General features: G+C 45.0%; 5 protein-coding genes and 1 pseudogene across 9 annotated transcripts; 2 read left to right on the top strand and 4 right to left on the bottom strand.

The window, feature by feature from the left end:
* The first annotated feature begins 35,326 nt into the window (after positions 1–35,326).
* lman2 (lectin, mannose-binding 2) lies at positions 35,327–42,012 on the top strand. 2 transcript variants are annotated; one of them, XM_085418198.1, is made up of 8 exons: positions 35,327–35,638; positions 37,503–37,621; positions 37,759–37,876; positions 38,479–38,558; positions 39,564–39,725; positions 39,827–39,941; positions 40,029–40,148; positions 40,315–42,012. In XM_085418198.1, exons 1-8 carry the CDS (start codon positions 35,503–35,505, stop codon positions 40,473–40,475), a joined length of 1,011 nt encoding a protein of 336 aa, XP_085274324.1. In that variant the 5' UTR covers positions 35,327–35,502; the 3' UTR covers positions 40,476–42,012. The 2 variants fall into 2 exon arrangements, with proteins under 2 accessions (XP_085274324.1, XP_085274314.1); XM_085418188.1 differs by lacking the exon at positions 38,479–38,558 and adding an exon at positions 38,333–38,415 and having other exon boundaries at positions 35,337–35,638.
* Positions 42,013–45,649: 3,637 nt separating this feature from the next.
* On the bottom strand, positions 45,650–60,073 carry sparc (secreted protein, acidic, cysteine-rich (osteonectin)). Its single transcript, XM_085418174.1, has 10 exons — positions 59,984–60,073; positions 51,756–51,821; positions 51,357–51,410; positions 50,128–50,215; positions 49,316–49,437; positions 48,781–48,901; positions 47,183–47,316; positions 46,717–46,865; positions 46,476–46,624; positions 45,650–46,338 (listed from the first exon to the last, which is right to left on the bottom strand). The coding sequence occupies exons 2-10, from the start codon at positions 51,810–51,812 to the stop codon at positions 46,310–46,312; spliced, it is 903 nt and encodes a 300-aa protein (XP_085274300.1). The 5' UTR covers positions 51,813–51,821; positions 59,984–60,073; the 3' UTR covers positions 45,650–46,309.
* A 7,195-nt stretch (positions 60,074–67,268) lies between these two features.
* Positions 67,269–71,784, bottom strand: LOC146677065 (E3 SUMO-protein ligase ZBED1-like; annotated as a pseudogene). The gene is made up of 3 exons (XR_014914758.1): positions 71,701–71,784; positions 68,681–70,081; positions 67,269–68,494 (listed from the first exon to the last, which is right to left on the bottom strand). The product of XR_014914758.1 is annotated as an E3 SUMO-protein ligase ZBED1-like (transcript).
* A 1,918-nt stretch (positions 71,785–73,702) lies between these two features.
* On the bottom strand, positions 73,703–78,998 carry atox1 (antioxidant 1 copper chaperone). 2 transcript variants are annotated; one of them, XM_085418161.1, is made up of 4 exons: positions 78,860–78,998; positions 78,543–78,618; positions 74,735–74,873; positions 73,703–74,402 (listed from the first exon to the last, which is right to left on the bottom strand). In XM_085418161.1, exons 1-3 carry the CDS (start codon positions 78,863–78,865, stop codon positions 74,749–74,751), a joined length of 207 nt encoding a protein of 68 aa, XP_085274287.1. In that variant the 5' UTR covers positions 78,866–78,998; the 3' UTR covers positions 73,703–74,402; positions 74,735–74,748. The 2 variants fall into 2 exon arrangements, with proteins under 2 accessions (XP_085274287.1, XP_085274278.1); XM_085418152.1 differs by lacking the exon at positions 78,860–78,998 and adding an exon at positions 78,773–78,841.
* Positions 78,999–80,107: 1,109 nt separating this feature from the next.
* slc36a1 (solute carrier family 36 member 1) lies at positions 80,108–118,764 on the top strand. Of its 2 annotated transcripts, none has more exons than XM_085418139.1 (12): positions 80,108–80,321; positions 81,950–82,086; positions 84,060–84,114; positions 84,811–84,901; positions 84,987–85,075; positions 90,231–90,320; positions 90,570–90,654; positions 91,973–92,200; positions 93,093–93,191; positions 94,690–94,856; positions 99,487–99,656; positions 117,200–118,764. In XM_085418139.1, the coding sequence occupies exons 2-12, from the start codon at positions 82,050–82,052 to the stop codon at positions 117,472–117,474; spliced, it is 1,386 nt and encodes a 461-aa protein (XP_085274265.1). In that variant the 5' UTR covers positions 80,108–80,321; positions 81,950–82,049; the 3' UTR covers positions 117,475–118,764. The 2 variants fall into 2 exon arrangements, with proteins under 2 accessions (XP_085274265.1, XP_085274256.1); XM_085418130.1 differs by having other exon boundaries at positions 80,115–80,321; positions 84,003–84,114.
* Positions 118,765–125,613: 6,849 nt separating this feature from the next.
* On the bottom strand, positions 125,614–128,651 carry mtnr1al (melatonin receptor type 1A like). The gene is made up of 2 exons (XM_085429347.1): positions 128,636–128,651; positions 125,614–128,506 (listed from the first exon to the last, which is right to left on the bottom strand). Exons 1-2 carry the CDS (start codon positions 128,649–128,651, stop codon positions 127,737–127,739), a joined length of 786 nt encoding a protein of 261 aa, XP_085285473.1. The 3' UTR covers positions 125,614–127,736.
* Positions 128,652–143,356: the final 14,705 nt, after the last annotated feature.

Here is a 143,356-nt window from a genome sequence, read left to right as displayed (position 1 = left end):
AAACAGGCACCAATGCTGGTGTATACAGAAAACTGAAGCCCTCTGACTGGACAGATGAATGTGACGCAGCTCTGTCTAATCTGAAAGAGAAGCTGTTGAATTGTGTAGTCCTTACACATCCAGACTTTTCTTTGCCTTTGATATTGTCCATTGATGCTTCATTAGATGGGCTCGGTGCTGTATTGTCACAAATACCAGCTGGACAGCAGAAAGCTCGTCCAATTGCTTTTGCAAGTAAGACCCTGAGCAATTCACAGAAAAAGTACCCAGCCCACAGACTAGAGTTTTTGGCATTGAAATGGAGTGTGTGTGAGAAGTTCAGTCACTGGCTAAGAGGTCATCCCTTTACAGTGTGGACAGATAACAACCCTCTCACCTACATCATGACAAAACCAAAGCTTGATGGATCTGGCTGCTGAAACAAGGGCTGTGGAACTGTTCCAGTCTGTTCAGGACTTAGTGTTGCCAGGACAGGAGTCATTTCCTGTGTCCACACTAGAGATGGACCGATCCGATATTACGTATCGGTATCGGTCCGATACTGACCTAAATTACTGGATCGGATATCGGAGAAAAATAAAAAATGTAATCCGATCCATTAAATATCACGAAAGCACCTCACAAAACTTGCAACATGCCGTAACTCATCTCAGAACGTTAGCACGTCGGAGCAGTATGCATCACGTGATAGAGCGGCTGTGGCATGCGGGACCTGTCAGTGGTCTGGATAGCATTTGGAGCTTCGCTAGCAACCCGGCATTTCATCTCCGACAAAGTTATCCCCGAGAGAAGTAAAGCAAGTGTGTAAGTCCATCTCTGAATGTTTGTAAAGCATTCCTGCGTTAAGCTTAACAAGCGATATATGGAGCGACTGCCTCTTCTTGCTGCTACTTCAATCATGAAACTGGTTAATGATCAGCTGATCGGCTTTTCTGTCGCGAGTCCGTCTCTCTGGTTTGTTTTTGGCCCACTTTGCACCAGAAAGAGGAAACCAGCGGCTGAACAACAGCAGTACGTTTAAGCTTGATCAGCTGTTGTTAGAATGTATTTAATATTACTTTCTACTCGAGGATCTTTTTCTACGTAGCTGACGGCTGGTAACTGTGCAGGGGCGCATCTAGCAAAGTTTAGCCAGGGGGGCCGATAGGGCATTAACAGGGAAAAGGGGGCACAAAGACATACTTTTCTTTCTTATTCTCATTTAAAATGTCTAGCGTTTAATAAATAATTATCTGACACCCAAAGTTTTAATCTGATGTAAAATGAATAGAAGTCAATTACTGTATATAGTAACTATTAAGTCTAATATATATACCCTAGTAAGCTATAGTACTTTTTACTTTGGGAAGGTACCATCTGTGCAGTCTGCAATTTTGTTGAAGAAAGATGTTGAATCTATTTAATATTTCTTGAAAAATAATTGATTTCTGTGCATTTTTTTTCACACTGCATCAAATTAAGGTTGATTACGTCGATTAAGCATCATGAGGTGGAGGGTGGTTCCCTATTTTTTATTTATTTATTTTTGTTGTTGCTGGGAGTTGGAACCCTATTAGTTAGGTTGCTTAATATTTACGCTAAGTACTCTTTAAAATACCAGAATAGGGAGGATGGTGTAGGTTTATGTTTATTAGATTGATCAGTATTGCTGAACTATGAAATTTTTTTTTTTGCATACAGGTATAACAGAATAGCTTTAGTGTAGTTGTTGTTTTAAACTTGAGTATGAACTTATACAAAATGCAGCAAGATATTTAAAAAACAGTTTTGTTGATTAAAAAACACTATATCGGATTCATATCGGTATCGGCAGATATCCAAATTTATGATATCGGAATCGGTATCGGACATAAAAAAGTGGTATCGTGCCATCTCTAGTCCACACTAGAGGAACTCCAGCATAGCCAGGAACTTGATCCCAGTATTTCAAAGATATTACCATTTGTCATAAGGAGAAGGCGACCTTCCAGGCGTGAAAGGGCAGGATTTGATGCAAAAGCCATGGTGTTATTTAAACAGTGGGAAAGGCTTAGGATCCAAAATGGAGTTCTCTATCGGATCACAAAGGACCCCCTGAGTAAACAAAGGAGACATCAGTTTGTTTTGCCTGTCAGTCTCAGAGCAAAGGCATTGAATGGTGTCCATGATATTGCAGGACATCAGGGGCAAGTGAAGACTTTATATCTGGCAAGACAACGGTTATTTTGGCCGAAGATGGAGTCTGATATAAAAGAGTATGTCAAATGCTGTCAAAGATGCATCCTGGCCAAAACACCAGAACCTTCTGCTCGAGCCCCACTTGAGAGCATCAGAACCTCCGCCCTTTTGGAGCTGGTGTGTTTGGATTTTTGGAGTGCGGAGGATAGTAAGCAACGTTCAGTAGATGTTCTTGTCCTTACAGATCATTTCACTAAGCTAGCCCATGCCTTCCCTTGCACAAACCAGACTGCAAAGCAGGTGGCTAAGAAACTATGGGACCATGTTTTCTGTGTGTATGGGTTTCCTGAGCGGATTCACTCCGATCAGGGGGCAAATTTTGAAAGTGAGCTCTTGGCAGAACTGCTCAAGTTCTCAGGGGTCTCCAAATCCCATACTACGGCATACCATCCCATGGGCAATGGAGGGACTGAGAGGTTTAATAGGACACTTGGCATCTTAGTCGCGTAGAGGCCCCGCTGAGGAGAGGTGTTCATGCAGAAGTCCAGTAAAGTGAAGTTGCTGTACTGTTTTGTTTTTATTTTAAACAGTTCTGGGAGAATAAATCCACCCAGCTGGCAAAGTGAGAGCTGACTCCTCTGGTCATTCGCACAACACAACGCAGAGAACTAACGGCAATAAGAGTTTAAGGCCAGTCCGGCTACAGTGGTGCTGGAGTTAAAAATGAACATCCTGACCACATATAGGATGGAATTCACCTTCACCTGATATAAAATAACCTCTGAGGCTCTCCGTTAACCAATTACACAAAATACACCAAACTAATCAGAAAGCATGATCACAGGTTAGTGACACACACATTACTGACACATTGTGCACGGTTCCTGTTTTTGTTCCCGAGCTGAACTGCGTCTGCTGGATTGGGTCATAGCTGGGCTGATATTCTCCTGCACTGGTTGCCATAAATTAACAGCAGGGGCTTTGGGCTGTTTGCACTTATAGATATGCGTAGCATGGATCCTCGATCCTTTCAAAATGATCAAGGACTTCATTTTGTACCAAATTTTGTACCAGCAGACTACGAGTTTTTACTTGTAGTCTGCTGAAATAAATCAAAATTTGTAACCAATGTGCTCAGCAAGTCCAGGAGGCAGGAGAAACACTGAGAGTATATTTGAAGATAGATCACGCTGTCACAGTTCATGATTCTTATCCAAAGTTACCCTCACAGAGGGTTTGAAATGCACACCGAGGAAAAGCAGGCAAGCAGATTTGTCATGTTTTCAGCTAAAACAGCAGCACTTACTGCCAGCATGGCACGCTGTCAGGTGACAGACAAGCAGCTACAACCAGAAGGCAAACACAGACTGAAGTGCAAGAACAGGCAGAGCAGCTGAAGTTCATACTGCTCCAGGAAGCTACACACAACCTCCCACATCCAAACACATACACAGAGGGGAGATGGTTGCCACAGATGGAGTTCTTAGTGTTTAACCAACTCCATCCATAGACAGGTGTACAGGTGCTTCACACAGACATCCGTTAATTACTAATTAATCCAAAACTGCTCCTGTGGGCATAAAGCATTTCCCCTGGTAAAGCTGTTATGAAGAGGGGGAAGCTCCAGAGACTAGAACAGCCTGCAAACATCTGGCACCAGCCTCAGGTGGACTTTTTAGGAGGAGTACAGCTGTGGTTGGCTCCACTTTGGCTTCATTTTTCAGCCCTGAGGGTTTATTGGATCAAAACTTCTGTTTGAGTTTGTTTTTCTTTTTTGTGTTTGTGCATCCCAAATACATAAAATAACAAAACACAACATATAAAAAAAGCTGGTCAAAAATGCAGGTTTGGCTTAAAAAGCATGAATTTTTCAGTCACATCATCATCTTTCTTTCTCCCAACATGTCCATGTCTTCACTCCATATGCCCAGCTCTCCATCCTCAGCACGCTTCCCAGAGGAGAAGGTGTCACTCCAGGTTATTCCTGTCGAGTCTCTGGGATTTCATGCTCCTGTATTCTGGTTTATTTCCCCTCAACGAACATTCCTTTTCTTTTCTTTTTGGGATACTTTTCTGCTTTCCCTCAGTTTGGGTAACATCCTGTTATCTTCAGTGGTTTAACCCTCGTCTGTTATCTTTGATCACAAACAACAAATAATTCAGTGCAGACACTGGATGGTTTTTGGAAGCCCTCCAGAGCTTTGGGTTGTGAGTGATGGAGTTTTGGATGCGGTCTGAGTGGAAAGCCTGTCTCTGTAATGCTGCTCTCAGCAGAACTGCCTTACCACACAGGCCGGCACGTCAGCGCTTCTTTCCTGGTGTCAATCCCAGGAATAATGAGAGCTGGTTATCACTATAACAGCAAACACACAATCATCATCATCATCACAGCATTCCCGAAGCTCAGCCCCAGCCCACAGAACCAGAGAGGAGGCTGGAGGGGCAGAAACAGCAAGAAACACGTGAAGCTTGTCGTTTGGTAGAAGAAAGATATTTCTGATTATGAAGACTTCCAGCACATGAGTGTTAACATGCAATGATTTCCAATGTGCTTTCAACAGACGTGATATATACTACCATTAAAATTCACTGCAGAACCCCACAATCATGCTGACGCTTTAACTGGAAAGCTCTGTTGTTGTTCTGGAGGAATGCACTTGGCTTCTGTGAGCCTTACACAGCGGGGGAATGAAGGCTGAGCAGCACTAAAGAGTCGGACAGAGGTTGGGTCAGGGGGATAACAGACAGTGAAAATGATAAATTAGAGCTTGGAGCCAACAGGAATGCACAGATAAATCCAGCGGTTGGGACTTTGTGGGGTTTTCAGAGGAGGTGGGGCGCACTTCTTATTACTTCACTTGTTAGGGAATAAAAATGAATCTCACTCACAGTTATTAGCCCGACCTAGCAGCCTGTTTTTCACCTGCAATATTAATAATAAATCCCTCCCATCAGACGCCTTTCAAAACACTCGAGGCTCAAGGCCACCTTACAACACATAACAGCAATTCAATTTTATTTACAGCGCCAAATAACAACAGTCACCTCAAGGCACTTTATGTTGCAAGGTAGACTTTGCAAGCTCCCTTGACTCCCTTTTAACAGGAAGAAACCTCCAGCAGAACCAGGCTCAGGGAGGGACGGCCATCTGCCATGACCGGTTGGGGTGAGAGAAGGAAGACAGGATAAAGACATGCTGTGGAAGAGAGACAGAGGTTAATAACAAGTGTGAGTCAATGCAGATCAGGTCTATTAACACATAGTGAGTGAAGAAGAAACACCCAGTGCATCATGGGAATCCCCCAGCAGTCTACACCTATTGCAGCATAACTAAGAGAGGATTCAGGGTCACATGGTCCAGCCCTAACTATATGCTTTAGCAAAAAGGAAAGTTTGAAGTCTAATCTTAAAAGTAGAGATAGTGTCTGTCTCCTGAATCCAAACTGGAAGCTGGTTCCACAGAAGAGGGGCCTGAAAACTGAAGGCTCTCCCTCCCATTCTACTTTTAAATACAAGAAGAGTATTAGAAAAGTTTTCAAATCCCAGATTGTAAAACACATAAAACATGATGGTTATAGGTGATATACAGAAGAGAGCAGATGATTTGGGTCCAGTTGATGAAGGCGTAGTGGTGATAAGTAGGGGTGGGGTTTGATTATCGATTTATCGATTAAAATAGATTCTAGCTTGGATAACGTGATATAGATTCATTAAAATCCTGAATCGATTTTTAAATGGAGATTTATTTTGCCCGAAACGGCAGAATCTGAGGTTTAATCTCACAAAATTTCAACAACCACCAAACAGCTAAAACAGTAAATGAGAGCAGGAACACGGATTCTGCACAAAGACATAAACACAGAGCACGGACCTGCAGACGCATCAGAATCAGTGAGCTGTCAGCTTTCTCACCCGACGCCAAGTACACGGACACGCGTGATTTTGATGCGTCGGCGGGTCCGCTCTTTGTGTTCACATCTTTTTTGCGCTAGATTCTGAAGCTGCAGGTGTATCTCTCCAAACAATATTGACTGAACCAGCAGCAAAAGAAGATCCAAAATACGCTTCACATTTCGCTTCACATAAACATCGTCATTTGCTGTTTTGCTTCCACCACAATAAAAGCACACTTCATGCACAGCTCTCTCTCTCAGGAACAGTTTCCCATCTAAAAATCTCTGTTTTCTGCATTATTCGCTTGCTTATTACCCACCAGTCTACCATTACAGCGCTGTCAGCAGCTGTTTTTTTGTTTGTTTTTTTGTTTTGTTTTTTACTTCTGACAAGAAAGACTCATTTCTGCTGTTCAATACTGAACAAATTAAAACTTTTTAAAATTATGCAAAATTGCCAAATGCTTAGCTGTTTCTCTAATAAAACTTTGCTCTGCTTCACTTCAGCAGCATCAGGTAACGTTCAGATATTGAGTCGTGGTTTTCTTTCGTTTTTGATCTACTGCAGAATATTTTTAGGGTTATCTGCTATAAAATAAAATAAAAAACCAGGCCAGGAGAATCTGCTTCATGTTTTTCTGTTTTATCCTCAGTTACTTTGACACAAAGGCATCTGCTGTGAAGCTTACACCTTTGATAAAGTCTCGCAAGTGTCAGCTTTCTTTTTATAGATAGAAAATATGGATATGTACTGATAAGTGATCAGAATTAGACTGTCTGAGGCAAAATTTCGAATCGAATCGGAACCTTGTGAATCAGAATTTAATTGATTCTAGAAATCAGGGACGATACCCAGCCCTAGTGATAAGTTCCAGAGACTAGACACAGGCTCGGGCATCCATGCGTGGTGTTCAGTCTGAAGTCAGGAGACCAGGGATACGATGAGGATGAAGGGGGGCAAGTCACTGATAGCATTGAAAGTCGAGGAACAGAGTCTGTTGGCTATTCTGAGGAACACGGGGGTGAATGGGTGCTGTGGGTGGGCATGAACCAGGACAGTGGACCTAACCGTGGCAGCAAGACGCACATCAGTGTGATGGAGATGTTGTCACACAGTAGCCGTTAAATAGTGGCGGTCTGACATGTTATACTGATGCCACAGAGTACCAGCAGCTTTGATGAGGTGGTATCTAAAGCTCCAATAGAACAGAACCTGCAGGTCCCCTCACTGAAGGCGTCAGGTGCTGTGATTTTTGTTTTTCATAATCAGAGGGTGACTGCACTAATAGGATGTAATCAATTACATCTGTATACATGTGCATGTTTCACTGTAGCATCGAGCGCAGAAGCATAAAGACATTAACAGGAGCCATAAATGTATTTAAATATGAGTAACTAGCCTCTTCATTTTGAGCTTTTTAACATGCAGCATCAGAGCTTCTTTAAATTGCTCTGCCTTCCTGTCGTACTCGAGCTGAATCCCTGCCAGAAGTTTTCCTCAGCAATTTCAGCTGAAAGGAGGTTGAATGAAGTCACTGTTTAGTTTGATGATGGCAGCGTTTGAATCATTGGCAGTGCTCCCTCTGCAGAGATCGCTACATGCTTTTATTCCCCCATTTTTATTTTATTTTTTTTTATTTTATTTTTTTTACACAGGAGGCTGAGCCCAGTCAGACTTGCGAACGCTGCTTCGTTACGTCTTTTGCAGTTAATTAACCAAGTCTGGCGCAGTCCATGTGGGGCTACGCATCACATTACGTCTGTGTTTTCCAGTAAGTGCTATCACTCCATGACCTAAACTGCAGTTAAAGATCCTGATTGGATCTGTTTGAAGGACGCCAGGCACCGTGACAGAGTGTTGCGACTGCTGTATACACAGACGTTTGCAAAAGCAGCGTTTGTGCAGATGAAGCTCTTCTTTAAGTTCAAGTTTTAATAGTTTGAGCTGCAGCCATGCATCAATTCACCCACCGTCAATTCCAAACTCTCAAACAAACTTGTGTATGTAAAGGACATGCTCAGAGTCCTCGATCGCCCTGTTACATCGTGAACTGAGCTTTAAGACACACTGAACCCTGGATTGTTTGTTTCATTTGTCCAGCCCGGTCCTCTGAAGCGTGGAGATCGCTGCTTTTCTTCACGGAGGGCTGCTGCTTTCAACTCTGACTGGAAATGCTGTGCAAAGTACAATCTGTTCCTCTCTATTTGTTGGTCCAGTAAGACCGTCCTCCTGCATAAAACGGCCCTGTGCTGAATCCTAGCACTTTAGTTTACACGGAGCTCGGGTGCTGCCCAACCCTGAGCTGAGCCAGAGAGTGTAATGGTGAAGCAAAATAGAAGAATTCTAAAACATAACATTGGAAAACAGGAAGAGGCTCAATACGAGTGAAAGACAACAAAAAACTAGAATTATCAAGAATCCAAAGCAGGAATCTAGAAAATAGAACAAACACACAAATCTGAATGAGCGAGACAACCGAACCAGAAACTGAAAATATCTTAACCAAGAATTCAGAACAGAATAAAGACATTTGCTTTATTCAAATATTCATACTGATGTTTCTTTGCTTTTTAAGCAAATGCATGAGCACTTTGTTGGGTACAGCTGTTCACCTGCTTATTCATGCAAATGCCTATGAGCCAACACATGGCAGTGACTCCGAGCATTTAGGCATGTACAGTGTTGGGAAGGTTACTTTTAAAATGTATTCCACTACAGATTACAGAATACATGCCCCAAAATGTATTTTGTAACATATTCTGTTACGTTACTCAATGAGAGTAACGTATTCTGAATACTTTGGATTACTTAATATATTATATTTACATATGGGACTTCTGCTCCTGAACCTCTGCGCACAGCGTCTGCAAATCGGGGCTGTACAAAGTCACTTTCATCTTTACGCAGGACTGTAAGCTGTCATCTATGAGGCGTGAGTGGTGTTTGTTTTTAACATAGTTCACGGTGGAGAATAGCTGCTGACATGATGTGGATCCGAAGAGCCATAATTGGCCTACCTGGGGTTGAAAGTCTCGATAAATGCACGGAGTTTTGGCGGGTACACTGGCTTCCACGAGTGTGACACTTATTTTGAGCGATGAAAATATAATAAATTATAATTTTATTTCTATATTTCAATATCACAATAATCTTCCAATTTAGAACTACACTCCGACGACCTCCACAGACTCTACAGAACTCAGTCCTGCAGAGCGCCATTAGGATGTGGAGATTAACAGTATGATGATGTCATACCCACATGGAGACACGTAAAGCTAACATGGAGACATTGTGAATATCTGTGGGATTACATTGGAGCTTTCACTCTTCCACTGGGACCAGTTTGGACAGTGAGGTGGAGCAGACGCAAGGCTGATGTCTGTGTGGGATCCACATGAACTGGAGACGAACCTGCACAGAGCTGATTCGACTCTAAATCTTCTTGAATATCGTTATTTTGCATTAAGCCTATTATGACTTAATTTCTAGAGTTACAGGAATAACTAACAGTGAAATTATCCGCCGGCGTTTATCATAAATTAGTTTAATTCACCGATCCAGAACCGCACAGAGTGAAACGTACAACACTCACAGACCTGACTGTGGTTCATCCATTACCACGTTCTTCTTAATCACATAATTAAATTAAATGACCAGAAACAGGTCAGGTAACAAACCTTTCTTTGTCTCCACCTGGCTGAAGAAGCTTTAACCAGACTTTTCCACATTTCTCTGGGAGGAAGTCTACGTGCGACCAACTTCAGCCAGGCTGCAGTGGAAGAAAAGTAACAAGGGCCAATTGGTTTCTCCATTTCATTACAGCCTTTGCAGAAAATGGATGACACTCATTCCTTTTTGTATTTGCACCAAAGGCCATGTTTTGTGAGTTGCTATGAGAAAAGTGCAGAAGGGCACGAAAGGCTTTCTTTGGCAGTTTTCCTTTATTGTTGCTGCTGAATCAGAAATTCAGAGGAAAACGGGAGGAAGGGGTGAAGATGAGAAGAAGGTTTGAGAAGCTTCTTTGTGGGTCGTTTGTCTTTGACGTTTTACTTTTTGTAGCTTTTTATTGTTTCTTCTTTCCTTGATGTCATTTCCTCCCTTCAGCACACTCTGTGTTGTATTTAGTTTGTTTCCTTTAGTGTCTCCTCTTTCTGCTCTGTGTAGTAGTTAGCATCCCTTTGAGTCTTTATGTTAGCTACCCCCACCTGCCCCTTTGCCCCGTGGTTGTGTTTCTAGATATTCTTTACTCCAGTGTGAAAGTCAAAGAAACGTTCCTTAAATGTTGTCTTAGAACTAACAGAGAACGTGTTGTTGAGATGTTTCATACTTTTGTATGCATGTTTATATTTCTAAATCATTCACAATGAAGCTGCTGAAAGAGAAGCATCGTTATCGATTTCTCCCCTTTCAGGTGAAACAGTCGCAGTACAAACCTGAGTCTTTGCTGAAGATGAAGTTGGTCTCTCTAGGTTTACGTTCGCACTGAAACAAAACAGAAGATTCTGAAGCCACTGTTCCATTACTGCTGTATGTTTTGTTTGACATGCAGAAGCATATAATCCACACAGCATGTGAACAATAAACTCAAAAGCATCCTTTTTCTTACCTTGATGTTCTTTGTGCAAACAGATCTCCTGTCAGTGTGGTTATGGAGTGCTGAACTCATGTATTCATCACTAACACTGTTTTTGTTTCTTCTGAACAACGGTCAGGCAGATCTGAGGTCAGGTCTTTACAGACATGTCTTCAGGCACACACCCGCCTCCCCAAAAGTGGAGAGGGGACGGGACCAGCGATCGTGGGACCACGGCACTTTATTGATAATGGAAATCTGTGTTTGACATAAAGTCTCTCAGTTGATTGTAATTTTCCACTTTTAACGAGGGTGCGGTGATGCATGGCTGCCAGACCTGCTTCATTTCAAATCTCCCACATCTCCAAACCCAAGCTTTGTGCTGATTTCGTTTGGAACTGAAAACACAGATGTATCACTCTCTCACACTGCTGGCTTGTTGTTCCTATTTGAAAGTAGAACGGGAGGCAGAGCCTTCAGTTTTCAGACCCCTCTTCTGTGGAACCAGCTTCCAGTTTGGATTCGGGAGACAGACACTATCTCTACTTTTAAGATTAGGCTTCAAACTTTCCCTTTTGCTAAAGCATATCGTTAGGATGGACCATGTGACCCTGAATTTCACTCACTAACTCACTGTGTAAGTTACTATTAATCTCTGGCTCTCTCCTCGTCCTGTCTTCCTCCCCTCACCCCTGGCTGTCTCCTTGAGCCTGGGAAGTAAACAGGAAGTAAAAAATGACCCAACAGACAAAGATCATTGGTTTTGTTAGCACAGTTTGCTGTTTTTACTCCTGTCGCATTAAAAAGAGTAAGATGATGTCATCAATGATTTTATTTTTACCTGCAGGGAGATTTGATCTGGTGACTCATCCATCCTTACCTGACAAAACCAGATGAGAACAATAATGAAGATAAATAATAAAGGATTGACAAAAGCAAAATCTGTGAAGATTTTAAAATCTCCGCCATAGATGAAGGTAGCAGTGGGAGATGATAGACATAAAAATGATGCTGTATGAGATGTAATGAGGCTGTTTTACGAGGTTCCAACCAAACTAAACACAGCAGCATGTTCACTGATTAGCCTCGCCCCCCTCCCTGTTTAATTTACTATAAATACCACCCTACCCCCCAGCTGTGAAAAACAATTCACGTCGGCCTCCTAGTCATAATCATAAGTAGGACAAGTGGCATTTATTTCTATGATCAGGCTCCCACTTGAGCTTGTTAATTGGGTTGTTAAATTCAAATGGCAAACACTTCTGTCTGCGGTAATAAAGAACGCCATCTATTCATAGTAATGTCATTGTGTCCACATAAACAGAGCAGCGTCTGCAGCTGAAGCTTGTAAAAGCTATGACAGCAGCATTTTTCCTCAGGTGAAGCAGAGCCGCGACCAACGCTCGTGGTTTTAGACGGAAAGAGTTTCTTTTCCTCCAGACGCACCACTTTATTCGACTGTTTGGTTCTCATGTTCAGCCGTACTGAACATCACAGCCACGGCAGAGCAGACTCCACCTGCACATGCAGGTTTAGGCCTGCACTGCCACTGAGGTCCTGCGGCTTGGCTAGTTTATTAGTGGAATGAGGAGAGAGGCTTTCTGGGTAATTGCATGCTTAGTATGTCTGAGTAAAGACAAACAATAAGAGACATAAAGCAGGAGAAGCAGAGAAGTTTACAGGTAACAGCATGCAGTTAAAGCCAAGCTGTAATCTAAAAGTTGATCAGGAGCTGCTGCGTGTGTAGGCGGATTATTCCGTCCACTTTTCCTCCACAGCGTTTGTGGAGTCCGTCCCTACACCTTGTCATGTTAATCAATAAATTAAAAGCCGTTAATATTTCATGGACCGAGGCTGGGTGGAGCAGATAGCCTCGTGCTTGGACCACATTTATTTGGGGGGGAGATAGGCCTCCATACCTTGGAGGACCTGAGATGTCCCCAGAGAGGTGGCGTCTGATACCCAACCTAACATATAGACACAGACATACAGGCACACACATATACAAACATCCATTCCCACCCTCATGCTCTCATATGCAATTACTCAACACTCACCCAACGTGGAGACAGACATAAAGAGACGCTGTACACACAATCACATTCCCCAAGCGTACTCTAAGCCCCAGGTCTAGGTACCCTTGCCCCTGGAGGGGGAAACTGCACCCAGACCCAGGTGGTGTTACCCTTTTCCCTGCGGTGGGGAGAGGCAGACCGCCCCGACTCCACAGCAGCAGGGAGGCCCGACATTCCAGACCCCAGTCGGACAGCCAACTCCTCCTCCCAGCCCCCCCTGCTCCAGCAGGCCGCAGAGAACGGGGGTGTGTGAAGACTCCAAACCTCCCTCCGCCTGCTCATATGTAGTGTTGATGCATGTGTGTTCTAAGGTGCATTTAAAACCCAGGAGGGCATGGAGCTACCTGCCAGAGAGCAGCAGGTAAAAGCGCATAGCCCCTCCCGATAGCCCTCAATGTATACGTGTATTTAAAATTGAGAGGTGGGCAACGACGTCAGGGGTGAGGTTCTTTTGGAATCCGTGTAGCGTGCCCATCCCCAAGATCCCATATGAATGTGTTATGAGAGTGTGAGTAATGTGAATGTCTAAGTTGTGGGATAAAATTGAGGCAGAGGCAGCCAGAAGGGGACAGAGGGGGGGATACCCCAAGGCCCATGTGTGGGTGATTGTGGTGGAGCAGGAAGAGGGAGGCAGCTAGAGATGGGGAGGGAAGGAAGGGAGGGGCAAGTGACCCCTCCCTGGGGCCAGCTCCCCCACTGACCCCAGTAGGCACCCCCATACTCTGCAACCCACCAGGGAAAGGAGGCCCAGGCCCATCTGGACTGGGGCCCAGTTCAGCTGCGCCGCCTGGCCCCACAGAGCCCAGGACAGCCCACCTGACCCCACCACAGAGAAAACTGCACCCACCCCGTCATCCACTCATCTTCCAGACTACACAAGACAATAGACGCCCAGGCTGAGATCTTCCTCCACCTCTCCTGTATCTCCCCCTCCTACAGAGTGAGTTCCTGAAGAGAGGAGACCTCCTGCAAGATGTAACAGCCTCCCCCACCAGTTGAAGAGCCCCCAAGGTGGCTCAATGCACTGGTGGCACCCTGCGCCAGGTCTGGGCACCCATACACCCACCCACCCACCCCACAACCCCGGCAACACACCAACCAGGACCCAAGCCTCCAAGGCCCAGCCAGGGCCCCAGCCCAGAGACGGAGCACCCCCAGAACCCCACGCCAGTCTCAGACCCACCCAGGGGCAGCCAGGCTACCAGATCAGTAACCCACGTCCGTCAGCACAGACCCTCCCCTAGCCCTGCTGCACGCAGCCACGAGGAAACCGTCACCTAAGAGCCAACAGAGCCCGCTACCCCGGGTTGAGCCCTCCAAGGAAGATGCTCCTGGGGAATCCCCCAACGCCCCAAGCCTGTCCCTACCCCCACACCAATCACAACAGCGGTGAGCTGTAGTTTGTGTGGGCAGTCTAACTGCAGCTTGCTTTGTGAGCAAGCTGCAGTTAGACTGCCCCCGTCCACCTGTCAGTCAAAGAGGCGAGAGTTTGCATGTGTCACTCAGCGATGGCGTTTCTACAAGCGCTTCATTTCTCTCACTCAGAGCCGCTTTCATCTGTCTTAACTGTGTTTTGTCGTTCCTCACTGGTAACACACAGAAATCCTTTGAATACCAGTGAAGTAACAGAGTGTTAGATGAGGATCTCAGCCTCTGGAGAAGCTTTTTAAATTTAAGACCATTGAGGACAAATGTGAATTCAGACAAAACACAGCTAAGACAGATGAAAGAGGCTCTGAGTGAGAGAAACCAACAGCGTTACTGAATGACACATCCAAACACTCAGACACGTCAGGCTCTTTTTATCTTCGGGGCACTAATATGCCAATTACCTCTCACGTCACCTCAGCGCTGCACAAACACTTAATCCAGCTCTACCTGTCAATCTCTATTCTCGCAGCAACAAAGAACAGACAGGCTTTGGTATCGATTCTGACACACGATTATTTCAAATGAATGCACTTTCAGCTCCAGTAAGTCACCCCAAAAGCAGCAGCAGCTCGCAAGTGACAGGCATCAGTAAGGCTATTTGGAGATGGGTTACGCCGGCTGAAGGCACACTGTGACAAACTGCACGCTGCTGCAGATCAGAGAATACCTCGCTGAATTAAACTGCGACTAGTATTATATTGTGATATTATATGTGAGTAGTATTCTGAAGAGGTGGATTAGCGGTTCTTCCCTGTTTAAACTTTCATAACCTGAAGCTTAAGTGCAGCGATCTTACATCATACAACACCAAAAGGAGACACAACATTTATGAGGTTTGGTGCATGCATAGAACACCTGAAGAAGAACAAAAAGTCCTCTTGGCGCCAACAGGAAGTCAACATTTTGAGTTTAATGGCATCTCTGCACATTTCTGAGCGTCATACTGAATGAACTCCTGCAGATGTATTCTATTTGACTTTATATTCAATCAGCACAGTGTTGTGGTGGGTAGCACTGTGGTGTCACAGTAGTCAAACACACTGGTTCCTTTCTCCAGCCTCCACCCACGCTCCAAAGGCTGTGGGGAGGTGTCATAGCACCATGGAGCGGTACCAGGAAATGTTTTATACTATTACACAGAAGATTGTAGTCGAGGATCAACAGACTCCAGCAGGAAAGGCAAACCAATCAAATTCACCTCGCTCTGAGAAACAGACATGAGTGAATCTGCTGCGATGCTCTGGCCTCTGCAGACCTCCAACACCAAACAGCTCTCTGTGTGAATGCTAAGGGTGGCAGGACAGCACGAAAGCAACAAACAGATGTGAAAACAGGTCCCGACAGAGAGAGAGCCCTGAACACCTTCAAGATATTTAAAGTGGAAAGTAGGAAACCTCTGCTGAAACAGCTAAAATGAGTCATGTGTGAAGACTGACACAAAGCATTTCCACCATGTCACAGGCTTCTAAAACACCTAACAGCTCTGTGAGCATCAGCTCAGTGCAGTCTTATTTATGTCTTCTGGATGCAAACTGAGAACTGATTCCACAGGAGAAGAGCTCATTCCCATCATTACTGGTTCATTCAGAACCACCTGCTGATTAAAGGATCATCTGGGTCAACCAGGCTTCATTTTCTTCTTCTTTTGCACTCAGTTCTGATCACTTTGGTCATGTCGTCTCATCAGAGACGCAGCCAGACAACATCTCTGATGATATCACGATCACGAGCGTGAAGTGGCCCGCACAACTGTGAGAGCATAAACGCCTGCGGTGATAGAGACAGGAGCGAGGGGCATCCTGATACGTCGATGGTTTAAGCCCCGGACCAGGTACGGACATGGATGCTTGTCACTTTTCACTGTGTCGTTTTGGATTATTGATTACTGATCTGATAATAATAATGGATTGGATTTATATAGCGCTTTTCAAGGCACCCAAAGCGCATGACAATGCCACTATTCATTCACACACTTGTGGAGGCAAGCTACGGTTGTAGCCACAGCTGCCCTGGGGCAGACTGACAGAAGCGAGGCTGCCATATCACGCCATCGGCCCCTCTGGCCAACACCAGTAGGCGGTAGGGTAAAGTGTCTTGCCCAAGGACACAACGACCAGGACAGAGAGACCGAGGATCGAACCGGCGACCTTCCGGTTACAGATACGCTTCCCAATCCCCTGAGCCACGGTCGCCCATGTTTGTGACATGTTTCACATGTCACAAACATGTGAAACATCTAAACACGTTCACAGGTTGGTGTAAAATAGGAGTGCGGTTGGGCTGCTGGAGCCTCACTTTCTTCCCTCTGTCAGCGACTTCTTAAAAAGGCTGAAAGAGTCGAGGTTTCATGCTGCTTATTTGTCTCAAAAACTCTGTGAACTCTGTGGCACCTCATTACTACACCATCTCCCTGCTGAGGTTTGGCCTAGTCGAACGAGAGGCAGAGGGGTAGAGGGTGTCAGCAGCACACGGGGAGCCTTCTGAAATTTGAATATGTGATAGACACACCTAGCAGGAATAGATGTCTGGGTCTTCTGGGACAAATGCTCTGACTTCTTCGTGTTTGGGTCGCTTCTCTGTTTCTCTGGGGAACCTTCACTTGTACAGTTTGTGTTCATAGAGGTGAGTGCACTCGGAGCTAAACCTGTTTTTTCCAGCATCGAGGCGCCAGAATAAACAAACAGGCATAAACATGTGTTTGACTTGCTTTCATTGGTTCCCATGTTAAACAGATATTTGGTGTATCTGTGTCAGAACTAAAGAAGTTCAAATGTTTTCATAATATCTGCTTTATTGTTCATCCTAAAAAAGGACTTACTGAAATAATTTCTAGGACTGTGTGTCGTGGTGTCTCTTCTGTCACCTACACCCACCTGCAGCCGCTCAAGATTCTTAATTAAGTGATTATGTAGAAATATGGCTGCTTCAGGACGCCGGCGCCTTTTTTCTGACAGAAACAGGAACTTCAGCATCTGCTGCCACTCGGATTGTGTCCCTGTCCAGTTTCAATTTCTTTCAGACAAAATTCTCCGGCTGCATTGATATTTTCTTCTTTCTTGCTCTTCATTAAAATTTATGACAACAAAAAAAAGAATGAAATGATGAAACACCTTCCAAGTCGGGTAAACATTTCCACAGAAGCCATTTAATTTAGTTTATTGCAGCGATGCTGTTGAATAATTAAAAGTGAGCATCTGTCAGTGGTGCAGCATGTTGAGGGGCTTTAGAGCCCTTCATGCTTCAACAACACGTGTGCAGGATGGAGGTGGAGGTGTCTGAGACAGACGGTATCAAAGACCAATGGAGTGAAAAGCAAAGCTGAGGCAGAAGTGCCTAAACCTGCATGCTCCCCTCATGTCCAGCAGGGGGCGACTCTGCTGGTTGTAAAAAGACTTCAGGTTGCAAGGAGAAGGCTCCTTTTTGTAAAAACTGTCATTAAAGGAGTGACAGAGGAGCATTGTCCACTTTATGTTCACTGGCTAACAACCAAAGAATCAGAAAGCAGTATCCAGTTTGTCATACAGCTCCACCACTCACCTTCTAAACACCTAGACAATGATAGGAAATCACTCAGCCCGGGGTTTCATAGCACAACAGTTTTTTAGAGGTAACAGAGGCAGAGGTGAGTAGTCAGTCTCATTTCTACCTGTGCAGGTTTCTACAGTAGAATCACCGTGACGACCGCTCAAAAGTCTGTTTAAGATGGTTTCATCATCTTTGCTTTGAGTTCATAGGTAAAAACAAAAACAAACTGTAGCCTCAGGTTTATACTGTTAACTGATAATTATGAGACAGTTTCATTTTATGGAGTAATGACAAAATAATGTGGCAAAGAGGGTAACTAATTACTTATTGAGGTGAGTAATAAAGTAACATACTGCGTATTACTTATAAAAGTAAGGAGTAATCTGTAATAGTAACAACTGTCGCCACATGGTGTTTTCTCAGGTGTCCACCATGTTTAGTACCAGGTCTAATGACTCCCTGCTTCAGTCTCCTTCAAATCTGTGTTTAGGACCCTAAACAGCTTATTTATGGTTTTGTTTGGTAGTAGAAAATAAATGAACGCGTTTCACCTGTTAAATCGGTTAAATCTATCATAGCCTTGGATGTGCAGACTGTGGAAGTTCAAATGAAAGTCATGTTTGTAAGATGTGCCATGGCTTTATGTTGTCCACTGAAATGTTTTCGAATCATTAAAGAATCAGATATTTATCATCAGTAAATCAGAGCCGAGCTGGCCTCCATGATAAGACGCCTGTGCCAACATCTGTTTTTGGGAAAGCAGAGGAAGCGTTTCTCCACTCGAGCTCCCATAAATCCACGAAGACAGAGCCCATCATTCAGTCCTTTCCTCTCTGAGTAAAACATAAACACATTAAGCATAAATCATTTTCTCTGACTTCTAGTATTTTTTTCGAGGGCCACAGTCTTGAACCTTGAACCTTACTCCTGCTGCCGTCTCCGTTTGAGCTGCTGCAGAAACATTTACAGGCATTTTAAATAACGTTATTTCAGTAAAGCTTTTCTCGGATCTCTGTGTTCTTGCATCTGGCTGAGGCTGCGGCAAGACCTCACAAAAGAGAAGAACAAGAACACGATGCCAATGACGTTCCAGCGTGACACACAATCAACGGTCTCACACACAAAGCAACACAGTTAATCAGAAGAGCTGCTTTCCATCTGCTTCGTTAAACATGTTAACTCTCTTCGCTGCTTTGATCCCAGCCAACACACTGACATTAAAGAACCATCAGGCTGTTTCTTTCAGTCCTGAATGGAAAATCAAAGATGTCCTCCTTAAACCCGGTGTACAAGAATTGATTCATAATCTTCTTTTAACATTTAGAACATAATTAAAACACATAAAAAGGATATTTTGACTCAGTGGGGACTCTGTTCGTCTGAAGTTTGTTCCCTCACTGAGCGGAGTGATCACAGCTTTATGATAATGATCTGATTATTGTGACAGTCCGTCCATAATCATGTGCTCACATGAAATAAGCTGCTCTGTGTTCGTAGAGAGGACGCACACAGCTGGTTGCTCACAGACCTTTATTGACCAAAGCACTTGCAGATGTTTTGTTTGTTACATTAATCTGACGGATATTTCTGTTTTTTAAAGATACGTTGTGGCTGTACCGCGAATGCAAATGCAAACAGCATCAGCATGTGTCCAGAAATCGTCTCACCATCACACAGCTCTTTTCAAGTCCCGTGTTTGAGAGCGACTATGTTTCCTGTGCTCCTCCCAGGTCAGCTGCATTTAACTCACAGACCGTAGAGAAGCAAAGGACCGTTTTTGAGCCGCATACTTATGAACAGCACTGTGAAGTTAACAGTTCTGCGGTCTCTGTACCTGCTGAGTGTGAGACTGTGAATGGTGTGTCTCCACTCCTAGACTATGCTGCTCTCCAACCTGTATATTTAGAAACGGTCTGTGTGAATGCTCCTGTGTCCGCAACGGATCCCTTTGTGCTCGGTATTACTGACTCTGACTCTGCTAAACCTGGATCTTCCTGTGCTATGACTGTTTTAGAGACTGCTACTCCTAACATGGACAGCTTAAGGCCTACAGAGTTGCCAGGAGTGACTCGCCATGAATCTCTGTTTGCTAAAACTGTGTTTGGCTCCACTAACTTGATTTTCCCAGTGTCTGTTACTGCTCCCGAACTCCGCTCTCCGCCTCCAGTTCCTGTAACCAGGGCAGCGCGGGCCCAGCTCTCCCTTGCACCCGTATCAGCTCCTCGGGTGAGGGTGGCTGAGGTCCAGCTGGTCCCTGCTTCTGTCCCCAGCCTGGCAGAGGCTCCGTTCATCCCGGCTCCCGTACCTGCTCCTCGGGTGGGGTTGATGGACACCCAGCCATTGCCTGTGCCTGTTCCGGTTCCCCGGGTGAGGTCAGCCGTGACCCTGCCGACTCCTGCACCCGTCTCAGTTCCTCGGGTGGGAGCGACAGAGGTCCAGCTAGCTCCTGCTCCTACACCGGCCCCCAGGGTAAAGGCAGCCAGAGCCCAGCTCGTCCCTGCACCCGTATCTGTTTCTCGGGTGGGGATGGCTGGTGTTCGGCCAGGCCTAGCACCTGTTCCTGTTCCCAGAAGGAGAGCAACCCAGAGTCAGACACCTGCTCAACCACAAACGCAACTACCACTTCAACTGGCTTTACTATCCATAACACAGTCTGTAGCTCAGTTGTTTACGCAGTTTCTTGTTTTGTCACCAGTCCAGGCTTTAGCACAGTTAGCAGCTCCATCTCCTGTTCAGTCATCGGTTCCACTACCTGCTGTTTCGCCATCACTGCGACATGCACCCCTGTCTTTAGCGCAGCCATCAGCTCCACAGTCTGCTCAGTCATCCGCTCCGTTACCGCCTCAGTCCTTTGCCTCATTGCCTGTTAGTTTGTCAGCTCAGTTATTGTCTCTGTCACCAGCTCAGTGCTTAGTCCAGCAACCCGTTCAGTCACTGCCCACCTCAGCTGGAAGCCTTTGTGAGCCTTCTTCGCCAGCTGAGGATTACGCGGTGCTGACACACTTTAAACTGACTGTTTGCCCTACACAGCCCCAGCCGTTGCATCCTAAGCCGGCTGTGTGCCCTGTGCCGCTACAGTCAGCGCCCGCGGTGCCAGAGGTCCCCGCACCCGCTGGCTCTGCATCCGTCTCCGCTGGGGGTTCAGGAGGACCCCTCCCGCTCCTCGTCTCCGCTGGCGGCTCTGCTCAGCCCGGCCAGCACCTCCTCGTCTCCGCTGGAGGGTCCGAGGGGCCCGTTCAGCCTCCTGTCTCCGCTGGAGGGTCCGAGGGGCCCGTTCAGTCTCCTGTCTCCGCTGGAGGGTCCGAGGGGCCCGTTCAGCCTCCTGTCTCCGCTGGAGGGTCCGAGGGGCCCGTTCAGCCTCCATCAGCCTCTGCAGCTCCGCCTGGCCCAGCCTCAGAGTCTTCGGCTTCTGCTCCTCCTGGTCCAGCTTCAGCCTATGCCTCGTCTGGTCCTGCCTCGTCTGGTCCTGCCTCGTCTGGTCCTGCCTCGTCTGGTCCTGCCTCGTCTGGTCCTGTGCCCACCGGGCCTCGGCCAGTACGCCTGACACTGGAGAGCCGCCGCTGCCTTCCGCGCGGCCGGCCCCCTGAACTGCTCCGCCTCCTTCGCCGCCGCCGCTGCCTTCCGCGCGGCCGGCCCCCTGAACTGCTCCGCCTCCTTCGCCGCCGCCGCTGCCTTCCGCGCGGTCGGCCCCCTGAACTGCTCAGTCTCCTTCGCCGCCGCCGCTGCCTTCCGCGCGGTCGGCCCCCTGAACTGCTCAGTCTCCTTCGCCGCCGCCACTGCCTTCCGCGCGGTCGGCCCCCTGAACTGCTCAGTCTGCTCCTTCGTCGCCGCCGTTGCCTTGTGCACGGCCGGCCTCCGGACCAGCTCTGTCACCTGTGCCACCCGCCTGGTCGGCCCCCCGACCGTGTGACCCGTGAACTTTTGTGCCGGTGGGCTCTGGGTCGGCCCCCTGAACTTTATTTGAACTATGGTCTTGTGCTCCTGTGTTTTCTGTTGTTCGTTTTTGTTTCCTGTTCTGGTCCCTCCGTCCTGGTCCCCCGCCTCCCGCCCTGGGTGGGGTGTTTTCTGTTTTGCTTGTGTTTTGGTTCCTGGGTTTGGGCTGTCGGGTGCCAGCCCTTAAGGGGGGGGGGGGTGATGTCATGGACCCGGGCCATGTGGGCCCGGTATTCTCGGTTTTTGTATGTTTTGTATTTCATCCCCTAGTCATGCCTTGGTTCCTAGGTTCTTCTGTTAAGATGTTCCTTATTTGGTTACCTCCTGTGTGCCCCTGTGTAACTGTGAGCCCTCGTGTTTTATTCCATGTCTTCCTCAGCCCGTTATGTCTGTGTTTTTCCCCGTGCTCTCTCTCCTCCTGTTTGAACCTCTGTACTTCCTGTTTGACTCTGCCTGTCTCCCGTCAGTGTTATGTTCACCCCGCCCTGTCTCGTTATGGTTATCTGTGTCAGCTGTGTTCCCCGTGTGTTCCCACTTTCCTCGTTAACCCTCTGTGTATTTCTGTCTGCGTCTCCCTCTGTTCGGCGTCGCGTTCTCCCTCATGTTGTGTGGATCTTCCTGTGTCTACCTGCGAGTGTTAGTTTACTTTTCCCCAGTTTAGTTTTGTATTTCCTGTGTTCTGCCGTGCCAGCATTAAAGCTGTGTTTCTCGAGTTCATCCCCGTGTCTGTGAGTTATGCATTTGGGTCCTCCTCCTGCTTGCCACACAGCGATCCATGACAACGATATTGTGCAGCACGCAAGATAGACAGCGCACAATGTGCTTTGAGGCAGCAGCCAAGAAAGCTGTAGTCCGCGTCTGTGAACACCTGTGTGTACACCTGTGTGCATACCTGTGTGGATCAGCATGCTTGTTTTCCAAAGATTTCTCCATGTAATGATCTGCTAGGGAGTGTGGGGAGCCATAGCCCCGTCCCCCAGGGCATGAAGCAGGTATGGAGGAGATCCAGGCCCCAGACATCCCGAGGCCCCAGAGTACGAGGACCCGGGGAGGACCACCAAAAGGGGGGGAACCATGCCACCCTCCTGGGAAGAGCTGAGTAGAGCCCCAAACGAGAGGTCACCCAGCAGCTACGGAGCAGAGGCCAGAGGGGGTTGCAGTGGCGTGCCCGCGGGCTCTGCCAGCAGCCAGCTGTGCCAGAGAGGACCGAGTTTCAGGCCCAGAGGCCAGAGGCCTGAGGGCACCCCACCCCCCGGAAGGGGCCCAGCTGGGCCACAGGAGCCAGGCCCCGCCAATCGGCAACCAGGAGTGAGCCGGTACATACATGAGCGCCCAGCCCCAGTCGACTTCTCAATAGCTTTGGCTCATTTCTCGACACAGATCGGACATCCTCATCATTCTTGGTGCTTTTGTCAAAATAAACCTGGATGGTTGATCACAACAACATGGTCCACCTGCAAAAGCTCATATTTCCCCTAAAACAGTTCCCTCATGTGTCAAAACTACATTTCTTTCTAATCTGAATAGTCAGTGCCCCCAAAATGCATCATCCCTTTGGTATTGTGTGAGTACTGCCATACAAAATGTTTAGATGTTTTGTCACTATGGCAACAATATACAACAGAAAAGAGTAGCCTCCAAGGTTTGACATCACAGATTGCACTCACACTACCAAGGAAATGATAACCATTTTTTATTCACACGCAAAGAAAGTTTCATACATATGTAAAAAGAAAATGTACATTACAGTAGTAAATTGTATGAACACAAAATCAAAAAACAAGGACTTATTCAGTGGTCGCTGTACTCATTCTCCCGCTCTTGTCCACTGTCTTCACCCTCCTGATTATTTACACGCTGTTGTCCGTCTGGCCACAGATTCTCGTCCACATCACAGCGGATACTTTCTCTTGCGATGCAACGAGGGAAGAAACGGCGTGCATGCCGCAACCATCCCCTGCATTGATGGTTGCGGCATGCACGCCCCTGGGACGGCTGATCCTGAGCATGATGCTCTCCACCTCCAAGCAGGAAAAAAAACTCCTCTATCGGATTGAGGAAAGGAGAGTAAGGTGGTAGGAACCCCATGACCATCCTTGGATGCGTTGCAAACCAGCCCCTAATGAGTGGGCTATGGTGGAAATTGACATTGTCCCACACAATTACATAAATGGGTAGGTGAGGTCCTATGAGACCTCTCTCATTTTCAGGGATAAAATCGGTATAAAGGCGATCCAAGAAGATGAGGAGCTTGTATGTGTTGTATGGGCCAAGACTGGGGATGTGAGTGGCCACACCATTTTCAGAAATGGCAGCACACATAGTTATATTGCCCCCTCGCTGACCTGGGACATCCACTGTGGCCCAGTGGCCAATAATATTACGGTCTTCGGCCCTTGGCCAGGTTGAAGCCAGCTTCATCCACGAACACCAGGATGTGAGGGGTCTCATGTCCTTCCAATGCCATTATTCTCTAAAATAGAGTAAAGAATATAAAATCAGTCATACAGAAGAGTCATATACTACAGTTAGACAATTACATGTTCTCCCCCACAGGTTCAATATACTACAGGCCAGTGATAGGCCTATGAGGAAGTACTGCAGGGGTATTTGATAGAAAGGGGAGTGGGAAATACTGATGACTTACTGAGATGTTACAGTAAAACCTACAGTATTAGATAGATTTGATAAGGATTATAATGAGAATTGTATCATACAGTAAACTGCAGTTTTCTGTTGAAATTGTTGAAGTCAGATGAAGCAAATACTGATTCTGAAAGCAGGTAAAGGAGGTATTGAAACCAAATAAGTGAACTACTGCTTACTGTGATTACAGGTAAGGTTATAATGAGAGACAACCAGTAACTGACTTACATTTGCATACTGGTAGCGCAGCTCCTTCACTCTGTCAGAGTTCCTCTCAAATGGTACCCTGTAGATTTGTTTCATTGTCATCTGATGCTTCTTCAAAACCTGTGATGTCAAACCCGGAGATGCTTATTGTGTTTATATTCTGGAATATATGATTGTCCTGAAGGATGGAATCACGGATCTGTCTCAATGTGATGGCATTATTTGCCATCACCATGTTACAAATCTCTCTTTCCTGTTGTTCAATGAGCAGTTTTCCTCTGCCACCCACGCGAGGTTGTCGTGGAATACAGTAAGTTACCAGTGTAATTGTATTATTGTTTTACTCACAGTAACTTCACTGCGAAAGGTGTGGATGACGGAGGAGACTGTAGATCGAGGCACATTAGGCTGCACTCGACGACCTGCCTCTGCCATTGTGAGGCCATGGTTTATGACGTGGTCTATAATTGTGGCCCGAATTTCATTCGGGACAGCACAGTGTCTTCGCGCACCTCGGCCTCTTCCCCCTATTCCTCCACCACGCATTCTCAGTCTTCTCAGTCTTCTCCTCCTCCTCCTCAAGGAAGAACGTCCCCTTGTCCGTTTGCTTGGCCTTGTCTATCCATGTTCAGAGATCGGACTGGCTCTGGTCAAGCTCTATATATCTGTGTTTGGCAGCACACAATCATGGAACACACCTGTGTGTGACACTCCCCCTTCGTTAGTCTAGTTTCACCTGACTGTCAATGACTGTCATCAATTTATCAAATATTCAAAGAAATTCATATATGGTATTCATGGTATTATGTTCTTGACCAATTTTGACAATTGAACAGACAGTTGTGCATGCGAGTACTTATACAATGAAATCATGCTGACATGTTTTGGAGAGAATGATCATTAGACTGAGAATCAACTAATCAGTTTAGATCTACAAGATCTATTCATTTGGAAAATGTGCTAAATGTGGGCTAACTGTATAACTGTAGGCTACTTGTACTTAATCATTTGCAAAGATGCACTGAGACAATTGAGACATGTACTAAGGCATTTGCCATTTGATAAAATGAATGAGAAATGCCATTCTGTTGTGAACATTTGCCAAGAGGTTTGGAGGTTTGTCCATGTTCTGTTTCAAGAAATGAGCCAAACCAATGGAGAAAAACTGTAATCCAGCAATGCATGATTTTATCCACTGGATGGATGGACGGATGGACGGACGGATAGATGATGGACAAATGGATGGATGGACGAATGGACATACGGACGGATGGATGGATGATGGATGCATGGATGGATGCATGGATGGATGGATGGATGGATGGATGGATGAATGGATGGATGGATAGATGATGGACGAATGGATGGATGGATGGGCGGATGGACAGACAGACGGATGAATAGATGGATGGATGGATGGATGGATGGATGGATGGATGGATGGATGCATTGACTGATGGATGGATGGATGGATGATGGATGGATGACTGATGGATGACTGGATGGATGGATGGATGGATAGATGAAAGGTGCTTCAAAGTTAGATTTTATTGATAAAGGCAGCATACAGTGTACATTTGATCCCGTCACCATGACTACAGACACCGGACTTTAAATTGGATCTGCATAGGCTGATTTTAATTGCACTGAATCTTCATAAAAACAAGTGAGAGAGCACGCTGAAAGATTAGAGGGTTTATCGTGTCTTCTGGGAGCCCAGGTGAGTCATTCTTTATTGACACACAGAGCCGCAGGTTAAAAAAGAAAAGGGCGAGACACCAGAGGCAGTATCAGAGAGAGCAGCTGCTGTCTGTCTGTCAGAAGCTGCAGATCAATCAGCTCTGCTCTGAGGACTCAGATAAAACTCTTCATTGTGATGTCATTTAGTCATGCTGAGAAACTGGTTCACCTGTCCTGTTCTTTGATGGTAATGTGTTGTTAGAGGCATCCTCTCATCACTGCATGTGAACACTTGATTATATGCAGACCGATCTGGGCATTTAGTGCACAACAAACAGAGAAATGTGACATACTTCAGATAAACTCATATATATATATATATATATATATATATATATATATATATATATATATATATATATATATATATATATGAGTTTATCTGAAGTATGTCACATATATATATATTTCCCCATGGGGATCAATAAAGTATCCATTATATATGCTGGGTGTTTTGTTTTTTTTATATTAAAAACAAACACCCAGCACACCCAGCACACCCCTGCGGGCGGTTTGTCCTTCAAGCTCGGGTCCTCTACCAGAGGCCTGGGAGCTTGAGGTTCCTGCGCAGTATCTTAGCTGTTCCCAGGACTGCGCTCTTCTGGACAGAGATCTCCGATGTTATTCCCGGGATCTGCTGGAGCCACTCGCCTAGCTTGGGAGTCACCGCACCTAGTGCTCCAATTACCACGGGGACCACTGTTACCTTCACCCTCCACATCCTCTCGATCTCTTCTCTGAGCCCTTGGTATTTCTCCAGCTTCTCGTGTTCCTTCTTCCTGATATTGCTGTCATTCGGAACCGCTACATCGATCACTACGGCCGTCTTCTTCTGTTTGTCTACCACCACTATGTCTGGTTGGTTAGCCACCACCATTTTGTCCGTCTGTATCTGGAAGTCCCACAGGATCTTAGCTCGGTCATTCTCCACCACCCTTGGGGGCATCTCCCATTTTGACCTCGGGACTTCCAGGTTATACTCGGCACAGATGTTCCTGTACACTATGCCAGCCACTTGGTTATGGCGTTCCATGTATGCCTTGCCTGCTAGCATCTTGCACCCTGCTGTTATGTGCTGGATTGTCTCTGGGGCATCTTTACACAGCCTGCACCTGGGGTCTTGCCTGGTGTGATAAACCCCAGCCTCTATGGATCTTTTGCTCAGAGCTTGTTCCTGTGCTGCCATGATTAGTGCCTCTGTGCTGTCTTTCAGTCCAGCTTTGTCCAGCCACTGGTAGGATTTCTGGATATCAGCCACCTCCTCTATCTGCCGGTGGTACATACCGTGCAGGGGCCTGTCCTTCCATGATGGTTCCTCGTCTCCCTCCTCTTTCTTGGGTTTCTGCTGCCTGAGGTATTCACTGAGCACTCGGTCAGTTGGGGCCATCTTCCCAATGTATTCTTGGATGTTCATTGTCTCATCCTGGACTGTGGTGCTGACACTCACCAGTCCCCGGCCCCCTTCCTTCCGCTTAGCGTACAGCCTCAGGGTGCTGGACTTGGGGTGAAACCCTCCATGCATGGTAAGGAGCTTTCTTGTCTTTATGTCAGTGGCTTCTATCTCCTCCTTTGGCCAGCCTATTACCCCAGCAGGATACCTGATCACGGGCAGGGCGTACGTGTTGATGGCCCGGATCTTGTTCTTACCGTTCAGCTGACTCCTCAGGACTTGCCTGACCCTCTGCAGGTACTTGGTGGTTGCAGCTTTTCTAGCGGCCTCCTCATGGTTCCCATTTGCCTGCGGGATCCCCAGGTACTTGTAACTGTCCTCTATGTCTGCAATGTTGCCTTCTGGTAGTTCAATCCCCTCAGTTCTGACTACCTTCCCTCTCTTTGTTACCATCCAACTACACTTCTCCAGTCCGAACGACATTCCAATGTCATTGCTGTATAGCCTGGTAGTGTGGATCAGTGAATCGATGTCTCGTTCACTCTTGGCATACAGCTTGATGTCATCCATGTACAGGAGGTGGCTGACAACTGCTCTTCATTATTAAACATTTGCACATAAATGAGTGACGTCATATTCAGTACTTACTCTTTGACAGTTCACTCTTCTTCTGCCGTATTTTGCGGCAAAATTATCCACACACTTAAAATGCGTACTTCAAGCGTGCAGACAGTGAATTGGGATACAGCCCATCTCTATGTTTAGCTAGTGACTTCCTTTTTTATTTTGGTAGTCTTAGGTTTACTTCCCCTGTTTTTGTAAGCTTGATTAGCTTCAGCTGTTTCCTGTTACCTTGGTGTGTCTCTCAATTGCACAGCCTAGGCTTGTCAGATCATCTGTCTCCCTGTATGTTAATTTAAAATGAGGTACTCAGCACTGAAACAGTGACTTTAACGTAACCAGGTACATGAAGAAGTAAGAATAAAAGTATTAACTGTCCCAATTAATGTCATCGAGCTGTTTGTTAACAGCGATGCTTTCTTTTAACCTCCAGAACCATCACCACACACATTAAATTTGGAGAGTTTGGTGACAGCCAGCTTTATGAGAGCTCTCGTTTGGAATAACTGACACTAAACTTTATGTAACCGCTGTTTACAGTGTTTGGCATTTGACCTTTTCTGGTGTAATGCTCCAGTTTATACGTGTGCAGTCATCCATCAGACGCTGACAGTTAAACAGTGAACGCTATCTCAGTGCAGCAGAGGGCATCACTGGACAATGCTGGCCTTAGGTTCAGAGTGTGTGTGTTTGTGCGTATGTCTGTGTGTCAGGGATCGCTGGTCGCAGGGATTTCGATCATTTCATTCGGTCCAAGCAAAAGCGTTATCTAAGCTGCACAGATGAACAGTGGAGCGCTGCAGACATGGAAGGTGCTGAAGAGATAAAAACAATAGAAGTAAATAGAAATGTGCAACAATGAGTTTTATTTTTGCACGCGGTCTTTGAAGGAATCACCTCTGTATGTCTCATTCCTCACACTTTCATCCCAAATCTGACTTAGATGTGGTTTTTAGCTCCAAATCTGGGGACTGCGTGTCGGTGGGTAAAATTAGACCGTCACCTCAGTCATGATTAGAGATTATGCTGCAATCAGGCCATGCACTAATGATTTCCAATTCTCGGTCTCAGATGATTTTAAAGGGAAATGGGGATGACATTAAAGAGCCAGTGTGGGTTTTTTAATGCATAATGAATATGAGTCGATTATAAAGTTTAGTGAATGAGTCTGTGGTGCGTTTGGAGGAAGCTGCTGGCATTTAAAGCTAAATTTGATTTGTAATTATATAATTATGAGATTTGACTGGAGACATGTTCAGAGCTCAGTGTCAGCTTTTTTTCCAAGTTACTGTCCTCTCAGGAGGCCTAGATATGTAAACCATATTTTATTTCTCGCTCCATTGCTGAGTTCAGATGGTTTTGATGTATTTGCACTTTAGATTTGATGCATTGAGAGACGGAGACGGGCAGGCAGGTGACCGTCAAAGGCAAAGCCTGCACAAGTGTCCAGAACAGCTTCAGCGTGCTCTAACATCAGCTCTCCAAGTGGAGCATTGGTGATCGTCTAGAAATCTAGAAGAGTCTGCCACACTCTTCAGGTTTGTTGTAGCATGAAGGACGCGAAGACTGCTTGCTCTCACTTTACATTCGTGGACCACATTTGATGTGAACTATTAGATAATAACGTAGTAACCTATGAAACACATTTTTGTGTGAAAATGTTCACTCATAAGGAAAAGTCAGTTTGCAGCTGACCTGCAGATACTGACCAAACTGAGAAAAACAGCTGGAATGTAGTCAAATCTACAGCAGCTGCACCTCTAGAGTTTGAGCTAAAAACAGCAGTCAGTATTTCTTTAAGGAAAGCTAATTTAACTTTTCTATAGTGTCTGTGTCTTTTTTTTTTTTTTCAATAGATTTCAATGTCAATGGTAACTTTCATGTCCCCAGTGGAAAATTGATTTGCAGTCTGTCCATACAGAGAGACAAAAAACAAACAAACACAACACACACACAATACAAAACACAAATGACACTCTATGTCTCTTTGTCTTCACTGCAGGCACTATTTTAATAGCTTTTTATTGTGTATATTTTATGTGCATGCTTTTATTTTGAAAATTTAGCATCACATCATACCTGCATGTTTTCCAATCAAGGAAAAAGTTCTGATAACTTTATGCATTTTTGGTCAAACTAAAAACTTTACCTTCACCACACTGTTAACTGAAACGTGCGTGTGAAATCTTTGTTAACCAGCTAAACCAGGTTTAATCCACATGTCTATTGTATTTCTTCGTGAAAGTAAGAAAGAAACGATGGAGCTCTGAGCCGTTCGGCTGACCTTTGCGGGTGGTTTACAGCCTGGACAGACCTGTAGCAGCTCCACCTGGACCGCAGGACCCTGAGCTGTATGTAGACTCTTATCTCTTATCTGGATCTTAAATAGTTTGGAGTAACCTGAGATGGAAGCAGAAACACCCCGGTAGCATGTACTGTAGGATGGCAGATACAGTCGAGAGACGAAGCACAGTTCAAACCAAAAAACCAGAAAAAAGCAAATAGTTGTAAAAACAGTGGGCCCATGGCCTCCGTCACATAAACACACTGAGGTTTGAGTTTACTTGCTGAGCTGTGAACCATTTTTAGCGGTGCAATCCCTGCAAGCATCTCCTGGATCAGCTGACCTGCACGGTGGCCACAGGTAACACTTACCAACCACTGAGGTTTACTCTAAAAAAAGACATGTCTGTGATTTTAAATGACAGACTGGATCCTCCAGACCCAGCCTGACGATGTCTGAAGGTGAACAGTTTCATCGCGTAGATAAAGCGTGGACGTATAAATTCCAGAGTGACCCCGCCCTGCCGCTCTGTGGTCCTGTCACGTCCACACCATCCTCTCAGCCTCTGGCTCCGAACGATGCTTTTCGTAAGTCAGCGTACTGACACGGGCTGCAGAGACTTGCCTTTGGCCTTCAGAGGACTGCTGCGACAGCTCTGCTCCCATTACTTACATGGTTTACACGTGAGCTACAGATGTGTACAGCTGTGGTCTGAGACATCAGGAGTCCAGAGATAACCGAAGAGCAAAACTGAATTCATGTGTGCAGGAAACTTATGATCACTTTGCTCCTCAGACACTTTAACACAGTCGTGTCCGCTCCGCCTCTGCTTCAGGCTCGTCCTCGTCTGCAGAAGGTGAAGCTGCTCAGAGCTGGAAACAGGAAACTTAGAGGGTGATTCGTTTGATCTGTTTCACCTGCTTGCTGTGTGTCTGTGCACTAACATATGAGTTTTAAAGTCCATTCATTACTTTTCATGTTATAATGTTGGACACAAGATCTTCACTTTGATCCTGGTTTGTAGGAGAGGCTGAATCCACAGACCAGAAATAAACTAGATTATTGTTCAAATGATTGTTTTAATAATCTGTTGTGGGAAATCATATTTTTCATGTTTTTCTTTCTGCCCCCGGGTAATCTAAAGGGTCAGTCCACCCAAATCACTCAGCAATGCACCCGTTTGCTCGTTAACTTGGAACTGCAGGATTTTTAAAATGAATCAGAGTAATTGTGTTTGATCTCGGGGTGACAGGAATATATTACCAGTTTTTACACTGCCCTCTATTTCATCACCGATCTGTGGAAACGGATGTGTGAGATCTTGAATGAAGGGAGCAGTGTGCTAAAGTTTAACACGGAGAGTGAAACATGGAAATCAGCGGCATGTAAAAATGTGTTTTCCATAAATATTTGAGCTGTTTTCCTGTTTTGATTCAGCGCCCTCCTCTTCCTCCCCGCCGCTGCTCCTCGCTCGTTCACTTCACAAGGGCACGCCACTGAACCACAAAGCCATCTGGCTCCGTGTAATCTACTTCAGAACAGGCCGATCTGATGCAGTTTAGACAGATGTAGAATGGTCCAAATCAGACGAGGAAGCCAAACAACATGAGAGGGTCATTTCACAGAGAAACACAGCGAGCAGCCGTGGCCTCGGGGCTCAGATGCCAGCTTGTGACCAGAAGGTCGCCAATGAAATCCCCCAATCTGCACAAGATGGGAAAGGGGAGCGTCCAGTCCCAGAGGATGCTGCAGTGCAGAAATTAGCACTCGGATTAAAGTCAGAGGAAAAAAGAGGAACGCTTCGACTCAACTGTTTGACTGGCAGCAAGCGTGTGTGCAAACAGAAAAGACTGACACAGAGGAGAGACGAGTACAGAACGAGACTGAGCAGACTCCGTTCTGTTTCTGGCAGCATGCCAGAGGATTTCCAGGTCACCGCGTCTTCCACAGCGATGGGAGTATGATGAGAAATGAAGGTGAAGTAATAATCAGCATCCCCGCTGCTGTCTGGAGAAGTGATACCTCCAGACTGATGCTTGCATTCCTCAGAGATTTAACCTCTGAGGTCATGTGACATTCATACACAGAAAACCTTCATGTAGATTTTTACACCTGAGATCATTCAGAAAAAAATAAATAAATTACCAAAGTCCTGAATTCAGGGTGAAAACCAAGATCATTCCTTTCCAAATGTCTGTCAGTGTCTGTGCTGACAGCGGGTACAGTCTACGCCAGGGGCCCCCAATCCCGGTGTCCTGCAGGTTTTAGATCTCACCCTGGGTCAACACACCTGAATCACAGGATTAGTTCTTTACTAGGCCTCTGGAGAACTTCAAGACATGTTAAGAAGGTAATTTATCCATTTAAATCAGCTGTGATGGATCAAGGACACATCTAAAACCTGCAGGGGATTGGGGACCCCTGGTCTGCGCCCTCTCTGGCAGCCACATTTCTTTAAACAGTCAGTGAGGTGCTGGTTGTGTCTGACTGATGGGGAATTGCTGACTTTTGTTGTGTGCAGGTGTGTTGCTTGTGCAATACTGATGTGCAGAAAAGCTCCACACACTCAGCAACAGCCCAAAACGTTTTGGCTGATGGTGTGGAACCTCTAAACGCTGATGGGAAACTGTGTTTTTTTGGCTTACAGTTGAGCTGGAACGCTCAGACGTGACCTGTTGAAATCCTATTCCTCCACGGGGTATGCCTGCTCCCCACATTGTTTCAGTCCAATATAAACGGGGGCAGAGTGCTGTTAAACACCAGCTTCAATGTTTTTTGACAGACCGGTGAGTCACCAAGCAGCAGAGGAGCTGCCGTGGCATTTATGGTCTGATGGAGGTGGAGAGAGAGCCAGACAGAAAACTCTGAAGCTGGACTCCTCGTTTAATCGAGTTTGGTCTCACATTATGAGATGCTCTGCTTATGGGTGACTCAGGCAGACGTGCACTCAGATGACGGGCGTTTTTGATTTGATGGTGTTGCCCTTTTCTGTTTTCTTCAGTTGTCTGTATATGCTGTGATCTTATTCTCCTCCTAATTTCTGGTCATATATGTGCTGTTACTCTGGTACATGTTCATGTCAAATATAGCCGAGGTTTCTATTCAAACACAAAAAGATTCAAACGCAGGACACAGTCAAGAGATTTAAAGCTTTCATACTCAGGTCGAGTCTCCTCGCAGCAGGTGAGTTTCTCCTCATTTTCTCCAGGAAAGAGTTCCAAGTTTCCAAGCAGGTGAGCAAGTGAAGGCAGGCGGGGTGAGACGGGGTAAGGCAGGTCACAATGAACAATCACCAACAGGTGTCCTGAGAGGAAGGAGGAGACGAGCAGGTAAGCACAGGACTCAGGTCTGCAAACACACAGGTAAGTTTTCACAGAGTAGTAAGCTGTACAGCAGCTCTCTAACTGTTAGAGAGCTGCTGGATTCCTCTCCTTAAATGGTGCATGTTGCTGCATGGGGATTGTTACTTTCAAATGTAATAGGCTACAGATTACTAGTTACTTTGTCAAAAAGCTAAATACTGGTGCACCTACATTCTGATTACTTTTCAAACAAATGAATTATCATGTTTTTGAGCTTGTTTGTTTAATTTTTTTTCCTCGGTGGAAATAAATTCCTGCACTGGTATATGATTATGATCCAGAAGGAGTCACTGCTAAAAGATGCTCCTGATCTTTGAGAACTTTCTTCTGCTCTCACCTTTTCTCACCTATCCCACCTGCTGATGTGAGCCCTGAAGGTTTACCCAGAATCCACTTTGTGAAGGTTCCTGCAGTGAATTATCTGAAACAGATTAAACATAACGCTGGCTTCTGCTCCACTACATCACAGACATGAAGCTGCTGCAGTGTATTCAGACCCTGATGGATCCATCACACTGATGATCACAGCTGCTCAGAGAACACAAACCAGCTTTAGTCTTCAGACTGGGACTCTTGCAGTAAAAATCATTTGGTTGTAGTTTTTTAAAAGTGTAGGTAAGTCAGAGTCATCTGTAGATGAATTAGGATTAATATTAATGTAATGTGTCTTTTACTATTATTCATCTGTTTGTTATTGATTGAATGTTTGTCTCATTCTCCCATTATATGCTGCTACACTATTTTATTCATTGCGCAACGTATGTCACTTGTATTGATAGGTATGTTATTTTTATTTTATTTTATTGTATTTTAGTTTATTGTATAGTATTTTATTCTATTCTATTCATGTGCACTCATTTTTTTCTTTTCTTTCCTCCTGCCGCAGTGAGCATGTTCATGACAAAAGAATTTCCCTCAGGATAAATAAAGTTCTTATCTTATCTTAAATGTGTTCTTCAGAACTGAAAATTTCACGTACCTATCATCTGTATGTAGTTGGAGTGCGTGTAAATATTCACAGTATGAATGTAACATTTGCATGGTTTCATTAAATACATTATACTTATAGAGTAAAGTTTCCATGAGGGGCACAGGGGGAAACTTATTCCAGATTTGACTGATATTGTTAATTACAACCAGTGGTTTGACAGAGTGTAATGGAAACGCACTAAAAGTACAACTCTGTTCTTCTCTGTAAAGCTAAAATCGTCATTGTTTTCAGCCTGACTGAAGAATACAAACCTTCACATGACCGTAGTCTGTAATTAAATTCCGGCAGTCTGTCTCCATCTAGTGTACGAGTAATAGAAAAACAACGTCATCGCTGATTGGCTTAAATTGCGATGTGCTCGTTTCTGATTGGCTAGCAAAATCTTTACCGTCTACAAAAACCTTCCGTATGGGAACGCGGACAGCTTAACGTTTCATCTTCGTCATTATATTTTATTGTATCTCACCAATCAAAGCCTTTGTACCCGTTTGGTTTTATATTTAATGAGTGCAAATTTCAAAGGATGGAGAATGACGCCGAACAATCGTCGGGGTGATTATAAATGTGGCATTTTGTTGTTTCAGTCCGGATGAGAACAGCGGACGGACCAGTTTATGGCGTTTAGAGGAAGAAGCTTGGCGGTGAGAGTTTCTCTCGGTGCTGTTCGGGTAAAATGGGAGGCTGCAGAGCGTTTCGGGGCTCAGCGTTGCTCTTCGTGCTGCTGGAGCTCTCTCTGGTCTGCTGTGACATCACGGACGGAAACGCGGAGCACCTGAAGCGGGAGCACTCGTTAACGAAGCCGTACCAAGGTAGGGGCGTTAGCCCGGGAGCTAACCCGCAGACTCGGGGACGTCTCCGCGGCTTCTCGGGCCCAGCGGAGGCTCCGAGCCGCCTGCATGTACACTCATCTTACACTGAATGTTTACGGGCTTTTAAAGACCGTGTGGCAGAGTGTCCTCCTGCGGGGTTAAAAGCCCCAAAACATTCGCTGGTGGGGAGCTGGAAGATCGATAGTTCCTGACAGGAAAACACACCAAATATGACTCACTTGTATCAGGAAGCTACACACAGATTATTAAGTGATAGGCTGCAGTCAGCATGAACTAGTTTCTTCGCATCGCTAAGGTTAGAGATTTGCGCAAGTGAAGAAAATCAGTCCTACATATTTGTGTAATGGCGCACTGCGAGACATATCCTAGCATGTCTGCTTCATCGCATGAAAATATTAATATTCACAGAAACGGGAATAAATCGAAGATCGTCTCGGTGAATACTAAAATCGTTCTGCATGTCTGAGGCTGCTTTTAATCGAATAATTCGGACTTCACTGAAGAAAGTCTGCTGATATTTACTGGATCTGAGCATGTTCACGTGTGTACAGTATCTCTCTCTCACACACACTCACACACACACCAGTCTGTGGTCACTCAGGTTCATGTGCAGATTTATTCTCAGGCAGGATCGATCTTCTGGTGGGCAGGTGTAAGATGACAGGTGCTTTGAGTGCTCAGAGTAGCAGTGTCCTTTATAAGAAGCAGGAGACACCGAACTGCTTGTCAGAGCTGCTTCATGCTGATCTCCCTCCACATCTGAGTTTTTGCTTCAGCGGCTTTCCTGCAGCCACGCTTCATTTGGCCTGCCAGTATCTGTCAGCTGCCTCAGCAATGTACGAGAGGAACATGGTCCACTCAGACTCGCTGTCCTTCAGAATGCTGTTGAGGTTCTGCTGGCGCTGGGAATTGTACATCCTGAGGACCAGGACCTCTGCCAGATGCTCACAGCACACCCTGACTATGTATATGGGTATGAGCATCCTCCCCCACCACCTGATCCAACTCAGCACCAGGCAGTGATCAGGTGACAGGTCAGCTCCTTCCTTCAGCCAAGTGTCCAGAACATACGCCCCAGATCTGGTGATACGATTACAGAATCAATCACGGACCTGCAACGTAGGGCGCCCTGGTGCCACATGCACTTACGGACATGTTTAAACATGGTGTTCAGCACAGACACACCATTTTAGCAAACCGGTCCAGTGACAGATCGGGCTGTTCCTCCTGATCATACTGCTTCAGCGCACAGCTGCCCTTCAGGTGACAGATTCCAGAGCCCATGAAGTGCTCTAACATGAGTCAGACATGTTACAGCTGACCCCTACAGCGCCTCCTGCAGGCAGTGATGCTGCAACCGATTGATTAAATAAATAAATAATTCTGCATATCATCAGCAAACAGTTGATTTTCCTTTCCAAGTTTACCAGGCGCATGTTAGTTAGTTCTTCTACAAAATCAGCTCCACCCTCCCTGTTGAGCGTGTAAGGATGTCTGATTACAGAGTTCAACCAGGAGTCAAACCATGGGAGTAAAAAATTCACACATGGTGTAAGTGGCTCACAGAGTTCAAAAGAAGCTTTAAAAGTGCCTCGGTGTGAGTCCTCCAGATTAGATTGAACACTCTTTAATGTCATTATGCAAGTTTAACAACATTATGATTACATCTTAATCCAAGAGTGTAGCCACGCTGGTATGTGTAGTGTAGCCACATTATTAGTGAGCTTTAGAAGGTGTGAATGTTTGCTGAGTGTGAAACGGGTGTGACGGTATTGACACAGCAGCGAGTCTGTGTGCTTAACCTGCTCATGTGTGTCTGAGCGTTTGCCTGTTTTTCCCGCAGGTGTCGGCAGCAGCCCATCCAGCCAGTGGGATTTCTCCGGAAGCACTTTGGTGACGAGCTCGTACGTCCGCCTGACTCCAGATGAGAGGAGCAAGCAGGGATCCATCTGGAACACCGTGGTGAGGCGAGGCGCGATCACAGAGAATCATTTAAAGTTAAAAATGTCCCCTCTCTGTGGCTGAAGCCTCCTCGCTGAGACGAGGAGTTGTAGGCTTCGACTCAGTAGCGTCTAACCCTCGGCTCGTCTCTGTGTTAGCCTTGTTACCTGAAGGACTGGGAGATGCACGTGCAGTTTAAAATCCACGGCTCGGGGAAGAAGAATCTCCACGGTGACGGCATCGCTCTCTGGTACACGAAGGACAGGCTGCACTCAGGTAACACCGGGTCTTCGCTGCGAAGGTCCGGCTGGTGTGAAGGAGCTTCATATAGAGTTTGGATTTACCCAGAATTCTCTGCTGCAACCAAACTGAGGCCTAAGAAGGCAAAGTGTAGATACTGAGCAGCCTAACCTCCCTGAAGGTGGAGCTCTTTCTCTTTGTATACGACATAACCCAGCATAGTCGTTCGAGTCGGGCTTTGCGGCGTGTTCGCGGTGAGTAAACGTATCCCTACATGCAGCTCTGTGAGGCTGAGGTACTGCGGGCCCCTTCTCGCCGGTTAACCGCTTCATGGTCAGGAGGAAAAAGCATGTAAAGTGTTGCAGCTCAGAAGGACAGCTGTAAATCCAAACCTGTGTGTGTGTGTCACTCCATACGTGTCTGTCATCTCATCACTGCTGACCTCACATAGTGTCTCGCTCACGTCTCGCCTCATCTCTGCCTCCATCCTAGGCCCTGTGTTTGGAAACCAGGATCAGTTTCTTGGCCTGGCTATTTTTTTGGATACCTTCCGCAATGACCTCCATGGGATGGATGTAAGTGTGTGTGTGTGTGCGTGCATGTGTGCCGAAGTGACTGACCAGCTTGTTTCTTTGCAGGGCCCGTGTTTTCCAACAGCGCCGTCTTCCACGGGCTTGCCGTCTTTATAGATACTTACTCTAACGATGATGCGACAGATGTGAGTGGCTGCAGGTTTTCCCCGTCAGCATGCTGTCTCAGTGCACAGTCTGTCTCCTCGTTGTGAAACGCTGCAGGCCTGTTGAAGTAGACCTATTCGCCGTCCTCCTTTTCAAGTCTGATTGGCCGGGGTGGGGTGGGGCTATAATGACATCTCCCCTCTATGACATCACACGGGATTACTTGTGCATACACCGACCTTATCGTTAGGAACTCTGTTCATGTTTTAATATTGAAAAGAAGATATGACAGGACATAAGGAGAAGCAGAAAAGGTCCACTTCAGCGTCAGTGACAGAATATTTGTTTGTTGTTGTGTCACCTTATCGCTGTTCTGTGTCCCTCACATAGAAAAGGCCCCGGTTTAAATAGAAATACAGTTAACAGCCATAGAGAGTCTGCAAATGTCTGAAATACAGTAAATTACATTTTTAGAACTAAATGTCTTTGATATATCTTAAATTGGACTGGATTACGATGCTAATACTGATGTTTTAGACAGTGTGTGTGTGTGTGTGTGTGTATTGATCAGACCAAATCGATAACAATCTGAGCTTTGCAGCCCGGTCAGTGTTTGAAATCTTTCTCTGATTTTTAAAAAGCAGTCATGAAATGCTTCACAGAGGGAGCAATAAAAAAGAAACTGCTTGTGTGGGGTCAAAATGAACGCAGAAGAAGCAGGAAGACGACACAGAACGCAACCCTAATCTGAACAGCTTTCAGAGCTAATGTTAGGAATGCCCTTAGTGGGCAACTCGGGCCTCGAGGCAAGGAGAGAAAAAGCACTCGAGTGTTTAATGAGACCTTTACCCTCGTCAGAGCTCAAACGCTCAGCAGGAAGTGAACATCACTGTAACCGCAACCAACCGCCATCGCGATTTGTGCCGATTACCTCAAATGTGTCATGTGGACATGTTTTGTTTTTATGTGATGTATTTGTTGGTCTTGTCGAAGCGTGTAACGCCTGTGTAGGACTCGTGTACTGATCATTTCCTGTCCGCCGCCAGCGCTCTTTCCCGTACATTTCAGCCATGGTGAACAACGGCTCTGTGAGTTACGACCACGGGAAAGACGGCCGCTCGTCTGAGCTGGGAGGCTGCTCTGCCGAGATCAGGAACCGTGATCACGACACGTACCTCGCCATCCGCTACTCCAAAGGGCGACTGACGGTAAGTGGCCGCACCTTCGGTTTCTGCTGCGACTGCAGTTTGAGGTGGAGCGTTTGCAGTGTTTTTACCTTTGGTCCTGCCTCCCCTCTGTAACCCGGCAGGTGATGGTAGACGTGGACGACAAGAACGAGTGGAAGGAGTGCATCGACATCGGCGGAGTTCGTCTTCCCACGGGATATTTCTTTGGGGCTTCGGCAGCTACGGGCGACCTGTCGGGTAGGTCTGAGCTGCCGGCGAAGGAGGAATACTGATTGTTAAAATCGCATTCTTAAACCTCGAAGTGTTTTCACCGACTCTTCACAGATAACCATGACATCATCTCCATGAAGCTCTACCAGCTGATGGTGGAACACACGGCTGAAGAGGAGAACCTGGACTGGACGAAGATCGAGCCCAGCGTCAGCCTCCTCAAATCCCCTAAAGGTAGATTCAAATACCCAAAACTTTATTTAGAATAAAGTGCTTCAGAGTGTTTCAGCAGGGCTACAAGTGGGAGGGATGTTTCTCAGACTTCTAAAATATTCCAGTTAAAAGCACAGTTAAAACCAGATGGAGTAAACTGATGGTGGATGTTCTTCCTGCTTCTCAGACAACATCGATGATCCCACCGGAAACTTCCGCGGCACGCCTCTCACCGGCTGGAAGGTGTTCCTGCTGCTGCTCTGTGCCCTGCTGGGGATCGTGGTGTGCGCCGTGGTGGGAGCTGTGGTTTTTCAGAGGAGACAGGAGAGGAACAAAAGGTTTTACTGAGGAGGAGGAGGAGGAGGCAGCAGAGGAGGACGAGACTGGTGTTCTTACTGGAGAGGAATAAACTGTTTCCTGATCATGGATTGAGCACTTAATGTGAATTTGTTTTCTACAGATGGTCTGAATGTTTGTATCTGTGAAGCACTGCGGGGGGGAGGTGATGATTGCAGGGTTCGATTTCCTTTCATTGACAAACTTTTGGGGGGGTTTTCTTAAAGAGAGTGTTACGCCTGCTTTTTGTTGATCAGGTGTGTTCTGCTGCAGAGAACGTGAACGTGGCTTTGATCCATGAAGATGGTTTCTTATTACAGAGGAGAGCTGGTGCTGGTTTAGTGCCGACATGTGAGGAACAAACTCGTGTAAAGAAGTCATCACAGCCAACGGGAAGGCTTCAGATTATAGTCGGAGCCTCGGGCTGCGGTCCAACAGTTCAGACATCCCTCATTTGTTTGGTTTTGCTGGACGTTAAACGTGACGAGTCTGACCGCTCCCACTCAGCCTGCTTCACAGCGATGGTGGATGGTGTTAACGTGGGTCTGCCGTGGAGACGAGAGGATCATCTTACACACATCCACATCACGTCCGTTATGTTAGGGTCAGTTTCTCGTGTTATGTTCTGCCGCAGACACGTATCAGCCTTGTAGTCGTCTCCTAGGTCTCCTCTGCCGAAGGAGGTGATAAAGGACGCTTAGAAGCTCCTTTCCTTAGTGCTGGTGGGATTCAGCGGCTCTGGTTGTGCCTGCAGCCTTCAGGAAGTTAGAGACTCATGAGGGAATAGAAGGGACTCTTTGGCCGCGGCCTGATCGATTTGATTCGTCGTTGTTTTATCCATCCAATCAGAATCATTCAGTTCAATCCAGGATTTCCTGAAAGTGTTTTTTTTTATTTTATTTTTTTTATTTCAGAGAACAACTTTGTGTGTGTCTGTCTGTCTCTGCTCTGCTCTGATCAGTCTCCAGCCTGTCGACGCCCCCTGGTTTACTCGATGGCGTCTGTGAAGCTTCGTTCTGATGGTTAGCTGACGGTTTAGTTTAACGTCAGAGGAAACTGATAAGCTTGCCTAAGAATAAAATATTTACTGGACTCTGCTCATCGCTCATGACATAAACACGTCAGGCTGTACAAACTTTAAGGGGACGGCGAGCAGCTCGGAGGGATAGTGCGGTCACTTCCTGTTTTAACTGAAGTAGACATCGTCCTGGAAACAGACGGTAAAGTTCACAGCGAGTTGAAACATTAGAAACATTAAAGCTGTTTATGTGTTTGTGGAGAGCAGCTATTGTCAGAGTTCACATAGAGTACGGCCTTCTCTGTCTTCAGTTTATGTGACGGGGTGTTTGAATCATGCTCGGAGAACAAGTGTGAATAATAACTGATCATTTCTTATTTTCTCCTTTTTGTTCGTTTGGGTTTTTGCTTTGCTCACGTTTTTCTGTCATCTTTCATTCAAAGCGTTTTTATTGATTTGGTTTTTCTGCAGAGACAGTAAACTCTCCTCTCGTCACAAATAATATACTGAAATAAAAAAAATTAACCGTGAGACTGTTTGTGATTATTCCACGTCTATGACATCATTACTTTACACTCTGCTGATAGTAAAGCATCCCCCTGCCTGCAGCTCCACCCTCTCTCCTCCGCACATGCTCAGACCCTCTGATCCTGCTCACTAGAGTTGGATGTCTCCAGACCACTTTTACGTGGTCTTGGTCTCGGATCCCTCTGTCTTGTCTCTGTCTTGCTGTCTCAGATCGACATCGTGGAGATTTGGAGTCAACAGTATCCATGACACACAACGTAACGTCCGATAATGTGTCATGCGCATAAGCATCAGCTCTGAGCCGTGCTTAGAGAGTGCTTGTAGTGAATCGGAAGAGTCGACTCCCATTGAGCGAGAGCCGGCTCCTCACTTGATTTCCTTTCGCTGCTCAGCTCTCACACAGTGGCTCAGCTATGCTCCAATCCCTCCATATCGTGGCCAATCACATGCGAGGATATAGGATAATATCATTATGTGAAAAACAGAGGGTGAGAGACGCGACAGTCGAGCGTGCGTCTGTCCTCTCAGTAAGTGAGTGAGACAGTAGACAGCGGTGAGGGCTGTGCGAGTGCATCTCAAAAACATATAAATATGCCTGACACCTGTAAATGAAGCAGCATCTGGCTGCAGTTTAAAGACTTGTCTCGGTCTCGTCTCGACTTTGTCTTGGTCTTGACTCGGTCTGTCTTGTCTTGACTACAAGTCTACTGCTCACTGAACATCTCAGCCTCCGCCATCTCCAACCCTCACAGCAGGTCTCACCTCCACATTTAACACTTCTCTTTCTGTCATAAATCACACCTGACACTCATCTCCTGCACTTTCTCCGCCTCTCTGTGGATGTGTTGACCCCGGGTATTTAAACTCCACCCACCGTCACTACCTCCACCTGCGCCCCTGCTCTCACAGCGGTTCAGTTTTGGGTTGTTTTGTTTATTCAGATTGAATTTAAAGAAATCAAAAGTTCAAACATTTTTGTCCGTGATTAGTTATTTTCAGAATAAAAGCAAGTTCGTTACTAAAAAGTTTTTCATATAAATCCAGAAGCTTTGGTTTCCTGCACAGGAAAACTTTCTTGTGTTTAGACAAACCTCGGGATGGGCTCAGTTTAACCTTCAAAGAAGTTTAAATTAAACGTCTTTTATTTGCAGCACCGGCTTCTCTCCGTGCTTTCTTCAAAGATCGCCAGCTTTGTGCTGGAAATCTGAGGATTCGGTAAATTGTTTTAGGTCAGCACTTCAGGCTGTGTTCATGATAACCACAGGAGACGTGGCTTAATGTGTTTGCCCCTTCCCTGACATGACGGTGAACGAGGTTGTTCCTCCTGTTAGCTCTGCTCTCCTCGTCCTTTACGTGAATCTTACACGAGGTCATATGAACACCATCAACGGGTCCAATGAAGAGCGCCGCTTTATCTCGTTTAGTTTTAATAAATGCTGGAAACCAAAATTGTAACTGAAGTGAAATTGAATTGTTTCTATTATCTGTCTTCATGATGTTGAAGTCAAAAATGCAGTGAAACATCTTTCCAAATTATTTTTATATGAATAAAATCTTTTTGATAAATATGGCAGGGATAGACGCCCCCCCCAAGTGGAAGACTAAACTGTCGCATTAACAGCAGGTGGCAGCACACGCCAGGGGCGAGCAGGACTTACTGGGAATAAATGAGTAACGAAAGCTGTTCAGTCACGGCCTCAGGATCAGGAAGCACCAGCAGAGGACGTCTTTCCTCTGTTTGGGGCTCTGGGATGTGCTCAGAGCAGCAACGCCTAAAGCTGCGAGGCTCTGTGCTCGTCCATGCAGCCTCCAAACACCGTCTGACCACGAACCCACACTGACTTTTGCACAGCTGCACAAACGTCAGAGCCCCGCGGTGACATCAGCCAAACACAGGACATTTATATCAAAAATACAAACGACCATGGGCTGCTGCACAGAGTTTGTTTTAGTCAGTTTTATGGTCCTTTTCATGTTAAAAGTGCCCTTAAACTGCACACAGGGCCTCACAGCAGCACAGAGGGCTTTTATTCTGTGTAAATGAGGATTGTTTCCTCTGCAGGACTGAGCTTCATATTCTCTGCTTGTTTAAAACGGGACAAACCTACCTCTCCCCCCTCCCAGCCTAACCTCAGCTGCAGTGACTCAAACTTCCAGTAAACCTTCGTCTGTTGGATGAAATCGCTGCTGTACTCACAGCTTTTTTCCCCCTGCGGCTCGGAGGCGGGGCTGGAATCTTTGTGGACGAGGCGAGGCTGTTGTTTCACATACTTGACGCTGGAGTCTGGATGAACGGGTGGAGACGGTAACCGGGTGCACCACCTCTCCCTCTCCGGTCTCCCGGGGGACCACGAGCAGCTTTGCAGACAGTCAGCAGGCACGCAGCTGCAACTCGTGCACTCACGCTCCGAGCTCACTCCTGTGTTTTAATGAGTGCAGTCTAAAGAGAGGCCTGTAATCGTCTGCATTTTCACAGTGATTTCTCAATTTTAGTCTCATTTTCAGCTTTTATGTCAAATAATTGTTAATAAAGTTGTGGTCCTCATGTGGCTTTGATATGATACCAGCTGTAGGAAAAATACAACACAAACCCTGCAAATGTTAAATCAGAAGGTTTCCGTCTGGAGATTCAATATCATTGGATCATTTCAGACGTTCACCTTGTCTAACAATAATATTTACAGCTGAAGAAGTCACACTTTCAAAAAAGTTTTGTTTGTTTTTGAGAAAATAAGACAACTTTTGAGTGAAATCACAGTAAAAAGGCCTTCGGTGCACACGTAACCCACAGCTGGATTAAATTGGAGATACTGAATAAATATTGTAAAATCCAGCTGTTTCTGTGGTTCTCCAAAAATATCTACCTGATACTCGGCACCAACCTTTGATGCATGATGAAAGCCACCAGGGAGCGATAGCTGTGGTTTCAGCTTTGTGACCCCTGTAGACTGTTTTGGGTCCCACTGAATAAAAAAATGTAGCCTGTTTTGAAAATCCTAATCAGACTTTATTAACTGTGACATCAAACCGCTCACTCACGACTTGTCAGTCACAGGTGAGTAGCCAATGAGCACGATGCACGATGTCATCACATCCAGGTCTTTCTGCCGCCAAGATGGAGATGGTGGAGACGGTGGAAACGGCGGTATGGTCAAAGCGGTAATGCTCCCACTATAGCTGCTATAGCCATCTTTTTTATACAGACTTTGCTTGTGCCTAATCCTGGACCGTCTGTTTTTCTTCTTCTTCCACTTCACAGCTGGCAGCTCTGATTCTTAGGGCTTCAGGTCATTTGCATCATGCGCTGCAACGTTTTGGCTAAAAGTTGTTCATCGCCAGAGGGACTGGGATCTCCTCCACTCTACTAATCCTCCACACTACTCATAGTGGTGGTGAAAAAGTTTAAACTATTTACTGCATCGGGGGCAAAGGGAAGACTGTAAAAAAAAATAATTTTTTTTTAAAAAGAGGGGGGTGTAATTGGGAATCAGAGTATTTAAAGCTGATAAAGGTGGAGTTAGGAGACACCACAGAGGACGTCCTTCTCCCAAAAACGTGCCCATAAACAGATGGCTTTAGTAAAAGCTCCAGAGAACGGGAGAAAGAAATGCAGATACGAACGCATGCAGAGATGTTCAGATCTTTTCATAGTTTTTTATTCATGGATAAGAGATCGCTCCGGCTCTCAGCGTCAGTAGAAACATGAGAAAAACTCTCAGCCTGCGAGATTTTCCCCTCGTCATAACAATATATCCTCTTTATTGCTTTCAATGTACTGGTGTAGCAGTAGTCATAAGATCAAAAACCAAAATACATCAAATGACAAAAAAAAAAAGAGAGTCCACCACCGAAAGAGTGCAAAAACTAAACAGCTCATTTTAGTAGGAAGCAAGCAGAGGGAGCATTTATTTCCAAACTTTATTGTCAATTTACAGCTTTGTCCGCTCACAACACTTCAAAGCCATCTCCAATTAAAGCCCCGAACACATGGCAGCATGAATACAACACTGGCAGCACGTAGATTTACATCAGAGGTCTTTTGTTTTTTACAGGAGCTTTTTGTTCCACACGTGGACGATCCAAAGATCCGTGAACACATCGGGTTAGTACAGGCTGTGCACATTTCTCTCTTCTAATTGATTTTAGTGGTATAGGTAGGAAAGACCGTTATTTGAGAAATAAAAAATAGAAATGCAATTAGCACCGTTACTGTCATTTGTTTGTTTAACTTAGGGATCAGCACCTTTTCCCGTTAGTAGCGAATAAGAGACATCATACTGCTGCTGCGGGTCAGAGCGACTCAGATGATGAGATCTTTGTCCACATCCTCTGCAAACACAAAGACGAGAAACACAGAGAGGACACGGTCAGAACAGTGAGCTCGTCGGGTCACGCCCTACCCACCCAAAAACTCTGTCCCACAGTCCGAGGGATCGTATTAGATTTGTCAGGTGTTCGGTACTCACGGTCCTTGAGGCCAAAGCAGGTGGCCCACTCCTCCAGGGCGATGTATTTGTCAGCGTCAGCATCGCACTGCTCAAAGAAGCGGGTGGTGCAATGCTCCATGGGAATGAGAGGCGCGCGCAGAGGGGCGAGCTCTGTGTGGGTCAGATATCTGGAAGCAAACAAACAGGACAGCAAGGATAAGTTTGGCCTTTAGTTGGTGAGACGCAGCATCATCTCCCCCTCCCCATGACCCCTACATACCCGTCGACGGGGTGCTGGTCAAGCTGGCCGAACTGCCAGTGGACGGGGAAGATGTACATGTTGTAGTTCTTCTCGAAGTCGTGGGCGAGCAGGTCCAGGGAGTGATCACCGGCCTGAAGCCTCTTCTCGTTCTCGTAGATCTTCTTCACCTGAAACGTCGGACGGAGGAGTTCACGTCGGGTCATGTTGGAAGTGGCAGACGTGCAACAATAAAGAGCCTGAAAGCTTTTTTCTGTTTTATCATGTTTGTAGGTTTACTACTTATTTCCTCAGGCTGAGGTTAAATCCTCAAACTGTTCGACCGCATTTCAAAGCACTCGAAGCACAAATGTGCTTAAAGACACTTCTTTAAACTTACGTTTCATCATGAAACCTGAAACATTTGTGTCTGTGACTGCCGTCTAAAATGATGACAGTTTATTGTGAACAGAATAAAGGACAGATCAACAAGCCGGTCTGTTCTCACCCTGAGCTTCTGCTTCTCGGTCAGCAGGTTGTTGTCCTCGTCGCGCTCGTACAGCGTCACCAGAACGTTCTTCAGCCAGTCCCTCATACGCAGCGGGAACTCTGTCAGCTCGCTGTCCAGACAGGGCTCGATGACTGCAAGACAAAAGCACCATCAGACACAGACTCACACTGACTGCTGGGCTCTACACCTGCACAAACGTCTGTGATGCTGGAAATCAAAGCATGAGTGTTTCAAACATTGATGATGCAGGGTTAGAAGTGACGGCTACACCCAGGTGTACTTTGGTGTACTGAACAGTGCCGTGATCTCCATTTAAACCCTGGAGCCCAAACACTTCTCCTCGCGCTGAGCTTGTGTATCGTGTTCTATAGCTCGCGTGTTGGGACACGTCTGAACGCCGCCGAGCCACAGCCACAGTCAGACCCACCCATCAATCACTAGCGTGCTCTGACACACCTGAGCTCAGCCTATTGGCACGCCGGGGAGGAGGCAGGGGAACTGACTGGGAACTAAACTTCAGATATGTCTGAACCATCAACACCGAACCAAAAAACAGAAACAGGAAGAAACCAAAACGCACTATGTCGAAACAAAAGATGGGAGCAGCGATACAAGAATATCCAAATTCATGAGCTGGAAATCCAGATGAGATAAAATTCCAGTCGAGTTGTCAGATAAATTTAGGAGAGGTTCTCCCTGAAATCTCAGAAAAGCTGCACTCCTTTTACTGCAGAGCCACTTCAAACTCCTTTTTGTCCTCATGCATCCACAGATATAATTCCTATCTCAGTTTCATCTTTGTTTCTGTGCGTTATTGGAGGTTTGCAGCTCATCCTTCAGATCTTCTAGAATTAGTTTAAATGCTGCAAACAGGTTCAAATAATTAAGTGCTTTACACGTGATTAAAGAGGCTTTTTCCCCGAAGCCAACATTAACGTTTGGGTGTGACCAGGGTGGAGGCAGCACGCCCTCCATCCCGTCCTTTACTCAGTGACTCAGACTCACTCGAGACCACCCGAAGGCTCAGCGCTTCAATTCCTGCTGTATCCACTCAGATTAAAGGAGATAGCGTCCTCCTCGATTCAGTTTTATTTATATAGCGCCAAATTACAACAACAGTCGCCTCAAGGTGCTTTATATTGTAAGATAGACCCTACATTAATACATACAGAGAAAAACCCAACAATCATATGACCCCCTATGAGCAAGCACTTTGGCAACAGTGGGAAGGAAAAACTCCCTTTTAACAGGAAGAAACCTCTGGCACTCCACTTAGCCGCGCTGTGAGCTTACTTAATGCTCACTGATACCATCTAAAATACTTGCATGCTGATTCAGGACCGTTTAAATCAGAAATGGAAACAAACAGTTTGTTTCCATTTCTGATTTAAAACTTTGTTTAACTGGACAAATCTGTGAAGCCAAGTTCAGACTGTGCTAAAGACCTGCATCCAGAGAACACAACGTGTTAGTCTGTTAATCTGAGTCCTCATGAATAGAGGAAAATCTCTGCATGGTCTGCAGATCATGTGTTTTTATACCCTGCCATAATGGATCATTGCCTGAACGGTTCCATGCAGAGTGTGAGAGCTCACGTTTGCAGGAGCCGATGTAGTCGAGGTGCAGCTTGTGGCCCTTCTTGGTTCCCTCCAGGGTGCACTTGGTGGCAAAGAAGTGGCAGGAGGACTCGTAGGTCTTGTTGTCAGTGCCGCAAATCTGCAGGAGAGAAAGCAGAGCTCAGTCTGCAACGCAGTGACATTGCAGGGACAGACGAGTCCTCACACGTGTGCTTCTGACCAAAACAGCCCTTTAGTTTGAAAATATGATTTTCCTGAAACAAACTGAACTAAAAGCTCGGAATTCTTTTTTTTTTTTCTACTCTTTGCTTTGCGTGATGTCACAGACACCAGATAGCCCTAATAGAGAAGCTCCGCCCACCGGTGGCTCCTCTGCTTTGCTTGCAGGCCAATCAGATTACAGTTGGCCTAATGCTAAAATTCTTCTTTCTGCTTGCAGAGAGGACAAAATCTCTTCATGCAGAAACACGCAGAGCTGCACAGCTTCAGCTCCTGCCGCAGATGCCAGTCACACCACTCAGGTCAGGAACACTCGGGCTGATTTTAAACTCACATGCTCAAAGTCTCCTTCCACCGGTGGGCAGGTAGAGGGGTCCTGGCACACACACATGGGAGTGTTGCTCTCATCCACCTCACACACTTTGCCCTTCTTGCAGTGGTAGTTCAGACAGGCATCTGTGGAGAAAACAGAAGTGAAACAGTAGGTTTTAGCTTCAAGGGACAAAATGTAGTTTTTATTTAAAGTGGACATAAAGAAGGCAGATCTGCATCATTTTTGCATTTCCATCTTTCCTTCTTTACATCTCTTCTGTCCTTTTTGGTTGTCAGAATCAGAATCAGAATACTTTATTAAGGGAAAGTATGAGAGTTACGGTTGCTCCAGTACAGTAACATTAATAGAAACAAAAACAAAAACAGACTAGACTATTAGCAATACAATATGTTAAGATATAAGGAGCAGCACAATATATACAAATCATCAAATAATCACCAAATTGCTGTCAGCTGTTGCAGTGAGAACACAGCGGCTCGTAGCTGACCTGCTGTGCATTATTAAGTGAGGGTGTGCAGCTCATAGGCTGAGCTGCCTCTTAAAGTGGGTGGAATGTGTAATTACAGAGCGAGGGAGTCTGTCATTACGGCCATTTGAGTTGCCAGTTTGAGGCTTTGCTAAACTCAGACAGCCACAAATGCTGTGAAATCAAATCCTTCATTCTAATGTTTACAGCAGGTTTGCAGGAACATCTGCTTTGACTTCAGCATCTCAACATCTTTCATGTCCACGTTACCACCCATCAGGGGACAGAAGGACATTAACTGTGACATTAAAGTTTTGATTGGAAGTGAGTGTGTTTGTGAACTTACTCTCAGTGACAACATCCTCAATAATGTCGATGGCCTCGTCAAACTCTCCGATCTCAACCTGCACTGGATTGGCCCCCACTTCGGTCTCCTGAAGGACACGAGAGGTCAGAGATCAGATCATAAAGCGCTCAGATTGAGGTCTGAGCTGTGTTCGGGTCTATTTCTGCCTGACGTCCACTTAAACCAAACCGCCTAAATACGTCTGGTTTCCTGAAGACGGGAAAAACAAGCTGAAGCATCACCGCTAAAGAAGGTTCCTCCCTGAAGGCCAAACAGAGTCTGGGAGCAGCCAGACCATAATATTCAACAATAACACGCAGCTGGGGCCACATGTGGAGTAATGGCTTCCTGAGCAGCTAAAATTAACAGCTGTGGGATCTTTGGTCCCACTGGACCTCTGAAGCAGGAAACCATAAAACGTTCTCATGAAGACTCTATGCTCTGCTGCAGGAATGTTTCTGGAATATCACGGAAAGAAACCTGAGCGGATGGAACTGAAAGAATAGGCGCTGCCGTGTGTGACATGGCGCTTTCCTGAAAAGGCAAAAGCACGGACGTTTCACGTCTTCAGTCGCTGCGTGTCGGTTTTGGGTGGAATTTGCTTTAAAACCTGAGACGCCTTCAAGGACGAAACAGAAGCTCCCAGGCTTTTTTTTTAAAGCTTTGACGAGGCAAGAAGGTCACGACCCAGAAACAAAAGCAGAAGCACAGATGACTGATTCATTAAGCTGATCTTGGTTATTTTCTGACATGTCTCAAACATGTGTCAGCTCTTTGTAAAAACACTTCGTTGTGTCCTTTGGGCTCATGTTTTTAGAAAGCAACCAAAAAACAACAAGTTTTTGTTGATGATTTTATTGCTGGACTGATTTCTTCACAGAAGCAGTCTCTCCTGCAGTCACAAGTGGAAAAACGCCTCGAACTTCGGCTACGCTGCGGATGAACCCTAAAGCTCCGCTGCAGATCGCATCATCTCCGAGCAGCTGCGTGGCTCAGAAAATATGCCGCAGAGGCCAGACATACGGGAGAGCAAATGTTTCCCACAGACATCACGGTCACACTTACACTCGCTGCCAGAGGATTCCTCTGCAGACTTTCACCCAGGGTTTCTCACAGATCCACGAAGGCTACAGAGGAATCCTTATGGAGTGTTTTATGGAAACTGAAGCTTCCTGTTTGTGTGACGGACGATGATCACAGACGGCAAGAACATCAACATCTGGACTCACCTCAACAACTGGCTCCTCAGTCCCAGGCTCTTCCACGATGGGCTCCTCATCAGCCTGACACACACACACACACACACACACACATTAAACATTATTAAATGCTTGTGGCTGCTCATAGAAGTCATGTGAGTGCGTCCACACAAACACACAGTAGAGAAACACTCACAGGGGAGGAACTGGCCATCAGGAAAACACACACACACACACACACACACACACACACACACACACACACACACACACACACACACACACACACACACACGTCGAAGAGAAACGCACACACGATAAGTCACAGCAGAGGAAAGAAGAAAAGAGGTCACACAAAGAAAGGAAGATGCTATCGAGACGTAAACATCTACACACGCACACACACTCTTACAGGCATGTGTGACTTACAGGAGCAGCCCTGGCGTGGCCAGCCAGGCAAAGGAGGAAGACGATCCACACCCTCATCTTCAAAGTCTGTGGAGACAAACAGAGATGATGAGCTGACAAAAACGCACACAGACACTTGATTAAGTACGCAGCTTTGTGTGAGTGCTCACTCAAAGTAAAGCAGAGTTTTTGTTGCTTCTTCTTTCGCTTGTTAGAATCAGTGTAAACTATGGCGCCTCTGGCAGAGAGCCCTGCAGTTCTTCTCACGACCACAGAAGCCTGTGGGACGATTCTGACGCTGATGGAAGCGCTCCAGATTCCCAAACAGAAGCGCTCACTGTCTGCTTTGTTTCCCGACACGCTGGGTTCAGATGGTCTGTGACGCTCTGAGAACCATCTCTCCCTCTGAGAGGCGTTTGCTCTGCTGCAGGAGTCTGACCGAATGCTAACCGGGGTCCCCGTACGAGGCCGGGTCGGCCTGTTGTCATGCTCTTCGGGTGGAAATGGCTCCGGTCTTTGTGCGCTCTCTCTCACAGCAGCCTGAGGCAACGTTTGCACCAGCCAGTGTTTGGATCGACCAGCCTCAATTAAGCTCAGCTAAACACACATTTACACCCTAATGACAGATATGTGATAACAGGGCCCTGATATGTGACTTGGGGTCTTTTAAAGGGTGAGACAGGACTTGGCACCCGCCTGTGAAACACTTGAGAGTGACATGAGGTGACGTGGATGTGAGAGAGGCCTGCAGAAACAGCTTCGCTGGAGTTTTAGGAGGACTCATTCAAATATCAGTTGACCAACTTATTTTGAAGGATCTGTGCTGAAACCTAAAGGTGTGTCTGCTGCTCGTGTCCTCACACCCGAGCGACAGAGAGGCTCGATTATGGAGCGACACGCTGGCGTCTGTGCGTTTGCGGTGGCAACGCCTTTGGTAAGGACAAAGTGTGTATTTAGAGGTGGAACCAAACACAACACCAGCTGGGAGCTTTATTAGGTGCTAGTGACGGTGCCACCACCTTCTGCCACCTTCACGAAGAGAGGTCATTGTGCAGTTACCAAAATACGCTTGATACGCTGGCGTGTTAGTGCTGCACATGCTGCAGTAAGCTCTGTCACCCCGAGTGTGTCAAAGATAACAGACAGTGCATATTTCCTGTGAAAAGAGACTCTCTGTGTCTCCTCTAAGGAACCACTGTTGGAAACTCATCCCGGCTTCTGTCTCCTCTTTGTGTCATGTCTCCAGGACTGAATAAAGCCTCCTTTGTTTGCAACAGAGCGCAGCGCTGCTCAGTCTACTAGTTATCTCATCCTGCACCTCCATCAAGCTTCTCCCAGACATCAGGGGAAGAATCTGTGAGATCAAACATATGAGAAGGAGCAGACCATACAGATCAAAGTCTGGATTTTGAAAAGAAATGGAATTCGCCCCAAAACACAAGGCAGTATCTGCAGTTTTGAGCGGACACAGTTTAAAGGCTGCGTGAGATCAGCAAGGATAATAAGACTTAGCAAACAGAGCTGTGCATACTTGGAATTCCTGCGCCTCGGATAAGAGTGCAGCAGCTTGAAACCAATAACAGTTGAATAAAAACGAATGATCCCTCCTTCCTCTGCAGCTTTAAACCTCCCAGCATGTCAAAGATAGCTGCAGCTGAATGGCGTGACTGTGAAAACACTGAAGCTGACACCGTGCCCGGCTGATGAAAAGCACGAGGCCTGTAGACACGAAGAGGCTGAGTCGAGCGACGTTTTGCGACACATGCAGAAAAGAGTAAATCTGTTTGAAGAACCTTCAGGCTAAACACGAGTCCGGGGATTGGCGTTTGTCTGCGATCGGCTCCAAATGCTCACAGCAGTGCTCGTTAGGAAGGACGGACGTTGATTTTTGGTTAAATTTGCAGCTTTAAGGAACCAGATTTCCTTCTACTCCCACCGGTTTCTATCAGCTGATACAGGGTGGTAATGTATCAGCATATAAGTGCACACATTCATGTAAAGTCACAAAGTCCTGCTGCTGCCCGTCTGTAGGCTTCCTGAAGCTGGCCAAGAGGGAAATGGACTTTTAGCAGGGCTTTCTTTATTTAGTTTAGTTTTTTATTATTACATGTTGGTCATGCAGAAGAAATATATTTAATAAATAAATAAATCACAAAGAAAAAATGGTTCTAATTCTTATCGTTTTGCTTTCCTACTTGTCTGGAATCATAGCAACAACTTTCTTTTGTTCTTTAAACGTTTCCATGTGGTTCAAATTGATGCTGTCCTCTGGATTTATTTAAGAACCTGAGCTTGCTCTGATTATCACTGCTGTTGATGGAGGCCTGAAAAACCTTTAAGTTGGTGGGTGAGTTAACAGATATCACTTCCTGTTTCTGTTTCAGAAGATGAAATCTGTTTCCTTTGGCCTGAAGTCTAACGGGGGTTAAGCACTGCATCCCTTAGGGTCAAATCCTGACATGGATTGGGTCGTATTAGGAAAAGGAGAATAATTCTGATGTGTAGAGTTGCTCGTTGCTTCTGCAGCTATAAAAGATCGTTTGCTCTAAGCTCAGAGTCCAGGCAGGACCGGCACAGAGGTGTCCTCTGTTTCAGAAGGCTAAGAAGTCATAAGCAGCTCAGATGTGGAAAATTACAGAAGAGCTGGCAGCAGTCGGAGAATGACCTGCACAAAGGCACTTCTCTGCACCTTTTGAAAAGAAAGAAAAAAAGATGTTCTGCAGACGGGACATAAGTAAGGGCCTCTGACACATCGTAAGCAGAGTGTCTGGGCTGAGTGTCATCGCAGCAAGAAGAGAAAATAAGCAGGAAAGCGAGTGTTTGATTTGGAGGGACGTGGTGTTCCCATCGCTTTTACTTATTCTCGTTTGGCCAGAGAGCCACTGGGCTTGGCTCGGCGGGAAAGGGGAGGCCGGACATGCTGATGTAACAGCAAAACAAATTATTTTATTTGGAAAGCCGCTCACATAATCAAACACGGTGAGGCTAAAAGGGAAACTTGAGGCTCATAAAGGGGCCTTTCTCCCTCCCCACCAGTGGATTTCAGCTGGGTAAGCGAGCGTAAACAGCCCAAGCTGGATCTTCCAGTGATGCAGACATTTCCCTCTGCAGCTGCTCCTCTCCCAGCAGGCCTTCAAAGAGAGCAGATTCACACAGGTTCTTTCTTCTTCTCCTTGGTGTCATAATGGGCAGGTTGGCGGGCCTGGATAAACAACCTGTCGCAGTGCGTCTGCAGACAAACAGCTGTGCAAAGCAAACACTGAGAATGAACAGCGGTTTCCTCTGTGTGTGATGTGCTCTGCAGACACACACACTGTTCAGAACGAGGAAGGTCAGCATTCATGATGCACGCAAAACACAGACGCATCCTAACTTTGACTCTCCTGCCTCGGCATGGCCCTCAGATCATCTCGCTTCTAAGGTCTTCGCTCAGTGTGAGCTACAGCGGTTTCCTTCAATCTGCTGGCTTCTCAATAACTTCTTCAACTCTACAAGAAGAACCTCTCTTCCATCGAGACGGACGCCTCAAGGAAAGATTCCTCTGTGATGGCTTCCAGCGTTTGCCCTTTGACCTTTGGCACCACTGTCTCCCACCCCCGCTCCAAAAGACCCGTCCATCAAACAGGTGGCAGAAATCCGAGTGTGCCGTAAAGCCTTGCTGAGCCGTCTGTGACGAGTGAACAGGACTGACAGGAAGTAAAAGATCAGTGCAGACCCTGAGTCAGGCTGTTAGAGGAAAACTGGAGGGTCTCCTCTATGGGCTCAGATTTTTTTCTTGTAAATCACACTGATGAGTTACGAATTTTTTTGTTAAAGTTTGTCTACAAAAACCTACACATAAAACTCGAGTTGCAAGTATGAATTTTTCTTCCTGTCAGCTGATTGATCAATGTCATGTCAATCACAAATGTAATAATCCAATCAGAGAGCAGATGGGTTTAACTGTAGGAGGGGCGCTTCACTGAGCTTCAGGTCCCAGAAAGGTAAAACATTTTGAAGATGGAGGACGGCGACGGCGCTTCTGTAGCACAGTGCGACTTTGTGTTAAAGTAATACTAAAGTAATAATGGTATTTCTGACCATTGGTATACCACAACTATACCCTTTCATCTTTTATCGAACATGTGTTCGCTGTCCTCCATCTTCATAAAATTCATTCAACTCTATAAAGTTTTCAGATATTTTGGTTTACAAGGTCACAAAGCTCAGTTCACAACGATGCAGTCTTATTTACAAATACAAAATATTTATGACCACAGTCTGAGCCCGTACTCCTCCTTCGTGTTTGGTTCAGAGAAGAAAGATTATGATTCGAACTTTAACGACTTTAAACAATCTGCTTTCTAAGTAGCTGAAATTAAAACAACAACACTACAGATTTAATTGAGGACAGAAGACGTGGCTGATGCTGCAAACCCAACAGAATCTGCAGCAGCAGTCACTGAGTCACTGATGGTTTCCAGTTTTCGTCAGTGGAAATGAGCAGAACATGTCCTAGAGGGATATATGAGGTGACATGGAGAGCATCCACTTTTCTGACCTCTTAACATCCACCACGTGACCCCTGGCCCATAGCAGATGTTACTTTTCCATTAGGACCTTCAGAATCCCATAAAAAAGCGTTGATTTTTTAATTCATCACACACCTAATGTGAGATGGGCTGCATGTCTTTGGATGGATGAGGTAAGTAGTTTTTCCTGAATATGCATCAAATCTCACTGCAACCTGGACCAGTAGGACTGTTTCCTTACCAGAATCTCTCTAAATTAACCAAATCTTCACTTATTGAATATAAGCTGCTGACATTAACTCTTTGTGGATTGCTTCATTACAGATTCTTGCATTACTTCAGGTTTAATCTTCACAGCCTGCTGCAGCGGTTTCTTTCTTCAGTCCGAGCTCACACCTGATGAATCTGGTTTCCAGGGAGTACAGGGACCTCCCAGCGACCTGCCTGAACAAAGAGCAGTTTTCACAGCGTCCCATTCACCTGCACCGCTGAGCACAAAGAGAAGAATGAAGGAGAACTCGAGTGGAAAAAGTCCGGATGTTTGTAACCCGAGTCCCTCGCCACATGACCTGTTTGACTCTATTTCATCCTTCTCTCCTTCCCTTCATAATTTTATCTTTGATATTCTTCTCTTTGATTGCTGTAATTTGAGGTAAAATAATATCACCAATCTTCATATCTACAGATCAGAGGGAACACGCTGCTCCGTCACTGGGCAGGCCGGCTTTAAGCGCTCTTCGCTTTCATCTCGGCCACTTTTGTAACACTGAACTACATTTGCTGCCGCTTTCACTTCATCCAACACACACAGCAGGAAACCAGGAGATCCTGACTTTATGTGCTCGGTATGGTGGTCACAGACCCTTTACTTCAATATTATTTATATTCTTTTTAAGGTTTTGGAAGATGATAAGAATAAAGCAGATGTAATCACACACAAATGTAACTTTTAATAAACTTTTAATGATTTAATGTTCACTCTTACAGCTTTACTCTGATTGGATAAAACACCAGACAACAGAAAGTTGCTCGTAGCTTGACCTGAAGTCAGACATTGAAATACCTGATCCACTCATATCAGTTAGCTATCTACATTAGCCTTAGATAACCGTGGAAGTAAGCTAACATTAACTCCGGTGAGGTGTCTTTCTGGCTGGCTTACCCTGGCTATAAAGCTAAATCTGAGCTAAAACCTCAGACAGCATAAAAGATGGTGGTAGCGTTCAGGTCTGACACCTGCTCTGTATCACCTGCTCAACTCTGTATATTTTTATATACCGGTATTTTATTTATTGTTTACTCTATTTAATTTGTAAAATATGTGTACACACACACACACGTAGAAAAATATTTAGTATACACATCCAGAAATGCATATACTATTATATATTGTACATATATGTATTAGTTTCAGATGTAGCCATTCTTGTATTTTGCTTGTTTACATTATTGTATTTTGCACAACTCTGTTGCTTTTGAAGCTCGCACACAAGAATTTCACTCACATGTACTGTACCAATGTACCTGCACATGTGATGTGACAATAAAAGTGATTTGATTTGATTTGATTTGCAGTTTCTCTAATGTCCACCAGAGGGCGACTGCTCTGCTAACCAAACTAATTCCAAGAGACAGGGAGTGTACCGCTCACTGATGGCAGCGTCCCTCAGCCTGTCAGTCAGAGCAGCCCCTCTCACACTTCCGCTCTTCCTTCCCTCATCCCAAGGCAGTCGCAGCCCCTCCCTGAGCCTGTTTCTGCTAGAGGTTTCTTCCTGTTTAAAGGGAGTTTTTCCTTCCCACGCTCGCCAAGCGTTTCCTCATTGGAGGTCGTGTGATTGCCGGGGTTTTCCCTGTATTATTGTCTGGCCTTTACCTCACCATATTGAGCGCCTTGAGGTGACTGCTGTGGTGATTTAAGTTGTATAAATTCAACTGAGAAGTCAGCACGCCTCGACTGAAGTGCTTCTTTAAACCGATGAATCAGTCACACCTCAGACTGAACTCTGAAGAGACTTTTCCCTCTAAGCAGCAGGACTTGTTAGTCTGTTGGTGTGTTCTCATATTTCTTTATTCTTTTACTTTTATGTCTCCTTCTCTGTCTCCTTCCTCGCGTCCTTCTTCCTCACATTGAACTCCAGATTTTTCTTCTCCGCGCTGAGCACAGACAGTAGCACAATCCCTCCTTCCTTTCTGGGGATTAGTGTTTTTCTAGAGATTGCCAAGCTGGCTTTTCACAGCATCCTCAGCTCCAGCCCCTCCTCCACCACCTCCTCCTCCACCTTCCACTCCGGTCCAGACCTGCCACCTCAACAATTAAGCAGCCAGAGACGCTGTGTCTGCACTTCTCTCATACTAATGCTGGCACATTGTGCTTCAGCCTTTCCACAGAAATCTCGGACAAATCCTCAACAGGTGTGACGAACACACAAAACGAGACTGGAGACATTTTACTGAGACACATGTAACCGAGTGTGACACAAGAAGAAAGGACTGAGCACATTTCCTTAGACAGCAGCGAGCAATGAAATAACCCAAGATTTTCTAAAGATATAAAAACTCAACTCAGTTTGAGTTAAAGTTTCATTTAATCTGTGCATATCTGAAAAGTATCGTCCAGTAAAGCTCAGGTGTGACTACACGAAGGTTCCTGTGGTTAAAGAGTTCCTGTAGATCTTCAGTTATTTTTTCAGTTTTCCTCATGCAACAAAAAACAAACTGCTGGGTGCAAAATTACATAAACGTCTCTTCTGTTGACCTTTTTTTCTTCCCAGGAAATGTTGCCATCCACAAAAAGGGACCAAAGGCAGAGCCATCATCATTATGAGAGCTCACGTGCCACTAATGTTAAACTACTGATTTGTACTTTTACGTAAAATCACAGTATAAGTTTTGGATTCTTGAAGTCATGATGGTCATATGTGCTGTGCAGCTCTCTAGTTTATCCTCAGGCTGCTGGGTGGATCTGGGGTGGGGGTCACGGCTCTATGGGCCCAGTCAGGCTGTTCTAACCAAACTGTGAAAATCTTTATGGAGCTCCATGACAATCCAGCTGCTGCACCATGGATCAGCACTAACTCAAAGAAACAGCTGGTAACCGATCACCATGGCAACCTGCATTCCTTTACATGAGAGTAATCAGGGAGGGGGTCACAGAGGGGGTCAGGAGGAAACTGTGGAGAAACTAGAATCTGTCACAGCTTCACCTCCTCCTCGTCCGATTTTCTTTCTCTCTTTGTTTTTGTATTTTCACACATTTTTCCACATAATTGTTTTTTACAGAAACAATAATTCACCAAAGAGAGGAAAGCAGAAAATCGAGAATCAGAATAACAAAAGTGTCCAATTAAAAAGGGTCTGAATCCCTCCTCCCCCTCAGCCCCCCTCCTCTTATTGCCGATGTGGCACACAATAGCTCCACAGTCTGAATGCTCTCAGTTCGTTCACCTGCAGGCTGTGATTGAGCAGTAATGGCAAAGGAGCCGTGGCTGCTCTCAGACCACAGTCCTGCCTTTAAAAGCAAAATTCAACAAAGTGGAACAGAAAAAAAGTACCAGCTGTTGAATGTGCTGAAGTTAAAACGGACATCTGTGTTTGTGATAAGTGTGTGAGGAAAAGTGTCAAAGCAGAGCCCTTCTGCATAAAGCCGTCACTCCAACTGACAGAGCTCTAACAGCAGAAACGTTTCACTGCATCTAAAAGTGTAAATGTGTCTGTACGAGTCCGAGGCAGAGCGCTTACCTTCAGCTTTCAGAGAAGAACACCAGAAGAGAAGTCAGCTGTGTGCGGGACCCCGACGATCTAACTCCAGTACTGCTTTACGCACAGCTCATTTCCAATGGGACGTCCCAGCCTGGATACAGCCCCCCCCCTTTGGTCCATCACAGCCTCCCCCACCGCCTGTGGGCGGGTCTGTGATGTTAACCCTTACGCAGTGGCTGGAGGATAAATGAAGACTGGAGAGCAGCGATGACACGAGAAGAAACACGTGACCTGTGTCGTTACTTATTACTGTTAGAAAGATCAAAGACATAAAAAACATTTTGGTAACTCTGAAGAAAATCATCAAATACAAAATACTTTAAACATCTGGATTGACGTAGTCCACCTACAGACTGTAAGATGGGCACACATTGATTAGCTGAGCATTTGCACTTTGTGCAGCAATAAGATCAGGATAACCCTCCCAGTCCCAGCAGCTGATTCATGATGGAGCCTATCCCTGTTACCATAGGGCGAGAGGCAACGTACACAATTTGACCAATCAGGGCTAACACAGAGAGACAGCCATTGGCACAGACAGCCACTGGTACATGCATTCAGTCCTTTTGGCTGTGGGAGGAAACACAAACATGGAGAGAACATGCATGTGACATAGAACTCAGGCAACAGTGCTAACCATAGCTGTCCAGTATTTGGGTATATGGTATTTATTATTATTATAAGTGCGTGTCTGGTTAGTGATGGTCACTGATGGCTGCTGGCGTACACCTGCACCGGAAGCCTCTCTGTGTCCCGGGTTGTTTAAGCCAAAGCAGAATGGAGCAACAGCATAAAGACGCTCCAGAGGTCCAGTTCAGGGACTCCAGGTAGCTGAGGTGAAGCCTAGCAGGCAGCTAGCAGCTACAGCCACCTGTGTCACTGTTCACCTGTCAGTCAGAGAGGCCACGCCCATAATAATGCAAACTGAAAACTAGGTGAGTATAAAAACATTGTTCTAAAGTTTGTCTATGGGGACTGACTCACTGCTGCCTCTGCTGGACAGACTGCAGCTATCTGAGTTCTTCTCCGTCTGGTCTTGAACCTCGGGTCCAAGTTCTGTGCAAGTAAATCTTATTTTTCCGTAAATGTGCATCTATGCCTGAGTTAAATAGTCACGATCTCGCTCTACACTAAAGCTTCAGTCTTGTTCCCATAAAACTGTAACTCAGTGACTTCAGTGCTTTGGGGCATTTGTAGAACATCTGCATCACCACAGCTCAGACTCATGGACTGCTTTTCCAGCACCTGCTGTCCTCTGACAGACAGAAGCAATCAAGAACCATGTGCATGCCTCATGCTCTTCGGCTCGCCCTTCATTTTCTCTGTCTCATTGTTTGATGGACTGCTACTGTCTGTTCCCAGCATGCAGACCAGAGCTGATGTGAAGAACAGCTGGATCAGAGGGAGAGAGGGAAAATCCCTGCAATGCAACGTGGCGTTTTCCATTCTGCGAGGAAGCCACAGTCCAGCTGCAGATGGAGAGAAAAGAGGGGAGGAGGTGTTGTTACTCTTCAGTCTGCCCACCTTTTCTTCTTTTCTTCCCTCCCTTCTCTCTGCAAACGTGGCAGTCGTCTCTCTGTGTCTGATGAAACATGTCATTATTTTTTCCTCTGCTGCTAAATCATCCACGGGCAGCTCTGCAGGTCTGAAGATGTGAGGATTTAAACGCCCCTGTAATGTGGCAGCATTATTAAACAGGATTATGGAAACACACCCATCTGTGTGCCACGTAGTGAAACAAAGAAACACAGAAATATCTGAGGTCTGTGATTGGCTGAAAGCTGTGTTATTTTTTTATATAATCCCTGTGATTTAATATCGGTGATGTTTTGGGGATGGCAGAACGAGCTCTGCTCTTTTGCTGTGCGATGTGTTCATCACACTGCAGGATAATTTATTTTGTCTGAGTAAAGTCTTTGCAGGGACGTAACTGCAAAAGCATACTGGCATTTACATGCGCACACATTTCTCACATTTTATGACAGAGTTACCTGATTGGTGGCCTGTGAGCAGCGTGTCCGCCACATTTGACCTGAAGGTCACACGGTGTGGTGGTCCTGGGGTTTTCTGAGCTCTAGATTCTTGTTGGTAGTTTTCGGTTCTCGTGTTTTTGCTTCCTGTCTTGATGAGCTGAAGGCTTTTCTTTGTGTTCCTCTTCTGCTTTGTTTTTGGATTTGTGCCTCGTCTTCCTTCGGGTCAAAGTTCTGCTGTCATTCAGGTCCGAGTCCAGGTGGACCAGGACCAGGTGACCCTGAATCCTCCCTTAGTTATGCTGCAATAGACGTAGGCTGCCGGGGGACTTTCCAGTCACCTTCCTCACTCACTATGTGTTCATAGACTCTCTGCATTGAATCATACCTGCTATTAATCTCTGTCTCTCTTCCACAGCATGTCTTTGTCCTGTCTTCCTTCTCTCACCCCAACTGGTCGCAGCAGATGGCCGCCCCTCCCTGGGCCTGGTTCTGCTGGAGGTTTCTTCCTGTTAAAAGGGAGTTTTTCCTTCCCACTGTCGCCAAAGTTCTTGCTCATAGGGGGTCATGTGATTGTTGGGTTTTCTCTGATTCTATTATTGTACGATCTACTGTACAACAGAAAGCACCTTTAGGCGACTGTTGTTGTGATTTGGCGCTATATAAATAAAATTGAATTGAGTCACACAGCAGCTTTTCGGGGGGGGGGGGCAACAGCTGTCTGTGTTTAGGGCAACAGCACAGTGACAGTTACAGGTAAGAGATCCTGCTGCATTTGCATTTCCTCTCAAGGAGCAACAGGGAGCAGAATCTCTAAACCGCACAACCTGATTTACCAAAATTTGCAACATGTAATTTACAGATGCTACATCAGATACTTGATCTCCTCCACCCTTCTCCTGCCGAGAGCACAGCTTGAGACTTTGAAGTGTTCATTTTCATTCCAGCCTCTTCACATTTGACCCAGCAAACGACCTGCAGTGACACCCCGCCCTGTGCAGCTACACTTGGAACAACAGAATCCAACAGCCAGCAAGCCTCGGTCCGACCTACAACAGTCAAAGTGATGCGGCCTCCCACTGTGGTTCTACTGGGACCAGAACAGAGGGCCTGACAGGTTTAGGCTTTTCCACATCCACAAAACACACACCGTCGAACATCCTCCAGAGGATAAAGCGCCAGTTAAAGGTCCACCACCAGGACAGAAACCACTCTGTTCCTTTTTGGATTTTTCATCAGTAAACCTTGCTCTGTCTTCAGCCTCCACCTGGATCTTCCGCTGTAACTGAGGCAGTCTTCAGGTCCGGACTCCACCTGTGAAGTCGTTAGACTGCAGTGTACCTGCTGCAGGCTGCATCTCTTATTGGTTACAGCTTTGTTCAGTGCAAAATGTATGAAATGTATGATATGTATGATTTTTCCTGACTGTAAACACCAGAGCTGCAGCAGGTCCTGGTGTTTCTTCGAGTCTGATGAGGGGTTGGGGGGTCGGGGGTCAGTTTTTAAACTAAAAAAGAACATTTTAAACCCAGAAACAAACATTAAAGCTTCTTCTTTGACCTCTTCCTGTGAAATCACAGGCTCTTAAAATGATTGCTGCTCTATGCCGGCCTTCAGGAGGCTTCTTCACTTTGATGGAGGTTCAAGCCTCCTCCTCCTCCTCTTGCTGCTGTTCCATACCAACAGAAACATTGAGTATAAACCCACACTCAGAATAAATTATGGGTCATTTTAGATTTTTTTTTTTTTTTATTCATATGAACAAACTCTGAGGTGTAAATGACACGCTTACTGCTCGCTGCCGCGCCCTGAGCTAAAAAACAGAAACTCAGCTTGAAATAGAAAACGTGACAGCGCCATGATCAATGGAAGAAATGTGGAGAAACACAATAAAACCCAAATAGATTTTTACAGGCTGCCTGATTCCTGAGACGCTGTTTGATTTTCATAAATGTGCCCTTGAAAGAAAACAACAGTGAGCCGGCTGGATGTTTGCTCCAGACTGAGCATGCTGACGGTCACAAGATGAAATGATTGTTTACGATGCCCGCTGTGGCAGTGATGCGTCCGCCTCGCTGTCCTGTAAACTCTGAGATGATGAAACATCTGTAGGGTTAGGGAAACAGTCATGTTGTCATGGTAACGATGACTGTAACAGTCATGAAAATTTGTCTTCCATCCACCGAGGCCATCAAGGTCAGCTTCATGAAACTGATGAAAAAGTCTTATAACTTAGAAACTGTGCTTCTTACACATGTGCTGTGTCATCAGCATATAGAAAGCACCAAATAAAGATTTAAAATATTGTGTCACATTTGACCTCTGACCTCTCCTTCAAGGTCAATAAACTGATCTGAAGGTCGAAGTGATAATAATGTTGATAATGATGCTACACTGAGCTATTTAAGTGTTTCTGTCTTGGTCCTCCGGTCCATTTCTCACTTTCTCTGGCAACAGTGGGAATGAAAAACTCCCTTTTAACAGGAAGAAACCTCCAGCAGAACCTGCCTCAGGGAGGGGTGGGCCCATCTGCACACACTGTGCTGCTCGGATGATCTGATATCCTCGTGTTGGTGTTGTTCCCAGACCATCATGAAAATGTTGTTCCAGGTTCAACATTGCAAGTGACCAATCACATTGTTGTGACGTTATTCTTTTGCGCGCCAAGCCATTCGTGCATTTATGAAATTCCAATGTTGCAAGGACAATATCAATTCTGCTTACTGTTTATTAAAGGGTTACGGTTAGGGTTAGGGTCAGGGTCCGTTGATCGGCGGACAGAGGCGGTTTCACGCAGCTTAAGTACAGTTTTTTGTTTTACGCCGGTTTTTCCCGAAGTCGAAAAAGTATGACGTCACAACATTCTGATTGGTCACTTGCAATGTTGATCCTGGAACAACATTTAGTATGATGATCTGGGAACAACACCAACACGAGGATATCAGATCAACCGTGCTGCTCAGAGTAGAGTAGTTAACCCAAGCTCCCCGCTCTGACCCTGGAGGAGACGTGACTCCTGCGGTTTCATCAGGAAATCAGACATGGAAAGATGCTAACAAGAGCTGCTAACAGTAGCATGGCTCATGAGAAGATCGCTAACTGTCAGACGAGCTAATCACAGCTCTTTAAAGTGAAGTTTGAACTACACCCATCACTCTTTCACAGTGTTATGTTTGTTTTTGCTGCAGTCTTCCTGCATTGCTCTTTAGTCTAAATCACCAATAAATTCATGTCTCATTATGTTGTAAAATCGATCAGTCTGCCGTCCCGAGTTCAGCTGTGAAAAGCCAGTTGAAGCAGATATTTTCACTCCTTTCTTCATCTAAATGCATGTGTGGACTGAGCATGTGTGCCTGGACCAGCATTCGCGTTTCCCCCTTCAGGTTATTTGGTTTGTGCCGGGTGGGGATGGTTGTGGACACCTTCAGTGGGCGACAGCGTATCCTGTAGAGGCCTGGGCTGTAGTCCCGGCGCTGAGGCACTGAGCTCATCGGCTGTCCTGTAATTACAGCCTGCAGCCCTCCATCATGGTTTTGGTTTGGCTTGGTGACGCAGTGGGACTGATTTGGTTTTTGAGGAAATCGTGATGCTCTGTCGCATTTCAAGCATCCATCCAGAACATCAAACTATACTACTACTGCACATTTAATATAAACCGAGGATTTAAACCAGCTAAAACCCGCTGATCAAGTCTCAGAGCGTAGTTTAAGCTCAGGTTTAGGAAATCCTCTGCAGGTATGATGGTGCACCATCCATTTTAATCTGTATTAAACTCATTTTAAATTCTTGTGAAGATCCCAAAAGAAGACTTCTGGGTTTGAATCCATCACAGACGATGTGAACGACACAGTCAGTGAGGAATGAGGTGATTTCTCCCTGCACAGCTGAGCCAGAGCTGAGGCTGCAGCAGACGGTTTGGTGACGTGTAAACCTCGGACACACACACACACACACACACACACACATCAGAGGCTTGGATTTGAGGCGTGCAGTAAAAGTTTAAAGGCTTTCAAGTGTAAGCACACAGCAGTCTGCTACCTCATACTCTTCCTGCTATATGCTTTTGCTGCTTTAATTCATGGTTCAGATAGAGAGATTTTATTGCATAATTAAGATAATTAAATAACTAAGACTGTGTTCATTACTTTACTTTAGTTTCAATATGTCCTGGAAGCTCAGAGGGACAGAACGCTCAGATGAGTGCAGCAGAATTCTCGCCTGGGCTCAGTTTGGTGTCCTGTCGACTTCGTGGGTGGTCACTTGTGCACATCTGTATCTCCTCAGAGTGAAGGCACCGGCACACCTGACACTCAGACACAGGCATGAGCGTCAGTAAAAAGAACAAGTGGGCTTAGAGGCCACCTTTCCTAACTCCTCTGCGATCACAGGTTAAATTACTGACTACAGACTACAGGAGGATTTAGAATCAGTCTTTTAGCAAGCACAGACCTGGTTCTGTTTGTAAACCATTATAACGTCTTTGAGCCATTTTTATGCAGATTAACAGTGTAACTGTGGCAGGAGGCTACCATGGACACTGGATGATGGTTGTAGCATATTTTATAAAGTGTTCTGACTTTATGTGATGAATCCTGAGATGCTTCAGATCAAATTCTACTAAAGTAAAGCAGCTTTTATGAGATGTGTTTGGTTGGGCTGAAGCAGCCAAACTGAGTGGTTGGCAGGTAAAATCACAGTCCTCTTTTTCAAAATAAAACACATGAAGGTGGATGCGTTTGAGTGTTTGAGCTATCTGAGCTTATATAATAACTGCAGAATGTTTCCGCAGAAGCATGAGGCCACAAAGAGCTGCTGCTGAATGTCTGTCCAAGTTATTCACATTTACGCCACTGAGCGTGCTCAGGCTTGTGTTCGTCATTTTGTGGCTACAATCAGCAGCCATGGGCAAATCCTCCTCTGAAGACGTCGTCTGTGGTGGCTGCTCTCTGCTATCAGATCAAAGCTCACACACTTCATGCACACATGTCTGTTTCTCCTGCTTTTATCTGTCTTCCAGCTGTAATCTGCCACTCTCTGACTGTGTTTGTGTTTGCGTGAGCTTATTGGGATGATGACGGGAATTCTAGATAATCCACATTCTGATCAAGGTCCCTGATCCAGATTTGGGGACTATGTTAATTTTGGAATGCAGATAGGAGACTAGGACCCTCATCTTTGTCTTATCTGCGATCCAAAACACGGCAGACGCAAATATCGCACAACGTTGTATTGGCGGATTTTCTTGGAGACGGATGAGGCAGCACGTGCTCCTCCGTGCTCCTCCACGCTGTGTTTTGTTTGATGGGTCTTACCCGGCCAGGGTGAGCCTGGTTTGAGTGGCATCGCTCACTGGTTTGTTAGTTTTGTTGTTTAACGGGTAGGGGTGTGTGTATTGGCAAGAATCTGGCGATACAATATGTATCATAATACAGGGTAGACGATACGATATATTGCAATACTAAAAGCCAGACGATATTTGTGTTTAGTAGGACTAAATTTAATTAGGAAAACTCACAGTAAACAGTCCAAACTGTTTAATGCTTGACATGAAACATCTGAAACAAAAACACTCTCTAAGTTCAAAATGAATGGAGAAATTCACATCTGCCTCATTAGAAGTCATGTCAAATAAACAAACAAAAACTACTTTACTGAAATATCAAGTATTTTTTAACATGAAAAAAGTAAACATGTAACACTGAAGTCTTTCTAAGTACTATGATTGTAAAATACTTATCCAAAAACTGCTCTATGGAGCATCAAAACAAAGTACTTTTTATGTGACCTTAACATAAACAAATATAAATCAAAAATGAAATTGCTTGAAGAATCCATCCAAGTAAACATTAACAAAAAATGTAAAGTGCTATTACAATTAAGTCTTAATAAAATAAAGTACAGCTCTGCAGTGTCCATCAATGGAACACTTTTAGTACAACCTGAAAAAAGGAATTTACTCATCTAAATAAAAGTGCTTATGAGACTCAACCAAAATGTCAAACATTCTCATATCAGAGATTTTACATGTGTAGTGTTTTCTCAGTGTTTATTTTTCAATTTCCAGATTTTTGTGCAGGAATACAAGCTGATCGACATGGTCAGCTCTCAGGACACTTCTCTGTGCATTTACTATGTCTCCTGCAGAGGAGAAAACTCTCTCTGCAGAGACACTTGTTCCAGGAATGCATAGGAAACTTCTTGCTACTTTGGATAGCTGAGGGTATTCCTGTTCATGGTCCTTTCACCAACTGAGAGGATTTCCTGTGAGAGGCAAAGGGGTCTCATCTCTATACCTCTTGATCTCAGCTGCAGCAACATCATGTTCTGATTTTGGTGCAGTATTGTCACTAGTAGAGGCAAACGTAGCTCCGAGCAAGTCCACCAATGCACATGAGGTCCTCTGTCTCTTTAGGGGTGGCCGAGGGATGGAGTCAAAGTTGTCTTTGATATGTGGGTGATGAGCCTCCTCTGTGGCATTCTCTTCCTCCACCTGTTTGTCAGTCTCCTCATTCTTTTGCTGCTGAAAAACATTAAATTCAAATAGTATTAATGTCAGAAAGTCAAAATTCAAATCCAAGATTCACCCTGTTTTTCACTAATATTTGATGACAAATGTCATCAATATGCATTTTTTTTTCTTTTTACTTTATTCACTTGCTTATAACTTCAGTTGAATTTTTCCAAATAAATTAATTTATTTACTTACATTTTCTTCCTTCTTTATCACAGTCACCACTGTGTCCAACAGTCTGGAATAGGTCTCACTGGTCTCTGCTTCAGACAGGAAGGGCAGGTCCTTAAACCGAGGATCAACAGTTGATGCCATCCATAGTGTCTCCCTTTCATTTACATATCTCTTTCCCAGATCTTCTGCTATGGCAGTCTTAATGTCCCTTACTATCGGTGTATCATCAACACTTTCTTGTGCACCCATCACAAGCTTGGCATGAAGAGGAGCAGGGTTGGCATACTCTCCTCTGACATCACCAGGGTGGCGTCCTTCATAGGCTTGAGTGCCCTGACAACTTCTTCTGCACATGTGATGTCAGACTCACTTAATGTGAAAATTTCTTTTTCACTCTTCCTAACTTCTGCAGAAAGCAGAGCTGCACAGATGGCTGGTTGCTGTTCTAAAAATCGTTCTATCATATCATAGGAGCTGTTCCATCTTGTAATTATGTCCGTGATCAATCTGTGAGCTGGTAGCTGAAGGAGGCACTGTTTCTGCTTCAACTGGTTGCTGGCTGTGGTGCTGCGCCTGAAAAAGGCTGTTACACGTCGGATCCTCCCGAGAAGTCGCACCACGGATTGTATTTTCAGTGCTTTCTGTGAGGCGAGATTCAGACTGTGTGCAAAACATTGTATGTGCGTCATGCCTGCAAGTCTAGCCGCGAGAGCCATGTTTGGTGCATTATCGGTAACAACAACAAGGTCCTTTGCGTTCAATCCCCATTCAGCGTCAGTTAGTAACGCTGCAATGTGCTCACCTGTGTGACTGTCATGCATGGCTCGGGTTTGTAGTACATGAGACTGAAGGTTCCACTGGTCCGTTATGTGATGTGCTGTAACAGTTACGTACGATTCAGTAGCTCTCGAAGTCCAAGCGTCGCATGTCAGAGCAACTGTCTCAGCCGAGCTGAGAGAGTCCAGCACTGTCGCTTCGACTTCTTGGTACAACTTTTGGCAGAGCGATGTCCGTGATGTGTTGTCGAGAAGGAACGGTGTAACGGGGCTCCAGCGTTTTAATCATATTACGAAATCCTTTATTCTCCACAACACTCAAAGGGCGCATGTCTTTGCAAATAAAAACAAGTACTGACTGCATTATTTTTGTTGCAGTTGAAGTTGCTGGTAGTTTCGAAAAGTTAACTTCTTCAATTGTCCGTTGAGAGGGATCACCTCGTTTCGTTTTAAAATTAGCATTTGACGCTACGTCGCTATGGTGTCTAGACACATGTGTTCGTAAATTTGTTGTGTTACCGGAATATTTGACTCTGGCGGTGCAGATTTTACAGACTGCATAGCTCTTGTCATAGTCTTTACTGCCTTCTTTTGTCCTAAATCCAAAATAAGTCCACACATCAGCTTTGAAAGCTGCGGGGGCCGGCTGTATCAGTTAGCTAGCATCACACACGTCCACTGACTGTTCTACTTCGTTCTTTTGGCAAACTAGACGCTTCTACAGTTATCGTGAGACCTCGTTTTTACGTTATAGTAAAGGCGGTGAAAACTGCAAACCAGTGGCCGGAGTTTGAATTCCAACATACAAAAGAAATAAACAGTAAATGCATGTCATTTTTCAATTAAAAAAAATGATAACACTGATTTTAAATATCAATTCAGTATCATTGCGCGAAATATCGCGATATTTCGTTGTATCGATATTTTCTTACATCCCTATTAACCGGTGTTTTCATCATTTGTTCACATTTCTTTTGTTGAATCTATGAAAAATCCAAAAATAACAGTTTGACATGAAATGACAATTTTGTAGCAACAGCTGCAAAACAGACTCTTTCTTTTTTTTCATTTTTTTTCAAAGCTTAAAGATGCAGGTGACGTTCCTAAGTGAAAATATTAAAGAGCTTTTCGTGTCAATTTCTGATTGTCAATTTCTGACACTTTAAAATACTGGCTCTGTCTCACTTCATCACACACAAACCTCTGCAGATAACTCGCTGTCGCTACCTCCACCTGTTTCTGTTCCGCTGTGCTGTGGGAGGATGGTGTTAGCTCACATCCATGTACTTTACGTTTCCCGGCGTATGAATTCTGGGCAACGGTCCACATGAATTTCCACCAAACGTGGAGGAAATATACGGCAGGGACTCCCAGAGAGATGCGAAGCCACAGGCCGGACTGCTTGTTTGCTCTCGTCTGTCAAACTGCACATTTCCCCGACTGTCTGTAACCTCCTGCTGATGCTTCTGTTTGCTTTGGCGCCCGGGACAGGACGTGACAGCAATAACTACACCCAACCCCACCTCAGCCCAAACCATAGGACACACACACACACATAAATTACCTGTTACTGTTTACCTGCGGACAGGTGTGTGTGTATGTGTGTGTGTTTATGGCATACGCTGAGCTAAAGCTGACAGCATTATTGTGAGGCTACATCCAATCATTTTCAAGTATATTTCACATTTCAGTTCAGTTTTATTTGCATAGCACTAATTAACATCAACCTCAAAGCTCCATCAGATTGATTCGCTGTGAGCATCACCTGGTGATGGTGGGAAGAACTCCCTTACAACTGGCAAAGTTCAGTCAAGAGGCCTGAAACCAAGCAGTCAACAGAGTTTAAGAAGAAGAAGATAATAAAAAAGGATCCATGTTTAACATCCCCATTCATTAAATAAAACTGGACGAGGTACGAGGCCTTCCTGTGTTCTCATACTGCTCCGCAGGTAAAGGTGAGCTGGGTTTGCTCTGGGCTCCGCCTGCTGGTGGGGCCTCCCAGGTCCCGCTCTTCAGCAGACTCACCTGTCTTCATCCAGGTCATCCCTCACCTATACTTTAGGACCAGCAACACACAGCCGGACTGTCGTCTGTGGCCAAGTTTGCTGACATTTTGTTTTCCTGGCTTCTGAACAGCTCCCAGTCTTACCTGGTCAGAGATTCTTAGCTGTCTCCTTTGAATTGCTCCAGCTGTCCTGGAGAGAACTGGTAAAGGCCTCACTGCTCACCTGGGTGCTGCCCGGGTAAGAACACTCTTCATCTTACTGGACTAATCTCTCTAACACACAGATATCCGGCAGGGCTGGGCTCCTCTGAGCTCCTCCCATTAACGATGATGTCATCGTCCATGTTTGTGGACATTATGATCCACAGACGTCATGCTTCAGTGAGAAAAGACTCAAATTAAATCTTCTGCTTGGTTTTTATAAAAAAAATAAAAATAACATCAAACACTCAGGGAGTGTTCGTGGTATCAGTGTACAGTCGTATCTGCCTCTGTGTCTGTTTTAATGCTTGTCTTCTGTTTTCTGGATCTTTGTCTTGTTGGGCTGAATAAATACGACTGACCTGACTGAGCACAGGAGAGAATCTGTCTGTGATAGACACCGAGGCCACACAGAATCCAGAGTTAACCATCAGCTTTTCTCATTCAGCACTTTCTTTGACCTGCTCTGTGGTCTGAGGCACTTTTCGTCTTCTGTCCCTGACACGGCCGGGAGCTCCTCAGGCGGAAGAGCGTGGCCACACCGCTCCCCCTGCTGGCTGAAGGGCTGAGTTGTAAGAACGGCTTCCCACCTTCAGTTTACAGCGAGTGCAAATATAACCGTGACTTCTGTGGTGACGTGTCAGCAAACCAACAAACTGTCTGCTTTCACACATGTCAAATTCTGTCTGTCTGTTGTTTTTATGTGACGCCTTAGGCCGTGGCTCTCGTTATGAACCAGTTTCCTTTCCTCTTAAACAATCGTGAATCATAAGAGGGTCCAGATTAAAGTTCTGATAAAGGTGGAGGTCTCTGAGCAGCGTTAAAAACAAGATGAAAGTCCTTCTGTGATGCTGCAGAGAACATCAAAGTCATGGAAGAGGAGATTGCTCACTCCTCAGTTCCCTGCTCAGAGACAATTACTGCAGAAACAACAGAATTATTGTTGTTGCTCCCTCCCCAATAACCGTTTGCAATACAATGGTTTTACCCACATGAGAGAACAAGCTAAGTTAATCAGTCTCAGCAGACAGAGGTCTGCTCACTGGCCGGTCCACTTTTTGTCGACATTACAGGATTTGTGGAAGAACAAATCATTTATTTGGTGCTTCAGTTAAATGTGAGTGTGTGATTACAGACCAGGCCACTGACAGGAGCCTTAACCTGTACCAGCTTCCACTATGTGAAGGCTTTCTATAAGATTTCGGTGTCTGTTATTTTTGCCCAGCAAGAGGAGCCTTTGTGAGCTCAGACACTGATGCTGGATGAGAGCACCGAGTCACAATCTGTGTTCTAGTTCATCCTAAAGGTGTTTGATGGCATCTGTCAGTAAGGTCCCAGCAGACTGACAGCCTTCCACAGAAACCCCCGACTCACTGTATCCGAGTACACTCACTAATGATGAACAGCGGCCAGAGTGACCATACCAAGCCATAAAATACTGCAGTATGTTTAACTGACCATATCTGTCATTTTTTAGTGCTTTATTGTTCAGCTATGTTAAAATAAAACTTGTATAAAAATACTTTTACTTTACAGCAGGGGTAGGGGAACTCCAGGCCTCAAGGGATGCTGTCCTGCAGGTTTTAGATCTCACCCTGGGTGAAAACACACCAGAATCAAGTGATTGGTTCATTACCAGGCCTCTGGAGAACTTCAAGACATGTTAAGGAGGTTATTCAGCCATTTAAATCAGCCGACACAGGCCCTTTGAGGCCTGGAGTTCCCCACCCCTGCTTTATGGGCACAGACTAAATTTAATAATTTTGAGCTATTTGGTCACTAACACGTTTGTCCTACAGCGGCCACTCTAGCTAGGATCATGCAATGGAGAGGGAGGGGGAAGAAAACAGAATTCAGCTGACTGCAAGCAGGTGGTGAAATTTTACACTGTTCCTTTAAGATTTCCTTGCAGTGGGACAGAGCATATCTGAGGTCAAAGGTTAGTACAGACTATTACACAACCTACAGTTTAAAAAAAGATAATTTTAGGATATTTGCATTTGTATGCTGAACAGAGACAATATTTTGTAGACAGTGTTTTTCTGGAAATAAAGTCTGACGTACTGAAGACAGAAATGATTTATTTTCTCCAGCATTGAGACATTTGAGCATTATGGAGACAGCGGGCGAGGAGGAGAGCTCCTTACATTCCTAAAAACCATGAAAACAGCAGAGAATAGACTGTAGTGTCGAAGAGCAGAGGGGAGGTGCAGCAGGTGGTCCCACCCTCACCCCCACATGGTGCAGAGCTCCAAATATCCTCACACAGCAAAGCTTCAAATGGTCTTTTTATGAATAAAATCAACAAATTTAATAAAACAGGTTCAGCAAACACAGCCAACAGGTTTCATCATTTACACCCCAGGAAATGGAGTCATCATCATCATCGTCATCATTATTGTCATCATCATCGTCATCATCACATAGCTGAAACTAAATCTAAGATGCTGCTTTTTCCTTTTTTCATTTACAGCCTGAAGGTAAAGGTTTGGAGATGATTACGCTCGGCAGGTTTGTGTGAGGACGATGTTGTAACTCAGGAGGTCAGAGGAGGCACACTTCCTGTCTGCATCAAGTGTGTGCGTGTGTGTGTGTGTGGGGGTGTGTGTGTGTGTGTGTGTGTGTGTGTGTGGGGGGGGGGGGGGGGGGGGGTGTTTGTGCGTGACAGCTGGATGGGAGGGGGTGCAGACTCACTGAGGGTCTCAGACTTTAACTTGAATTTCATCTTAAATCTTCAGTTTGCAGCAGCAAGAATTATTTCCTAAAGCAAGACAAAAAAAGACATTTGCATTAAAAAAATATGAAAAAATAAAAGTGTAACTCTATTAATTGTGATGTGACTCTGAATGAAGTGTTGGGGGATCTGAGACAAGCAGAAGATAAACATCCTCTAAATGTGCACAAAGGTTAAAGTCAGCCGATGGAGCGCGCTCTCCTGTTAACGTTTCTGTGAGCTGCTGGAAGAAGATAGTGTCCCTGATATGTTCCTGCATGCAGTAAACTCAGCACGAAGCTGCAGATTTACAGGAACTTTATGGCCGTCATAAACATCAATCTACAGAAAACACGAGGACTATAAACGCTCCGGGTCACCTGGTGCAGGTCCTTCACTTCGTGCCGTTGTATTTGACCTCCTTTCCGGACTTTTGCAGCGCCGTCATCAGAACATCCACGTCTTTGTCAGACTCGATCCAAACCAGCTTCTTCGGCAGGTCAATTTCAAACTTCACATCTGGGAACAGGAACATAAAAACAAAATCACATGATGTCTCTGCCTCCCTAAAACAGTCAGCATTTCCACTGATGGGAGGACGTGCTGTAAAAACAGAAGTGATACTTGGATCATTGAGTCACACGAGGCTAAAAGGAAAACAGCAGCATCAGGGGACCTGTGGGCCGAACGTGAGGAACTGGATCCTCTGTAACAGACAGGACAAAACATGCTTCTGGTTTTTGCAATGGTTGCTGCACAGGCTGAGACCACCTTCACTAACTTCTGATGGGCACATGCAGTAAGGAAAACTGCTCGGGTCAGCACAAAAAGGGCTGCTTTTGGGGAAAAGAGTTAAATGTCATCACTGCACGTAGCTGAGCTGCTCCCAGTTTGGATTCAGGAGACACACAAACTCTCTACCTTTAAGATTAGGCTTCAAACTTTCATAGCATATAGTTAGGGCTGGACCAGGTGACCCTGAACGTTCCCTTCACATCTACCCCCCCCCCCCCCCAGCATATCCCTGACTCTGCTTAGGGCTGCTCAATTAATCGAATTTTAATCACGATTACGATCTGGGCTTTCAATGATCATTAAAAATGACTGAGCCGATTATTAGCCCCTCCCTCGTGCTTTACTCTCGCGCTGCCCCGTGTGGCAAATCGAGCGCACCTCTCTGCATTTCGAACACGCATCACAACAATTAAGAGTAGGGCTGGGTATCATCACTGATTTCTAGAATCGATTCAATTCAATTCAATTCGATTTGAATCTGTGAAATGTTGACAGTCAGAAATATTATAATTCAGATCAGTACATTTACATATTTTTGTACCTATATAAAGGAAGCTGACACTCCAAGACTTTACCAAAGGTGTGAGCATCACAGCAGATGCCTTTGTGTCAAAGTAGCTGAAGATAAAACACAGAAAAACATGAAGGTTTTCCTGGCCTGGGATTTTATACAAATATTCTGCAGTACATCAAAAACGAAAGAAAACCATTAATCAACATATGAACATTACCTCTGAAGTTACAGCGGTTTTATTACAGACACGGCTAAGCGTTTTGCATTTTGCATAATTTTAAAAAGTTTAAATTTGTTCAGTATTGAACAGCAGAAATTAGGTTTTCTTTTCAGAAGTATTTAAAACGAAAAAAAAAAAAAAAAAAACGTCGGCCGACAGCGCTGTAAACAACGGCAGAAAGTGGCCACTTTCATGCGTAAATCATATATAAATCATATAAGGCTTACATGATTTACTCATGAAAGTCGCCACTTTCTCATTACTTTCATATATTTTTTTAGTAAGTATACAAAACATACAAGTTTCATTATATAATTTTTTAAAGGGATCTTATATGTGTTTTCACTCTTGTATGCTTTTCATACAAGTTTCATAAAAGACAGATAAAAACTTTATAAGATTTATATATATATATATATATCTTTTCCATATGGGGTGGTGGAAGCAAAACAGCAAAAGTAAGAGGGAATTCATGACGATGTTTATGTGAAGCGTAGTTTGGATCTTCTTTTGCTGCTGGTTCGGTCAGTATAAACTATAAAACTAACAGCTTTATGATAAGCGCAAAAAGGGCATAAACACACAGCGCGGACCCGCGGATCAGAATCAGCGAGCTGTCGGCTTTCAGCCCCAACCGTCAGCTGAGAAAGGCAACATCTCACTGATTCTGATCCGCGGGTCCGCGCTGTGTGTTTACGTCTTTGTGCAGAATCCGTGTTCCTGCTCTCATTTACTGTCTTAGCTGTTTGGTGGTTGTTGAAATTTTGTGATCTCTCACCTGAGATTCTGGCATTTCGGGCAAAATAAATTTATATTAAAAAATAGATTCAGGATTTTAATGAATCGATTTTACGTTATCCAAGCCAGAATCGATTTTAATCGATAAATCGATTATAAAAACCCACCCCTAATTAACTCATTCAACGTAAGTTGAACTGAAGCCCACCAGCAGTAAAAGTAGACCTGCAAGGAGGTGCAGGGTTTGCGCACGTAAGGGATTGCGCAGTGAGACAAAAATGTGGTGCAAGTCTTGTTGTGTTTCACTGCCAGCCGTGAATGAGTTAAGAGGACCCGAGGAAAGCTCGGAAAGCTCAGCAGAAGTTATTTGGAGAGGAGAGTGACTGCAGTTGGTTGAAAAGAGAGGTAAAAAAACAAACGAACTTCAGTGCTGTGGAAACATTATGGGTTCGCGGAGTCAGACGTGGATCAAGTAGACATAGTGTGTAAACTTTGCTACGGTGTCATAGCTGCACCACAGAGCAACACTGCAAAGTTCACTAAACATAGATGTTTACATTTTTCATTTATTTTTTATATTGCAAACATTTGCACTGTTATCAGTATTTGCACACTATTTTATATTATTTTTTAAAGTCATTATTCAATACATTGTTATTGTTAACCCTTTAAATCCCCGTAGAACTGGAACCGCGTAAGCTAGCGCAATAATTTGTTTTGCATATGAAACCAGAGGAGTTGTACTTACATCTTGTGCCATCAGCTTGTCCTCGGTCACGGTTTCCTTCCACATAAAGCTTTGCAAAAATTGCATAAAAAGCGCTTGCAAGAACAAAATCATAATATTCCAGAAACAGGCTTTGCCGATCCGATCAGCTGTTCGTAACACTTCCCACACTGAAAAAGACGTCAACACGAACTATCGCATGTCCGCCATTTCCTGACAGACACCGGAAGTGACGTCATTTTTCGCGGAAAATGTAGTTTTTTACTTGTAGGCCTTAAAAGCCTATACTGGTGTTTTTATAAGTCATGTTTGACTTTTCTGAATAGTTTCTGGGATGCTTAGAACTCGAATTGCACTGCTGGAAATAGTTTATTTTGATGCACCTGCTGTTTTCTTTGCAAATTTGCATCATAGGATTGTTTTTTGTTTTTCCTGCAGTATATAAAAATTGCTGTATCTCCAAAATAAAACTATGAAGACACTCAAAATAAATTTCCTGTTGTTGTAAACTATTTTTTGCAACTTTTTTGTATTTAACGTTTTGAGGAATAAGCCTCTTAAATTTCCCCAATATATGTAAAAAAAAAAACATTTTCAATTTTTTTGTAGTTTATTGCACTTTTTTGCAATTAATGTAATTACTAATGTAATTAATGTAATTAATTACTGACTTAATGCATACATATTATTAAAATATGGGCTATAACAGTTGTATTGATGTATAGCAACTTGAAATGCTCCCACAAATGGCACTACAGCATGTAAAAATATAATATAAGCTCTGGCGGACTTGGTTCTATAGTAGGTCTTAAAGGGTTAAATAAATATCGTCAAATAATCAAGATCTCAATTTCAGTGAAAATAATCGTGATTATCATTTTTGCCATAATCGAGCAGCCCTAACTCTGCTCAATACTTTAATCTCCTCATCGCTCCTGTGACAGCAGAGCTAACACTGTGAGGCGGTGATCCTCCAAATGCTTTAACTTTCTACAAAGCTCCAGGAAAAATGTAGATAATTACCCAATCCAATAATAATTGCAGAGAGTCAGGTGAAAACCATAACCGTCTGCATGAGCCTCACATGCCAAGTGTATGATTGCTCCGTTTATACTGGAGTCTCTCCACTCCAGTATAAACTAACTGCTGCTATGAGAGGACTCTGTATAAATAAAACTGAACGATCAGCCTCACCTCCCATCTTGTTCAGGATCCTGGTAACAGCTCCTGAGCATCCCTCACACGTCATGGCCACCTCAAACTCGTGCTTCTGTCAGACACACATCAAAGTCCGGTTAAAGTGAACCCCACACCTCATTTCCTAAAACATGTACCACATTCACAACAAAGTAAGCCGAGCAGAGCAGCTGCAAGAGCCCCCGGTTATGGTTTAAAGCTACTTCAGAACAAGAACACTCCTGTACCCTGTGCACGGACATTTAGAAAGCAGCTACGGACTAACGTTAAACTTCACGCCGACAAAACTGCATAAATCTCCCCTAAAACCTTACAGTCATGTCTGAAGTGACGTGTCCTAACCCGGCGAACAGACCGATGTAGACTTTTGCCTCCACGTAACTACACGGCTCCAAATACTCCCAGGATGGGACTGCTGTTTAGCCGCAAGCTAGCTGCAGTTAGCACAACAAATACCGGATATCCGGGTTAAGAATACCAGATTTTCAAGATTTTCAAGACCGTTTTCACAATGTTTATATCTAATATACATAAAATAACCCTTTAATCAAAAATATTTTTATTTTAACATGAACGGTACACTTTTAGTTTCACTTGGCTAAATAGGTTGGTTGAGTAAGCTGAACAAGTTTAATAATAATAAAAAAAAATTTAAAAACAAACTGCATTATTGTAATCCCAAAAAGTTGATGATTAATATGCAAACTGTCGTGACCAATGACTAACAACCACTGATTGATCAGAGGCCATGAGTACCATTTACAGAGAGTTGGAGAAGTCTGCAATCATAACGTAGTAAGACTGTGAAAGCTCCTCGATTCAGAGATAGTCTTTACCTTGTCCTAGCTACCCCGGTGCACACAGCAAGCGAACCTAAATCCTTAAACGAGTTTCCAAAATAAAAGCCCAATGAATCCGAAAGCAGATTTGAGAATATGAGAACAGAGCGTTTTAGTCTACGTAATCGTATTCCTTTCGATAAGCTCACGTAAAACTCGTGATTTTATTCATTTCAGTTCAGTTTCAGTTTTATTTGTCATATGCACGTTAGCACAGGGTCAACATTGCAATGAAATGTGTTTGACGAGCAGCAGTCACTCAGCAGCACGGTACAGTAGAAGAAAATATAATAAAATAAAATAATAAAATAATAAATAGACTTTTTAAATATGAATATCAACAATAAAGTGGAGTGACCAGTGCAGATTAAACAGAGTACTTGTGAAGCTGCAGGGTAGCTTCTGAGTGCGTCCTGTGGACTGTGTTGTGTGTGTTTAAGTGTTGTGGTTGAGGTGTCGTATGGCTTGGTGGTCAAACTGTTTTTAACTCTTGTAGTCCGAGCAGACAGACTCCTGTAACGTCTGCCAGATGGTAACAAGGAGAACAGCTGATGTGCTGGGTGGCTTATTTATTTATTTTATTGTGTAGAAGTGAACATACAGGACTGCGCAAATGGTAACAGAAAACTGAGAAAAAAAGATTAAACCAATAAATAATAAAATAAAATAAAATGGTTTACCAACCGCCACGACATTATAATCCGTATCTATGGCAACGGGATCACGTCGAAGGCCACGACCGTCCCTCTCGACAATGTCATGTGACCACACCGCTGGCTGTCTGTTGGAGAGTCGAGCCCGACAGAGTACAGTCCCGCTTTGCCTTCAATCTGTGCTGCTTCGCCACCATGAGCACGATACGAAAATAAAGCGGCCTGCGGCGGACTGAGAGCTGATAACGAGGCCAGGAGGACCGAGTCCGCGCGGTGTCTGCGAGGTAAGGCTGGCCGCTGCTGCCGCGGCTCGTTGTTTACTCCGAAAATGGCACCGCAGCACACAGCTAACTATGGCTAACAGCTAACCCTCCGTCCACAGCCGGTTTTGCGGGACCGTGGGCTCGTTTATTGTGTTTATGGCGGGAATGCCCGCCGGGTCTGTGTCCGTTGACAGTTTAAAATGATGCGATTATCGCGCTGACTGCCGTTAAAGCACCGGGGGGCTCGGGCTGGGGCTGTCACGGTTTACCTGCACAGTAAAACACACAGCAGCTCATATCTGTTTTAACGCGAGGCCCAGAGGACGAAAACAGAAGAAAAAGAAAATACCAGAAAGTAAATAAACATGACAAATACGCCAACTCGGCTGGCGCGGTTTCTGAAGAGCAGCTGGGGTCAACATCTGCACAGGTGCACTTTAAACCTCCTCCTGTTTGTAGGTAAATATATAAAGGCTTCTTCTCTGCAGATGAGATAAACACGTGAGATAACGAGCTCATTTCATGTTGCTCAGCCATCAATGTACACAGTGTTCCACAGCAGCAGGCTCCGTGTCACATTTACCTGACAAACACACGCTGATGATGATCATTGGCCATTAGATTAAACCAGAGTGTAAGAGAGAGAGCATCGGGACACACCTAAGCATCAGGACGAGCTCGATCAGTAACGTCTAATCGTAGTTTCTGAGAATGGCTGAATGAATCTTTATAACTCAGCAGTGTTTCCTGCTCAGGTAAATCACTTCCTGCTCACCTGGGCGACATTTTAATTTATATACTTTCCAATTTGATTATTGGTGTGAAATAAAAACACGCTCATTTGTCAGCTCAGCCGGCCGAGGAGGCTTTGAATCAGCTGTATGCACAGTGTTACAAATATCACCCAACAACAGCTGAATGTCACGCTGACTGCTTTTAGGCCAGAGAGTTCAGTTATGAAGGTACTTGAAGATGAGCACCTTCGAAATGGGATATTTAATAACTGATTGCTTTGTTCTGCGGGTGAAGCCTGGAATATAAAGCAGCTGTGTGGGAGCACAAAGGCGAGAAGCAATGCTGCAGGACTGAACCTTTCTGTTACATAGTGAAATAAAAGCCCACATTGAGCTGCTGATGCTGTTTTAAGTGCAGAAACTATGCGCTGTGCTGTTCAGGCCTCTCGTGTCATGACTCGCTGTAAAAAAAAAAAAAAAAAAAAAACTAACAAAAAAATGCTGAGTCGCTCCTGATGGCGACACTTTGGCCACACTTGGTGAACCGCTGCTGGGAAACACGCTCCTCTGAAGAGGAAGTGCCAGGAGAAGTCAAGCCTCAGAATTGTCCCCTAAAAACCTCTTTCGGCTTTTCTTCCGAAAGCCATCAGACACAAACAACAAAGCGTGTGTTTGAAACCTTGTGCGAGTACGAAGGAGGTCATGAAGTCTGTTTAATGTAAGCATGATTAACCTCACAGCAGCTGTGTTATTGGTCATATAATGTCATTAAGAAGGCTCCAGCAGCGCAAACACGGTGCAGAGGTCCAGTTCAGGGACTCGTGCAGCAGCCTGTGAGCATGCTCAGTTTCTGACTCTGTTTTTGTTTTGCTGCTGCCAGATCTCATTCTCTTCTTATCTCTTATCTGTTTGCAGTGGACAGGCGTCCACGCTGGACTCCCTGATCTCACTGCATTAGGATCCGTGAGGCTGGGAGAGACGACGCCCGGCTGTCTGCCAAACCTTCCCACCTAGCATGATGGCGTCCAGCGACGTAGACGGCCGAGGCGAAGGTAGTAAAGTCAGGACGATGGTTAAAAATGATACGGCGCACGAACGTGAGCCGGGGCCACAGTCACACAGGGATTATGTGTAATCCCAGCTGGCAGGTAGACGGTGAATCATCAAAGCAGCTTTCACTTCATCTACAGAATCCGTCTGTTGGCCGGCTCGGAGGGAGCACGGGAAGGCACGAGTGTAACTGTGCCTCTGGTACAAAGATTAAAGCAACACAGCGGAAACGAGTCCATCAGAGAGGCAGCTCAGAGTCAGAGAGGGTGAGATGGTCTGAGCATGTGCAGAGGAGTGAGGGTGGAGGATGAAGATGGAGTTGCCAAGCAGGAGGAGAACAAGAAGACATGCAGAGGGGTGGTGTGACAGAGGAGGAAGGAAGGATAGGAGGAGATGGAGGCAGATGATGCGCTGCGACGACATGTACAATGTTTACCTCCAAAAATCAAACTTGCCTCCTTTAAAAAGCTGAAAGGTCGGAGAGGGTCACTTTATCATCATCAGTAAAGGAACGCGTCAGAGTCTGATTCAGTCTCTGCATTGCTGAGTAGTTCTTCATGTTCTTCAATGTTAATTTTGATTGGTCATCAGTTATTAGTTAATTCAAAGAATCAAGCTTTTTTTCTTCCCATCAGTATTTTCAGATTAAAGGTCGTGTTTAAGGCTGAAGAAAGTGGGTTGCTCTACAGTTTGTTTTAATCCTTGAGTGTGATGGCAGTGACCGCCTGTCTGTTTGGTGTCTGTTGGTCGCTGATGTGCTGCCGTCAGTCGTTCTGAGTTCTTAGATAAGTCAGAGATGGTTCCTCAGTGTAGCAGCACAAAGTGGGTTTTACTTTCTAAAGACTTTAAACACATGCAGCTGCTGCAGCGTGTGTGCGTTTGTGTTCCTGTCTAGCTATCTTTGTGAGGACCGAAATCTTCATTCTGCTATAATTGTGAGAACCAACAGTCACTTGTGAGGACACACTCACCGGTCCTCACAAGTTTGAAGGCCTGTTTGAGGCTCAAAATGTGGTTTTAGTGTCAGGGTTACAATTAGGTTAGGCATTCATTTTTGATGGTTAGGGTAAGGGGCTAGGGAAAGCATTATGTTAATGAAGGTCCTCACTAAGATAGCTGAACGGGCTTGTGTGTGTGTTGTGTGAGTAATAGAGTTTTATGTGTGTGCTTAGCATTAATAAGCATGTATGTGTGGACTGCAGATACAGTGGGGGTGGGGTGATATAATGTCCACTTTCATTTATAATTGAAAACCTCCCTTTGAGGCTATTTTTAGTTTACCTGCTAGTCTGAGATCAAATAAAGAGCAAAGATAAGAAGTGTTTGGTGACAGGTTCATGAGTGCAAGGCTCGGGTTCCTCTGAACGTAGTTACGATGCTCTCAGATCTTTAAAGACGCTTTTATAACTGTTAGTTTTATAGCGCTGTGTCTCAGCTCAGTTCACAGCTTCCTGCTGTTCTGCTCTCACGTGGAAGTACTTCCAGTTTTTATCATGAAGGGATAATAAGAGTCATGAACAAGTACTAAAGCGCCACATTATTAAACACAGCACTGAGCCTAATGTGTGCCTTCAGGACTTCCTGCTTATTGCAGTCAGGTGATCTTCAGTTATCACCGTGTTTATAGTCATGTGCAGCGAGCCTCATGCACGGCCAGATCTGAAGGGTTTCTTCTCCAACTTCAAGTCTTTCAGGTCCTGTAGTTTGTCACTGAGAGTGTAGGTGTCAGGTCACATGACGAGGTGGATGACACCTGTGTGTGTATATAACCGGAGTCACATCACTGTGAAAGGTGACGGTGCAGGAAAGCTTGCTTACACACTGCTGACTGACATAAGACAGGGCGGTAAACACATCAGAGGGTCACGTGATGTCAAACACATGGTTTTCGTCTTTGTCTCTTTGCCTCTCGTCTCAGCTTTGTTGTCCGACCAAAATCCGTCTGAGCTGGACGCTCTGTGTCCATCTCCTCCAGGACCGTCCAGACCCCAACGCAACTACGAGAGGATAGGAGGACAGGCGGGGACCTCGTGAGTAAAATGCCTTCGGACTGTCCAATTGTTACGATCCAATGTTGTCAGTGTTTTGTGTTAGGCGTGACTGTTATGTGTTTCCTGTGGTACTTTGAAGGTCTATCTTATCTCAGTGTGTTCAGTTTACGCTTCCTTGTCTCGTCAGTTCTGATTTGCCCCAGCTGTGTTTCCCTCCTGTTGTCCATTCCCTGATTGCTCCCTCTATGTATTTAAGCCCTGTGTTTCAGTTTGTCATGGGTTGTGATCACTGTGGTGTTGGTATCTTAGTTTTGTATATAGCTGTAAATAGATTTGTAAAGTAGCAATTGAGTATTTTTTTTCCACCTTGTATATATTGTTCACTGCAGCATCCTAGTAGGCGTGAGACGCCATTTTTGTTGATTAAGTTTTCTCCTGTTTTTCATGTAGCGAGTTAGGTAAGTGAATTGTCTTTTGTTTGGTTTTTCATTTTGTGTAGGAAAGCGTAGGGACCATTAGGGAGTTTTGTTTGTTATTTTTGGCACTGCTCACTGCTGAAGCAAATAAATGGCTGCTTAGCATTTTAAAAGATACTATTGTTTGGGTTCTTGTTTTGGGTGGAGTGTGGTGGGCAAATTTGTTGCGTTCAGGACACACCTAGACTTAGAACGTAACACCAATGCAGGACGTGCAGATCTGGCTGGTCTGATTCTAACTTCATTTTTCATGCTGCAGTTTTTTCCAGACTCTGATCCACCTGCTCAAAGGGAATATTGGTACAGGCCTGCTGGGTCTGCCTCTGGCTGTCAAGAATGCAGGGCTGGTGGTAAGCATACCTGCAAAGGTCACATGACACAGAATTAGTCTGAGCCTTTAAACGCCACACAAACTCGGTCTGTGTTTGTGTGCAGCTCGGACCCATCAGTCTTCTGGTCATGGGCATCATCGCGGTTCACTGCATGAAGCTGCTGGTGATGTGTTCCCACCACCTCAGTGCAAAGTGAGTATCTCGATTCTCGCTCTTCAGCCCTCAAAAACACAATCATCTGGTTTGATTTCCTCACATCCCGTCGTCCTCCGTAATCCACACAGCCTCAGCCCACACACATTCAGATAAAAGCTCACTCCTGTTCTTCATCTAACGCAAACACTCGATACAGGGATCGGATGGGAACACATAATACACAGAATAAAAGCTTCTTTTTTTTTTTTAAATGTTTCTCAAAGTAATAATAATAATAATGGATTGGATTTATATAGCGCTTTTTAAGGCACCCAAAGCGCTTTACAATACCACTATTCATTCACTCTCACATTCACACACTGGTGGAGGCAGCTACAGTTGTAGCCACAGCTGCCCTGGGGCAGACTGACAGAAGCGAGGCTGCCATATCGCGCCATCGGCCCCTCCGGCCAACACCAGTAGGCGGTAGGGTAAAGTGTCTTGCCCAAGGACACAACGACCAGGACAGAGAGCCCAGGGATCGAACCGGTGACTAGGGCTGGGCCATATTATACCGTTCACGGTAATACCGGTATAATGTTAGGCAACGATAGGAAAATGAAATATCGCGATAGAATGGGAGTAAAACGCGCAGTGCCTTTGTTTTCATACGCACATGGCCGATTGTTGAGTGAAACAGAAGGGCTTTGGAGTTGACGTCACGCCGCAATGCATTGTGGGAGCGCAGCTCCATTTTCGGGGTCTACAAATCAAAACAAACACACTGTGTTGGAACGACGACGACAAGAAACATGCTTAAAAGCAGCTCAAAAGAAAACGGACGGTATAGAGACCGATTGCGTCCAGAGGCGAAGCAGCGGTACTTGAAAAAAAATAGAGTGCATCGCAAATCTGGACCCATTTGAAATACGGCAGTGGAGTAAAGACCCAGACGACTTACCGCCACTGTCCTACCCGATATCTTCACGTATCTTGTTTGTGGAGTAAGCGCTTACACAGCGAACCAGTTTCGTAATTACAAGTCACTGGAGGCGCACATCCAATTTACAAATGGCTGGGTGCAAGATTTGGCTATTTTCAAGCCGCCAAACTCTGAGTACGTCGTCAAAGTAAGTCAGCTGGAGTGCACCGAGTGAAATAGCCATTTTTCACCCCCCACCATAATTAATGTTACACATTTATCATTTAACTGCTAAAATATCGTTATCATATTATATGCCCATAATTGTAAAGTACATGCAAGTTAACACATTGATAATCGGGTAAATTATTAACGCCAATTTGTGTCCTTCCTGTCTCATTTCATTTATTGTCTTTACATCAACCAATCAAGTCACTCCATTCTATGTTTGATCGCAATTTCTATAACTTCTGAGACCACCAACGATGATATTATTCAGCTATAAAGTGTGATGTGAACATATTTAGAACTTACCGGAATGAAAATGTCTTGAGCACACCAACTGATATCTGGAGAAGTAACAGAACTTGATATCAGCTCGTCTCATGGCTGCTATCCAGGCTAGACGCCTTCGTTTGGTAATATCCGATACATGAGCTCCTTCATGTTGCTTCCAGGTTGGGAAAGCATAAAAAGACAATCCAAACTTATTCCCGTGCCGGTCATAAGATCGAACATTGCAGCCGACCGCACAGCAAGTACGAACCATGGCTATGCTTTCGCTTCTTACTTAGACCCCCAAAATGGCGGATCGGGCCAAAATCCTTTCCACGCCCACCCCCGTGACATCACGCTCCAAAGCCCTGATGAACCAGAATTGGTTTGTAAAAATGGTGCAACTTCCGTGATGTGGAACTGGTTTGGTGTTTGTCCGTCAGATACACAACAAAGCACATTTTTTTGCAGAACATGCAAGCGGCCGTTGTTATTGTCGTATTTGTCGGACTAAGATGCTCTTGAATCTGGGAGTAATCTGGGTCCTAAACTCCGTATACTTCAGGTCAAACAACACTGCAGCATCACTTAGAGTTAAAAACTGTCTAAATTCTTTCATCTTTAATAAAACGATCAGCATTGCTGCTTTACCAGGTGTAACTATAAAGTTTAACTTCCAGGCATCCATGAAAACAAAAGTTATTACATTTAACGGAGTTAGAAGTTAGCAGGAAGCTAGCGGAAGTTAGCTCGCTAGTTTCGCTAGTTACCTAAGCATGATATTGCATGTTCTGACTGAGAGATTTCTGAAAAAAATCAAACGTACAGCTCTGCTATCACTTCCAACATAAACAAAGACAGGAAACTAAACAGCAGTGACGTTTGTAGGGTTACTGAAGTTGGGCTAGCTGGTATATAATGATGTGCTACGTGATCGCTAGCGACACAGCTATGTTAGCATAACATAAACAGTGAAGCTGGAGGACGAACACTAACACTTTTCCACTTATAAAAGTTAACGTTAAGGTTCCTCATGGTTAGAGACAAATGCAATCGCATGGCAGGATGTTGTAAACGGACCAAACTTCAGTCAGGAGAACAACTGAGATAATCCATCCACAATACGAGGTTAGTCATTAATATACTGCAACAACATGGGAATAGAGCAGCTGCCAGAGAATTCAACATTAATGAATCAATGGTACAGAAGTGGAGGAAGCAAGAAGAATGAGTTTAATAAAGTTTGATTTATCTGACTGCTTTGTTTCGCTTAATGTGCCTTATAATCCCGTGCACCTTATGGTCTGAAAAATGCGTACTGCACACTGCAGTTTAATGTTGCAAAGCACCTCTTTTTAACTTCAGTGGATATTATACATGGTTATGCTCAGGATATGTCAGCCCATTTCTACTGGAAATGCCTTTTGGTTAAACTTTCAGCAAGGAATTTGCATTTGCACTGTTACATTTTTATAAAGCTTTAATGTACATAAAAACCAGCTTCTTGTTTAAGTGAAAATAAATGGAAGGTTGTCTTTTTGCGCTAGTAATGTTGTGGAGTTGTATTTTGTCTCGCATCAATTATATCGTCGGTTATATCGTTATCGCAAATTTTCAAATATATATCGTGATAAATATTTTTGGCCATATCGCCCTGCTCTACCGGTGACAGATGCGATTCCCAACCCCCTGAGCCACGGTCACAAGTAGCTGGAGGCTCAGCAGGAAGACTGTAAGGTCCCGGTGTTTGGACGTGGCTGAGAGGATAAGTGCGTCACTTCGGTATAACTTTACGTTGGAGCAGAGCGGCTCTTTGCTCTTTGTTCAAATGAGATGTAAAATGTCAGGAAAATGCTGTTTTTCTTTCACTGCACACACGCCTGGAAGCAGCAGACTGTAAAATAACTACCAGCCCGATTGACGCACTCACCTGATGTTTGCAGCAGCTAATGTGTGACCGGCAGTGTGTCAAGACTTAAGAGATGAATCCTAATTGATTCTGAACAGATTTTAATGATCACTAAATCACTGATTTCTACTTTCCACAATAATGCAGTAAAACACACATTTCAGCTTTTATTTTGAAAGTTTTTTTTCGGAGATACCTCATTTATAGATGAGGTAGCATGAGGCACAAGAGCAAATTAAACTGGGTTTGTGGGCCGGTGTCATGTGACGCTTGTATCATGAGAACAAAACGGTCTGAGTCTGTGGCTCTGCTGAGAAATCAGCTGTATGTTGATGCACAGATCCAGTGAATCCAGTGCTGATGATGAATCCTGTCTGTTTTACGATGTCTCTGAGCTGCACGTTTTATTTTATTATTTTTAACTAACTGTAGAGGTCAGGCTGGGTTTCTGTAAGCTGTGCTCGAGTCCTCGTTGCTTTGAGTCTTTCTGTTTGAACTGAGTCCTTCATGCCTTTGCAGCAGCTCATTTTAATCTCCTTTGCACTAAAACCACACTCGTCCTTGCATGTTTGCTCTGCAGCGGCTTCGTTGTGTTTGCTGTTGTTCCTGCTTGAGGCTCATCAGCTGTCACAGACATTACCAAACACTGTCACCGTGACCTGTGATCAGCCCCACCTCTCCGTGGCGATCGCCACATCGGTTCAGTTTTAGTGGGATTACATAAGTGAAGCCATGTGGCCGAAAACCCAGAGTACCGGGGCTTATCTGTTTTACAGCTGGTGACACGTGGCAGCTCAGCAGATTAGTGCAGTCACTATTAGACTTTAATTAGTGTACTACCTGTGACTGTGAACCTGCCCATCCACCCCTCGCCCGCCCTTTGCCCAGTTCACACGGCGATCCATTAGCTGGGATTAAAAGGATCAAGGAGATCGCGAGTGTGAACGGACACCTCTGCACCGTCACGCATCAGCTGAGGAGACACAGAAGTGGTTGCGGCCCTTCCTGTTTTTAGAGGTTTAATTTTTGCCGAGTCAGTCGTCACTTCTCTGATTCTGTCATAGATATGGAAGAACCGCAGTTACCCAATAAGGGTTAAAACTAAACTTCATTTTCTTATTTCTTTGTCAACTCGTTGGGCATGTGCACCTGTGTTCAAGCCTTACTAAGGATTTTATTGTTTTTAACTCTTCATATATAACGTTTATCTGTTTTTACTTCAGAGGGTTTCTGCAGGCTTTATCATTTTTTAGCTCATTTCGTGTGCTTCTGGGCTCCTGAAATGTCCCAAAGTCAGGGTATCTGTGAGCTGCTCTGTTACTACAGTAACCTCGCAGAAGCCATGTTATGGGTCAAATGATGTCATTAAAATGCTCCAAAAGCCTCCAACAGCACAAACACGTCCAGAAGTCCAGTTCTGGTGACACTAGCAGACAGCTAGCAGCTACAGCTGCCTGTGTCACCATCCACCTGTCAGTCAGAGAGGCCACGCTCCTGATCGTGCAAGCTTTAAGCCTTAATGCAATTTAAGCAGCTGAGTTATAAATCATCTATAGAGACTAAACCAGTGTCTGTGTCGGTCTGTAAACATGTGGGAGCTGGCTCACTGCTGCCTCTGCTGGACACCAGATGAACTGCTTTGTTCACACAAGCTTTGGAGCTTAAGCTTGTGTTCAGGCGGTGTTTACTGCAGTGAACTTATAAACTGTATATTAAAGATGGACATGGCTTGTCCAGGCTTGAAGCCAGTACTTTAAACCTGGATACCTTTATGTCCAGCAGAGGGCGACTTTTCTGTGCTGGTTATTTTCAGTTTGGTTATTTGGCTTCATGTCAGCTGAAACTGACTGACGACACCCCCCCCCCCCCCCCCCCCCCCCCCGCAGGATGAACCGACCATCTCTGACCTACGGCGAGGCTGTGCAGTACGGGATGGAAAACGTGCCGTGGCTGAGGCGACATTCACAGTGGGGAAAGTAAGAAACACGCTCACCTGTTCTGCTCGGTGTTTCTTTAGACACGTCAAGAAAACAAATTAATTTTAATATGTAAAACATGTAAAGATGTCAGATTTAGTCCCACAGGCATAAGAAAAAAACAAATAACAAAAAACGTAAATTTTTTAAAGGAAATTCTTTCAGACCTGTGAACCTCAAAGAATTAAAGATGTGATCAGAGAGACGTCGTCCTGTTCTGTGTTTTAACTGTTTCATCGTCTCGCCCAGGCGGACCGTCAACCTGTTCCTCATCATCACACAGCTGGGCTTCTGCTGTGTCTACTTCGTCTTCCTCAGTGACAACGTCAAGCAGGTCAACACACTCACATAATCAGATGCACTCACAGACTCACCGACAGACACACCGACATTCACAAACTCACAGATGCACTCACAGACACAGTTTAATTGTCCCTGTCAGCGTTACAGAGTGAGGTGTTTTTGTACCATGTGATTTTCACCTGTGGTGTTTATTGGGCTGATAACCACAGAGCTGCAGCCAGTGTGACCTCAGTGACCTCACAGATGTTTTCGTTTTGTTTAACTGATCTGAACTTCATAAATCAGTACGGATCATTTCTTCATAAAAAAAAAAACAAGACTGACTCTGAAAGTTATAAAAACTAAAAGTGAAACTTTAAAAGTATCCTAGAAGCTAAACTAAAGTGAAAATGAAAGATTTAAAGATACATTCAAATAAAAAAATGGAAAGCTGTAATAACTCCAGATCAAACCCCTGCATGCAGGTCAGCCACCCAGAAGGCTGTGCCATGTTACAACAAATTTTTGCAAAGTTTTGCACTCATGGAAAACCTGAAAATGTTCTCCAGAAGTAATCTGTCCTATCAGGCCAAGCGTGAGGAGGCACGCTGAGCTTCATCCACCTGCCTCAGTTTAAAGAAAGTGCAGACAGACTGACTGTAGAGTAAACACATGATCTAATAATTTTATGGATGTTTGCATGAGTAAATATTTAATTATGTTCGGTTCATACTCCTGTGGTTTTGTCTTTACTGAGAGAATAGAATACCATGAAACACACTGATATGGAGGAAAATCAGACGATCACTTATTTCAGCAGGGAGTGTGTGAGGTGATGGAAATGATGGCGATCAAGACAGGCTCAGTTTGTGTAGTTCAGTTTTTAGCCACTAGGGGGTGCCGCCTGCCTGCATGTATTTTGTGTCCGCTCATTTTTGCTGAAGCAGCAGTCAAACATCTGGTGGGCGGTGATTTTACTCAGAGATTCAGACTGACTCGGCTCAGTAAATACAGAGCCGTGTGTTGAAGAGCTGAGCAGAAACATGACACAAACACAAACACAGATCTGAAATATCCACAGTTTTCAACCTTCGGAGAACACAACACATTCCATTTCCAGGTGGACAAGCCCCATGCTCTTACTTTGAAAGACACGTGATATTTGCTCTGTTATTTATTTCCACAGAGAGAATTTCGTATGATTTTTATGTCTCAGAAAACCTGCACACACTGCCCGAGCTCTAGCTCTGATTGGTTTGAGCCTGCAGACGATCTCTATCCAGTCCTGGGTTGTAATCACTCCTTTGGTGTTTAAGACCTTTTCAGCAGAATGAGCATCATCCTCTCTTTATCTGACCTGCCTTCACCAGGTGGTAGAAGCTGCCAACGCCACCACCATCAGCTGCCAGACGAACTACACCAACCAGACCCAGGTCCTGGTCCCGAGCTTTGACTCCCGCCTATACATGCTCTGCTTCCTGCCTGCCATCATCCTGCTGGTCTTTATCCGCAACCTGAAGTGCCTGGCCCCGTTCTCTCTGGGGGCCAATGTGGCCATGACGGCTAGTTTGTTCCTGATCTACTACTACTCACTCACGGTGAGCCGCAGGTTTCTCTCTGATTCGATTGCCTTCAGTCAAGGTTGTAGCCTCGTTTTTCACCCTCTGTGGTCTCATTAAGTTGTGACATTGAGCAGAAGCTTGTTTGTTACCTGGATAAGTAAGAGCTCCCTGCAGCAGCGCGTGGTGGAGAAGGTTGTGCGTGCAGCCTGTGAGATGACTGTGGCTGATGGATCATCTGAGCAGCACATTTGGGGATAAGCAGAGCATAAAGGCCACTAGCAGCTTTGAAAACAATCTGGATCTTCTGCTGCTCGGTGGGACTTTTTCCTCTCGGCATGAGCTCTGATTTGAACACCAGGATGATGATGATGATGATAATAATAATGTACTTTTTTTAATCACTTCAGATAGTTTTCAGGGTTCGGGCTCATCCTGCTGACCTTTTTTAATGAAATGCATCATCCAGTCAAAGTTTGCAGACAGAAGGTTAACTCGGTGCTCCTCTGCAGATACCTGCACACAGACACATGCTTTATAATAAATCATGCACAGGTAGTACATTTAGTGCTTAGGTGACCCTCCATCTCGCAGTAGAGAAAGAATCATTCATGTCCCAGACCAGAGTTTGAATTTTCAAAATAAGAGCCAAAAGATACAGAAATAATGGCATGTGTCTGACACAGCTGGCCGAGCTGCTTGCGTGGAGCTCTTTGAGCGGATGCTCTCTTATTTGTATTGTTGTGAAGAACAGGGCTGTCGTGCAGATAACATTTAACACCTCACTCCATCTGTAATTTTTAAGTGTGCAGCAGTTCATTTTCATTGTGCAGCTTTTTCTCGGCTAATCATGTTAAGAGTAGCGAGGATGCGATTAGTTGAAGAACAGCTCTAACTGGCTGTGGATCTATTTTGTTTTGTTTCTCTACAGAACATCTCAAACCCCACTGACCTCCCAAAAGTTGGCAGAGCTAAAGACTACCCTCTCTTCTTCGGAACGGCCATCTTTGCCTTCGAAGGCATTGGAGTGGTGAGTGAGTGGCTGATGGTAACACATGCACGCATGTGCTGCCGAAAACTTTATGACTGTATCAATGTGAAACACCTGTGTGCCTCGATTACGTGGATTATAAACGGCACTGTTATCTCCCCCTGCATTACCGTTGGATTTCTTTATGCAAATGAGGCATCATGCAGCACGCTGCTGTGGGGGGGGGGCTGGAGATAGGAGAGCAGCAGGGGTCCAGAAAGAGGGGGATTACACCAGCACGTCCCACTGACCATTTTTAATAACAGAGTGTGGAATGTAAAGTCTGTGAATGATTTTACTGTCAAAATCCCCGTGTTCACCTAAACAATTCAAAGCAATATTTCAAGATGATCGAACACAGTTCACTGCAGTTCCAAGTTTTTAAAACGATACATTAAAAGATAAAAGATAAAAGCTCAGATGTGATAAGACTGTTGACTGTGCAATTAATGCAGGTATACAAACTTTGACATCACTATAAATATTTTCAGATTTACAGGCCCATATAGCACAAAGAGACGGTGCTTTTTAATCATTTTTTAAAATCGTGTCTTCATCAGTGCAGCAGATATCACGTGTCACAGATCTGGAATCTGTGCAGCTGCGAGTGTCAGTGTGAGTCACCTGTCAGAGTAATAAAGTGCATTCTGGGTAAACTTTGAGGGCTCGTGTCAACATATGAAAGGTCTCCTGTTAGCTACATAGGCCAGGCTCACCTTCATGCTGTGACTCCTTCACAGTCATTTTCTAATACTGTCATATTTGAATTAAAAAGTGCCATATTTGGATGAGCAGGCGACCATATGCCGCATGACTGAGAGCGGCCGGCTCGGGTTCGAGTCCAACCCGCGGCCCTTTGCCGCATGTTTCCCTCCGCTTTCCGGTCAGTCTTCTCTGTATCTGTCGAAGACAGAAAAAGGCCAAAAAAAAAAAATATATATATATATATATATTTTTTAAAGTGCCAGATTTGCACCCACTCTTGTGTACGCTCAGAGCTGGAAGGTATTCACAGTATGAAGCACAACGTGAGTCAAAATCAGTCGTCCGATTTCAGAGCGTTTAAAGTCCACCGCCGCTCACCGGTGACCATTGAAGCACACACGGTGTGTAACCCAGTGTTAATGTCACAATTACTCATTACAGATACATTATTGATATGTTATTATTTCACTTTATTGATGTTTATTTAAGAACATTTGCCTCATTTTGACATTTTTCAAAGCATCGTATGACTCTCGCTAACATCTGCCCTGCAGACACGTGTGTTTCAGAGTTGGCCTTTTTCCTGTCCATGCAGAGAAGCTTGTCTTTATAATGATGAAGCCTGGCTGATAAGCTACATTTTCCAAAAGCTCCATTTAATTCAGTTAAATCTGGTTTATAAAAAAGCAAAGCTTGCTGGCGAAGGCGAGCTTTCAGGGCATCAGTGTGAGCAGACACCACTGAGCCTTCACGTGTCACTGAAATGTCCCGCTAACAGCGTTTCTCTCTGCAGGTTCTGCCCCTGGAGAACAAGATGCAGAGGCCACAGAGGTTCACCCAGGTTCTCTATTTGGGCATGGGCATCGTCACCTTCCTCTACATCAGCCTGGGAACCATAGGATACATGTGCTTTGGAGAGCACATCGGCGGCAGCATCACACTGAACCTACCTAACTGCTGGTGAGATACCGCCACAACGCTCAGGATTAGAAATCGAGTCGAGTCGGCATGTTTAAAAACATTTGTGCTGGTTAATGTCCTACAGCACTCAGAGAATCACATAAGACACCACAGGATGGGTGGAGTCAGCTGTGCACTCAGATGACTCCACCCAAGCACATCTCCTCCTGTTGTGTCACCAGTGTTGGGAAGGTTACTTTTAAAATGTATTCCATTACAGAATACATGCCCCAAAATGTATTCTGTAACGTATTCCGTTACGTTACTCAATGACAGTAACGTATTCTGAATACTTTGGATTACTTAATATATTATCATGCTTTTTACAACAACGTGAATGTACTATTGCTGTGTGATTTATTACTATTACTGAAGGTCCGCGACTCCGAACTGTAGTAAAGGGACCTCAGACTAATACGGCGGGGTCCGTGTCAGCTCGTAGCCGAAAAATAGCTTTACTTTGTTGTGTGGGTCACCTTTTCTTGCGAGACACAGAGAGAGGTGTCGAAAGGCTGCTCCAACGGAACTTATTGTTTTCGGAGGAAAACATGAACACGGTGTACAGTCGAGTCTTAATAGCTTACTTACAACTGGGCTCGTCAGGCTCTCTTCTTGGCTGAAGTGGTTATTATTATATTTACATGCTTCCAGCTCCCGTTTTTCCTCGATGACAACTTGTACCTTTCCACTCCCCTTTTTCTCCCTCCTCGCGCTCACAGACACTGCCCATGATGCTACATTCTTTAGAGCTATGCTTGTAGCATTCTGCCTATTAGCTTAGCACAACAACAACAACGAAAAGGCGCTCTCTCACCCAGGAAACACACAGTCGCAGAGAGAGAGAGAGAGCGTCGCCCTGTAACCATGGCAACCGTAACGCTGCCGCCTGGAACAACAGCACGTAGCTGTCAAACAAAACCCAAACAGTCCTGACCCGCGACAAAATGAAACAGGAAAGTACCGCAGTGTAATCCATTTATTTCAACAAAGTAACTGTATTCTGAATACCACCTTTTTAAATGGTAACTGTAACGGAATACAGTTACTCATATTTTGTATTTTAAATACGTAACGGCGGTACATGTATTCCGTTACTCCCAACACTGTGTGTCACTGCCTCAAACCTCCAGGAACACAAACTATTGTGTGTGTTTGTGGTGCAGGTGCGTCTCAATACACAAGTCCAAACCTCCTAAACTAAACTGAAGCACAGTGTGGTACGTCCAGACTCAGCAGATGTGATGTGCCGAAGAGCAAAGAGACTTAAATCTTCATTGTTTAGAAGAAAGGTGGCAGGATTGGGACCCAGTGTCTCATTAAAATATTAAAACCTGTTTTACTGTGTTTTAGACCCATAGATAGTAGGGGTGCAACGATACTCGTATCAATATTGAACCGTTCGATACAGTGCTTTCGGTTCGGTACGCATATGTATCGAACAATAAAAATTTTTTTAATTTATTTTATCAAATCCAAATCAAATCACTTTTATTGTCACATCACATGTGCAGGCACACTGGCACAGCACATGCGAGTGAAATTCTTGTGTGCGAGCCCCACAAGCAACAGAGATGTGCAAACACAACAACACAAACGAGCAAAATACAAGAATGGCCAACCTGAAACTAATAAATATATGTACAATATATAATAGTGTATGCATTTCTGGATGTGTATACTAAATATTTTCCTGTGTGTGTGTGTGTGTGTGTGTGTGTGTGTGTGTGTGTGTGTGTATATACACACATTTTTACAAATTAAATAGTAAAAAAAATAATAATAATAAAATATACAGAGTTGAATATGTGCAAAACAAGTGGCATTTATATACAGTGTGGAGTGCATAATGTTGAAGTTCCAGTAGTGAAGCTGAGGTGTCTATGAAGTGTTCAGCAGTCTGATGGCCTGATGGAAAAAGCTGTCTCTCAGTCTGCTGGTACGGGACCGGATGCTGCAGAACCTCCTTCCTGATGGAAGCAGTCTGAACAGTTTATGGCTGGGGTGACTGGAGTCCTTGATGATCCTCCCCGCTTTCCTCAGGCACCGCTTCCTGTAGATGTCTTGGAGGGAGGGAAGCTCACCTCCAATTATCCGTTCAGAGCACCGCACTACTCGCTGGAGAGCTTTGCAGTTGTAGGCGGTGCTGTTGCCATACCAGGTGGTGATGCATCCAGTGAGGATGCTCTCAATGGCACAGTGATAGAAGGTCCTGAGGATGCGGGGGCTCATGCCGAATCTTTTCAGTCTCCTGAGAAAGAAGAGGTGCTGCTGCGCCTTCTTCACTGTTTTGTTTATGTGTACTGACCACGTAAGATCCTCAGCCAGATGTACACCAAGGAACCGGAAGCTGCTCACTCTCTCCACAGCAGCGCCGTTGATGGTGATGGGGGTGTGTACTTCTCTGCACCTCCGGAAGTCCACTATCAACTCCTTTGTCTTTGCGACGTTGAGGGTGAGATGGTTGTCTTGACACCAGTGGGTCAGGGCGCTGACCTCCTCCCTGTAAGCCGTCTCATCACCGTTGGTGATTAGACCCACCACTGTAGTGTCGTCCGCAAACTTCACAATGATGTTGGAGCTGTTAGTGGCTGTGCAGTCGTAGGTGTAGAGTGAGTACAGGAGAGGGCTCAGTACACACCCCTGTGGAGCACCAGTGTTCAGTGTGATGGGGGATGAGGTGATGCTGCCCAGTCTGACCACCTGGCGTCTGTCAGACAGGAAGCTAAGGATCCAGCTGCAGAGGGAGCTGCTCAGTCCTAGATCCTGCAGTTTCCTGTCCAGCTTCGAGGGAACGATGGTATTGAATGCTGAGCTGTAATCTACAAACAGCATTCTCACATACGTGTCTCTCTTCTCCAGGTGTGACAGGGCAGTGTGTAGTGTCAGGGCTATGGCATCATCAGTGGACCTGTTGTGGCGGTATGCGAACTGTAGAGGGTCCAGTGAGTCGGGTAGTGCAGAGCAGATGAAGTCCCTGACCAGCTTCTCGAAGCATTTGCTTACGATGGGGGTCAGGGCTACAGGTCGCCAGTCGTTCAATGAGGAGATGGTGGAGGATTTGGGTACAGGGACGATGGTGGCCATTTTGAAGCAGGCTGGGACTACAGACAGAGAGAGGGAAAGGTTGAAGATGTGTGTGTGAACACTCCAGCCAGCTGGAGTGTTCAACTTTCAACTTTCCTTCTGATGATGCTGTCTGTGTTGAGTGCTCAGTGGATCTGCGCTCGACAGTGCAGCCTAGGCGGAGTAGTCGAACGCAGATTCACTGAACGCAGGGCAAGCTAGCGAGACAGAAGTTAAGCTCTCCTTGCAACATGGCAAATTGAACCTCCCCCACCCTCATTCAGATCTGGCGTTTGGAACTATTTTGGTTTTCATGTGACGTATGACCCTGAAGGTAAGCGCATCATGGACTAAAGTAAAACCGTATGTTGGATGTGCCACGCAATGCTCAGTTACATTGGTGGGAACTAGTGTGTTAGCGCAGTTAGCTCGTTAACGTGTTGGCCGTGCACATTTACTCCGACATCATCCTAGTGCAAAGACAAGTGGAAGCAGACAAAAACAACAGGCACGCATGCTACAAACTTTACCCGAGTCATTTAGACAGCTGTTAGCACATGATTCTCCTTATGGGTGCCTGATATGTTTAATATGCTGCTGAGAATATAGCCCAGAAGAAGCGTATAGTATAGCTTTTATTTTGGAAAGAGACATTTCTCTGTAATAAACTCTCTTTTCCAAAGATGAGTGATTCCTCAATCAGATATATTTATTTTTTTTATTACTTTGTTGTAACAGCAGCATTAAATTTAAAAACTGTACATTTGAGTTAAAATATATATTTATAATTTTAATAAATGACAAATTAAAAAGGCATGAACATTTTTTTTTTTTTTTTTTTTTTTTGTATCGAAAAAATATCGAACCATGACACCAAAGTATCGAACCGAACTGAACCGTGAATTTTGTGTATTGTTGCACCCCTAATAGATAGATACTCAGAGCTGATGCTTCACATCCACAGCTTGTTGTATTTGCATCAGGAAACCTGCGGACACTGCATGATGAATGAATCAGGAAGCCATGGATCTGAATGTGTTTACATTACTTTAGTAAGTCCAGGTGAGAGCTGCTGTTACTGGTTTCTCCTTCAGTTTCCTGGCTCTGTGCTCACATGCTCCACAAGCTCTAGCGGTGGTGGATTGACTGAGTCTCCAAAAGTGCAGAGCATGCTGAGATCAGAGTGACAGCTGCATCAGGTTTTAAATCAGTTTTATGGCTCTTATCTGGCTCAGGGGCACACAAGCTACCCCCTCTCTCCAGCCGGACACTGAGGAAATAAACACTCAACCTCAAAGGGTTTTTCTCTGCCTTGGTGAGAGTGGAAATCCTCTCCAGCTCCACCTACCTGCTCTTTAAACTGTCTGTAGGTGAGTGGCAGCCAATCAGAAGAAACTTCACTCAAAGAGTGGGGAGGCGAAATGGCTTGTTTAAAACATAGCATTATTTTGAACTATGAGTCATGCAAAGCTACTCTAGGAGAATCTAGGAGTAAAAATAAGCGGGATAGGTCACATTTTTCCACACATTACTTGACTCCTTCCACTCCTTCCTCCCCATTTTCCAGGATGTACCAGGTCGTGAAGCTCCTGTACTGCTTCGGGATCTTCATCACCTTCGCCCTGCAGTTCTATGTCCCAGCAGAAATCCTCATACCATCCATGGTAGCTTGCGTGCCAGATCAGTGGGACACCGCCATCGACCTACTGCTGCGTGCTGTCATGGTCATCTTCACGTGTAAGTACGAGCGGGTCTGCGGTGTGTCGGGCGGCGGGCTGTTAAATCTGCACACGATGTCAGGCTCAACTGCAACGTGTTTCAGACCGAGAGCCGAGCCTTCTTATGTATGAATATAAATGGCACGCGTGTCAGCACGCACGATCGACTTTATGCTGTCACGGGATTTACAAAGAAACTCGTCCTCTTACTGTTATTTATGCATCAATTCTCAGACATGTGGGTTAAAGTGTCTGCTGTATGTTCGTGAAGGTTCTCACTCATCCAGGTCATTGTCATCCAAGAAGCTTGGAAAGAAAAGCATCTGGACAATTGGTGGAAACTCCCAGATTTGAGGTGTCCCCAAGAGGGTCATGGACCCCCTATGGACCCTTCCTCTACCTAATCACACGACCCACCACTATATCCGCTGTATGTTTATTCTGCACATTGAGTCACAGCATGGGCTGATTTCCACTCCTCTGCTCAGATTTTCCTTCATGCGTTTCTAATGTGAGCTCTGAGCAGAGTCGTGGTTTTTAAACACTTTCAGCATCATCTCAGCTACTGCTTGTGCAGGGAATCAATTTAAAGAAATCTAATTTCTGCGTTTGTTCTTTAGAGAACAAACCCAGACCAAAGACCCCGATCTGTTATAAGCAGTTTGGTACTTTCCCTTTCTCACCGTTTAACTGTCGTGACTGTCACCAAACCCCATCTGGGGTTGCGAGGTCTTCCTCTGAGCTCTTCCCCCAGGAGGTATCAGACCAGGATGACTCTGGGCGAGCCAATCCAGGCAGGAGGAGCATCCTGGGTCTGGTGTGGGAATGCTTGTTTCTGTGTTCAACCTCTTTGATTCTGTTCTCTGTAGTCTTCAGACTGCAGAGCTTCACAGAGCAGCATGGCTTTAGGTTGATGTGAAATTGTCGTGTATCTTTAACAGCAGATGAAAGGTCTGCTTTTGGAGTTGCCATCAGCAATCTGGCCCGTGTTAGTGGTGTGTACTGACGCAGGAGAGCAGAGCGAGCGGTGTGGCTGCTCCTGAGTGTACTTCTGTGAGGCGCCTCCTTTATTGTATTTTTATTAGGCTTATTTCTGCAAAGAAAACTGAGTCTGCACCACAACCAAGGCCCCGCTGACAAATGAGGCTCTTTAACAAGCCGTAATGAGGCAAACAGCACGTGTACAATCTGCTCCTCTCTTGTCTTTGTGCTTTTATCTAAAGCGGAGCTAAAAGGGGCAGCAGAGTAATTTACTCTTAGACATAGTAACAGAAGCGTCCCATTAGAAGGTCGCTGCTGCTGAGTTTTGCTCTTTAATCCCGTCAGTAACAGTCGTTTCAGCTGATTACCTGGACTTGGTTCTGGTTCCTGTGGAACTATTGACTCGAGCCCCTATGTGGCTAATCAGTTCCAGGTACTTCCACAGATGCAGAGTCCACAGTACCTGGAACATCCCTGTTTGTGTTTCTAATGAATTAGAGAGGATTTAAAAAAACAGCAGACATACATGAAAAAGACTCATTTGTACTTGTTGTGTGAATGAACCTGCACACAAGGAGCTCACTGAGACTGTGAGCTCTGGATCTTTTGTGTTGTTGTTGTTGTTGTTGTTTTAACTCCTGGACTAAATAAAAATCTAAAAATGTTCACAAGGAAAAGTTTGGCTGCAGTTCCTCTGGTGTCCAGCAGAGGCAGCAATGAGCCACTCCCCATAGACTCCCGTGTTAAAAGAAACATGCTTACAGGCTGGTACAGACTGTTTTGGTCTCTGTAGATAATTTCACCCTCACAACAGCTGTACAGGGCCTCTTTGACTGACAGGTGGATGGCACCACAGGTGGCTGTAGTTGCTAGCTGTCTGCTAGGCTTCACCTCAGCTAACTGGAGTCCCTGGACTGGACATCTGGGACACGCGTTTGTGCTTTTAATGACATTATCTGACCAATAATATGGCTGCTCTAAGGTTACGGTACCGCCCAGGACATCTGAGTGCCTGTTTTAGGATTATGATTGGATGATTCTTAGCACTGACCAACTGTGGGTGCAGCTTTAGCTGATAAACACATCCTGTCTGGTCTCCCTCTGAGGTGACGAGTGAAGGGACAACGAAGCCACGTGTCTCACATGCGTTCCCTCGCCTGATCCTCTCCCTCCTCCGGGTTTCCAGCAGTAGCCAACAGTTCCCCGTAATAGCCCCGCCAGGCTATTTATAGCTACAGTAGTCCTCCAATTGCAATCGATTCTCATCTGGCCATGACCGCTCATTCTCTGTGTTGCAGGCTCGTGCCTGATTGTGTGCACCGCTGCTGAGTCACGCTAAAGTCAGCAGGGGGCACACTTCCACCTATTGAGGGATCATTATATTTATATTAAAGGCAGAGTAGTTCTTGAAAGTGGGGGTGTATTTATCCTTTCACAGACCTTACAGACTGGAAGCACAGAAACAGACTTTCTCTCCCTGCTGCTTAACTGGTAGTTAACGTCAACTACCAGCTGTTTATTGTTGGTCTCCTCCATCAGCTGCTCAACATCTGCCGGCTTCAAGGTTAGGATCAGGACACTGGATGATGATGAATCTTCACTGAAGTACAGACTGATCATTTTCATATTTATAACGGCCATTAAAGTAATCAATAAATACAGTTTCTGCATCCAACAATAAGACTGAGCCCTCTTGGGTCTGTTATGTTAAAAAAAGTGTGATGCTCAGGTGTGCTCTCCACACGGACTCTAAAGGTGACTCTAAAAGTACTGCAGAACTGTACCCAGGAGGAATCTGGGTAGAAGGTGATCCTGGTATCAGGTAAAAATGGACCTCTGACCTGTTGTATGATCATCTCCTGTAATGATGGGAGAGAATCATTAAAAGGCTCCATTATTTAAAAAATAATGAAAATGCGTGACAGCTGAGATGAGCTTCCTGCTTGCTGTTAGAGAAACTTAAACATCTGGAAGAACGGCACATGGAGAATCCACGAACATCACTGCTGTAGTGCAGCAGGTAACTCATAAATCCAGCAGGCTTCACTGTCTGTAGAGGCGTCACATGTGGAGATGTTAATTTGATGGAAACGCTGGTCATGGGAGGATCCTCAGGTCTTTGTAACGTGGGCGCTTTCTCGGATTGTTTAAGATGAATACAGTTTCCTGCTCTCAGGTCATCCTCGCTGCTCTCCACATGAATGACGCCTCACTGTTGATTTTCATTTACTTCATTGCCTCTGATTGAATTATGCAGATGGAATTTGCCTCGCTCTGTCGGTTTCTGCACACACATCCCGATAAGCTAATAAAGGCGTGCGCGCGCACCGGCTGTCTGCAGCTCGTTTGTCCTATGAGTGTGGCCACGCTCAGCAACAGGAGGAGAAATCAAAACACTCGAGCGTCCGGTGAGATTCTCTGCTGGATGCTGTGATAAAGGAGGAGGGACTGCAGCAGGGACGGTGCTGCTACTGCGTGCACATGTGTGAGCAGGAGATTACTTTAGCTTTTGAATGTAAATACGAGATGAGACTGGGGCAGCACGCTGTTGTCTGTAGATGCTCTGAGGATGCCTCTGAGACTGTCTCCTGCTGTATTCTGTATTTTAGTGACTGATGTGTGTAGTGTGTGATTATACAGAGGTGCTGCATTGCTCTTCTAAAGTGGTTTAAACGGTTTGAAAACAAAGAAAGTCGGCCTTAAATTTTGATACTCGAGGAGAGCAGAGATGAGTCACCTTCAGACTTGCGTCTCAGTCTTCAAAACGCTCGCTCTTTGCTGTTTTTACATTTGCAGCCATCTGTCTGCAGTGTGATCGGTCAAAGATGGAAAATGTCACAGGAAGTGATTTTGACTGATGTGCCAAATGTGTTTGGCGCTCTAAGAGCTGCTGGCCAGCCAAGTCTCGCGTGCCGTTTGATCACATTAGAAATGCCAAAAAGCCACAAACATGAGAAGAAGAGCCTCTGCTTTGGGACTGGAGATGAAGATGTGCATCGGCACTCTGCTGCGTCACATACCACTGTAAGCTTCAGCTTCCACTTTTCATTCTTAAAACAGGTTTCTAACATGTCTGAAGTCTGAGGAAGAAGCTGTGAGTGTCGTCTGCAAAGCAACAAAACATCTTCTTTAATAATACGAGGTTCTAAATAGTGTAGAAACGCTTCAGAGGTCGCGGGCTCTTTAAACGACTGCACCGAAGCTTAGTTTATTAACCTTGAGCAGGAACTTGTTTTCCCACAATGAGCCATTAGAGTCCACTCTGATCCTCAGTAAGCCAGTCCGGCTCACTTCATTTGGACTGTAGCCTCGAGGAGCGAGCGCTATAACCGCCCCTTCTGTCAGAGTCTCAGAAAAAGCATGACTTTCTACATGATGAAGAACCGCGGCTGCAGGAACTGCACAACTGTAAGAAATACGTATGCAGAAAACTTTATTTAAAAAGTAAAACACAAGATTTTTGTTTGTTTACATCTCATCTCCGTTCCTTTTAAAAACAAAAACTTTTTCGTGCTCAGTTACTCCGGTGTAGTTTTTATTTCGGAGGCAAATAAAAGTCCAAAGTTTACGCCCTTTGTCATGTATTCCAAAGCCATGCTGTGAGCCAGATTGGACTCTTTTGCCTTGCCAGTTCTGGCCTCCGGGCCTTATGTTTGACAGCAGTCAGCAGTTCCTGGGTCTCAATCATGTCAGACTGGACCAGATGAATGGTTAAACTTGAAGCATCAGTGTTAAAAGCTGTGTGTGTGTGTGTGTGGCTGTGACAGAAGCAGACCTTCCCTCTTCATTAACAGTCCCAGCTTCCTCGTTAACCCTCACCGCGTGGCCGTGTGTGCCGAGACTCGCCGTGGCGCTGAGCGTGCTTCCTTTGTCTGAGTCACTTTGCCACAGGCTGCAGCTGAGCAGCTAGCATGTGCTGTTGATGGGAACGAGAGAGGACGTGTGGACGTCGCGTGAGCTTTCTCTTCTTCTTCTCTTTGTTGTTTCTTACAGCGCTGTGGCACAGAGGTGGTGTGCCGCTGGGACTTTGTGCTGCGTGTTGCCGGCTGTCGTATTTTTACCCTTTCACAAACATGATGTGTGCACACGTTCACCTTTTACGGATTCCTCTGGCCTTTGCTTCCTGCGCCTGTTTCGGCTCACCTGTGACTTTGACAAACTGAGTCAAAGATCTGACATGGAGCAGCGTGTATTTTTAGAGGAAGTAACGTAGTCACGTGGAGAGGAAAAGCAGTGAAAGTGTCTTCAGAGGTTAATTAACTGAATTTAAAATGAAATGGAAATGTCCTTTTTCATTACTTCCATGTGAAAAGAGAATTTTCTAACTCAATTAAATTCAGATAAATTGGAAATGAGGTGCAGTCCATGGCTGAGAGCCACACTGGCATTAAACTCGTCTGGCTCCGGGCTGTGCAGCAGATTTGGGGACCCGGCTGCAGGCATGTGTTCCCACGTGGCCTCAAGAGCATTACTCAGATCCTGATGCGGGACGATAAGGCCAGGAGGGTTCCAGCTTATCCCAAATGTGCTGGAAGGGGTTGAGGTCAGCGCTTTGGGCAGTCCAGTCAGCGTCTCTTTGCAGAGAGTGTTCACCCTCACATCATCACCGATCTCTGAGACAGGACCCAACCTGTCTCTGGTGCTGCTGGGCCGAAACATTTCAGACCACCGCAGGGAAAAAGACAAGCCGGGCTATAAATGAGAGGTCACGCTGGTTTATTCACAGCATGCAGGAAGCGGCATTAATACACATACAGTTTATGCAAAGATGAGAAACCGATAAATATTTAAACATCAGTGAAAAATCCACTTCACACTGCATGACTGAGTCACGCTCAACTCCAGCTATCAGGTGACCCCTCCCTCTCCTCCTCCTGTTGGCTGACATGAACGGTAAAACGGTTTTCATATCACGGTGAACCGCGTCCGGTTGCTGCCAAAGGGAAGCACTTTGTTTTAGCGAGCGGCACAAGCGTTGAGTCTTTCCGCTTGTTTCTGGAAGTGTGGGGTGTAACTCTACCTGCTCACAGCACTTATCCACTAACCCAAACTATTCCTTGCATTTGTTTTTCCAAATCATGGAAGCTGCATGTGGTCAGGCGTCCACATGCTTTTGACCATATAGAGCTGCATCATTGCATCACCGAGCTCCCACTGTGAGATCGGAGAATATAGGTTTCACCTGATAATCGACCCTAAAGGTCACACATGAGAAATGATTCTGCACGTCGCACATTTTAACCAAACCATCGGCTCTCTGAGCTAAAAGAGACACAGCAAGCAGAGCTGGGCTGCAAGTAGAGAGGTCAGCCTGAGGATTTCGGTCTTTAGCACAGACCTCCTGCTGGGTGGGGAAGGTCAGGCTTGCCCTGCAACTCCATCCTCCTACACTTCCACCCTCCTCTCCTCCACTTCTCATGCTTCTGTCCAGGGAGTTAGATTAAAATGCAGTGGATGTGTTTTTCCTGCAGATAAGCACGTCGACGGTCAGCCAGTCAGCGTCTCGGGCACCCCACACGTGTTGGTTGTTTTCCCTCCCCATCGCCTGTTGTACTCTGTATAAGGGGTGTCATACATGTGGCCCGGAGGCCTGCTAAAGGGCCCATTGCATGGCTTTGCAGAGTGTGAAGGCTGCAGTGAAACAAATGAAGTACTTGGGTTAGTCAGTAAAAATCTTTTCTGTTCCGGGTGTGTGAGGCAGGTGGAGGGATCCTATTGTATCCATGAGCGATGGGAGGGTTTGCCCCGGCGTCTGCAATGATGCAGACACTTTATCTATCTGCTGAGATGAACAGAGGCCTGATCCAACAGAGTCCACACCTGTGGGGTTGGGGTTAGGGGTCTGGGTAGAGGCTGAAGAGTAAGACTGGGATTAGAATTGGCTGAAATGAATTTCCTCATTAGGGTGGCTCACTACAGCATCTGAGGCAGGGGAGGGACTCTGACGTGCAGGCGGTGCACAGCCATGTTTGATGGTTCAGCATCTGGTTTCTGGTAACAGGCCTGTGGTAGACTCTCTGCTGGTCTGGGAACAGCTCAGAATCTCTGCGGTAGTTGATGGATGAAAGCATAAATTACTGACTGTGGAAGGTATGTTGTAAAAGTTCCTTTCACGTCTGTCAGTTTTACAGAGAGTGGGGTGATGAATCTGTTTCACTTGGTTTTATTTTTTTCAGCCTTTTTAAAGGTCTTTGCTTGAATAGTAAATGCACTGGTACTTACATGGCGCTTTTCTACTCTATCTGAGCACTCAAAGCGCTTTTATACAACTAATTCATTCACCCAATCACACCCATTCACTTTTTCTAAACTGTGAAGTGCTTACTGTCTAACATTATACACATTCACACTCCAATGGGTGCATCGGACAGCAACATGGGGTTAGTATCTTGCCCAAGGATATTTGGGCCTTGGAGCCTGGGATCGAACCACCAACCTTCCGGTTAATAGCTGACCTGCTCTACCACCTGAGCTACAGTCAGGAAATACGAGCAAAATGTGGCATTTTTGCTGTTTGTTGTGGTGAATCTAAATGAGTTAGACACCATGATTTTTTCCCCTGCTGTGTGTCAAAGCCACTCATGGTGGGCCTGGGAGAGAACCCCGGTGCTGCACGAAAAAGGAACATGAAAGGCCACTTTGATTAGCCAAGTGAACAGGAAGTCCACTTCAGTGTGATTACAGGTAGCTTTGGCAGGTTCCCCAGCTCTCTGCGTCTGTGTCAGGCGCCCTCTCACTCATAACAGTTAACGGAGGTTGTGTTTGCCGGGCAGGACAGAGAGGTGTGTGTGTGTGTGTGTGTGTGTGTGTGTGTGTGTGTGTGTGAATTTCTTTCCTGTTTGTCATGCTTGTTTTCAGTTGTGCGCTGCGGGATGAGACACGAGCTAAAAAAAAAAAATAATTCACGACTTTTCCATGTCTGAAGCTGAAGTTTCAGTCCCGCCCTGAGGCTAGCACCTCGAGAAGGTGACGAGTTAATGGAGAAAAGGACGGAGCTGAAGAGGAGGGTCCTCAGTGTCTGTGATCAGATTGTAGGACACTGTGTATAAACTGCACTGTTGCTGATCTGCTGGTCTGCACTTGTGTCACATCTGGATTGTTAAGTTTAAAATCAGAGTTTCTGTGTTAAACCTGCTGCTGCTTTTAGAACAGGAGGGAATCATGTGAGACCGCATCAGAGCGTTTCCCTCTCCTCTCGCTGCTGCCCGCTGCTGTTGTCTGAGATTCATCACTTTTCCTTTTCAAACAACTGCATGGGATGATATTATAAAATGTTGGTGAATGTATATGTTTGAAATAAAACTGAACTGAACTTCTTAGAGCTCACATTTATACATGGAGCCGCATCCATCATCCCCTCCCTCACAGCTGCACGCCACAGAGCAGTGGTTTCCCACAACTGTCGTGTTTGCAGCTGCGGGCGAACGCCTCCGTGCACTCGCTGTAACCAGCCGGGTTGATGCTTATTAAACTGCTCTGGCAGGAAATCCAGCGGCTGCTCGAGGCCAACTCTGCACTTAGAGCAAACACTCAGGTGTATGTTTCCAACAAGTCTGTTTTAATCGGGTCAAGCTCTTCATCAAAGCTGCACAGAGCACCGCACACACCGCTGGACGTTTCTTCTTCACCTGTTCACTGTCACAGACGCCGATAACTGAAGTCAGCAGCTGTTTGAGAGAAAGACGAGAGAGAAACACAAAGAGGAGCATGTGCGTGCAGCTTCCAGCGTCACGCTCGTTTGGGCTTTTCTTCTTCTGGCGTTTCCTGTAGTTACAGCGATATTTTAACCACGGGTGTGGGTGCAATTGCCGGCATTAAGTCAGTAGAAAAAGGAGCAGAATGGAAAATATTGAGAGCATCATGGCAGGATAAATTAGGCAGTGAGTGTTTGCAGTGAGATTATAGCATTTAAAGAAGTAAACAAGTGTTTGTGATGACTTCAGGGAGCCCTGAGTGTCAGACGCAGGAAGAGCTGTCGCACTGCCTTCATGTTGTGTCTGAGCCACGAGGGAGACAAAGTGCTCCTAAAACGTCCGACAGGGTCACGGACATTCACGTGGCGATGGTCTACCTGAGGACGGAGAGCATGGGGAAGGTGTTGTTTACCTCGAGAGCACGTTGTCTCGCTGCCGGTGCTTGTCTGAATCTCAGTGATTTCTAAACGGAGAGGGCTCTCTCTGTGACTCCTGCAGTTCTCTGTGATGCAGACACTGTAAAGCTTCTCATTAACAGGAAGTAATTGTTTCCCTGCAACTGAAGCAAAGTGGCAGTGACGTAGCATGGCGGCAGAGAGACGGACAACTTTTACTTCATTTATCACATCGTGCTTTCTCCGTCTGTAACTCAGTCATGGCTCAAAGAAGCTTTCGTGGTTGAATAAAAAGAAATAATCATGTCAGTCCAAATTGATTACAGCCCCTGCAGCTCTGAGACCCCCCCCCCCCCCGAGATTAAATGAGTCCCCACTCGCCCACGGGGAGGAGGAGCTGCAGTGATGGCTTCTGTTACCTTCTACCTTTGTAATTTCAAACGACCATGAGCCACGGTAAATTGAACCAGTAACTGTGAGGTTGTGCATCCTTTCTCCACCTGGCCGACCAGTTTGATTGCTCTCACAGTGACTCCCAGAGGCTCAAGTAATCCATTTATTTTCTGAGGAAATTCTAACCATTTCCCGTACAATCTAAAAGAGCAGTTTACCGAGGACACATCCACCCCCTCCGACAAAAGTTTGTAATTGAATCGCAAGGAGATGTTTAGACTTTTGCTCATCTCTGGATGGAGTCCCTCCTCAAGCAGACTTATGTTTCTTGAAGTGAAAACTCTTTTTATTCCTCGCTGGAGTCGCAATTACTCAGATGGGCTTCGGGCATGTCCTAAAAAATTAAGGTACGCTGCCTCTTCCTGTGAAAAAGCATCAAAGAGTTTGCAAATGTGTCTTTGTGACTGTAACAGGTGTAAATATTTCAAGTTTTAATCATCATCTACTTTTGCAACACACGCTCATCAGAAAGATATAACAGGGCTGAAGTGAGCTTCCTCTGAAGGGTGTCTGAGCTCAGCCTCGAGGATTTTGGTCCGGGTTTTTATGACGTCATTGTGACATCATTACACAGCTGAGATCTGTGACTGTGAGGCCGTCTGGGTGCAGTGAACTCATGGTCATGTTATAGAAACCAGTCTGAGCTTTGAGACACGGGGCTTTGTTATCCTGCTAAAAACACTGAAGAAGCGGCAGCACTCAGGCAGGCTGTGGAGTTTAAATGATGCTCAGCTGGTACTGAGAGTCACACCAGCAGCAGCCTGAACACGGACACAGACAGGATGGATCCATGCTTTAAACTCGTCAGACCAGGAAACGATTCTCCAGCTTCTGTTGTCCAGGTTTGAGAGTCTGTGTGAACCGTAGCCTCCTGTTCTTGCTGACAGCAGTGACACTGGTAACACCCATCTCCTTTGGAGTACAGAAGCTCCTCTGACGTTGTCCACGAGCAGAACTGAAGCAATCCTTTTCATATTCGAGGCACGCAGCCAGCTTTCCCATATTAAAGTTGGAAAACCCGTCGTCTGTGGAGCATCTTCCAGCGTGTGATACTAAAGGTCATTTCAAGGAGACAGGCAAAGGTGAAGTAACAGCAGCAGGATGTACAGCCTGACTTTCCAGGATTCAAATGGCAGATAATGGAATATGGATAAACAGGGCAGAGTTATCATCTGGGAAAATCAGGAAGAGGAGGAGCGAGGCTCAGTCACGGGCCAGGTGTCACACTAAGGCCGGCCTCTGCTCCGGAAAAAGCCCAAAATAAGGTTTTCAACCCAAAGCAGGCAAACTGTGCAGCTGCTGCAGGAAGGTAGCGTGCAGAATATACAGGGAGTGCAGAATTATTAGGCAAGTTGTATTTTTGAGGAATAATTTTATTATTGAACAACAACCATGTTCTCAATGAACCCAAAATACTCATTAATATCAAAGCTGAATGTTTTTGGAAGTAGTTTTTAGTTTTAGCTATTTTAGGGGGATATCTGTGTGCAGGTGACTATTACTGTGCATAATTATTAGGCAACTTAACAAAAAACAAATATATACCCATTTCAATTATTTATTTTTACCAGTGAAACCAATATAACATCTCCACATTCACAAATACACATTTCTGACATTCAAAAACAAAACAAAAACAAATCAGCGACCAATATAGCCACCTTTCTTTGCAAGGACACTCAAAAGCCTGCCATCCATGGATTCTGTCAGTGTTTTGATCTGTTCACCGTCAACATTGCGTGCAGCAGCAACCACAGCCTCCCAGACACTGTTCAGAGAGGTGTACTGTTTTCCCTCCTTGTAAATCTCACATTTGATGATGGACCACAGGTTCTCAATGGGGTTCAGATCAGGTGAACAAGGTGGCCATGTCATTAGTTTTTCTTCTTTTATACCCTTTCTTGCCAGCCACGCTGTGGAGTACTTGGACGCGTGTGATGGAGCATTGTCCTGCATGAAAATCATGTTTTTCTTGAAGGATGCAGACTTCTTCCTGTACCACTGCTTGAAGAAGGTGTCTTCCAGAAACTGGCAGTAGGACTGGGAGTTGAGCTTGACTCCATCCTCAACCCGAAAAGGCCCCACAAGCTCATCTTTGATGATACCAGCCCAAACCAGTACTCCACCTCCACCTTGCTGGCGTCTGAGTCGGACTGGAGCTCTCTGCCCTTTACCAATCCAGCCACGGGCCCATCCATCTGGCCCATCAAGACTCACTCTCATTTCATCAGTCCATAAAACCTTAGAAAAACCAGTCTTGAGATATTTCTTGGCCCAGTCTTGACATTTCAGCTTGTGTGTCTTGTTCAGTGGTGGTCGTCTTTCAGCCTTTCTTACCTTGGCCATGTCTCTGAGTATTGCACACCTTGTGCTTTTGGGCACTCCAGTGATGTTGCAGCTCTGAAATATGGCCAAACTGGTGGCAAGTGGCATCTTGGCAGCTGCACGCTTGACTTTTCTCAGTTCATGGGCAGTCATTTGGGGCCTTGGTTTTTCCACACGCTTCTTGCGACCCTGTTGACTATTGTGAATGAAACGCTTGATTGTTCAATGATCACGCTTCAGACGCTTTGCAATTTTGAGACTGCTGCATCCCTCTGCAAGATATCTCACTATTTCTGACTTTTCTGAGCCTGTCAAGTCCTTCTTTTGACCCATTTTGCCAAAGGAAAGGAAGTTGCCTAATAATTATGCACACCTGATATAGGGTGTTGATGTCATTAGACCACACCCCTTCTCATTACAGAGATGCACATCACCTAATATGCTTAATTGGTAGTAGGCTTTCGAGCCTATAAAGCTTGGAGTAAGACAACATGCATGAAGAGGATGATGTGGACAAAATACTCATTTGCCTAATAATTCTGCACTCCCTGTATATAACTTTTTTTTTTTCTCTCAGAATGAGATCCAGTAAGAGTGTTGCTAAAGTACCCACTGATGCATAAAAAGTAGAGTAGAATAGCCCTTTATTGTCATTGTGCATTTACAATGAAATTATGGGTGCTCCACACCAACTGTGCAGGAATCAAATATAAACAGTAGACAGCTCGGATAAATGCCTGACCAGAGCAATGTATACAATGCAGTGTAACCTGTGTTTTTCCCTCCCAGAGGCCAAATCAATCTGAGCGTGTGTCTCTGGAGTGGCACTCATGGGCGGAGACCTTTTTGGCTCTGGCTCGTTGATAACGCAGCACAGACTTCTTTAAGCTAATGACTGCTTTCACAGTTTGAGCCGTTTTCTCTGTGGAGTTTAGTCTTCTGCCAAAAAAGCCAACTTTAACTTATGCAGACTTCGGTTATTCCCAGTGAAACGGCCCGGGAGTTACTGAGCACACTGAGCCCCCCCGACATCTTTAATGAGGTGCGGTCCACCGAGCGACAGACAATCAGAGAGCCCGCCTGCCTGCCGCCGCCACGGGCTTGCTTTCCTCTCTGGGAAGTGTTTGCCAGTGGCGCCGGTACCCTCTGACTCCCTGTGGAGAAAGTAGACCAAAGCCCTCCCAAAAGTCTGATCCCACCTCGGAGCATCACCACTGCTGGACGCAGCTGAAGGTAGGGGGTCCATCTCTCATTTAAAAGCTTTTGGCTCAGTTCACAGGCTCCCGCTGACGGGCTAAAAACCACCGCACCCCCATTTTTCTTCTGGCTGTGAAACCAGCCCGGCCTTCCCAGTGTCTGTTGATGCTGGTGGGTTTAAATAGAAAGTTATCCACATACTCCAAACTGACGCCGTCTGAACAGAGGGTAATGGCACTGAGATGCACTGATGCTGTACGCTCTGCAGCCCTACCTCTACACCTGAGGGGGTGTGGTTAAAGGCATGACGAGGTCAGCACAGAAGGGAGAGACTTGTCATGCTCTCTCGGCTGTTGTTGTTATTGAGTCATTTAAAATGAAAATAGTTGGTATCTGTGACTCTGCTCCGTTTTTGGTTTTATGTGGAAGGATGTTCTCTGTGAGTCGGTTCTCTGACTCTGCTTTTCTCACCTGTGGAGGGTTCCTGCAGGGTTCAGTGCTGGGTCCAGTTGTATTGTTTTTCTTTTTCTGGAATTTCTTTTAATGTCTATGCCATGACACTGTGCTGTGCATGTTTTTAAGCCTCAGCAGACGGGTAGGCTGCCCACTCTGGTTGAATGTTTGTTTTGGATTGATGATTAATAATTTCCTTGTTTTAAACTCTGTAAACTGAGCCCATGATTGTCGCTCCTCCTGATGTACCATGTAAGAATCAGTCAGGTGATTGCTTCCTTCCTGCACAGTGTTCATAAACATCATGTAGTATTTGATTCGTCTTTGAACTTTGACTCTGTAAACCTTATGTCACCTTCCTGTTTATTTACAGAATAAATGTAAGCTATAGGGGGTGTCCAAATTCATGGGCTGCATCCTCCTGAGGCCGCATTTGTAGGCCGATTTCGTCACAGCGACGCAACAAAGGCTGTATCCCAATTCAGGGTCTGCAGCCTTAAAGTACGCAGCCTTAACGGTCCACAAGGGCCGCATACTTAAAGACCGCTAAGGCCGGAAGTGCGAGGCTTGTGAAATGGGACGGTCTAGCCTTCGTTGCGCTGCCCAGGTTGCCTAGCAACCAGGATGCTAACAGCTGGAAACGTTTTATACAGCTTTGTTTGACAGAAATGAAGGAGAGAATCTTTTGTTCATTTGTTTGTTTCTACATGAGCTTTGATCATTCTCTGTAAGATTAAGGTCAGCTATTGAACGGCGTATATTTTAAAGCAGCGGTTCCCAACCCCCGGGCCTCGGACCAGTACCGGTCCGTGAGTCGTTTGGTACCGGGCCGCGAGAGTTGAGGCTTAGGTGTGAAATGTATAGTTTTCAGGGTTTTTATTGTTTTTCAGCGTTATTTTGTTATCGTTTTTATCGTTTACTCGGTTTTCCTGGGTCTTTTCACCCGTGTTATGAATAAATATTCTTTTTTTCGGTACCGGTACTAGTTTTATTTTGTTGTATTTATCCGCGACACCTTAAAGGCCGGTCTATGAAAATATTGTCGGGCATAAACCGGTCCGTGGCGCAAAAAAGGTTAGGGACCGCTGTTTTAGAGTAAGGCTTTAAAACCAAGTTAGTACAAACGTCACCAATGTCACATAACTTTGCCGACATGTGGCCAACAGGAATGTTGTAATGTTCTTCGTTATTAAACATTTGCACATAAATAAGTGACATAATATTCAGTACTTAAGGTTTACTCTTCGGGCGCCCCTCATCCACAGTTTTTTTTTTTTTTTTTTTTTTTCGGCAAAATTATCCACACCCACCACGCTGCTATGCATTCTGGGATATGTTGGGCCACGAAGTCTACACCGCCACGCCCTTAAAATTCAGGGAAATGAAGGACTCATTTGAGGGCCGCATTTCGAGCAGCCTTTGAATTGGGACAGCCTTCGTCGCGTCGCTGTGATGTAATCGGCCTTAAAATGTCGCCTTTAAGGCTGCAGACCCTGAATTGGGATACAGCCAAAGGCTGTCCAAATTCGTAGACTCAGATCGGTACCACGCATGCGCAAATCTTACGTCACTTCCTCTCTTTGCCAACACTGCAACAGTTAATGTTTTTGAATGACACGGTTAGCTCCCAGTTAGCTCCTAGCATTTCTCAACAGCTCTACCTCCTTTTTGACTGCCCGGGACATTTAAACAATGGACAATCCGTATACAATGATGTGATGCCCAGCCTTCCTAGTCTTCATCTTTCAGTGTGTAGCATGCTCTCTCTCTTTTTAAACCCAGGCAGAAAAAAATTTGTTTTGTCTCTGAAGCCCTAAAAGTGCTACGACCAAATTAGCGTGCTCAGAGTGTTCTCTCCGGCACTTTGAAGATCCACGCCTCCTCTCCAGGGACCACGTCTCCTCCCCGGAGAGGCTCAGCATGTTCTCTAATAAGCCTCACTCGCCTCACAGCTCCTGCCTCATTTGATGACTCGGTAAACTGCAAAGCTTTAAATGGAGTTTGAAGAGCAGGCTTCAGGAGCCGTTCCCCAGAGGTGACAGGTTTCCGCTCTTGTTGTGTGAAAGCTCAACTTTGCCATTGCCCCAGAAGTTAATCTGACAGATCTGAGCACGATCGATTCTGGTTGAGAAAATCTTTTATCAGCTGATTTGTCCCGTGCGCTCGCCACAGAGAGGAGCGTGACTTGAACCTGCTCATGTGCAAACATTTTCAGGCAAATGCTTTGACGTCTTGTCAGCGGGCCGCTTGTTTTGTACGAGCGCGGTCGGCCAACGCCCTTTATGCCCATCTCCACGGCAACAGGTGAAGGCACTTAAGGTCCCCGGTGACTTCAGTGTCACGGTCGGCGCTTCCACCAACACGTGAGAACAAACTCCACATGGTGGGAGGCTCTCCCGCCGCCTCCTCGGTTTGCTGTCTTCCCCTCTGGCTATTGCTACTCTCCGACCTCACTTCATCTCTCAGCCGTCACTTCTCCTTTTTCAGCACCAACTTTACGTTGCCCATGATTTAAAAATTAATGGGCAACAGACTCGCTATCAGGAAAGATGAGGACACTCTTCTTTAATCATCGAAAACAAAAGGTCTGGCAGTCAAGCGTTCACTGAGATCCAATGCTCACTAGGTATGACAAATGTTCACCTGAGCAGCCACACCATGACCCAGCAGGTTTGAAACTGCTCATTAAACACACCTTCTCTTCTCATTTCCAGCTCTGTGGTAATAATCAGTCTGTTAGATAAGCTTTGCATGATTCACAGTTGAGAATAATCCTCCTTTGTCTGACATGTTTGCTGGTCCAGGTGTGTTAGGAACATCTCCTGTGTGACATCATCACTGCGCAGTCTGACCTTTGGCCTCACAGTCGTTCATGAATAAAAGTGTTTTGGAAATCCCACAGAGGGTTTGGTGTGCAGAGGAAAATTACCTTTTAGAGAACCGTGGATTGTTTCCTGTAGAAGCACTGAGCTCATTAGAAATGTTTGAGGTCATGTTCCACTTTAAAGATGATGTTGTTCACTAGGGCTGCACGATTAATCGTTAGAAAATCCCGATCTCGATTCATATTTATGTGCGATCTCATTTCCAAATGACAACGATTTTTAAAAGGGGGAAAAAAAAAAAGATGACGATTGTACCGCATTTTGATCCGGGACATAATCTGCATGAAAACAAGCGCTCACGCTTCCTGCTCAACAAATGACAAGGGCGGAGCCTTATACCACGTGATACAGAAGCCATCTGGCAGGGGAAAAACAACGGAGAGCACGTGAAACTGCCCGAGGGGAGAAAACACAATGAGCGCAGAAGAAACGTTTCCTGATGGCGGTGAGAATGACAACCCCACTGTAAAATTATTTCCAAGAAAAGGTTCTCATTCCTCTGTGTGGAAGTTTTTTGCCTTCAAAGAAGACGATGAGAGTCAAAAAAATATCATTTGCAAGCTGTGTTTTGCCATAGTAGCAGCACCGCAAGGTAACACTACAAATCTGTATAACCACCTCAAACGTCACCATAAAGTGCAATATAACGAAGCTGTAAAGGCCAAGAAAGTGACAGGAGAAAATCCGTCCCCGTCAACCACCCAAACATTAATAACGGGAACGTTATACAGCGCTTCCCCATACCCGTCGACCTCCCGCAGGCACAAAGAAATTACGGAGGCTATCACTTATCACCTGACCAAAGATATGGCTCCCATCAACACTGTGCAAAACGAGGGATTTAGGAGAATGATCAACATCCTAGACAAACGCTACACAGTGCCGTTCCGCAACTATTTTAAAAATGTTGCACTACCTGCTCTATACACGCAGTGTCGAGCAACGGTGGAGACGGAATTACAAGCAGTACAACGTTTTGCGGCAACAACTAAATGTGAGACATTTATTGTTTTTATGTTCTGTCTCAACTGTTACAAAGTTGATGTGCGGTTAATAAGTGCAAGAAATATTTATATTGGAAAAGAAAATCGTGAGGGAATCGTGATCTCAATTCTAAGCAAAAAAAATCGTGCAGCCCTATTGTTCACTGTGTCCTTCTTTCCTCCTCTCGTATCCCAGGTGCCCTCGCCATCCTGATCCCAGAGCTGGACCTCGTCATCTCGTTGGTGGGCTCGGTCAGCAGCAGCTTCCTGGCGCTCATCTTCCCACCCCTGCTGCAGCTCATCGTTTTCTACGGCGAGGGCCTGTCGCTGCCAGTGAAAGTCAAGAACCTCGTCATCAGCCTGGTGGGGCTGATCGGCTTCGTCACGGGGACCTACATTGCCATCGTGGAGATCGTTGCCCGCAACGGACACAAGCGCGACGAGACGCCATCCACCTTCTTGGTTCAGTGATGAAGTGGCGTGACTCCCGGCGGGTGGATGGAGGCCTACTCGGGCCATTTGAAACCATTTTAGTGCACATTTGAACTTTTATCTCATTTTATCTGCTGCTGTTGGACATCACAGCTGTTTCAGGATAAATCTGTGACATGTCTACGATTAAGGACCATGGAGAACCTGTGGTGCTCGATGTTTCACTGCTGTGTCATGTTCTGTTTGTACCTGACAGTCACGTCTTATCAAGTCCATCCTTTTAGTGCAATCTAACAGATTAATGATGATGGAGAAGGTAGGAGATGGTACGGGGGTTAGAGGTAATTTATTCTTTTGACTGATTATTGTTTGTGGTGTTTTAGTCAAAAAATCAAACTACCTCAGTTTTTAACATCCAATTTGGAGCCTTGTAAAACACCTTCGCTTCACGCAGCCCCCAGTTTAGAAGTAAACATGTTTGTTTAGCACTTTGATTTCTGCCTTATTCACTTTGAATATAGTTTTAAAATCGCTTTAAAAAATTAAAAATCCGCTGTTGCTTGGGTCGAGGGGTCATAGCGGTTCTGATGGGAACGCCTCGAAGTGCCAGGAGATCGTTCGTATCTCATCACAGCAGACTCACCAGGATGACACAGCAGCTGTTAAACAGTACAGCTGCTTTCTTGCTCTCAGCTTTGGGTCAAACTGTGAGCTTTGACAACAAGGTCACAGGTGCAAGAGGCAGAACCTGTGAGGGTCTCGGGATCCTCTGGGAGGAGTGTGGCAGGTGTGCAGGGATTAAAACCCCCTAAAAATGTGCCAGATGTTCTTGTGAATATTACAGCTGCATTAGTGCCCGATGATAGGTTGCTACAAAAAAACGCCATCAGGTTTGAGCTGCATGTATCTAATATAGCAAGTTTTAACTGCGGGCTTGTAGGTGTTGTCGACGCCTCACAGTGAAGCGTCTGTGCTGCCGTGTGTCTTTGTCCGTGTGGCATTAGATAACAGACTTCTGGTTTCCCTTCACCTGTGAAGTCACCTCATGCAGGGCTGGAAGTCGTTCTGTGTGTGTATATATCCATCCATCGTAAATGTTTGCACATGTAAATACTCATCTAAACTATAATTTTCCTTTTCTGTTGTAAGTGTCAGGTTGCAGCTGATCAAATGAGTGCATTTCAGCATGAAAACATCAAGAAATGTAAAATATTCCAAACTTCATCCAGCTTGACGGCCTGCATCCTTCATATGTGTGAGACCTTCATTTGCTAAATCACTCATTTCTTTACTCTTTACTTTCTCAGAATAAAGATGTTGAAAGTCCAAGTTCGTGCGTTTCAGTCTCTTCGTATTAGCAGGACGACTCATAAGGATCTGAAAACTCGCCAACTCTTGGAGCCGATCCAGAACTGGGTTCGGAAATTTTTAGAGGGATTTGTTACTGGACGTTTGGCATGACATCCTGACAAATGAGGTAGAAAACGAAGTTGTTCGTAGCACACATGATTAAAACTCTGTTGATGACCCCATAGTAAGAGCATCAGAGTCGGTATGACTGAACATCAGCCCCTAAATATTACCAATGCATGAGTGTGTTTGGAGTTAGCTGTAACTGTAGTTGTCCAAAAAGGGCAGATTATTATCAGCCTCTGCTGCCTATCCACTCAGCAGAATTGAAGTTGAGGCCAGATGGCAACCTTGGAGCTGCCTGTGTGAGCGTTTCTGCCTGGTTCATGTGCTCCGCTCCCCGAGGTGCAAATGCTTTTCAACATGCGCCACAGAAGCAGTCAGAGTAATCCTTCCACCGCCTAATTGACACAAATGAGAGGGAGAGGGGAGGGTCCGCTGGTGCTCGTTTTCCCTGTGAAGCTTGGCCAGAGATGGAATTAAATTAACTGGACTGGGATATTTAGCATGAGCTGCTTCACCCTGCGTTTAGCTTGGCGTGTAGACTGTTCGTGGTCATGAACGTGAGCGCGTTCCTCCAATGAGTCCACGGCACAGGTTTCTGTTGGGCATGTTTCCTGCCATCAAAGCTACCATGGATGGACATGACTGTGCTTAAAGGGGGTCCTGATCCATTATTTTAAGTAAGGCTAATCAGACTATCTGTCGATGTTCTTGTTTTTGTGCTACTTGTTGTATAAAAATGAAAAAAGGCATTTTTATTTTAGGAATTATCGGAGTATCTTCATTGGCCAATAAGTTGTTAATCACATGTGAACTGGTGTAATCTCAGTTTGAATTACCCTCTGCTCGTCACACCAACATGGCGACAACAAACCTCAGCTCAGATATTCATGACATCAATTTGACGCTGCAAGATAAAAAGATAAAAACTTCATTTTCAGTGACCTAAAACATGGTTTACACCTGGACAAAAGGCCAAACAGAAAAGTCTCTAATTACTAAAATCCCTGAAGAAAATGCCTTTTTCATATGCACCATGTCATCATTGGAAACACGTTTTCCTCTTGGGGCCGTCCGAGGGCTGCGCCGCAGCTTCGGTGGACGACATTTCACTTCATCAGCGCTCTGGTTAAAGGCATGAACCCCATATAGGAAATGTAATACTCACTTTATAAGTTTCAGGACTTTCTCTAGTAATTAGTGCCTGAATGACTGCAACCATCCATAAAAATACTATGTAATAGAAATACTAACATTTCCATGCTAACCACTGTCACCAGACTTCACTCTATGGAGCAGAAACTGGACATGTCTGGCTTTAAGGTTCTTACTGGTCAGCAGATTTGTATTGATCCTGAAAAGGAGCCACAATGGAGCCAATTAGCAGCCGGACTGAATGAAAAAACACAATTAGGTGACTTTCTGCCACCAGTTCAGCCCAAAGGGACCACGTTCCTTATTTCCTTTTGCAAACAGCTGGTAATTAAAAGCCACAACTGCTGACACAGCAACTTTCACCTCCCACTGCTTTACTTCGATTTGCAGAACTTGTCTTGTGTTTGTGTGCAGCAGTAAAGCTTAAAGCTGAACCTCACCTAAGTGGCATGCAGACACTAACATGCAGTGTTGGTAAAACTCACAGCTTTTCTTCAACACTCTGGAGACTAAAGATATGCTTGTTTAACCAGAGTGTTTGAATGATCACAGGTAAGATGGCAGTCTGAGCCACCACTCTGTGTCAACATGTGTTATTAACACGAAGTAGAGATGTCTGTCTTCTTTCCCCTCACTTTCAGATACTGTTCTGTGTAGATAGTTTTTAGACCTCACACTTTGGTCCAGTTTTGTAAGATTTTTAAGGACACATTGCACCATGCTGAGATGTGCCAAAGTTTCAGCCAACAGCCATTTGGTAATCACCTTGTTGGGCAAAAATACTATTCATGTCAAATTATGTTGGCTTTGGTATTTTTCATAGATTCATCTAGAGAACCGGGGACAAACAATTTAAAGTACAGTTTATTATTCAAAATAAAAACAAGATATTGTACATATACATTTATTACTGTGTAATTATATCTTTATTAATGCATACTCATAAAGCTGCTATGTTTCCCCACCATATTTAAATATGATGGTCAGTGAGGACTTCTGCCTTTGCACTAATGGTCTTTCACAGATCAGCCACATACTTGAAACACCAAAGGTGGAGGAGAATAACTGCAAGCGGCCATTTGCCCTGGAGGGACATTTAAAGTCATGTCTGCAGCTTCAGACTCAAGATGTGAACGATCATCTTTGTGTTTTAATATCTGACAAGGGCTCATCCCCCTTTTCAGATATTATGTGATCTCTCAAATGAGAGATCACATCTTTCCTTCATCCTGGGGCATAACTGGTTTCCTAAACCTGACCGAACTCTCCTGGTGTGAATGCTTGGGGGGGGGGGGGGTTGTTGTTTTTTTTCTCGTTTGGCTCTTGGCGAAGGCGGTTGCACTTTTCTCCTCTCCTCCTCTCCCTTATCTTCCCTGCTTAGCCTCTTATTTCCTTGTCTAGTCTCGTGTTTTTTGTATTACTTTTCCCTGGAACACTCTCTCACAGTCTGTTCTCTAAAACCTAAAAGAGAATTATGGATTTGATCAACTGGTACCTGAATGCTATTGACACCCTTTTCTTAACAAGAAGTATTGGCTCGGGTGAGCCTGAGTGTCTGGGTGGCACTTTCCCTGCCGGATACACGATGGACGGGTGGCAGAAATGGAGAATCGTGTGCCTGCTGTTCAAACCCCCACAAGGCTGCCCGCTGGGATTGAAACAATGGCACGAGGCGTGACTTCTCAGAATGGGTTCATTGAGTGCAGCATGGATAAGATCTTGGAGAAGCTTACGGCTGCTGTGAATACTCAGAATAAGACCTCTGAGCGCAAATTGGATCACATCTTGGAGAAGTTCACTGCGGTCGTGAGTTCTCCGAATCTGCTCTTTGAGCACAAGAATGACAAGACCACGGAGCGTAAGTTTGATAACATCATGGAGAAGCTCGCGGCTCTCCAACGGGAGATTGAGAGTCCAGTGTTGGACTGTTAAGAACAGGTTTGAAATTCTCATGAGTTGTTCGCACTAAAGAAAACCACCATCATAATGCGGCTATCCCTTCGGCGCCAGCTATGGGCTCAAGGCTGGAGCTGAACAAAAACACCCTGATAACGACTGTGTTTAGACTGTTCTTCATGTCCTCAACAGCTCACCTGAGTATGACTGTGATCGGTCAGAGCTCTGACTCATACACTGGTGTGCTTGACTCCTTTCACAGAGTTTTACAGAGTAAATACAGGCAGTGGCTCCACAGCTGAGGTGAACAGCTGACTGACAGCCAGATTAAGCACTCTGGTCTGATGACATTGAGTGACTGTCCCAATGGTGCCATGTTGACGTCCACCTCTGGCTGAGTTCTTCCTCCCACAGTCCACAAACATGCTCATTGTCTGTAGGCGTGAGTGTGATAGCTGTCTGTCTCTGTGACAGGTTGGTACCTGTCCAGGTATAGCTGCCTCTTGCCCTGTGACAGCTAACATGGGCTCCAGCCTAACCTTGACCCTGAAGTGTGTAAGTGTAAGGAGATGCCTGGATGGATAAATTATGGAGGAATCACTGCTGTGTTTGTAATAAATAGATCTAAGAAATATTTCCTGTACAGGATGCGTTGTTTACAGGGTCACGTGTTCTCTGTGTGAGCTCAAGCCGCCGGTCATACATGAGACCTTGATGAGGATCAGGTCCTCGTTACCCAGCCGTCATTCTGTTTCTGATTTATTCAAACCCAGTAAAACTGAACTTGGGCAACATGGCTGTCAGCGAGGTCAGTTTTGATTCAGGGTGTGTGCTGGCATGCAAGGATCCTTCAGCTGCTCGCTGTTCATCAGCAGGCGCCTCTCCTGAGTCCAATAATGATCTAACCTTGTGAAGCTGAGGAGCACTTTCTGCATCGGGGGGTCAGTGCATTAAAATTTAGATCACAGCCGACGGCATCGTGAGAACTTGAATGCTCTATGAGGTAACATGAGAGCTTCGTTAGCCGGCTGAAGCAGGGATGGGGAGAGGGGTCTGATGAAACACGTCATCTCTGTTGTTGGAAACTCGAGTTTCGCTCACATTGCATCAGCTCCAGCTGTGCTCCAGGTGTTTTCAGGTTCTCAGTTTGCTGTGCTTCAGATTTGAATCTAACAGGTGTGGCTGCTGTTTTCGACTCACCTGTGCTGCCGGCATTTATTTCCACTCACACCTCACCCTGTTACTTCCTCCTGCTTATCTCACTTCCTTTTATCTCTCCATCTTCTCTTTGATTTCTTTCCTTCACCTGTCCTCCTGGCGGGGAGGTGATGGCTGATTGCCATCGTTGCTCACGGCGACAGCTCCTCCAAACTGACAGGTCACCCTTCTGATCTTCCTGTTGCCACAGCAACAGACTTGAGATTACACAGGGTGATGTGGTGATGGGCCGCGTGTTGAAGTGCAGAGAGACAGATAGCTGTCAGTGTGGCTCGACTGAAATCACACAAAGAAATGTGGAGGGAAGTGTTTCCTTTTGGTCTGTCACCACAGCAACAGCAACTTTTTAACTGCTGATGAGCGCTCAGTAACCTGTATGTATTTGACCGGCATCAGCTTTTAAATATTGACCGGTATTTTAAAGCAATTAAAGTTTGGAACCAGCAGATGGATCTGAGGTTGTTCAGACTGCGATCAGTTACTGGCACCAACTCATCGATCAATCACAGAGGTTGTTACCAACTCGATAACTTAGCTATGAGTTATCAGTTGAGATATGATGTGTTCATTTGAAAGAGGCAGAACTTGTAATCAGTCACAAATGTGGACAGGTGTACCAGCAGGAGAGAGAGATTGACTTTATAAGAGAAGAAGAAATAATAAAATGAGTGCGGTGGCTGCAGACAGAGCAGCAGCGTGTGAGGTAGTTAAACCTTCATGAACATAACGATAGACCGGATCAGTGTCTCTGTGAGCGTGTTGTTTCTGTGTGAAATAAAGCGAGGAGGCCAGCGGCTCACACTGAAAGTTCTTTTATTAAGACATGGATTTCAGGTGTTGCTTGGTTTCTTTTGTTTCATCGACATTACAAACATTCAGAGGAAACATTCTCCACGGCAATGTGCAAAACAGCGTGAGAAAGGAAAACCAGAACATTGTCATTCAGAGCAACCGGCTGCCGCTCGGCCTTCACATCCATTCTGTTTGTTTAAAACTGATCCAAACACACAAACAACAGCAAGCTTCATTGATTTTTAGCACAAAAAAATAAGAGAAATACGTCTTTAGATGTACACAGCTGCAGGTAATTCAGGTAAAAAAAAAAAGAAAGCCAATAACTGTGCTTCTTTAAACCCTCAGTGGGCCAATTAAACCTGCCGCTGTCCTCATCGAGCTGCGCTATCTTCCAAACATGAGTATTGATGAATTCCACTTTATTCGTTTATGTCATCTGTGCTTCTTTCTTTTATTCACAGTCGTGTTGGAGTCTGTAACTGCAGATTCCTCAGATCCCAATCCGATCCAGCATCGATCCACGGGTGTCCTGCCAACAGCCAGCTGGTTGTCATTAGAAGGAATTTAGGTTTTTACATTAGCTTCACCTCTCAGACTCACTGTAAGTGTCTGTGGAAGCTGGTTAGATTAGTCCAGCTTCATCTGAGAGTAACTGCTTCCCGTCATATTACTATTTATTATCTTAGATTCATCTTTGGAGGTTGATAAAGTAAATAAAACTTGCAACGCAGAGGCAGCAGAGATATGATAAATCCCACAGGTCCCAGATCTGCACCGAGGATGGGGAGGATGGCTTCTTTTTACGTGGTGTCAAAAAGAACAAGACGTTGTTATGTTAAACTAGTCTAAACTCCTGTTGGTCTTCAATTAATGTACTTAATTCTTGGTCAATTTATTTTCTCTGTTTCTTGGACAGATGTGAAGACTCACAGCAGCTCATTGAAGATTTCCTGTGAGTTCAGATTATTTGTCAGATGCCCTTGTTTTACCTGTATATTACCTGCCTGCGCTTACAAGACGTGAACACAGGAACATTTGGCTTTAAACTTCAGACCTTGACTGACTTTGAACCGGCAACATCTTGGCACAAAAAACAAACAAAACACACACAAACACGCTGTCCCTCCAACAGCTGTCCCTGGTGCCATCGAAGGGTCCTCAGTGGACCCATAAACTGGTCCCAAAACATGCACGCGCACACACACACACACACACACACACACACACACACACACACAGAGTGAGCTTATTAAAATAGGACCAAAGCACAGGCAGATTATCACAGCTTATTAATACATATGCAACATTCATCTTCAGCTCCCCAGCAGTATGAAGCACAGTGACATGTTCAGAATACCGTTACCATGATTTAATCACTCGTGCCTGTTTCTCTGATGCTTGGCTTGTGTTCAGACTTGGTGTGTACAGCAGACGCACTCATGCGACTGTGAGGGAACACTGATAGTCTCAGGTTGCTGAGCTCAGACTGGCTTTGGTCATGTGGGAGGACACAGCGGTACACAGACACTGTGTTTTCATCCTTTTGTCTCCGTCTGTGTTTGCAGAGGGTTGCACACGGACACACCGTGCAGGCAGTGCAGAGAGGCTGTGGCACACCTGTGCTGCTCATTCTCAGGAAGAGGAAGGTGATGATGCAATGAAGGGAGACAGTCTCAGAGTCAGCCTCTCTGGAGCATATTGTACCCCCTGCCCCTCTTCATATTCATCACACTGTCCGGTCAAACTAAATGTTTGAGTCCTGAAAGCATCATTGCAAAGTTACACTTAACAGCAGAAGGACAGCGAAAGAACATTTTACTGCTTTAAATTAAAAGTGGATTTTGATTAATGACACTTTTAACTTTCAGGCCTCACAAAGTCAAAAAAGCTTGTAGCCTCCTAAGTGCCCTGGCAGCAGGTCTGGGGATGTTTTGCACTCTTGCACATGTTTGTTTCACCATTTTCTGACACGTGTTTTTTGCAGGAATCTGGGCACTAAGACTGTGGATGCACGACTCACACAGGTGGATGTGGTGAGGTGTGGCACTTCTCAGACTCCACCTTGCACTGAATTTTTTGTTGGGATCTCAGAGCTTTAAGCGTGTGTGGTCATCCATGCGTCATCTCCCAGCTTTTGGCCCGACAACTAGAACTGGAAGTCAGAGTAATTATTACTGTATCAGTATAAAAGCACAGCATAGTGTTTCCCCCACAAAGACTTTAATGGGTTACTAACAACCCCACGAATACACGGGGTACTTTATTTTAGTATTTTTTATTTGCATTTTTAAAGTATTGTTGTTCACTGCCTTGAACTGCAGCTGTCCATGGTAGTCTTTCTTCTTCTCTGTGAGATGTAGAGTCAGAAAATGCCGCAGGTGGAGAAGTGAGCTGCTAAGCTGAGCAGAACCAGGACTGCCAGCTGCAGTCGAAGGCAGTGGAGCCAAGGTTCGGGGCTTGAGACAAACGCACAGGTAGCTGCTTATAATGCTCCTTTCTAAAAGGACTTGGTGATTAAACCATTTGCAGGTGACCTGAGCACCTTCTAAGTGGTAAAAATTTGCATACACATGATTCCATTGATGTCATGACGGCCACCAGCTGAGTGCAGGGAACTCTGTGATGCAGGAAAACGAAACGAAACCCAAACCATGGCTGCTAGAAGTGATGGATTTTGTAAGTGATGCTGTTAATGTTTTATGATGAGCTACTTGAAAAAGTGTTCCTGTCTTTTAACTTGAACAGCAACTTTTCAGACTTCATGTAAATTTTGGGGCTCGTTATTAGAGCTGAATGACAATGAAGTCACTAAACAGCTGTTTTTATTGGATTACATTACACAACAGCTGGTTGGTAAAAACAGGTGAACTCTGCAACATTTCTATCACTCTGCAGTCATAGACGCATGGACACCTTAGTTAAGACTAGGTTTAAGTTGGGCTGGTCTTAACAAATATCAAGTTTTAGTTAGGACCAGTCTTGCAGGAACCAGACCCATATCATGGAGTACTTTTATGCTTCATACTGGGACTCTTAGTCCAAAGCTGAAGTCACTGGACAAGTCGTCCATCGTCCCCCTCTGTCCTCAGTGAGAGTTTGCTACCTTCTTACATAGATTAGTTATATTACAAGTAAAATATCCCAATCGTTGTTGTGCACACACAGAGTCTCTCGCAGCCTTAATGTTCAAAAATGTGTCCCACCTTAAATGATTTTGCAATTTTAAAAGTATATAATGCATCTTCATTCTCCTCAAAGCCGATTTGTCATCTTCGTCGTTATCTTCGTACTTCGTAGGAACAGGAACAGCGTCGACGTCTTTTAAAAAAATCACAGTGTCAGAGCTCTGCCTTGAATCTAATTCACAGAGGATGCTATTCAACTCAGTGACCCCACATTTAACTTAATTATGTTGCTAATTAAACACAATGAATTATGCTCTCATCTGAACATTAAGTCACGACTTCATTACCCAAGAAAGTCAGGATGAAACACATTCTCCAGTTAGGAGTGCTTCCCAAGTTCTGGCCTCTCCCTTGCTCTCTGCATTCTTAGTCTCCTTGTTTCCCTGAAGGCATCACTGATAACTCTCAGTGTGGCAACATTTATTTCACTTTGTCTGCTCTTCATCTCTCCTCCTGCAGCTATTAAAGCGCTCCTATTTTTCTCTCCCACTCAGTGCTCTTGTTGTTCTCCTTCCACTGTACCTTTATTTGCTTTCTTTCCATTTCATCAGTCCTGTTTTATTTTCCTGTCAGGGTAAAGTTCTTTCTATCTTTCATGTCATTAAAGATAAAAATCTCTGCATTTCCAAGTATTCCATCTCAGCAGTGGAACTTGAAGATGATGAGGACGATCCTCTTGTACTCCTTCCTGAAGTTATGGTTCAGGACACCGTAGACGACGGCATTGAGGCAGCTGTTAAAATACGCCATGAAGTAGCTGGCTGTGAACAGCCACTCTGGGATGGCACGGCCCAGCGTGGAGTCCACTGCCACCGCCAGGCCAATCAGGTTCAGCGGCGCCCAGCAAACAGCAAAGAGCACGAACACCACAAACATAGTGAGGAAGTTGCGGAGGTCGTGTGGCTTGATTTTAGGTCTCGAGTCTGGCTTGACCCGCCGCCTCACCTGGATGACCAGAATCCAGATACGCAGGTAGCAGTAGCTGACAATGCCAATGGGCAAGATGAAGTGCACCACCACCACGGCGATGGTGTACAGTGAACTGACGGACTGGGCGAAGGTGCAGGAGTAAACCCGCGGGTCGTACTGCAGCGACTCCACAAACCAGTTGGGGACGATGGCGAGGATGGTGAGCGCCCAGACGAGCACGACGTAGCACATGGTGTTGCTGTTGGAGAAGAGCTTGTCATACTTGAGGCTGTGGCAGATGTAGCAGTAGCGGTTGATGGCGATGCCCGTGATGTTAAAGATGGAGCCAATTACGCTGAGGCCCATGAGGAAGCCACTGATCTGACAGTGGATGTAGCCGGCAATCCAACCGTCGTTGAAAATGGCAGTGAGCACCAGCGGGTAGGGATAGATAGCAACCACCAAGTCAGCGAAGGCCAGGCTCACAACAAAGGTGTTTCCTGTAGAGCAAGAGGAGGATGACAAGCTGTCAGTATAAAATAAGTTAATCCAAAAATCTTTCAGGCAGGTCGTCAGCTAGATAAGTCAGATCGACGCATTCTCACTGCCAACTCATCACATGCTGATACCTGTAGGACTCGTCATCATATTTTACCGTTCATCACACTTGTGGACACACCTTAGTGTTACTTTTCAGACGCGGTGGCAGACACACACGTGGAATCACACAAGCATTTAAGTCTGGTCTGGGCATTACATTAGTAAGAAGTACTTAGACTGAGTTTGGGCTATACTAAGAGATTTACTACAAAGATTGAAACACGGGGTACTGCACTGCAGTAGTTTGAATCATATCATAGGACTGCTTTCTTCCATTTTTGCAGTATCTCTAAAATTAGAAATATCCTGTCTAAGAGTGACGCTGACAAACTAGTTAATGCATTTATTGATTCTAGGCTGGACTACTGTAATTCATTATTATCAGGATGTCCTAAAAACTCCCTGAAAAGCCTTCAGTTAATACAAAATGCTGCAGCGAGAGTACCGGCAGGGACTAGAAAGAATATTTATCCTATATTGGCTTCCCTTCATTGGCTCCCTGTTAAATCCAGAATTTAAAATCCTGCTCCTCACATACAAGGTCTTATATAATTAGGCCCCATCTTATCTTAATGACCTTATAGTACCATATCACCCCATTAGAGCACTTCGCTCTCAGACTGCAAGTAGTCGTTGGAGTTTTCTTTGTATTAAAGTAAAACAAAGTTCATCCATCTACCACAAACTTCTCCAACATTTCCTTTGTTGCCCTGTGACAGTGATGATCCAGTGGTGTCTTTTCGACATGTTGTAGGGTTTCAGACCACTCTACTTTCTAGGCTGTGAAATAACTCCACTGTGTAAAAGACACGGGGGAATATCAGTTATGTACAAAATGTCCAATGGCAGTGGTGCACTACCTTATAGTACTAGTGCGACACTTGTCATTATTCATTTTCAAAGTTGTTTTAGGGGACAAACCAGAAGCTGAGTAGTTTCATCATAAGGCTCTCCAAACCTCATCACTGCTGCTTTAATGGCTCCACCATCATTCAGGCAAATTAATACTGCTGTCCCGAGCTGCTCTTGCGCACTTCCATATAGAACTTGTCAAAAGAAATCTCCTAATAATGGGCTGTTGCTTCCAGCAGAGGCATAAACATCAGTTTTGAGCCACAGTTGCAACTGATAAATTTTATTCCAATTTATCAGCTCCTTGCTCGGCCGACTTCTCTGACAATAAGAAAGCTGGGGCTCGCTGATGTGCTGTAAAGGTCTTTCTCCCACACGAGGAAATGAAGTTTGAGGGCTTGATTTAAGAGTTTAACATTTACCTGCCGCCCCGAGTGAATCGTGCTGCATTTCAATTATATTTTCCCACGGCTGACGCCATTGTACCAAGCTCCCAGCATTAAACTGTCCTGCCTCTGAGCAGCATTATTATTACTGCCAAGTTTCCTATCTCACATACAGACTGTTTACCCCCAAATGTAATGAAGCAGGGTTAGTCTGCACATCAGCCGCCTTCTACTCTCCAAAGTTTTTCCTGAAGCCGTCCACCCAAAACCAGCTGCTGGTTGGGAGTAATTTAATACTTTTCCACATCCCGTCCCGGCTCATATGACCAAAAACAAACACACGGAAGTGCTACCTGTAGCTTCACTCACACAAGCAGCAATTTAGCTGAAGAAAATGCTGCCCAGTGCTATTTCTGTTCTGTTATTTATTCTGTTTATCGACGCTGATGAAGCGGTGGTTTGTTCAGTTTGGCAGAGTATCTGAAATGCGCTGTTTAAGCGCCTCCCTCCTTTAAGCGTACTTTTCTTCTGATTGGCTGCCCCATGCAAAGAGAAAGGTTGAACAGCGAGTGGGTTCGAGGTTACCGTCGTGCATCAAAGTTAAGCTAAAGAGATTTTCTGTTCCGGTCCAAGCTTTCTTTAAATGGAAGTTCAGTTTGGTTATTTACAGTGAACGGTTTGACAAAGAAAGACGACTGGGTTTTCTGATTGATAGTGGAAGCAGAAACTCCAAGCCGTGTCATCCTCAACCTCCCAGTTACAAAAGATGACTTGCAGGCTCGAAGCTTATATCGCAGAGCGTGCAGTGAGAGCGGGGCTGTCGATGGAGGTGGCTTTAATGACACCGTCTCCTCCCGTCATTCAGTATTTATCACCATCCCCATTACAGCGACGCTCTGTATTCTGGAAGGCGACTCTGTGTCTGTTGCAGGTCACAGAGGGAAAGTTAGCAAAGATCTGCAGCTGCTAGAACAGACACGGCCTCATTAATTGCCACTCAATAAGTATTAGTGTCAGGGTTCTGGGCCATGTGGCCCAGTGTTTGAGATCTAAAGCTAAGATGGTGCCGGTGTACGTGGCTTGCCGTCCTCGGCTATATCTGCTTCGCTGCTTTTTACCCTCTCTACGCTCTTTATGGACCTTGGCATTGTATTTTTTATCCTTTTAGTTGTATGCTCATCTAATGGCTGTGCACGGATTACATACGACAGGCAAACACTTTTAAATCTAAGACTCTCTCATTCCTCTCGGCCTGATCCTTGCTGGAACCTGGGTGACGCCACCGCGCCCCGACCGGACCCTCCAACCGGACCCTCTGACCGGACCCTCCGACCGGACCCCATGACCGGACCCTCCGACCGGCTTCCTCCACCTACCTATTCCGAATCTACACAAGAAACGCTATAGGAAACACGGTAGAAGGAGCTGGCATGTGGGTAGCCTGGATATTTTGTCTTCTTTCCCTCCTTCCCAGGAGTGCTCTGATGCTAAGTTGCTCACCCACCGTTGGATCTGCTCGGCCGACCACGAAGTCTACCCTGCCATTCCTGTGGCATGTTTTCCTGCTTGGGTTTGGATAACATCGCTCCAATGCAGCGTTTGCCGAAGCAACCTAAGTGTCCTATGACGCACCACCCTAGGCGACTTAGCCCCTAGGATACGGATGGCATTGCTTAATGTCAGGTCGCTGGTCAATAAGACCTTTCTCTTAAATGACTTCCTCTCCACTAATGGGATTGATGCTTTATTCCTGACTGAAACCTGGATTCATCCTGGTGAGTTCATCCCTTTTACCAAGGTTCAAGGTTCAAGGTTCTTTATTTGTCACATGCATAGTTATACAAGTATAACACACAGTGAAATGTAGTCTGACACGCTCCTCGACATGTGCAAAAATTGGGGGGGGGTGTAGAGGAAGAACATTATATATATATATATATATATACATACATATAGTATATACACTGGGTGAATGTGTACCAAACTTCTTCCATCGGACTGTGTCGCTTTTAGCTCACCAAGGCTTACTGGTAGGGGTGGCGGCGTAGCCTCGGTCTTTAAAAATTCTTATGGTTTCATAAAAGGTAGGCACTCATCAACAAATACACGTAGATTACTTAATTTGATAGACTACTCATACAGTAAAAACCTAGAAACTACAATATTCTCTTTAGACGCAAAAAAAGCATTTGACAGAGTTAACTGGAAATTTTTATTTGCAACTTTACACAAATTTGGTTTTGGATCCTCTTTCATAAACTGGTTAAAAATATTATATAATTCCCCAACAGCTTGTGTCAGAACAAATGACCAGACATCCTCCAGCTTCTGTCTCTTGAGGGGCACCAGGCAGGGATGCCCACTCTCCCCTTCACTGTTTGCAATTTTTATTGAACCACTAGCAGCAGCAATTAGACAGAATTCAGTAATTAAGGGCATAAAATGCAAGAACGTGGAACATAAAATCAGCCTTTATGCAGATGATGTGTTACTTTTTCTCCAAAACTCACAAACCAATATCTCTGGGGTGATTGAATTGATAAACTCTTTTGCAAGAATATCAGATTACTCAATTAACTGGTCAAAATCTACAGTCCTACCGATTAATTGCTCCCTCCATAATTCCTCTTCTACACCACTGCAATCGGGAAATATAAAATATTTAGGTATTAATGTTTCTCCCAAGCTTGCAGATCTAACTAAATTAAACCATATCTCACTTTTAAAGAAGGTAGAAGGTGATCTGGCTAGGTGGAAATGTCTACCCATATCACTCATGGGAAGGGTTGCTGCTATAAAAATGATGGTCTTACCAAAAATAAATTATTTATTCTCAATGATCCCAACTAAACCGCCACAAGATTGGTTCAGATCTCTAGATTCATGTATGTCCAAATTCCTTTGGAAAAATAAACCCCCACGTATAAGCTTAAAAACACTGCCTCTGCCTCAATTTTATCCCACAACTTAGACATTCACATTACTCACACTGCCTCTCCCCACCGCAGGGAAAAGGGTAACACCACCTGGGTCTGGGTGCAGTTCCCCCCTCCAGGGGCAAGGGTACCTAGACCCGGTTCGTAGAGTACGCTTGGGGAGTGTGATCGTGTGTACAGCGTCTCTTCATGTCTGTCTCCACGTTGGTTGAGTGTGGAGTAAGTGCACATGAGAGCATGAGGGTGGGAATGGATGTTTGTATCTGTGTGTGCCTGTATGTCTGTGTCTATATGTCAGGTTGAGTATCAGATGCCACCTCTCTGGGGACATCTCAGGCCCGCCAAGGTTTGGAGGTCTATCTCCACCCACCACCACTTCCCCTGCCAGTGGTGGACTCCCTCAGATATCGGTGCGTTGGTGGTTCTTTGTGTCTGGGGATGGGCGTCCAGGTACACACCGGCTCACTCCTTGGCGGCCGCTCATCGGGGCCTGGAGCCTGGGGCTCGCTCGGGCCACTTCGGAGGTGGGGTGCCCCCGGCCTCTCGGCCTGGGGCTCAGTCACTCAGGCACAGCTGGCTGTTCCTTTGGTTTTTAAGCATGCTGTAGTCCACCCGATTCTTAAAAAAAGAAACTCTTACTGTAATGACCTTTCAAACTACAGACCGATCTCTAAGCTTTCGTTCTTGTCCAAGATCCTGGAGAGACTAGTTCTCTCCCAGCTCCAGGAGTACTTGGACACGAACAATATTGCTGAGAAATTTCAATCTGCCTTTAAGCCATTGCATAGCACTGAAACAGCGTTGGTTAGAGTTCTTAATGATATTCTTGTAATCACTGATACTGGACGCTCTATGGTCCTAGTTTTACTAGACCTCTCTTCGGCCTTTGATATGGTGGACCATAACATTTTATTACTAAGACTTGAGCACACTGTGGGTATTAGAGGCACTGCCCTCGACTGGTTTAAATCATATCTTGCTGACAGGTCCTTTTCGGTTAACTTGGGCACCTTCTCCTCTTCCTCTGCTCCGGTCTGTTGTGGTGTGCCTCAAGGATCAGTTTTAGGCCCTATTCTCTTCTCATTGTATTTGCTCCCTCTAGGCGCAATCTTTGAAAAATACAGTATCACCTTCCACTGTTACGACGATGATATACAGATCTATTTTCAACTTACTGACGACCTTGCTGTGTCCCTACACTACTTTCAAGAATGCATGCGGGAGGTCAAAGAATGGTTCCTGTCATGATCCGGAGTCTGCGACTCCGTGTTTGTTTAGTTTATTAGTATTCTGTGGTTTTGGTTACCTTGGGTGTTTATACTCTTCTGTTTCATGGTTCATGTTCCTATGTTCTGTGTCCCCCAGTCTGTGTTAAGTTGGTGTGTTATGTCATTGCGTGTATGTGTTTCCTGTTTTATTGTGAAGGTCTGCGTCTTATGTGAGTGTTTCTGTTTGTCTCCCTACTCTCGTCACGTGATCACTCCCAGCTGTGTTCCCACCTGTATGTAATCTCCCTGTGTTCTCTGAGTGTATTTAAGTTGTGTCTTCTGTCATAGTAATTGCTGGTTCGTCTGTGTTGTTTCCCCTCGGTCTCCCTGCGTCTTCCCGTATGTATTTCTCCGGACCTCCCTGCATCCTCGTTTCTGGTTTGTCTTATTAGTTTACCTAGTTTAGGTTTCCAGTTTCATGTTTTGTCGCCACCGTTGTTTGTACTTACCTACCTCTGTGAATAAACACTCACCTGCACCAGAGCTGCCGCCTTTTGGTCCCTTTCTACAATTCCACACGGCTTGCCCCGGCAATCCGTGACAGTTCCTGAGTAATTATCTTGTTTTAAATGATAAGAAGACTGAGATTGTGGTGTTCAACAGTAAAATCCCTTGTGCCCAACTCTGTGCTGCCCTGGGTTCCTTTGCTAGCTTTTCTTGTGACTATGTCAGTAACTTGGGTGTACTGCTGGATAGCTCGCTCAAACTCGATAAGCAAGTGTCTGCTGTAGTGAGATCTAGCTTCCACCAACTGCGCCTTATCTCTAAGGCTAGGCATTATGTTCCGCATGAGGAGCTGGAGAAGCTTATTCACGCTTTTGTGACCTCCAGGTTGGATTATTGTAACTCCTTGTACTACGGTTTTCCCTCTTCTCTTCTTCTTAGACTGCAAACAGTCCAAAATGCAGCAGCCCGCCTTTTGACTGGTACCAGGAAATTTTGCCCTATTACTCCTGTTCTAGCTAGCTTGCATTGGCTGCCCATAAAGTACCATATTCAATTTAAAATATTACTCCTTACATTCAAAACTATTAATAAATTAGCGCCAAGTTATCTTAGTGAACTTCTCAAATCACATATTCCTGCTAGAACACTTAGATCTGCCACTCAAATACTTCTGACCCAACCCAGATCTCGACTGAAGTCCCGGGGTGACCGTGCGTTTGCTCTGGCTGCCCCGGTACTATGGAATACCCTTCCTCTCGACCTCCGCGCATCTGATTCCATTGCACTGTTCAAATCACGACTAAAAACCCACTTATTCAATCTTGCCTTTCCCTCTAGTTAATATTTCTTTTATGATTTCATATCATGCACTTTTATGCTCATTTCTTGTTTGCTCTGTACCTGTTGCTTTCCTATGTATCAGTGACAGCTACCTGCTTGCATACTTAGTACTTGCTTTGGTCCTATTTCTATTATGTTCCTTCTATTCTCTATGTTACTTGTTAAGCACCTTGGCATACCCTTGGTTTTTAAGTGTGCTTTATAAATAAAGTTTATTATTATTATTATTATTATTATTATTATAATGTATATTTTTGTATCCCCATGTTGTAGTGTAACACATCTAGTTGTTTTCTAGTTTGCAGTTTAGTCCTTGGTTTCTTAGTCCCTTTTGTCATCTTTCCCTGGTCCGTGCGTCTACTTGTCATGTTTCATGTCTGTATGGCTCTTGTTGTCAAGTTCATGCCATGTCTATGTCTCTGTGTTTCCTGTTTTATTTTGGAAGAGTCTGGTGTTCTTTGTTCATTGTAGTTAGTGTTACTCTCCCCTGTATTGTCATTATGTTTCATTCTAGCCAGCTGTGTTCTCGTGTGTCTCCACTTCCCCTGATCACCTCATGTGTGTATTTAAGTCCTCAGTCTTCCTTTGTTCATCGCTGCGTCGTCTGTTCTACTTCCCACATGTTACGCCAGGTTTCAGGACTCTGTGCTGGTCATGTCCATGTTACTTATGTGAGTCCTGTTCATAGTAGTCTCCATCATGTGCATCGTTGTCACCCTGTCTTCGCTTTCCCTGCTGTCTGAGTTAAGTGTCAGATCTTAGTTTTCCCAGTTCAGCTTCTAGTTTAGTTTTGCCTCAGTGCTTTCTGTTGTTTGCCACGTTAATCAGCCCAAATAAAGGCTCGCTTTTCGTTTCAAGTTCAGTACTGTCTCCTCGTCTATGTCTGCACCTGGAACCTCACACTCCCACACAAGCTCTGTCTTTATTACTGTGTTTGCCCTTTGCAATGCCCCTCCTGTTGTGTTACCTGGCTCTGTGTTGTTTGGTAATAGGTGAGGAGAAAAGGATGTCGGACGTCCTGTTGGAGATATTTTTAATTATCTCTCCAATAATGTGGCTGCTCTGCGGTATGATGAAACAAAGACAAGTACTCAAAGGAGCAGACTTGCAGATGTGTTTCTGCCTGCTGTCTAATATTTGGGATCCTTGTGCATGAATGCAAAACTGAAGAACACCTCAGAAACAGGTACTTGGTCTAAAGCGCAGAGATAAACCTGTATTCTTTCTAATGACCAGCAGGGGGCGACACCTCCAGTTTCCAAAAGAAGCCTGGCTGTATGACCCTCTGGATGTGTGAACCTTCTGTCTGTGACCTCAGGAAACTATGATTACTTTAAAATTTATTGATCATGTGACACACCTTACCATCAAAAATTCTGGAGGACATTAAAGGTCGTGGGCTTTTCTACACAGCAAATTCAAAAGTGTTAAATGTTTTGGTGTTAATAGTCTTCTTGCAAAAGTAGAGTTAATTTTACTCTAAGCGGAGTCACATTCTTTTAATGTAACTCTGAGGTGTAAAATGATAGTAGTTAAAATCGAGTGTTAAAAATGAGTGTTTCTCTGTCAAATCTGGAGGTGTTACAATGGAAACATTAACTCTTGACCTCTTAACTCTGAACTCCTAGAGGGGCTATGACACCAACAGAGTAAATTCACAGACTCCGCCCCCAGCACGGCTCCAATCGAAGCTGAAGTGAAGCCGTTTCAGAACATTTTGCTCTACATATTTGAGTTGTTTGCCATGCTTGGTAAGTCCATCCATCCATCCATCCATCCATCTTCATCCGCTTTGTCCGGGGCCGGGTCGCGGGGGCAGCAGCCTAAGCAAAGAGGCCCAGACCTCCCTCTCCCCAGCCACCTCCTCCAGCTTATCCGGGGGAATACCAAGGCGTTCCCAGGCCAGCCGAGAGATATAATCTCTCCAGCGTGTCCTGGGTCTGCCCCGGGGCCTCCTCCCGGTGGGACATGCCTGGAACACCTCACCCAGGAGGTGCCCAGGGGGCATCCTTGTCAGATGCCCGAACCACCTCAGCTGGCTCCTTTCGGTGTGGAGCAGCAGTTGCTCTACTCTGAGCCCCTCCCGGATGGCCGAACTTCTCACCCTATCTCTAAGGGAGAGGCCAGCCACCCTTCGGAGGAAGCTCATTTCTGCCGCTTGTATCCGCGATGTTTCAATTATTTCTATTAGCTTTTACTTCTGTGGCTCTTTGGAGTTGAGACAAAGCTGTGTGAAAGGCATTAGCCATGTTGCTCGCTGATAGCATAATATTCTGTTTTAGCTAGCTGAAAGGTATTGTTTGCGGGCAAATACCACAGCCTTGAAAAAAGCTTGCATGTGAATTTTCAGTCAAACTTTTGGTCAAATACACCTAAAACAATGTGCAGAATGTAAATGTTGGTATAATGGTGCTACTTGAAGCCTGAAAACGATCGCCCATAAAAAAAACCGAGCAAACAGCAGTAGCAGACATCCTGACTGGGTTCTACGTTAGCATAGATCCTTCCAGAGTTTTGTGCACACGGTTTAGGTAAAAATGAAAAAGGTTGAGGTTTTACATTTAGTTCAGTATTACCTGTTGCCTGTGTCCTTGTCTTTTGGGAAAATATTTTACACAAGTAATGGCTCAAAGAGGATTCCTTTTTTTTTTTTTTTACTGTGCTGCAATTGTTTACTGGATTATTTGTGCCATTAATTAGTGTCAACTAATTTTTATTCAATCTCCGCACAGGATATGCTTGTGAAGATGGAATATGGGGGAGAGTAGAAGTGCGTTGAAGTTCCACAAAGGGATGAATGAAGGACATGCATATTGTATTGAAGAAATAAGTGATGAGAATGCTGTTATTTGCATTTACCATGTCAGACCTTTTGATAAACAAAATTCTAATGAAAGTGAGAACATGTATACTGTTACATCTTTCAGAAAATGTTTTGAAATTGTGGTGCACAGTTCAGAATAAATATTTTTCAAAAACCATTGCGTCTTTTTAGTAAATGTTTATTTCCAAAAGAAATTTCTAGAAGTTCAGAACAGTAAAATTCCCACTTTTTAGAATGAATTAGAAGATAACTCTTACGTAGTTAAACTAAAATACTCTTTGAGAGTTAATATATAAACTCTTAACACCAAGTGTTAAATTATCAACTCCAGACAGATTTGGTGTTTAACACTAAATCAGAGTTAATGTACCAACTCTCCAAAAAGAGTTAAATTAACACTCTCTGGTGTGGACCCATATAGACACTTTAATAGTGTTGAAATCAAATCCGACAGTGTTAATTTGGACATGCTGGATTTGCTGTGTACCCATTCGATTAACCTCATAAGAACATTGTGTTAAAGACCAAGAAGCTGCTGTCAGGACTGAGTATGGACTGAGTACGGATAATGAAGAAAGGTTTTTTTATTGGAGGACAAAATACTGACAACCTGGCTCAGGGGGTTGGGAAGCGTATCTGTAACCGGAAGGTCGCCGGTTCGATCCCCGGGCTCTCTGTCCTGGTCGTTGTGTCCTTGGGCAAGACACTTTACCCTACCGCCTACTGGCGTTGGCCAGAGGGGCCGATGGCGCGATATGGCAGCCTCGCTTCTGTCAGTTTGCCCCAGGGCAGCTGTGGCTACAACCATAGCTTGCCTCCACCAGTGTGTGAATGCGAGAGTGAATGAATAGTGGCATTGTAAAGCGCTTTGGGTGCCTTGAAAAGTGCTATATAAATCCAATCCATTATTATTATTAACCTATGATATGCAGAGAACACCACTTTGATAGCAAACAGCTCCCAAGACGAAGAACAAAGAACCTACTCAGCACTGTTTAATGAGAAAGCCAGAACAAGGGGATGCTACTCCATATGTCTTAAACCAAAATCCTGATGACTGAAAACTACAAAGATGGCAGCTTCCACATATATAACGATGAAAAAGAAAAGGTCAAGAACTTTAATCTGCCAGGATCGATAATTAATCATTTGAAATCAAAAGAAATATCGCAATGTTAGAGCAACGATGAAGTCACCGGATAAAGTCTTCAAATCTATAGTACAGTTTTATTTTCTCTACGCTCACCTAGAGCTGTGAAAGCTGAAAAAAGAAAACAGGACAGTCAATGAATCCGTGTTTCAGAAATGTGGAACTCTTGACAGATTTTATCAGTACCATGGATGCCCAAAGACCGACAAATCAATGTTGGAAGAAATAAAGCCAACAATGCCTGTGGAGGGCAAATAATGAAGCTAGAACTCAGTTAATTTTCACAGGAAAACAACAGTTATTGGAAAAGGACATCATGGTTGGAAGACCAGAAGGAACAAGGTCCCGAGGAAGACCAGCAATGCTTTGGTTGACCTCCATTATAACAACGACAAGAAGAACTCAATTAATCAACAGTGACCAATATCCAATAATGGATTGGGAACCAACCAATGACCTTAACTACCTAACACAGTTTAAGGCCCGCCTACTTCACTGAGTAGAGCCCCTCGGCCATCATTTTTCTTTTTAAAAGTCCCCAATGTTTTAAGACACTGGACTTCTAACAGTGTAGTTGGTGATTTTTATCAGATAAAGACAAACACTGAGACTCTCCAACTCAGATGATAAATGAAGCACAGTCCACAATGCTAATCAGCCTGCTCATTAATACAAACGTGTCCTAATCAGCTCAGAGATTTCTATCAGTGTGTAGTGATCTTTGCCTCCTGGACCTGCTGAGATGTTCTGATACTTTCAGAGATATTGGTTTTTCCACATTGAAATGCAAACATATGCAGCTGGTGGGACCAAAATCTAATCAGACCATCAGCTCTGGAGAGGGAGCAGAGTGGGAACTGCCCAGTGTTTGTCCATATGTCCCAGTGTTTGTAACTGAATGACCGAGACGAACGGCAGACGACCCCACGAGCGAGCTTCGTCCCTCAAAGAGCCCTCTGTGAAGTCATCAGGACTCCACCTGAGGGTTTTAATGCGCTGTATAGGAAGAAGCACAGATGTGACTGTGCTGCTTCACAAACAGCATCTCTCTGCACCTCATTTACCACGTGATGTTTCCTTGAAGTAGCACATGCGACACGTGCTGTAAAAGTCACGCAGCAAATAAAACTCATATCTGATCAATCGTGCATACACCCGTTTGTTGATCAAGCAACCATCATATTGAACACAGGGAGGCGTCTGTCTCTTTTTGATCTCGGGTCACCTTGCTGAAATGAAACAGGAGACACTGCCTTGGGCTCCAGACAGAAACCAGGGTTCAGACTGTAAGTAAAAGATATTTTTCTGTCAATGGAATATTTAAAGAGCGGTGTTTGGAAACTGGATCATATTCAGGGGCAGATTATAAGAACAGTGCAGCCGTCTACAGCTTTGAAAAAGTTTTCCGTTTGTCTGTCCATCTGTTGTTTAACTCTTTACCCTTTGAAAGCCTGCTAACACTAACCGTTGTTTCTCTTTTCGGGCCTGAGAGGTGTCTGTCATATTTCAGGCCTGCTCATAGAACAAAACGACTGAGTGTGCATTGGAAGTTAGCAACGGTGGTCTGTGCCTGTGGAAAAACCCACAAACTATTCTGATGGTCGTCAAAACACGACTTTATTGATATTTAAAGAGGTGTCAAAACTTGTCAGTAAAGGGGAAAGAGTTAGTTTCTTCTATTCTTTAATGTCTTGATACATTTTTATTTTGTTGCCTCACTAAGCATCCATCCATTCATGTTGTGAACTGCTCAGAGTCACCAGGCAGGCGAAGCCTGTCCCAGCTGTCACTGGGCTAATATTCCAGCTACCTTGAACTCACCATTCACCCTAAAATGCATGTCTTATGACTGATGGAGTAAAAACTCATCAACCAGCACAAGATACCAATGCTGCTGTCAGAAAATACACACATTTTAAAGTGTCTGGTTATTTGATGATCTTTACCACAAAATTACACTGAATTTGTGGTGTAATGAGGCCAAATATCATCCAGCAGCTGACTGAGAACCTGAGCAGCTGGCCTGAAGGGCACGAGGCATGAAGGACCAGCGCTAGCTGGTTTGCAGTGAAAAAAAATGTTCAAAATAAGATGATGATTTTGCTATTTCTTTGGCTAAAAGGAAAAAATAAAGGGCACATGGTGGAATAAAGGCAGGAAGCATCAGAACATCAGTAACTTCAGTACTGTACTCGAGTAACTGCACTCCAATATATTTTGCCACTGTCCTACATACTGTCAAGAAATTAGCTCTCTAACATTCACAACATGCATCACCACTGGACATGCACTGTATATTTCACTAGTGCAGCTGAACAAACACATTCATTTTAATTACCTCAAGAAGGACTCAGAGTGAGGTGTTAACGAACTCCTCCTTTCTCTGAAATGAATTAATAAGAACTTGCTTTGGTGGAAAGTGGAGAGGAGCAATGTTTAGAGTGCTGTTTGAAGCTACATCGAGGCTGATGCTCGCTGCCTTTAAGCTTTGCATCAGCAGAGCATCCTTGGTGCTGCAAGCACGTGGACGCCAAAGTTTCTCAGCCTTTGATCATTGAATGGACTCAGCAATTAGTGAAGTGGCTGTTAGCGAGGATGCAGAGCACAGGAGGATAAACCAGCACAGCTAAAGTCAGTTGCTCAGCAAAACGTGCTGAACAACTCATTCATGTCCACACTGAGGTTAAAACTGAGAACAGTTTAAATTGATCAGTTTAAACTAATGGCTTTAACTAACTAACTGTTCTGATAGCTACATCTTTTTGTGCCTATTCTGCAAAATGAAATTGCAAATCTCTACAAGTGGGTGGCAATAACAGAGCCAACATCTGGATGTAGAGGAAGAAGCCAGCCAGCATTCCTGCCACCTTAAGAACCACACAGGATCCAAACAGTGACCTCCCCGATCCACAGAAAGAGTCTCAGAGGTCTGTCCCCTTTAAAACTCCTCCCACGGTACAAACAAACACAGCGGGTATTTTTTATAAAACCAATTTATTTCCAGAGTCAGGCTCTGCTTCCAGCAGCAGCTGCCTCCTCTGCCTCACCGAGAGCACGAGCACACAGAATTACGCCCGACAAGAAAGCGTCGGAGCAGTTTACAGGAAATTACATTGAATAAATCATGAGTGCTGGCGGCTCAGCGAGCGTCTGAATCCTTGGGCAGGTGAGAGGTGGCAGCGGCGAGCTGAGATGGGGGAGGTAGCCAGGATCAGGTGAGCCTCGAGACACGATGTAAGAGAGGAAGAGAGGCTAGTTAAGCTTCCTGCCACCTGCTGCTTCTGTCCTGACATCCACATCTGCTCTGACTCAATAAAGACAATTACATTTATTAATAATACATTTAAAGTGTGATGTCTTTGCTCTAAAGCTGAACTTATATGGATGGCATTACAGATTAATACTGTGGCCCTGATGATCCTGTGAGCACTGTTGGCTGACTGCTGCCACACGCAAGTGTTCATTAGCCACATTAATCTCATCAGTCCTCTGTTTGGATGTTGGAATTTGATTCAGTTTTATTTTGTACTTGGCAACAGTGGGAAGGAAAAACTTCCTTTTGACAGGAAGAAACCTGCGGCAGACTCGGGCTCAGAAAGAGGGGCCACGAGAAAGCTAGCACATCTGTAGCAATCCATACGTGGCCTGATTTATGCAGCTGGAACAAAAGTACTCGAGCTGACATCCTCAAGCGAATGCTGAGTGATGGAAGTCGGTTGTAGAGGCGTTCAGTTTTGTTTCTGTTCAGCACAGAAAGCGCAGCTGCAAACGCTCTGTCTGATCAACACAGCAGCTCTAAGCAAGGATTTGCTCGCAGATGATTTCAGAACAGTCACGCTAAGCTATCGACGCTCTTAATCTCACCGATTCAGAACAATAATTAAATAATAAAATGTAATCTAAGCTGCAGCCTGACGAGGAGTGAAAACTGAACGTAGCACAGGGACTGCTCTACATTAAGAATTAACTGTAACAGAGTTTCAAGTTAATTTCATGGCTTTGCTGTAATGTGAATGACTCTGGGCCAAACTTCTTGAAAACATCTGT

Source organism: Rhamphochromis longiceps, linkage group LG2, assembly GCF_057381845.1.
Source record: "Rhamphochromis longiceps isolate RC_006_pf linkage group LG2, R_longiceps_female_GT1.1, whole genome shotgun sequence".
Taxonomy (NCBI): Eukaryota; Metazoa; Chordata; class Actinopteri; order Cichliformes; family Cichlidae; genus Rhamphochromis; species Rhamphochromis longiceps.
This window is presented reverse-complemented; position numbering and strand designations above follow the sequence as displayed.

Bases quoted from the DNA above. Each gene is read 5' to 3' on its own strand.
- slc36a1 (XM_085418130.1), top strand. From the start codon at position 82,050: ATGATGGCGTCCAGCGACGTAGACGGCCGAGGCGAAG. The intron at 92,201-93,092 runs GTGAGCCGCAGG...GTTTCTCTACAG, and splicing joins TCTACTACTACTCACTCACG to AACATCTCAAACCCCACTGA. The intron at 93,192-94,689 runs GTGAGTGAGTGG...TTCTCTCTGCAG, and splicing joins CCTTCGAAGGCATTGGAGTG to GTTCTGCCCCTGGAGAACAA.
- atox1 (XM_085418152.1), bottom strand. The intron at 74,874-78,542 runs GTGAGGCTGATC...TCCTGTTCCCAG, and splicing joins GATCCTGAACAAGATGGGAG to ATGTGAAGTTTGAAATTGAC.
- sparc (XM_085418174.1), bottom strand. From the start codon at position 51,812: ATGAGGGTGTGGATCGTCTTCCTCCTTTGCCTGGCTGGCCACGCCAGG. The intron at 49,438-50,127 runs GTAAGTTCACAA...TTTTCTCCACAG, and splicing joins TGAGGATGTTGTCACTGAGA to ATGCCTGTCTGAACTACCAC. The intron at 47,317-48,780 runs GTGAGCTCTCAC...TTTGTCTTGCAG, and splicing joins CTACATCGGCTCCTGCAAAC to TCATCGAGCCCTGTCTGGAC.
- lman2 (XM_085418188.1), top strand. From the start codon at position 35,503: ATGGGAGGCTGCAGAGCGTTTCGGGGCTCAGCGTTGCTCTTCGTGCTG. The intron at 37,622-37,758 runs GTGAGGCGAGGC...TCTCTGTGTTAG, and splicing joins GATCCATCTGGAACACCGTG to CCTTGTTACCTGAAGGACTG. The intron at 39,942-40,028 runs GTAGGTCTGAGC...GACTCTTCACAG, and splicing joins AGCTACGGGCGACCTGTCGG to ATAACCATGACATCATCTCC.